Consider the following 140,806-nt stretch of genomic DNA (forward strand, 5'->3'; position numbering starts at 1 on the left):
ACAGGTCTGATGGCATCTGTGGAGAGAAAGCAGAGTTAATGTCTTGGGTGAACCTTCAGAACTGTCTGTAGTCAGGAAAAGGCTGACTATGGGGAAGTTGGGCTTTTCAAAAGCTGTAAGTGATAAATGGAGATATAGCCCAGAGAGAGATGACAGCAGTTGGGCAGATGGAGGAAGAAATAATGGGGAGCCTGGGAGAAAGAAAACCCCCCCCTTCAGGGGGTGAAAATGGGTTGGCTATCATGAAAGCGACCCATGTGAAGACCAAGCCTGGTGTCTGGGGTTAGGGTAAGGATAGAGGAATAGGTGCTCAGATCTGAAAATTACTGAACTCAATATTGAGTCCTGAAGGCTGCAGGGTGGCCAGGCAACAAATGAGATGCTGTTCTTTCCACCTTGCACTGAGCTTCAGTGGAGCACTGCAGCAAGCCTGAGACACAGCTGTTGGCTGGGGAACAGGGTGTGTCAAAGTGCCAGGCAAATGGCAGCCCGTTTAGGGTTGGGGGAGTGTAATCGAAACTGTCCACGTGAAGAATACTGCTTCAGTAGTTCTGAAGTATAAGGATGAGGTGAGGTGCCACCGTGGTTAGCACTGCCACCTCAACACCAGCGATCCCAGCCTCTGGTGACACTCAGTGTGGAATTTGTGCATTCTCCCCGTGTCTGGGTGGATTTCCTCCCACAGTCCAAAGATGTGCAGGTTAGGTGGATTGGCCATTGGAAATGTGGGGTTACAGGGACAGGGTGGATGTGTAGGGATTCTATGAGCAATTTTGGTCATTGACATGTCAATGAGAAAGCTGAATTGGAGAGCGTTGGCCCCTGAGCTGGTTCATGTATTTGTCTTTGAATGCTCAGGTGTGGTTGTGCATCTGCTGATGAATGCCTTTTGTCAGCACAATTCCCCATCACATACAGCAACCTTGTCTATCTGTAGCTATTCCTGATCCTCACTATGCATCGTGGAGCCAGTTAGGTCATTGAATGTTGAGGAAGTTGCTATTGTGCCTAATTTGCAACCTATTTGTCTATGCATTGCAGGAGCAATCCCTGGTTAATGATTATAGGGAGTTACTTTATTGAGTGAGACCGTCTACACACACCGTTTCGAATGCTGAGCAAACCTCCAGAATTGAATTTTCATCTCCCAAGGCACTGCTGTAACCAATAGCTTATAGGAAAACCACAGGCATGACAAGAATTATTTTTTTCTTGTTTTAATGAAGTTTGAAAAGGTTTGTTTGAGGTGAACGGAATTGACTGGACAAGGGTCATTGCTATTCTTCCATTGAACCAGCCTCATTCCTTGCTGGACTGTCGTTCCAGTAAGGAGCTAAAGCTGAACTTCTCAAAGTGGAGATGAGGACCCTAAGTGGGTCATGAGCTCAAAGGCAGTACTAGCTGTCACTGAGCTCTGACTCCATTATACCAGTCATTTTAGCTGTCCTCCCACTCCCTCCTGAAAAGTGTTGCGAAGCGGTGAATTAAAGCCCAGGAATAAAGTATGGCGATTATTGTGAATCCAGTAGTGCGCTCTCATTCTCCCCACCCTCCTTTTGCATTAGGTAAGTGATTACACCACTGTTTTGGCTAGAGATTGTTTAATAATTAATGGGAGTGTGGACTGTTTACACATGCTAAGAATCATTCATGTAGGAATGAAAGAAATGTAAGTTTGAAGCTGGACAAGATTTATGAAACAAAACTAGACAGGGTTGGAGATCCTCTCGCTTGGTCTGTCTGTGTCCCTCGAATAAAACTGACCCTTTCTCTGCCTGTGTCCTTGTTACTCTCCATGGTCAACAATGTATGATTTAATATCACTCTATATAACATTCCTCACCTCCCTGCACATTCCACCATCTTAATTCCGAACAGTTGGTCATTAATCTGTTATAGTGAGTCCACTGATTTGGATTGTTGTGAAAGGTAATTCTGTTAACATTTTGTCAGATTCGTGAGAAATAACTGTTGCGTAAATTCACAATTTGAAAGGAGCCAGGCTACAAAATACACCAAGACTGCCCAGTTGCAGATAACTGTTGGATTTCTTTTGATGAATTTTCATGTTGGAAACATGGCGAGTGTGCTGGCATCTGTGAGGGAGTCCACACCAGGTCAGCACACGTACAACAGTTTGGTGAGAATGAGGACTGCAGATGCTGACGGTCGGAGTTGAAAAGCAGGAGAGTCGACATTTCAGGCAAAAGCCCTTCATCAGGAAACGCCGACTCTCCTGCTCCTCAGATGCTGCCTGACCTTCTGTGCTTTTCCACATATGCTTGACAGTCTTACACTTCTGAAGAAGGGTACAACATGAAGACTTATGTTTTTTTTTATAAAATGATTTTCCCTCTGCATTTACTTTATTTAATTTACTTGAGGGTTTTTCTCTTTTTGGAAGAGGAGTTGGAATTTCTGGGGTTTATGCAGCTTTTCAGTTTGAGCCTTGGATTATGTCTGATGTCTCAGTCCGCGTTCCAAGTCGGTGTGAGTTCAGTTCCAGAGGTGACCTCACTTAGTGTTTCTTGGTCTGTGGTCCACAGTTTCAATAATTTGAACAGAGTGGTGCTGTGAATCATTTACATATGCAAACCTCTTTCACATCCTGATTCAGTTGAACTTTGGAAAGGGATGGGATTGATTTGAAGTCAGCAAGCTTAAAGACCGACCTTGAAGCAAGAATAGGCCATTTGGTCTATTGAGCCTGCTTTTGTTTGTTTGTTCATTCATGGGATGAGGGCATTATTGGCAAGGCCAGCATTTATTGCCCATCCCTAATTACCCAGAGGGCAGTTAAGAGTCATCCACATTGTTGTCGGTCTGGAGTCAAGTATAGGCCAGACCAGGTAAGGATAGCAGTTTCCTTCCCTAAAGGACATTTAGTGAACCCAGATGGGGTTCTCCAATGTCAGCAATGGTTTCATGCTCATCATTAGACTCTTAATTCCAGATTTTTATTGAATACAAATTCCCCCATCTGCAGTGGGAGGATTTGAAGTCCGGTCCCCAGAGCATTACCTGGGTCTCTGGATTAGCATTCCAGCAATACTACAAGGCCATCACCACTCCTGTCATCCAGTATGATCCTGATTGAGAATTCAACTCAAAGCCCTGTGCTCTTTCCCATAGTCCTTGATGCTTCTATTGTCTAGAAATCTATTTCACAAGAGAGGCAGGGGGTTGGTTAGCTCAGTTGGCTGGGTAGCTGGTTTACAATGCAAAGTAATCTAACAGCGTGGGTTCAATTCCCACACCAGCTGAGGTTACCATGAAGGGGCCTGCCTTTTCAACCTCTTTCCTCACTAAAGGCATGGGGACCCTCCGGTTAAACCACCACCAGTCCTCTTTTTCGAATGGGAGAGCAGCCCTATGGTGACTTACCTTTTTATTTCTTCAGTATACTTGGCCTCCATTGTCTTATGATAGAGAATTCCATAGTTTCACCACCCTCTGAGTGAAGAAATTTCTCCTCATCTAAGTCCAAACCCTGAAAGCATGACCCTTTGTTCTAGACAACTCCCATACTCTGAAAGCCTGTGAGACTATCATCCTTGTACTCAGTTAGTCCAGCATTGTCTGAATTTTGTTTCAGTGAGATTCACTTTTATATTTTTAAACTCCAGCTCAGTCAACCTAATTTCTCCTCACACATCAAATCTGTCCGGTGAATTGGCCATGCTGAATTGCCCATAGTGTTCAGGGATGTGTAGGTTAGGTGCATTAGTCAGGGAAAAATGTCGAGTAAAAGGGAATAGGTTTGGATGGGATACTCTTCCGAGGGTCGATGTGGATTTGTTGGGCTGAATGGCCTGTTTCCACACTGTAGGGATTCTATGATGATTCTAGTTAATAAGACCATGCTTGAAGGGGCTACTTCTGCTAGTAAGAGCTGTATTCCTGCAAAGACCACAAGTAATTCCAAGGCCCCATGATATATGGGAAGAAATGAGTTCCGGTCAGAGATAAGGAGGTGTAATTGCAACTGCCATTTTGCTACATCTACTCCCAATGGCCAAGGCACTCTCTCAGTTGGTAGAATTAACCCCTTGAGTTTGCACACAATTCACTTCAAACCTTCTGCCTTTTTAAATAATTTTAGTTTTGTTTCTAACCACTTCAGTTTATACAGTCAGGAACCATGAATAGCCAGCCGTCCTACTGTGTTGGTTACCTTGATGTATTTGGAATAATCCCAGTATTTCTGCCTCTTGCTTTACTTGGCAGACTTTTCTAAACATCGGCGCAAAATCTATTTTGCTATCTTGCTGTATTTTGATTTTTCTAGAGATTTAACTCTTCTGTCACCTAGAATTCCACATTGTGGAAGCATTCGCATTGGCAGCTTGGATGGAAATCATTCAGCCCATCTGGTCTGCTGGCCTTTTACAACATCAATCCAAGACAATCCCTTTGCTTTGTTCTTTCCCCATCATCCTGACATGTTTCCCTGATGGAAATATTCATCAGCGTTTCCCTTTTCAGAAAGGCTGCATTATCTCTCTCTGCCTCAGGCACTCTCCTTTTGAAAATCAACTACCGCCCAGCTCTTTTGATCACCATCTAGTCAGACTATAAACCTTAATTTTCTCACCATTTTCTTTGCTCCATGCATTTGATCATGACATAGGAGTAGGCCATTTGACCCTTTGTGCCAGTTGACGCCTCCTTTATTTCAACACTATATTCCTCCTCTCTCTCCATATTCATTGATGCCTTTAATATCTTAATGTGTTTAATCATGATTTTTATCAACATTCTAATTACTTGGCCTTCACAGCCTTGTGTAATTGTTAAATTCAACAGATTCACCACCCTTTAAGTGAAGATATATTTCCTCATCTTGGTGCTAAATGGCCTGCCCCAAATCCTAACACTGACTCCTGGTACTAGGCTTTGCAACTAGGGGGAGTATCCTCCTTGCATCTACTCTGTCCAGCCCTGTTAGATTTTTATACATTTCAATAGATCCCCGGTCATCCATCTAAACTCTCATGAATACAGGCCCAAGTTGAATCAACCACTCCTCATTCAGAGGTGGGTCTGGGTGGGATGCTGTTCGGAGGGGCAATGTGGACTCAATGGGCCAAATTGCCTGCTTCCACACTGTACGGATTCTATGATTCAACATCCTGCCTTTCAATCTAGTGAACCTCCACTACCCTCCCTTTATATAGTGAGTACATTCTCCCTTGGGTATGGAGATCCAAACTGTACAGTCCACTCCCAGATGCAATCTCCCCAAGGCTCTGAACTCAACTGGCCATTGTCCCACACTGTCCCTTGGTATCATTGGTATCCAAAAATAAACCATGGTTGCTGTCTTGTTCAATTTCTTTGCAAGGTCCACATTTTATGTGCAACACTATTACTTCTGGAGGTACTGAGATGACCCTTGCAGACATTGAATCATCAACTGACTTGCACACTCAACAACTTTTTATTGTTTTCTTTAGTGAGATGGAAAAATGACAGCATCGCCTCAGAATTGTTGGGAGCTGTTTCAGTAGTTCCCGAGTTTCTCGTTTGTGCAAAGATCTGTTTTATTGTCCTGTCTGATTCGAGAGGTGGGATCTTTGGTCTTCATATTTAGTGAACCAAAGTTGAGAGTTTTAAGATCTGTACAGACCACAATGTCTGCTCTGGCTTCCCTTTTGCTGTTTGGTTATCAGTAATTGGTTTGGTCAATTTTTAAAATCCTGCTGTCGGTTTGTCCATAGAAAGAGGGCATTGTACTCTGTACCAGCAGATGAGAGTTCAAATCCCACCAGGACAAATTGTCAAATTATGGACTGGACAAATTGTCCATGAGCCCCTACTGAATTAAACCAGTTCAGTGTACCAAAGCCCAGCCTGACCAATAACCTAGGATAAGAAGTAGGGCTTTTAGTCTCTCTCTCATATATCTGTTCTGCCATTGAATTAGCTCAATAGGATGGGTTTAAAGGGATATCGACCAAATGCTGGCAAATGGAACTAGATTAATTTAGGATAATTGGTATGCATGGATAAGTCTGCACATCTCTATGACTCGATTTCTCTATGACTGACTGACCTGTGACCTAGCTTCGATATACCTGCCTTTACCCCATATCCCTTTAAAAGCTTTCAGTTAACAAAGAGCCTGTCAGTCTCTGTTTGAAGGGGAATAGATCAATTGCCAGTTGCAAAAGAGATTCCCGATCTTAAGAGTGCAAAATTTTCCGAATTACAGTCCTGAAAAGATTCTAGCCCCTCGTCGTGGACTCCCAACTGGGACACAAAGATATTTTCTCAGTCCGATCTATTTATCCAAATTACCCTTTAACCTCCCAAATGCCTGGAAACAATCATAATCTGTAACAAAAGAAAATGCTGGGAATACTCAGCAGATCTGGTATCATTGGAGAGAGAGAGAAAAGTCAACTTTTTTTTTTCATTTTTAATTATCTTTCATTGGAAAACATGCCCAATCTATCCTTGTGATTTAACCTTGGACTGTAGCTCTCCTTTTGGTAAGACTATGCTGTACTGGCTTTAAGTTAAATGCACCTTTCCTAAGGTGCAGAGCCCCAGAACTGTTCACCGTAACTCCAGATGTGGTCTAGCCAGGCTTCATATGACTAAAATGGAACTTCTGTCCCCTCCTATTTTCGTCCTGTGGATATAAAGGATACTATTTCATTAGACTTTTTAATTACTTTCTGTGATAACAATTGACTTCAGTCCCAAACTGTACATTTGACATTTAATATCTTCTGGACAGCTGAAGATGGACTGTCTCAAAGTGAGAGTCTTAATGAATGCAAGTATATAAGTTACTTGTAAGCACATAGAATCAAATCCATTCCTCCCCCCCCACCTTGAAATTAAGGACCGATCAAAAGAAAGTTATCTATTATATTAAATGAGTTTCAAAGTTCACAAAAATGCTTACTTTGATTATAGTTCCACAAACGCCGTCATGCAGAGGGTTCAGATTTTTTTTGTGTAAGGTTGGTGTCATCAGAATCTTCAATTCTTGGAACCAATGTCCAACAAAATGAAATTTGATTGTGTTATGTTTCAAATAGCAAAATCCAAAATGTGTTTCAGTCTCTGGTCTTTTGTAGATGTGCAATGGTTTGTGTTGGGGCATGTTTTCTCAGACTATAAGTAATGGTATAGTGTTTCAACACTGTGCAGGTTAGAGTTGTCTATTCGTGAGGTTTGGTTTTTTGACGTTGAGCTTTGCTGGTTTCCTACCTTGTGCTCTCTCGCCTAACCTCCACTCTTCTGCTTTTGTTTCCTTCTAACCTGACTGTGGATCCTGAAGATCGCCTGTACCATCAACTTGAGCAAAACCGTCTTCTTGCTAATGAGCTTAAGCTGGCCTTGAATGACCTGAGTGCCTGATTTTTGAGGAGTGGTATCCAGCCTGGTTTCTAACCTTTTTTATAATCTGCTGACTGCTGTACTTTCTCCTCTGACTAGTTTTGGATTTCCTGTCAAATTAGATTACTTGCCTAAACCAATTGGTGTAATGTAACTTAGCCAGCTTGCTAATTTATTCAAACTCTCTGAATTTTAGATTTCCCGGTAAGTGAACTAGTCTATAGGAGAACACTTGTTTAAGTGCAAGCGCTGTAAGCTAGCATTGTGTTGTATACAGTTTTTGACTAGTTACCCAATAGGCTTGCAGTAATGTTTTTTGTTCACTTAGTTTGTAACGGTCTAACCAGCTGACCATGCATTTGTAAATGCAATTCCCTTGCATCTTTGCATTTCATTTTCTTAAACTACCGGTAGCTGATTCCTACCGGTTTGCATTCATATGGATCCTTGCATGATCTCAATGTACCAAACTGTGTCTGAGCCAATTACATATTGCTACTATCACAACATGGGGAAACGGGATGTCGTTGGTAGCTACAGATTTGCCCTCATTTTCAAAAGAGAACGCTTCCGACTTGTATTTATACAGTGCACGGCAGCAGTTGGCTTGACCTGTCTAGCAGGGTTCTACGTGCATGCCTTCGGTGTAGCACGGGCATCTGTGGAGTGAATGCGCGTTGCGTTTCATTGACTTATTTTTGTCTGTCTTTTAATCTTGCAACAGAGAAACTGGCACAAGCCAAAGAAGAAAACCTCAGCATGCACCAGATGCTCGATCAAACTCTACTGGAGCTTAATAACTTGTGAACTGCATTGATTTGTTGCAGGCTGCTTGCCCCCTTGGTTATCAGAAGCCCTTCTTGAAAATAAGTGCTCCCACCCACACCTTGCTTTTATGCAGATGTTTGGCTGAGGGGGCAGGCAGTCAGAATTTAGACCGTGATAAAGCGATGGCCTGTCTCATAATGATGCTAAGAAACAATTTAAATATTTTCCGATAAATCTGTTGTACCCCTTGATTGCCACTTTTTAAAAAAATTTTAAAACAAAACTTCCAACTGTTTACAAAAGTACTGTCAATTACAGGCTGTCTATATTCCAAAAACATCCTTGTTTAAACGGTCCATTCTCCCAATGAGTTTTTTTTTGATACTTACCAGAAATTATTTTTTAAAACTTGCCAAATAATGTTTGCTCTTACATTTCATTTTTCTGTTTTGAGTGTTCTTTTTAATGGAAGAATGCACTGGTTACAAGAGAAACTTGGGAGCGGCCCATAAGATCCACTTTTTTTTTTGTAAAGCACTGGGTTTTAAATATTTACAAATTATATTTTGCAGGGAAGGGATAACTTAGAGGAATGTTTTATTAGAAGGTTTGCAGCCTATAATATTATTTGCTTTAGTAACAAGTGTGTGCATTTATCTTGTCCCTCTAGTCTGAATTAGTTACTCTGAAGTCTGACCTGCATGTCGTCTTCCATCTCAGTGCAACGTTCTCCAGTATGATGGGTGGGATGGAGTTGCAATTTAAAATGTAATAAAAGAGGCACAAGTAGTGACCCACCAACAAAATGTGAATATTGGCAATGTCACTTGTCAAAAATTGGCAAATACTTTTCATTGAGATGTAGGTGGTAGTGTCACAAAAGCATTGTGGGGAAATTCTAGAATATAATTGTTAAAGCCTCGTTCTGCTTCCAAGTCAAGATGTAGTGGGCCAACCCTGAATCACGTATTAACATAGCAATTATTAATAGGGTCTCCATGACAACCGGGTTGGTTTATGCTTGACCAGTTGTTAAAACCATAAATGTGAGTACACGAGTGTGGCTGAAAACTTAATTGCCTTTTTCTTTCCTTTTTGTGTACTGCTGCATATTGTACAAAATGTATGAATGACTTAAAATCTGAGGACTATTTTTGTTGCAAAAGGCAAATAATGAGTAGAACATACTGGTGATGCTTCCCTCTGCACGCTTAATTGTGAATTGTCTTAACAATATGCTTGTCTGTAAACTTTACAATGGTAATAAACACACACTCATGAGATTTTGTAAATCAGTCCTTTCGAATTTCTTAATGAACTTTATATTTATCTGCCAAGGAAATTTAAGCTTGTATTTAATCAGCATCATTCATGACCTTGTAATGTCCCAAAGCCCTTTATCGTCAATTTTTAAGTTCAGTCATTGTTAGTTACTTCATAAATTTTTCATCCTGAGGTCAGAACTGGTGATATTTGATAATTTCACACTGATCTGTGTTATTTGGTGACTCCTCTGATACTGAAGTTTCCTCTATCTGGTCGCAGAGTTATGGACCAGATCAAACACTTTCAAAATATATGAAAAAGGTAACCTTAACCCTAACTACTTATTTTAAAGAGAAGGGCTGGGCTTTGTGTTCTGGATGCAATTCAGTTGGTCAGCTACCAGCCTGAAAGCAAAACACTTTATTTGTTATGGTTCTGTTCGCCGAGCTGGGAATTTGTGTTGCCAGACGTTTCATCCCCTGTCTAGGTGACCACCTCAGTGCTTGGGAGCCTCCTGTAAAGCACTTCATGTGTTGCGGCAGTATAAATGCTGGAGGAAACAACAAAGAAGCGCTTCACAGGAGGCTCCCAAGCACTGAAGGTGTCACCTAGACAGGGGACAAAACACAAACTCCCAGCTCGGCGAACAGAACCACAACAACGAGCAACCAAGCTACAAACCTTCTCTCAAACTTTGAACACTTGTATTATACACAATAGTTAAAATACAACATGTGAAAAAAATTGGAAAAATTAACAGAATAATAGATGCAGTACCTGTTACTAATTAACTGTTCCAATATAGTAACATCCCACAAACACACCATTGACAAAGGTACATTCTGTAAAACAGGTTGATTCATGTGCAATTCTAGTTACAGCAAGACAGCTTTTAGCTGTAACAGAGAGAGGGAAAAGAAACCGCTTCCACATCCAGCTTCAAGACCCTTAGCAATTGCGACTGTAAAACTAAAACTAAAAACCCTGGTTCTGTGGGAGCTTGCCCCCACCCATTCAGGCTACTTATACTGTTCCAACTTTGTTTTTTTTAAAAAGAAACTCCAAGGCCTCAAGCTGTTTATTGGATTCAAATAGACAGTGCTCCACCTCTGCCTTAAAACCTCTTCAAAGAAAAAGGACAAAGTACACTTCTTAAAGCCATAGTATCATCACATGGACAACAGCCAGGTTTGGGCTGTTAAGCAGCAAGTAACATCTGTGCCAGGCAAACATTTTTTTTAAAAAGAGAATCTAAGCACTTGAAATTCAATGGCATTAGCATCACTGAATCCCCCACTAACTTTTCAGAGGTTACCACTGACCAAAGACTGAACTGGACCAACCATATAAATACCCTGGCTCCTGGCTTCCTATTGTTTATCCACCATCAACAAAGTGCAAGTCAGGAGTGTAATGGAATACTTATGTGCCAGCCCCCATCCAGTACCTTAAAAATTCACACCCACTTCTGCTGCACAGTTTCAGCAGAATACACCACCACCATCATCCAGGTGGAATCAACAATACCGTCCCAAACCCTTCACCACTATGGGTAAAAAATGAGGTCTGCAGATGCTGGAGATCACAGTTGAAAATATGTTGCTGGTTAAAGCACAGCAGGTCAGGCAGCATCCAAGGAATAGGAAATTCGACGTTTCGGGCATAAGCCCTTCATCAGGAATCAGCCCTTCCTGATGAAGGGCTTATGCCCGAAACGTCGAATTTCCTATTCCTTGGATGCTGCCTGACCTGCTGTGCTTTAACCAGCAACACATTTTTAACCTTCACCACTATGACCCAGGAGGACAAGAGCAGATGCATAGGAACACCACTGCCACCATCACTACCTGCAAGATCCCTTCCAAGCCATACACCATCCTGACTTGGAAATATATCTCTATTCTTTCACTGGATCAAAATCCTGCAGCTTTCTGCCTACCAGTACTGTAGGTATACCTTCATCCATGGATTGCAACAGTTCAAAAAAGCAGTTCACCACTGCGTTCTCCAGGGCAATCAGAGATAAATAGAAAATTTAACTGAGTCAGTGGTGTCTGCACCCTGTAAATTAATAGAACCACTACCCATCACCTTCACAGCAGATACTCATGCGACTCTGCCAATGCTGTCAATCTCTTACACTGCAGGCAAAGATGCCACAGAGCATGGTATATTGGTGAGACTGCGCAGATGCTGTGGTAACATGAATAGACACCATGCAACAATTGCTGGACAGGGATGTTCCCTCCCAATTGGGGGACTCTCCAGCTGTCAAGAACATGCAGCTTCCAATCTTCAGTTAATGTCCTTCAACGTGGCCTTCAAGATATATAACATCACAGAATCACCAAGCAGAAACTGATAGCCAAGTTCTATACCCATGAAGATGGCCTCAACCATCTGTTCTGTATCTCTAAAATCTTCCTTACTATCCTGTTGACACCATCACCTTGATAACTTGTCACGATCTCTCTACCTTAATTAGTTTGTACAGTTTTGGATTACTTGTTACTTTGGTTAGATTCTCAGCACCTTTATATCTGTCATGTTATTCAAGTCATTTAGTTTGTCTCCAGCACCACCTTATTTTTAAATTTCTGTAACTACTCTCTGCCTCAATTGTTCAGGTTGTAGGTCGTTTCTTTCATTTGCGATTCAGCTATTGACACTTTACTCACACCGTCTGACACTTTCGATCACCTGCAGAGACTTATTATTCAGCCTCTTGACACTCCACTCACACCATTTGTACAACCTTTTGATCATTAAAACTACCTATTCTGTGCCTGGATGCTTGTCGTCCCTCCTCCCTACCTTTTATCTCAGCCTGCTTGGCTACTCTCTCTCATTCCTGATGAAGGGCTTATGCTCGAAACGTCGAATTCCCTATTCCTGAGATGCTGCCTGGCCTGCTGTGCTTTGACCAGCAACACGTTTTCAGCTGTGATCTCCAGCATCTGCAGACCTCATTTTTTACTCGAAGATTTTAACCTACTGCGAATCCTCTTGCAAGGATGCCTTCCTTGAAGAAGCTCTCTTCCTCCCTCTACAAGGATTTCAGCGAGTCTCTCTCTCACTGCACCCCCCAGGTCATCTCCTCTGCACAGAAACTCTTCAGCCACGTTCTACCTCTCCACCCCCACTCCACTCCGGCCTATCACCCTCACCTTGACCTCCTTCCACCTATCCCACCTCCATCGCCCCTCCCCCAAGTCCCTCCTCCCTACCTTTTATCTTAGCCTGCTTGGCTACTCTCTCTCATTCCTGATGAAGGGCTTATGCTCGAAACGTCGAATTCCCTATTCCTGAGATGCTGCCTGGCCTGCTGTGCTTTGACCAGCAACACATTTTCAGCTGTCTTCACTTCACCCAATGAAGCTCCAAAAGCTTGTAATTTCACAATAAACCTGTTGGACTATAACCTGGTGTCATGTGACCTCTGACCTTGTCCACCCCAGTCCGACACCGGCAGTTCCACACCTTAAAAGAAAAAGCTTGGCAGAGAATTTTGCATAGCGAGCTCCCATTAGTAACACATAATAGTAATCAGCTTGCTATTTGTGGAATCATAGAATCCCTACAATGTGGAAACCGGTCATTCGGCCCAAAAAGTCCAGACTGACTCTTTGAAGAGTATCTCACCCAGACCCATTCCACTACCCTTTTACTCTAAATTTACCCCTGACTAATGCACCTAGCCTACAATCCCTGTACACAATGAGCAATTTAGCATAGCCAATTCACCTAACATGCACATCTTTGGACTGTGGGAGGAAACCCATGCAGACACGGGGAGAATGTGCAAACTCCACACAGACAGTCTGCCCAAGGCTGAGATCAAACCTGGGTGCCTAATGTTGTAAGGCAGCAGTGTGAACCACTGAGCCACCGTTCTCTTCGAGGGCTTGATGGGCCTCAGTCCAAAGTCTTATCAGAAAGGTAGCATCTCAAACAGTGCACAGCTTAGATTACTTACAGTGTGGAAACAGGCCCTTCGGCCCAACAAGTCCACACCGACCCACCGAAGCGCAACCCACCCATACCCCTACCCCTACATTTACCCCTTACCTAACACTACGGGCAATTTAGCATGGCCAATTCACCTGGCCCGCACATCTTTGTGACTGTGGGAGGAAACCGGAGCACCCGGAGGAAACCCACGCAGACACGGGGAGAACGTGCAAACTCCACACAGTCAGTCGCCTGAGTCGGGAATTGAACCCAGGTCTCAGGCGCTGTGAGGCAGCAGTGCTAACCACTGTGCCACCGTGCCACCCAAGCTCTGCTTGGACTGAGGCCCCAGAAATCTGATTCCAAGGTGAGTGAATTAGATGCTGCGTGACCCGCTGTGACCTCCAGCATTTTGCGGTTCCAGATTCCAGCAAATGCAGTAAGCCGCTCGTGCCACAATGCTGGACGTAATGAATGATTTCCTATCCCCCAAAGCAGCATCGATAAAGTGTGTAGCTGGAAAGAGCACAGCAGATCAAACAGCACGGGAGTCGACATTTCGGGTCGGAACCTTTCATCAGTCTACTCCCCTGCTCCTCTGATGCTGCGCATTTCCCAGCTCCACACCTGACCGACTCTGACTTTCCAGCGTCTGCAGTCCTCACCATCCCACAATGCAGCTTTAGCAAAGTACCCATTTTCTCATCATGACATATCCCGTGACTTCCCTTTAAGCTGACAGTTTTCATTTTGAGTCACATTTGTGCCTGAGCATATGAAATAAATAAAGTTACAAATCAAAAATTACTGCCAACTGCATGGAATAAAAAATGAACAAAAGGGAGGCTGTTTGTCCTGTTCTACTGGTCCTAGCCTTTTGCAAGAGCTATTTGATTAGTTCCACTGTACTGCAACTTTATTTAATCTTGTTGAATATTACTTCTGCTTCTATGTTTTCTCCACCACCTGCTTCTATTGCTTGTTCAGGTAATGCTTTCCAGATAATGACAAGTTTCTGCTTAAGTCACACTGTCCATAGTTCCCCCACTCCGGTTCACTTGGTAATTCTCTTCAATATCAGTCCTCACACAATCAACTGTTTTAACAAAAAAAGCTTCTGCCTTTGTTTTTTCACACCTCTTCATGATTTGAAGAGCTGGTATTAAATTTCTCCTTAACTGTCTCTGTTGTAAAAGGAACAATCTCAGCTTTTCCAGTTCTCACCCCAGAAGTGAATTCCTTCACTTCAGATAGAATAAAGATGTAATTAGTGTTCTGTATTCACTCTGTTCTATATGGGCAGGAAAACAGAAGTTTACGACCACGTTGCAGGGAATGATCTAGTTTCTTTACAACTCAAAGCAAAAGTGGAACTGCAGGGTCATAGTCAGAGAGGTCTTCAGCACAGAAAAAGGCCCTTTGGCCCATCAAGTCTGAGCTGGTCAAAAACAAGCACTTAACTATTCTAATCCCATTTTCCAGCACTTAGCCCATAGCCTTGTATGCCTTTAGATGCACATTGTGGCCTAAGTGCTGGAAAATGAGATTAGAATAACACATGTAGGCGGCACGGTGGCACAGTGGTTAGCACTGCTGCCTCACAGCGCCTGAGACCTGGGTTCAATTCCCGACTCAGGCGACAGACTGTGTGGAGTTTGCACGTTCTCCCACAGTCCAAAGATGTGCGGGTCAGGTGAATTGGCCGTGCTAAATTGCCCAGAGTGTTAGGTAAGGGGTAAATGTAGGGGTATGTGTGGGTTGCACTTCGGCGGGTCAGTGTGGACTTGTTGGGCCGAGGGGCCTGTTTCCACACTGTAAGTAATCTAATCTAAGTGTGCATCAATATCCAGCAAAGTTTATTTTAGCCAGCACCTTATGAACTGGCACTCTCAATAAACTGGCCAAAATTATATCCCTAAAATTAAAATTAGGTTTATTGTCTAGTTTACTACATTATAACGATCTTCGTGATGCCTGAGTAGTCAAGTCGAGGGTAAAAGTGAGAGGGCTCTCTGCCAGTAAGTTTTATTTAAGACAAAGTTGCATTGCCTGATCTGGAGAGAAGGTCTTTTGAGGAAAGGCGAAGGGACCCATTGGAGAGAAGAAGGCCAAGAGGGGATTTAATAGAGACATACAAGATGAGCAGAGGATTAGATAGGGTGGACAGTGAGGGTCTTTTTCCAAGGATGATGATGTCGGCTTGTATGAGGGGGCATAGCTACAAATTGAAGTGTGACAAATTTAAGACAGATGTCAGGGGCAGATTCTTTACTCAGAGAGTGGTAAGGGCGTGGAATGCCCTGCCTGCCAATGTAGTTAACTCTGCCACATTAGGGGCATTTAAACAGTCCTTGGATAAGCACATGGATGATGATGGAATAGTGTGGGGGATGGGCTTAGCTTTGTATACAGGTCAGCACAACATTGAGGGCTGAAGGACCTGTTCTGCACTTTATTGTTCTATGTTCTATTATTTAAATTATTTATGTAAATAAGGAGTAACAGTGATGTATATACTCCCTGCATTATATTTCTTTTACTCTGTGTCTTTGCATTGTTTATATGGATCTCTTGATTATCCAGAATATTTGGTCAACTCCTGGTCCCATCGTTGCCGGTTAATAAAATGCTTGCTGTTCTTCTTAAATGTTGTGAGGGGTTCTGTGTCTCCCAGCTTTCAAGGCAGTGAGTTCCAGATTCCCATCACCCTCCAGGTGAAAACTTTAGTTTCCTAATTTGAGTGAAATGATACAGGAACCGCTGGCAATCTCAGCCAACAAGGACATCTTCAATAAACATAGAAGACGTGCCAAGACTTGGCGTGGCGCAGTGGAAGTGTCCTTCCCTCTAGGCCGGAAAGCCCTGGTTCAGGTCCCAATTGCTCCAAAGGTATGTCTTAACACATCTGAACAGATTGATCAGACAAAAAACACACCGTGGGCAGCACGGTGTTAGCACTGCTTCCCTCACAGCGCCAGAGACCCGGGTTCAATTCCCGACTCAGGCGACTGACTGTGTGGAGTTTGCACATTCTCCCTGTGTCTCCGTGGGTTTCCTCCGGGTGCTCCGGTTTCCTCCCACAGTCCAAAGATGTGCGGGTCAGTTGAATTGGCCATGCTAAATTGCCCATAGTGTTAGATAAAGGGGTAAATTAGATTAGATTACTTTAGATTACTTACAGTGTGGAAACAGGCCCTTCGGCCCAACAAGTCCACACCGACCCGCCAAAGCGCAACCACCCATACCCCTACATTTACCCCTTACCTCTTACCTAACACTACGGGCAATTTAGCATGGCCAATTCACCTGACCCGCACATCTTTGGACTGTGGGAGGAAACCGGAGCACCCGGAGGAATCCCACACAGACACGGGGAGAATGTGCAAACTCCACACAGTCAGTCGCCTGAGTCGGGAATTGAACCCGGGTCTCTGGCGCTGTGAGGCAGCAGTGCTAACCACTGTGCCACCGTGCCGCCCACAAATGTAGAGGAATGGGTGGGTTGCGCTTCGGCGAGTCGGTGTGGACTTGTTGGGCCAAAGGGCCTGTTTCCACACTGTAAGTAATCTAATCTAATCAAAAAACAAGCCTATTTGGTTTCTTCTTGCTTTGGGTGTGATCTTCTGAGGGTTTCCCAAGCTTGGTCCATCCCTGGGGTGTAATGGCACCATGTCTTCAATGATAGCACCACACAAGATTTGAACATTAATTTTACCTAAAAACCAAAAGGAAAATCATGGCGGCAGAATGGCACAAATCCAGGTGTAAGGGTGCTGCCACAATGCCATATACCATTGTAAGAGGCGGGTAGGGGAGCAGGGACCTAGGGAGATTAGATTAGATTAGATTACTTACAGTATGGAAACAGGCCCTTTGGCCCACCAAGTCCACACCGACCGGCCGAAGCGCAACTCACTCAGACCCATTCCCCTACATTTACCCCTTCACCTAACACTACAGGCAATTTTAGCATGGCCAATTCACCTAACCTGCACATCTTTGTGACTGTGGGAGGAAACCGGAGCACCCGGAGGAAACTCACGCAGTCACAGGGAGAACGTGCAAACTCCACACAGTTGCCTGAGGCGGGAATTAAATCCAGGTCTCTGACGCTGTGAGATGCTAAAGTATCTTTCTCATCTCAGAGTCAAAATATCAGGGACGGCATGGTGGCTCAGTGGTTAGCACTGCAGCCTTACAGCACCAGGGAGCCAGGTTCGATTTCAGCCTTGGGTGACTGTCTGCTTGGGTTTGCTCCGGTTTCCTCCCACGGTCCAAAGGTGTGCAGGTCAGGTGGATTGGCCATGCTAAATTGCCCATAGTGTTAGGTACATTGGTCAGAAGGAAATTGGTCTAGTGGGTTACTCTTCATAGCGTCAGTGTGGACTCGTTGGGCTGAAGGGCCTGTTTCTACACTGTAGGAAATCCAATCTAATCATGACTTGAGGGCTCACTTCAGAAACCTGGAGACAGACTGACACACCAGTCCAATACCAAGGGAGTGTGGCTTTCTGTTGAAGGTGCTGCATTTCCAATGAGGCGTTAAACTAACATTACATCTGAGCTTTCAATAGGAAATAAAAGATTAATTTCAGATTTCCCCCTTGTTGTTGTGGCTGACAGTTACCCCTTGGTAAAAGTCACAAAAAAAAAATCATCTGGCTATTGCTTCATCGTCATGTGCAAGATCTTGCTGTGTACAAATTGGCTGGACAAACTTTTTAACAGTAACTGTACTGTACTTCATTGTAATTAGCACTGCTGCTTCACAACTCCAGAGACCCGGGTTCGATTCCCACCACAAGCGACTGACTGTGTGGAGTTTGCACATTCTCCCCATGTCTGTGTGGGTTTGCTCCGGTTTCCTCCCACAGTCCAAAGATGTGCGGGTCAGGTGAATTGGCTATGCTAAATTGCCCGTAGTGTTAGGTAAGGGGTCTGGGTGGGTTGTGGACTTGTTGGGCCGAAGGGCCTGTTTCCACACTGTAAGTAATCTAATCTAAAGCACCTTGTTACAACCTTGATTCCAAAAGGTGCTGTGTAAATATAAATTTTTCTGTCCATCTCAGTAAAGTACAGGCTCTCCCTCCACCCACTCAGTGCCATTACAGAGGAACCACCACCCCACCAATAATTCTACTGCCACCTGGCTGATCTTTTTGAAGACTGATTGTAAATACTGCCAGTTGTCCACAAATAAGAACTGCCCGTCCCTGTGTACTGTTGTGGCAACAGAGCAAGGTGAAATCTTATCTGTTCAAGTAAATGTATTAAGTTCAAACCAGTTTCTGATCAAGCACTGATCTTGCTCCCAGTCAACGTTGCGAATGGGAATAGTCATATTTCTAGAGGTGCCATCACGTGATCTATCTTCAAACACCGGTCCCCCATCACCTCCCCATGGGTAAGTCAACATGCCCATTTCCTTTTTTTTAAAGTTGAAGACCTACTCCACATTGGAGAAACCAAACACAAAAGGGGCGATCACTTTGCAGAACACCTCCAGTCAAGTGTGCAAGCATGACCCTGACCTTCCCGCAGCCGGTCACTTTAACACAGCATCCTGCTCACATGCCCATATGCCTGTTCTCGGCATACTGCAGTGCTCCTGTGAATCCCACATTAACTGGAGGAACAACATCTCATCTTCTGACTGGGCACTTTACAGCCTCCTGGACATAATATTGAGAGCCTCACCTTCAAACTGTGAACCATTTCTTCCCTTTCTTTTAGTTTTACTAGTTTACAATATCTGTCACCATGTGCTCTCTCCCCTCCCCCCACTAGTGGGACTGTCTTCTCTTTCGAGTCTGGCAGTCAGACATACCATCGTTCTGCCATTCTCACATTCCAATCACTTATCCTGAACTATCAACATCTTTCCTCCACCAGCACTCTACATACCACCACCACCTCCGCCCCAACCCCCAACTATAGCATAAATGCTACCCTGAAAACAATACGGGCTGGAGATCATAGCAGGTCAGACAGCATTCGTGGAGAGAGAGAGAGAGAGCGCAAGCTAATGTTTCAATTTAGATACTTCATCAGAGGAATGTTGCTCCCCCTCCAACAGCTCTGATGAGAGTCATTTAGACTTGAAATGTTAGCTTGCTCTCTCTCTCTCTCTCCATGCATGCTGTCTGACTTGCTGTGATCTCCAGCATTTGTTGTTTTCAGTATAGATTCCAGCATCTGCAGTAAGTTGCTCCTCACTGCTTCTATGTTAACTATTCCCTTCATAATTTTATATGTTTCTATAAGGACCTCCTCAACTTTCTAAATTCCAATTAATATAATGGGTTCAGCATTACCCAGTCAGGGGTCAGCAATAACCAGTTAGGGGTCATTATTGTCCAGTCGGGGGTCAGTATTATCTAGATTAGATTCTCTACAGTGTAGAAACAAGCCCTTCAGCCCAACCAGTCCACATCGACCCTCCGAACCCACCCAGAACCATTTTCCTCTGACCAATGCACCTAACACTATGGGCAATTTAGCATGGCCTATTCACCTGACCTGCACAACTTTGGATTGTGGGAGGAAACTAGAGCACCCAGAGGAAAGCTATGCAGACAGACACCCAAGGCTGGTATCGAACCTGGGACCCTGGTGCTTTGAGGCAGTAGAGCTAACCACTGAGCCAGTTAGGGATCAGTATTGCCCAGTTAGTGGTCAGCATTGCCCAGTCAAAGGGCAGTATTGCCCAGTCCGAGGTCAGTAATGGCCCGGTCAGGGGTCAACCTTGCCCAGTGGTGCTGGAAGAGCACAGCAGTTCAGGCAGCATCCAAAGTGCAGCGAAATCGGCGTTTCGGGCAAAAGCCCTTCATCAGTAATAAAGGCAGTGAGCCTGAAGCGTGGAGAGATAAGCTAGAGGGGGGTGGGGGTGGGGAGAAAGTAGCATAGAGTATAATGGGTGAGTGGGGGAGGGGATGAAGATGATAAGTCAGGGAGGAGAGGGTGGAGTGGATAGGTGGAAAAGGAGATAGGCAGGTCGGACAAGTCTGGACAAGTCATGGGGACAGTGCTGAGCTGAAAGTTTGGAACTAGGGTAAGGTGGGGGAAGGGGAAATGAGGAAACTGTTGAAGTCCACATTGATGTCTTGGGGTTGAAGTGTTCCGAGGCGGAAGATGAGGCGTTCTTCCTCCAGGCGTCTGGTGGTGAGGGAGCGGCGGTGAAGGAGGCCCAGGACCTCCATGTCCTCGGCAGAGTGGGAGGGGGAGTTGAAATGTTGGGCTACGGGGCAGTGTGGTTGATTGGTACGGGTGTCCCAGAGATGTTCCCTACAGCGCTCTGCTAGGAAGCACCCAGTCTCCCCAATGTAGAGGAGACCGCATCGGGAACAACGGATACAATAAACAATATTAGTGGAAGTGCAGGTAAAACTTTGATGGATGTGGAAGGCTCCTTTAGGGCCTTGGATAGAGGTGTAGGAGGAGGTGTGGGCACAGGTTTTACAGTTCCTGCGGTGGCAGGGGAAAGTGCCAGGATGGGTGGGTGGGTTGTAGGGGGGGCGTGGACCTGACCAGGTAGTCACGGAGGGAACGGTCTTTGCGGAAGGCGGAAAGGGGCAGGGAGGGAAATATATCCTTGGTGGTGGGGTCTTTTTGAAGGTGGCGGAAATGTTGGCGGATGATTTGGTTTATGCGAAGGTTTGTAGGGTGGAAGGTGAGCACCAGGGGCGTTCTGTCCTTGTTACGGTTGGAGGGGTGGGGTCTGAGGGCGGAGGTGCAGGATGTGGACGAGATGTGTTGGAGGGCATCTTTAACCACGTGGGAAGGGAAATTGCGGTCTCTAAAGAAGGAGGCCATCTGGTGTGTTCTATGGTGGAACTGGTCCTCCTGGGAGCAGATACGGCGGAGGCAGAGGAATTGGAATACGGGATGGCATTTTTGCAAGAGGTAGGGTGGGAAGAGGTGTAATCCAGGTAGCTGTGGGAGTCGGCAGGTTTGTAAAAAATGTCAGTGTTAACTCGGTCGTCATTAATGGAGATGGAGAGGTTCAGGAAGGGGAGGGAGGTGTCAGAGGTGGTCCAGGTAAATTTAAGGTCAGGGTGGAATGAGTTGGTGAAGTTGATGAATTGCTCAACCTCCTCGCAGGAGCACGAGGTGGTGCCAATGCAGTCATCAATGTAGGGTAGGAAGAGGTGGGGAGTGGTGCCGATTTAATTATGGAAGATGGACTGTTCTACGTAGCCAACAAAGAGACAGGTATAGCTGGGGCCCATACGTGTGCCCATGGCTACCCCTTTGGTCTGGAGGAAGTGGGAGGATTCAAAGGAGAAATTGTTAAGGGTGAGGACCAGTTCGGCCAAACGAATGAGAGTGTCGGTGGAAGGGTACTGTTGGGGACGTCTGGAAAGGAAGAAACAGAGGGCTTGGAGGCCCTGGTCATGGTGGATGGAGGTGTAGAGGGATTGGATATCCATGGTGAAGATGAGGCGTTGGGGTCTGGGGAAACGGAAGTCTTGGAGGAGGTGGAGGGCGTGGGTGGTGTCTTGAACATATGTGGGAAGTTCCTGGATAGGACAGTGTCGAGGTAGGTAGAGATGAGTTCAGTGGGGCAGGAGCATGCTGAGACAATGGGTCGGCTAGGGTGGTCAGGCTTGTGGATCTTGGGAAGGAGGTAGAACCGGGCAGTGCGGGGTTCCCGGACTATGAGGTTGGAAGCTGTGGGTGGGAGATCTCCTGAGGTGATGAGGTTCTGTATGGTCTGGAAGATGATGGTTTGGTGATGGGGGGGTGCGGTCATAGACGAGGGGGCAGTAGGAAGAGGTGTCCTCGAGTTGGCGTTTAGCTTCAGCGGTGTAGAGGTCAGTGCGCCAGACTATCACTGCACCCCCTTTATACGCTGGCTTAATGGTGAGGTTGGGATTGGAGCAGAGTGATTGGAGGGCTGCGCATTGTGAGGGTGAGAGGTTGGAGTGAGGGAGGGGGGGTAGACAGGTTGAGGCGGTTAATGTCCTGGCGGCAGTTGGAAATGAAGTGGTCGAGGGCAGGTAATAGGCCGCGGGGTGTCCAGGTGGATGCAGTGTGTTGGAGATGGGCGAAGGAGTCCTCAGAAGGTGGGCGGGAATCCTGATTGTGAAAGTAAGCTCGGAGGCAGAGACGACGGAAGAATTGTTCGACGCCACGGCGTGTATTAAATTCATTGATGCGTGGATGGAGGGGGAAGAAGGTGAGTCCTTTGCTGAGGACTGATCGTTCGTCCTCAGTGAGGGGGAGGTCTGGGGGATGGTGAAAAATCGGCAGGGCTGGGAGCTGGGATCTGGTGTGGGTGTGGAGCCAGGAGTGGGGTTGGAGCCAGTAACTGGAGTGGGTGTGATGGTGGGGGGAATGGGGGTGGAGTCATGAGCAGGGTAGTGTTCCCCTCAGGGTTCTGGGGGGTGGGGATAGTAACAGTGGGATTTGTGGGGGGCGTGCCAGCAGAATGCAGGTGAGTGGTGCTGGTGAGGGCGGAAGTGGTGGTGACCACGGCAGTAGGGGTGGCGGACGTCATTGAGCGTGTGGCATCAGTGATGATGTGAGGGTTTTATCCGCCCACCTCCATAAACAGCGCTCCTCAAACATTCCAGAAGATTCCCCTAACCTCGGAAACGATTCAGACACCATTAGCCATGCAGCTGATGCAGATACCACCCCCTCACTGATTGATGATGTCACTTCCGCCCCCATCATGGCCACTCCCACAGCCACTTCTGTCCCTCACAATTCTTCATGCATCACACGTGGCATCATGAACGCCCCTCACATCATCGCTGATGCCACACGCTCAATGACTTCCGCCACCCCTACTGCCATGGTCACCACCAGCACCGCTCACCTACATTCTGCTGACACATCCCCCACAGACCCCACTGCCACTATTCCCGCCCCACAGAACCCGCAGCGGTTAATATGGTCCAGCCAGGGATCAGTGTTGCCCAGCCAGGGGTCAGCATGGCCCAGTCGGGGTTAATATGGTCCAGCCAGGGGTCAGCATAGCCCTGCCAGGGGTCAGCGTGGCCCAGTCAGGGGTCAGTATGGCCCGGTCAGAGGTCAGTCTTGCCCAGTCAGGGGTCAGAGTTGCTCAGCCAGGGGTCAGCATGGCCCAGTCGGGGTTAATATGGTCCAGCCAGGGGTCAGCATAGCCCTGCCAGGGGTCAGCGTGGCCCAGTCAGGGGTCACTATGGCCCGGTCAGAGGTCAGTCTTGCCCAGTCAGGGGTCAGAGTTGCTCAGTTAGGGGTCAGCGTGACCCAGTCAGGGGTCAGCGTGGCCCAGCTAGGGGTCAGCGCGGCCCAGTCAGGGGTCAGCGCGGCCCAGTCAGGGGTCAGTGTTACCCAGCCAGGGATCAGCGCGGCCCAGTCAGGGGTCAGCGTGGCCCAGTCAGGGGTCAGCGCGGCCCAGACAGGGGTCAGCGCGGCCCAGCCAGGGATCAGCGCGGCCCAGTCAGGGGTCAGCGTGGCCCAGTCAGGGGTCAGCGCGGCCCAGTCAGGGGTCAGCACGGCCCAGTCAGGGGTCAGCGCGGCCCAGTCAGGGATCAGCGTGGCCCAGCCAGGGGTCAGCGCAGCCCAGTCAGGAGTCAGTGCGGCCCAGCCAGGAGTCAGCGCGGCCCAGTCAGGGGTCAGTGTTACCCAGCCAGGGGTCAGCGCGGCCCAGTCAGGAGTCAGTGCGGCCCAGCCAGGGGTCAGCGTGGCCCAGTCAGGGGTCAGCGTGGCCCAGCTAGGGGTCAGCGCGGCCCAGTCAGGGGTCAGCGCGGCCCAGTCAGGGGTCAGTGTTACCCAGCCAGTGATCAGCGCGGCCCAGTCAGGGGTCAGCGTGGCCCAGTCAGGGGTCAGCGCGGCCCAGACAGGGGTCAGCGCGGCCCAGACAGGGGTCAGCGCGGCCCAGACAGGGGTCAGTGTTACCCAGCCAGGGATCAGCGCGGCCCAGACAGGGGTCAGCGCGGCCCAGTCAGGGGTCAGCACGGCCCAGTCAGGGGTCAGCGCGGCCCAGTCAGGGATCAGCGTGGCCCAGCCAGGGGTCAGCGCAGCCCAGTCAGGAGTCAGTGCGGCCCAGCCAGGGGTCAGTGCGGCCCAGCCAGGGGTCAGCGTGGCCAAGACAGGGGTCAGTGTTGCCCAGACAGAGGTGAGCGTGACCCAGTCAGGGGTCAGCGTGGCTCAGTCAGGGGTCAGCATTGACCAGTCAGGGGTCAGTCTGGCCCGGTCAGGGATCAGTGGGCCCAGTCAGAGGTCAGCATTGACCAGTCAGGGGTCAGTCTGGCCCAGTCAGGGATCAGCGTGACCCAGTCAGAGGTCATTGTTGCCCAGTCAGGGGTCAGAGTGGTCCAGTCAGGGGTCAGAGTGGTCCAGTCAGGGGTCAGCGCGGCCCAGTCAGGGGTCAGTGTTGCCCAGTCAGGGGTCAGTGTGGCACAGTCAGGGGTCAGTGTTGCCCAGTCAGGGGTCAGCGTTGCCCAGTCAGGGGTCAGTGTGGCCCAGTCAGGGGTCAGCGTTGCCCAGTCAGGGGTCAGTGTGGCCCAGCCAGGGGTCAGCGTGGACAAGTCAGGGGTCAGTGTTGCCCATGGGTCAGCGTGGCCCAGCCAGAGGTCAGCATGGCCCAGCCAGGGGTCAATGTTGCCCAGCCAGGGGTCAGTGTGGCCCAGCCAGGGGTCAGCGTGGACAAGTCAGGGGTCAGTGTTGCCCATGGGTCAGCGTGGCCCAGCCAGAGGTCAGCATGGCCCAGTCAGGGGTCAGTGTTGCCCAGTCAGGGGTCAGCGTGGCCCAGTCAGGGGTCAGTGTGGCCCAGCCAGGGGTCAGCGTGGACAAGTCAGGGGTCAGTGTTGCCCATGGGTCAGCGTGGCCCAGCCAGAGGTCAGCATGGCCCAGCCAGGGGTCAGTGTTGCCCAGCCAGGGGTCAGTGTGGCACAGTCAGGGGTCAGCGTGGCCCAGCCAGGGGTCAGTGTGGCACAGTCAGGGGGTCAGTGTGGTACAGTCAGGGGTCAGTGTTCCCCAGTCACGGGTCAGCGTAGCCCAGTCAGGGGTCAGTGTTGCCCACTCAGGGATCAGCGTGTCCCGACAGGGGTCAGCGTGGCCCAGTCAGGGGTCAGTGTTGCCCAGTCAGGGGTCAGCGTGACCCAGTCAGGAGTCAACGTTGCCCAGCCAGGGATCAGCGTGGCCCAGTCAGGGGTCAGCGTTGCCCAGTCAGGGGTCAGTGTGGCCTAGTCAGGGATCAGCGTTGCCCAGTCAGGGGTCAGTGTGGCCTAGTCAGGGATCAGCGTTGCCCAGTCAGGGGTCAGTGTTGCCCAGTCAGGGGTCTGCGTGGCCCAGTCGGGGTCAGTGTTGCCCAGACACGGGTCAGCGTGGCCCAGTCAGGGGTCAGTGTTGCCCACTCAAGGGTCAGCGTTGCCCAGTCAGGGGTCAGCGTGGCCCACTCAGGGGTCAGTGTTGCCCAGGGGTCAGTGGTCAGTCTGGCCCTGGGTTAATTGATTCTTTGTTATCAAACACCACCCAACTTGACTGACATGAAACATTCAAACAGACAGAATGTCTGCCTCCCTTTTTCTCCTGGGGAGGTTTAGCCTGACCTTTCCTGATGGATGGGACTGCCTTGGAGAGCCTCCGGGCTCTGGAAGCTCCTCCCGCCCTCACCCTCCCTCCCTCCCCAGAACAAGCTGCTCATTCCCGGAGCCGACACCGGACAATGTCCCGCTGCCTCTGCCGCTTGTGGAAGCCCTTGGGCGGCCGGGCCTTCACTGGCAGCAGCGGCCGGGCCGCGGGGCCGCCCTCCCGGAGCCGGAGCCGGGCTTGGAGCTGGGGCCGGGCCCAGGCCTGCGGACTAGGCCTCGGGCTCTCCCTCGGTCTCGGGCTGGGCCTCGGGGCCCGGCTGTGGGGGCCGCAGTCCGAGTGTCAGTCGGAGGCGGACGGAGAGGATGTGAGGGGAGCCCTGGGCGAGGCCAAACAGCGAGGGAGAGACCTGCTGCAGAGAGTGAAGGTGAGGGGCTGGGGGCTGGGGGAAGGGTCCCTATAATACACCGCCCCCCGCATTCCCACAGAAACCCCCGCCTCCACTGCCCCAACTCTCCCCCCAACTCCCTCCCCATTTTCCCTCAACTTCCCTCCCCACTCTCCCCCCACTTCCCCCCCCAACTCTCCCCCCCCCACTTTCCCCCCAACTCTCTCCCCCCCACTTTCCCCCAACTCTCCCCCCCCACTTTCCCCCCACTCTCCCCCCCCACTTTCCCCCCAACTCTCCCCCCCCACTTTCCCTCAACTCCCTCCATCACTCCCCCCCACTTCCCCCCCTCCCCCCCATTCTCCCCGACTCCTGCCCCACTCTCCCCCGACTCCTGCCCCATCCCCCCACACTTCCCCCCCCCCTCCCACACTTCCCCCCCCCCACACTTCTCCCCCCCCTCCCCCCCACACTTCTCCCCCCCCCTCCCCCCCCCACACTTCTCCCCCCCCTCCCCCCCACACTTCTCCCCCCCTCCCCCCCACACTTCTTCCCCCCCTCCCCCCCACACTTCTTCCCCCCCTCCCCCCCACACTTCTTCCCCCCCCCCCCCCCTCCCCCCCACACTTCTTCCCCCCCTCCCCCCCACACTTCTCCCCCCCCTCCCCCCCACACTTCTTCCCCCCCCCCCCCCCCCCTCCCCCCCCCCCCCCCCTCCCCCCCTCCCCCTCCCCCCCCCTCCCCCCCCCCCCCCTCCCCCCCCCTCCCCCCCCTCCCCCTCCCCCCCCCTCCCCCTCCCCCCCCCTCCCCCCCCCCTCCCCCCCCCCCCCCCCCCCCCCCCCCCCCCTCCCCCCCCCCCCCCCTCCCCCCCCCCCCCCTCCCCCCCTCCCCCCCCCCCCTCCCCCCCCTCCCTCCCCCCTCCCTCCCCCCCCCCCCCCCTCCCCCCCTCCCCCCCCTCCCCACCCCCCCCCCCCCCTCCCCCCCCCTCCCCCCCCCTCCCCCTCCCTCCCCTCCCCCCCCTCCCCCTCCCTCCCCTCCCCCCCCCTCCCCCTCCCTCCCCCCCCCCCACACTTCTTCCCCCCTCCCCCCCTCCCCCCCACACTTCTTCCCCCCTCCCCCCCACACTTCTTCCCCCCCTCCCCCCCACACTTCTTCCCCCCCTCCCCCCCACACTTCTTCCCCCCCTCCCCCCCACACTTCTTCCCCCCCTCCCCCCCACACTTCTTCCCCCCCTCTCCCTCCCCCCACACTTCCCCCCCTCTCCCCCCTTCCACCATCACCTCACATTTCCCCCTTCCCCCCTACTCTCCCCCAATCCCCTCCAACTCCCCCCGACTTCCCCCCCCACTCTTCCCATCTTCCCCCCACTTTCCCCCAACCCCCCCCACCCCCACTACCCCACCCCCACTACCCCACCCCCACTGAAGTTTCAAATTCAGTTGAAATTACAAATCATGTTACAACATTGCTGGGCAGGTTGATTAAAATAACTAGAATCATAGAATTCATACAGTGCAAAATGAGGCCACCTGGCCCATCATATCTGCCCCAACCCTACACAGAGTATCTCACCTAGAGACACCCTTCCATCCATGCCTGTAACCCCACATAGGGTTTTTACCATGTTTAGCAAACCTTCCTGGGCACTGCGGGGGAATTTTTAGCACAACCAATCTATCCAACCTGCACATTGTTGGACTGGAGAAGGAAACAGGAGCAACTGGAGAAAAACCCACACAGACATGGGATGAATGTGTAAACGCCACACACACATTCCTCCAAGGATGGAATCAAACCTGAGTCCTTAGTGCTGTGAAGCAGCAATGCTAACCACTGAGCCACCTCAGTGAGAAGCCTGGACATTATCTGAAATTGAATGGGCAGTGGGCGGAGAGGATGCGTAGTTAATAGGGTTGTGACTGTCAGTAAAATGAGTGAAACTGGTTTAAGTGCTGATAGGATAGTGACAGGGTGAAGAGCAGTTAAAATGAGTGGGAGTGCAGATTGTGGAAGGAGAGCCTGCTTTAGGCTACATTAGCTCAAGAGTCTGTCTCCAATAGTCTCCAATCATCCTCAAACAGTATGCTGTTCTCACCAAATACTTCCCATATAAAGAAAAACCTTTCTTTAAAAAAATGCTAGGAACACTTATAGAAGTGTATAAAATCATGAGAGGCATGGACAGGGTGAGTGCACTCAGTCTTTTTCACAGGGTTGGGGAATCGAGGTCTAGAGAGGGGAAAGAATCAAAGGGAACCTGAGGGACAACTTTTTTACATAGAGGGTGGTATGCATATGGAATGAACTGTTGTGGTGAGTACATTTAACCGCCTTTTAAGAAGCATTTGTACAAATACATGGTGAGGAAAGGATTAGGAGGATATGGGACAAGTGCAGGGAAAAGGGGTTAGCGTGGATGGATGTTTTGGTCAGCATGGACCAGTTTGCGCCAAAGGGTCTGTCATCATGCTGTGGGACCCAATGAACAGTAAAGCAGTGAACCAGCAATGGGAAATGTCCTATGTGGTAATCAGTGGAGATTTATTTAATCTCTTCTGAAGCTGTCACACATTCATACAGACTGGAGTCTCCGTTAATCGTCTGATTCTCCATCTCATCCTGTCTGCTTCCCACCTCCTTTCCTTGCCCCTGTATCTGCTGTTGCTTTAATTTTGCAGTGTCGCTCATAGTATTATATGAATCTTGGCTTCCATCGAACATAAATACTTATTGTAACTAGTGGAAGGGCTCATGTGGTGCAGTAGTCTGGGCCAACTTCTAGGCCGAAAGGTTCAAGTCCCATGTTAAAAATCACACAACACCAGGTTATAGTCCAACAGGTTTAATTGGAAGCACTAGTTTTTCGGAGCACTGCTCCTTCATCAGGAGGTTGTGGAGGACACAATTGTAAGACGCAGAATTTATAGCAAAAGTTTACAGTGTGATGTAATTGAAATTATACATTGAAAAATACCTTGATTGTTTGTTTAATCTCTCATCTGTTAGAATGACCCTGATAGTTTCACTTCTTTCATATGTAAATCACAAAACTTTTTTAAAAAGTTATATTCTCAGGTTAACTGTAACTAATTGGTGTCAGCACAGATAAGATGTTAAGATATTGAAGGTGTTAGCCCCCTGTGTTCCCTGTCTGTGCCATAATGTTTAGACTGATTCTAATCTTAAAAAGTGAGTTAACAGAGTCTTACATGGATTCATGCAGTTTTTGAGCAAAGTACAATGTAACTCTGCAAGTACAAATTCACCCCATAAACGTATATATGTATGTGTGTGTGTGTGTGTGTGTGTGTGTATACGTACGCACGGGGAGGGGGGGGGGTTTGTGAGGGTCTGTGAGAGAGTGTGTTTGTCTGTGTGAGTGTAAAGTGGTCTAAGTCTGTGAGAGTGTCTGTGCATAGGAGTGCCTGTGTGTGTGTGTGTGTGTGTATAGTGCAATGATGGTCACCTGTAGTGTGACATGAACCCAAGGTCCTGGTTGAGGCCCTCCCTACGGGTACCGAACTGAGCTATCAGCCTCTGCTTGGCCACTTTTCGCTGCTGCCTGTCCCAAAGTCCGCCTTGGAGGATGGTCACCCGAAGGTCCTAGGTCCAGCGACCTGGACCGCTGAAGCGCTCTCCAACTGGGAGGGAACACTCGTGTCTGTTGATTGTTGTGCAGTGCCCATTCAGCCTTTGCTGTAACCTCTGCTTGGTTTCACCAAGGTACCATGCCTCCGGGCATACTTGTCCCATGTTCCTGAGACATGTATCAGGACATGTTTAAACAGTTTGACAAAAAAGAATTCAATAATAACTGGGATGTGGCTGTGACATAAGGTCTTCAGAGATGGTGAGGTGTGGTAATAATATCACTGGGTGGCACGGTGGCATGCACTGTTGCCTCACAGCACCAGGGACCCAGGTTCAACTCCTGCCTTGGGCGGCTGTCTGTGTGGAGTTTGCACATTCTCCCTGTGTCTGTGTGGGTTTCCTCTGGGTGCTCCAATTTCCTCCCACAATCTAAAGATGTGCAGGTTAGGTGAATTGTCCATGCACGATTGCCTAGTGTTCAGGGATGTGTAGGTTAGGTGCATTAGTCAGTGGTAAATATAGAATAATAGGGTTGGGAGTGGTCACTCTTTAGAGGATCGGAATGGACTTGTTGGGCCAAAGGGCCTGTTTCCACACAGAACAGATTCTATTCTATCTATCTATCTACACAGGAAGTCACCGGGTTACGAACACCCGCACTTAACAAACTAACCTCTGTAAAGCCTATTATTTTAATCAATCTGAGTTACATGTAATGGTTCATACTAACGAGTGGGCAGACTACTTTGCGCATATCTGTTCCAAATTTGACTTAGGAACAGCCTTAAAAACAGAATTTGTTTGTAACTCGGGGACTTCCGGTAATCCAGAAGGTTAATGTTCTGAGCATCAGGGGTTCAACTCCCAGTTTGAGACATGATGGGATTTGACATCTGGAAATAATCGCCGTTAAACCAACGGACAAGGGGGCGCAGTAGTTGGTGCACTGACCACCCTCACACGGCGCAGGACTCCACTCCTTCCGCTCCAATCCCAACCTCTTCGTTGAGACAAGGGAGGGGCACTGTGGTAGTTTGGCGCACTGATCTCTACACCGCTGAAGCCAGGCGCCAACTCATGGACATCTCATCCTACTGTCCCCTTGACCACGACCTCACCTCCCATCACCAAACCATCATATCCCAGACCATCCATAACCTCATCACCTCAGGAGATCTCCCATCCACAGCCTCCAACCTCATAGTTTCCCAACCCTGCACCGCCCAGTTCTACCTCTTACCCAAAATTCACAAATCTGACTGCTCAGTTGACCCAACGTCTTTGCTTGCTTCTACCCCACTGAATTTATCTCCATATATCTTGACACTATCCTGTCCCCCTTGGTCCAGAAACTCCCCACATACATCTGGGACACCACCAAAGTCCTCCATGACTCGTATTTCCCCAGCCCCCAGAGCATCATCTTCACCATGGACACATCCATTCATCATGGACACATCCATTCACCATTGCAAAGGCCTCCAAGCCCTCCGTTTCTTCCTCTCCGGCCGACCCAACCAGTTCCCTTCCACTGACATGCTCATTCGATCAGCTAAACTGGTCCTTACCCTCAACAATTTCTCTTTGAGTCCTCCCACTTCCTTCAAACTAAAGAGATAGCCATGGGCACCTGTATGGGCCTCAGCTATGCCTCTTCGTTGGATACGTGGAATAGTCCATCTACCGTAGCTACACTGGCACCATCCTTCACTTCATTGATGACTGTATTGGCGCCACCTCGTTGAGGAGGTTGAACAGTTCATCAACTTCATTAACACCTTCCCCCCGACCTTAAGATCACCTGGACTATCTCGGACAGCTCCCTCCCCTTCCTGCACCTCGCCGTCTCCAACTCCAGCAACCAACTCAACATGGACATGTTTCAAACTCACCAACTCCCACTGCTATCTGGGTTACACCTCCTCCCACACCCCCTCATGTAAAAATGCAATCCCTTATTCCCAATTCCTCAGCCTCTGCCATATCTGTTCCCAGGAGGAGCAGTTCCACTCCAGGACATCTCAGATGGCCTCCTATTTCAAGGACTGCAAATTCCCATCCCACGTGATCAACAATGCCCTCCAACACATCCCTTCCATTTCCCGCACCTCTGCCCTTGAACCCCATCCCACCCACTGCAACAAGGATAGAACACCCCTTGTCTTCATCTTCCACCCCACTAACCTCCAAATACAATGCATTATATTCCGCCCCCTACAGTTAAACCCCATCACCAGGGATATATTTCCTTCCCCACCCCTATCTGCGTTCCGCAGAGACGATTTTCTCTGTGACTCCTTCGTTAGGTCTATGACCCCCACCAAGCCACCCTCCACTCCCAGCACCTTCCCTTGCCATCGTAAGGTGTAAAATCTGTGCCCACAACTCCCCTCCACACCTCCATCCAAGGCCCCAAAGGATCTTTTCACATCCAGCAGAGACTTTCCTGCACATCCACCCACATCACCTACTGTGTCTGTTGCTGTTGATGTGGTCTCCTCTACACTGGGGAGACAGGACATCAACTTGCAGAATGTTTCAGGGAACATCTCTGAGAAACACACACCAAACAACCCCACCACCCTGTTGCCGAACACTTCAACTCCCCCTGCCACTCCACCAAGGACATGCTAGTCCTGGGCCTCCTCCACCGCCGAATCTTAGCTACCCGATAACTGGAGGAAAAATGTCTCATTTTCCGCCTTGGGACCTTCCAACCACACAGCATCAACATCGGCTTCACCAGTTTCCTTATCTCCCCTCTCCCCCCACCTCATCCCAGATCCAACCCTCCAACTCGGCACCACCCTCTTGACCTGTCCATCTTCCTTCCTTCACTTATCCACTCCAACCTCCCCTCCGACCTATCTCTATTCCCCCCCACTTGCATCTACCCCAGGTGCCTTCCCCCCCCACCCCTTCCTGATGAAGGGCTAATGCCTGAAATGTCAACTCTCCTGCTCTTTGGACGGCCGCCACACTTTTTGACTCTGAAAATAAAGCTAGTCTAACAACTACTCATCTGTCCTACAGGAAAGGAAATCTGCCATCCAAACCTATAGCAATGTGGTTACTTCTTAACTGCCCTCTGGACAATTAGGGATGGGCAATAAATACTATCCCATGAATAGGAAAAGAAAGGCTTCCTTATTATTATGCAGACACAACCTGTATTTATACACAGACTTCTCATGATAACAGTGAGTTGAATGTTATCATTTTATGATAGGAGTGTTTTCTGTGGCGTGGGATGGTGTCTCTTAACAGCCTCCAGGTCATGTTAAATAAGTGACATTAGACAATTAGTTCAGTTCCATTGTGGAGTGGAAATTGCAGCCCAGAAGAGGATCTGTCAACTCTAATTTCTGCCCGACTAAAGAAAATAATTGATTGAATGTCAAGAGGGTTGGAGGTTGTGACATTTCTGTGCAGGTTGTTTGAGTGGGGCAGAGAGGATTATGTGAGGGAGGGGTTGGAGTGGATGTGGGTATTGAGTGTGGGAGAGGACTGTGTTGGGGGGGATGCTGATGGGGGTGAATGAGTAGGTTTGTAGCAGATGGGGAGAGGATTTGGAGTGGTGGCATGTGCATTGAGTGTAGGGAGCTGCTTGTGGAGAGGATGAATGCGTTTTTGGGTGAGAGGAGGTGGAGTGTGGAAGGGGTTCAAGAGATTGTGGGGAATGGGAGAGAGGAGATGGAGTGGGAAAGGGGATAGTGTGGGGGAGTGGGAAAGGGGATAGTGTGGGGGAGTGGGAAAGGGGATAGTGTGGGGGAGTGGGAAAGGGGATAGTGTGGGGGAGTGGGGAAGGGGATAGTGTGGGGGAGTGGGAAAGGGGATAGTGTGGGGGAGTGGGAAAGGGGATAGTGTGGGGGAGTGGGAGAATGGGGATAGTGTGGGGGAGTGGGAGAATGGGGATAGTGTGGGGGAGTGGGAGAATGGGGATAGTGTGGGGGAGGGGGAAGGAGATAGCGTGGTGTAGTGGGGAAAGAGATGGCGTGGGGGAGTGGGGAAGGAGATGGGGTGGGGGAATGGGGAAGGGGATGGTGTGTGGGCATGGGGAAGGGAATGGAGTGGGGGAGTGTGGAAGGGGATGGTGTGGGGAATTGGGGATAGTGTGGGGGAGTGGGGAAGGAGATGGCGTGGGGGAGTGGGGAAGGAGATGGCGTGGGGGAGTGGGGAAGGGGAAGGCGTTGGGGATTGGGGAAGGGGATGGCGTGGGGGAGTGTGGACGGGGATGGCGTGGGGGAGTGTGGACGGGGATGGCGTGGGGGAGTGTGGACGGGGATGGCGTGGGGGATTGGGGAAGGGGATGGTGTGGGGGAATGGGGATAGTGTGGGGAGTGGGGAAGGGGATGGCATGTCGGAGGGGATGGTGTGGGGGAGTGGGGGAGGGGATGGTGTGGGGGAGGGGATGGTGTGGGGGAGGGATGGTGTGGGGGAAGTGGGGAAGGGGATAGTGTGGGGGAGTGGGGATGGCGTGGGGGAGTGGATGGTGTGGGGGAGTGGGGGAGGGGATGGCGTGGGGGAGTGGGGGAGGGGATGGCGTGGGGGAGTGGGGAAGGGGATGGCGTGGGGGAGTGGGGACGGGGATGGCGTGGGGGAGTGGGGACGGGGATGGCGTGGGGGAGTGGGGAAGGGGATGGCGTGGGGGATTGGGGAAGGGGATGGCGTGGGGGAGTGGGGAAGGGGATGGCGTGGGGGAGTGGGGAAGGGGATGGCGTGGGGGAGTGGGGAAGGGGATGGCGTGGGGGAGTGGGGAAGGGGATGGCGTGGGGGATTGGGGAAGGGGATGGCGTGGGGGAGTGGGGAAGGGGATGGCGTGGGGGAGTGGGGAAGGGGATGGCGTGGGGGAGTGGGGAAGGGGATGGCGTGGGGGAAGTGGGGAAGGGGATAGTGTGGGGGAAGTGGGGAAGGGGATGGTGTGGGGGAAGGGATTGGAGTGGGGATGGACGGGAGAGTAAGTGGAGTGCGGAAAGGGATAGTGTGGGGTTGGTGGAATGGGGAGGAGATTATGGGATGGAGAGGCTTGTGTGGCACAGGGTTTGAATTGTGGTGGGGTGCAGGTTGTATGGGTGGGGGGGTTGTCCTGGTGGGTAGGGAGGGAGTAGGGGCGGGTTTGCCAGGGGAGGAGCTGAATTGGCAACGTGTGTGTGTTCCAGGGGTGGGCGGAGCCTGCGTCTGTGTCGAAACAAAGGAGACAATGCTGGGCGGGGCTTGAGTCGGTGTTGTGGGGCGGGGCTTGAACTGACGTGGGGCGGTGTTTCTGTTGTGGGCGGGGTCAGCGTAGGGCAACTTTTGAATACCGCGGGGTCAGGATCAGATCAAAGTGGGCGCGGTTTGAGTGGGGCGGGGGCGGAGTGACGCGCGTCGTTTGAATGTGGGGGGGGCGGGGTTTTGATGTGGCGGGTGGGGCGGCTTGAATGGGAAGCGGGGGCGGGTGAGGAGCGTCAAATGTGGGCGTGTCCCATGGCGGTGAAGGGGCGGGTATCGGGCGTGGTTTGAATGGGAGGCGGGGCCTCGCGCCTCTTGCCCCGCCCCCCTGTCGCTGTCTCCCTTGTCTCTAACGGTCTGTGGTGCTATTGCTTCAGGTGGGGGCTGAGTGCACACAAGGATGTTTTCCTGCTCTAGGACCTCGTCGCCGGGCTCGGCCAGCTGCACCACCGCCGCCCCCTGCCAGGAGCGGCAGAATGAGGTGGCTGCCTGCGAGGTTGCGGAGAAGGACCTCCAGGAGGGCATGCAGGAGGGCAAGGAGCAGATCAAGGAGCTGAATGAGCGCTTTGCCAAGTACATCAACAACACTGTGCTGAACCTGCAGCGCAAGAACAAGGAGCTCCTGGCTGAGCTCAAGAAGCTGGAGAAAGAGGAGTTCATCGCAGTGGAGAAAGCTTACCAGAAAGACTACCAGGATTTCCAGGCCAGAGTGGATGAGATCCAGAACGAGCTGGTGCTCCTCAAGCTGGAGAAGGACAAGCTCAAGGCCAGGCTGGAGAAGGAGTGCCAACTGAAGCGGGAATTTGACCGTGACTTCCAGCACCTGAAGAAGAGCTACGAGGACGCGACTGCGGGCCTGGAGAAGCTCCAGTGCCAGTACAAGCTGCTGGAGGCCCAGCTGGCTCAGCTCAAGCTGGTGCGCGACCAGGAGCGCATCTACTGGCAGCAGAAGGTGGACAACCTGCAGAACCTGGACCAGGCGGAGAGCAACACCCTGGACCTGGAGCAGGCCCTGCGCAACATGCGCCAGGAGTACGACCAGATGGCCCGCCGCAACAAGGAGGAGCTGCAGCGCTACCGCCACAAGTTCGAGGAGAACAGCGTGCCGCTGCAGAAGATCAAGAAGGAGACCGAGACCTACCGCAACATGGTGACTGACCTGCGGCTGCGGGACGAGATGCACAAGAACCACCTGCAGGAGAAGGAGCGGGAGATCAGCCGGATCAAGGAGTACAACAAGTCCCTGGATAAGAAGATCGAAGCGCAGACCACTGACTTTCAGACTCTGGTGGCAGTGAAGAACGGGCTGGAGCAAGAGCTATCTGGCTACAAGAGCCTCTTGAATCAAGTGGAGAAGAAGGCAAGGGACTATAACGCTCCAGTTTGCTTAACGGCCCCTCCTCCGCCTCCTCCCAAACCTGCTGAGGATGTGAACAAGATGTGGTGTTAGTGCTCTATAAGGACGTTCACGGTTACATCATATGTGTATACACTGATTTTATTTTGAATTTTGTGAACAATGCTTAAAAGACCCTTTAAATTAGATAACAGCAATCTGAGTATTTTGTTAATAACTGTCAAATCTGTTTTCAGGCACAACAATGTTATGCCCTGAATATTTTTTGGGAATTCATCTAACCTTTGCTTTTAACTATTTATGATGCGCAAACAGTGTCCCCATTAATATACAAAAGGTTCTTAGAATGTCTGTAAGATGGAACATGTTATAAGAACAGATTTGTTTTTGTTCAAAGTGCCCCAATTCTATCACAACTCAAACCCAGAAGGTGCACCTTTTGGCCACACAGCTTTATATATGAAGTTCATAAGTTCCAAATAACTTTGCTGGTTGCCATCTCGTCAAGTTAGTTGGTGTCATTAATTTCAATTTTTTGTTTCTGTGAGTTTTTGGCACATATGCAATTTTGTCAATCAAAGGGAAGTCTAAACAGTAATAGTTTGCAACACAATACCATTTTAGCTTTTCAGGTATTCCCTTTCATTCAAACCAGTGTGAGAAAAGTAAAGTTTGATCATTTAAAATGTGTAACAGATGTTACCTTCCGTCCTAATTTCATCATTAAACCACATCGTAAACAATATTTGGAGTGATATTTTGTGATAAGTTCAAAACGTGTATCAGTCACCATGTAGGAATATTTGACATTAATTCCACACAAAGACTTATGCTGTGCTATTAATGGAGCAAAACTAGGTACTTTTGATGTTTTACAATCAGTACAATATATTCCTTTTACAAGTTCTACATTAATTCTTCTGGTAGAACCTGCAGTAGAGGCAGAACACAACACCCGTGAGTTATCAGGAAAGAAGAGCTGAGCCAAGTTCACATAACCCTGCTAATCTTCAGAACACCTTCTGCAGAGATGTTTAGCCTTGGTTGCAGACCAGCTTCCCGTACTCTGCTGGATGGAGCACCCATTGCTAAAAGTATCCCTGTAGATGTCAACCCAGGCTGCAGAGCTGCAGCTCATTGAGATTATCTGGAGTGGGGCCCAAACTCAACCCAACCGAAACCAACCCTTTTGACTAAGCTGAGAATGTCATCACTCAGTCATAGGTCATGCTGCTGTTAAGACCCTGAAATTGTCTCCGCTGGCCACATCATAGTGCCAGCCCCCCTGCAGGGGTCTATGTTCATGCAGCTGTATGGTACAGCTGTGAGCTGAGCAACTACTTTTCTTTCCCCCAGTAACAATATCTGAGCATTAAGATGCAGAAATGTAGGTGAAAGTGCAAAGGGCACGGTTTACATTTCATCAATATGAGGCAGGAATCAAGTCAGGAAAGCCTTTTGTATTTCCATTTGTAAGCTAATGAAGATTTTAAAAAGCTTTGCTTTTTCAGAAGGCCACCGCTATTCGTTTTCATATTTGTTCGTCACATATTGCTGGCTTAGTCGGCGACACTTATTGCCCAACACGTCTGAATTAAAACTATGTGCACCATATTGAAGTAGAATCAGTAATAGATTCATATTATGTAAAATTAGTACTGGAAATGGGAAGTGAAGAGTGTCAGGGTGGTGGAAGCATGTCTTTTAGTATTGAATACACTTTTCCTTTCACTCAGCTTTTGTGTTTCACAATGCATATTTCTGCCTGTTCCTGAAATCCAAGTGTTTCCAATTTCTCCATGTGATTTTGTCGACAGAGAGTGAATGGCAGTGATTAACAGATTAGAAGTTGCAAATAGCTTCATCCTTTCATTTCATCCATCCAAGTTTTTTGCAGCCATGCCCTGTGCATTATGAAAACCCAAATAGGATTACAAGTGTAAAAAGAATGAGGAAAGATGAGATTTTGTAATAACACCTAGTTAAGAGACAGCATCATTAAGGTCTTAAAGTATGAAGTGGTAGAGATAAAGTGAAGGCAGAATATTATTACAACTGGTGAAAAGTTTAATTTCGAGAATACCTCACTGCATCCTGGCAAACTACTCCAAATGTTTACCTTTATTTCTCCTTTATTTCATGAGATGTGGAAGTCATTAGTAAGGTCAGTATTTGTCGTCCACTCCTTCAGCTATGTGGATTATTCAACCATTTGAGAGGGAATTAAGAGGTAACCACATTATGGTGGTTTTGAGGTTGCTTTTAAGGATGGCAGCTTCCTTCCCTAAAAGATGTTAGTGACCAAGTTTTTACAACGATCAATGTTAGCTTCATGAATCCCACCGGGTTAGCTCAGTTGGCTGGATTGTTGGTTTACAGAGCAGTGTGATGCCAACAGCGTGGGTTCAATTCCCATCACCAGTTTGAGGTTACCATGAAGGACTCTGATTCTCAACCTCTTCCCTTACCTAAAGTCTGGTGGCCCTCAGGTTAAATCACCACCAGTCGTTTCTCTCTCTAATGACGGAGCAGCCCCTCTCATCTGGTAAGAAAGACTATGGCGACACAATCAATCAACCACCATTTTCAATCCAACAGTCATTAATTGGATTTAAATTTCGCTAATAGTTGTGATGGGATTTGAACCCATGTCCTTAAACGCATTAGTTTGGGCTTCTGGATTACTCTTGCAGAGACATTGTTAGTATGGCACCATCTCCCCCTTATAATTTCATTACTTTAAGGTAAAATACTGGATTAGTTAGGGTATCAAGAAATGAGGCTGGATGGTTACAATGACCTGAGCTATGATTGCTGTTAGGAGAAAGTATGTTTGTTTATCAAGCATTTTCCAAATTGCCTCTTTGGCCTTCCCAAATTGCTTTACAGACAACAAAATAGTTTTGAAATGCAGTCACTGCTATGTTGGATGGAGCAAGATAGTCAAGCACTTACAATCCAAATGCTCAAAGAAGCAATGAGCTATGTTCGAGCAATGCTAGTTGAGGGATAAATATTGACCTAGAATGCCTGTTCTTCAAAGTAACACTATGGAAATTTTCGACATCTACTTGGAGTCTTCGGCTTACGATCCCATCTTACATATCAATGCAAGCTCATTATGTACTCAATCCAAATATGTTTAGCATTATGTACAGCTCGACACCAAATCTTTAAACATCCAGCATGCAGCATTGAAGCCAATCTTTGACAGCTGACCATAGTTTTACACTTTCTAGCTGCTGAAATCACATTAACCATACCACACATCCTTTAGTAATTCACACAGCTCTACAGAAAAGTTGATGATTTATATGTGATTAAAAAATCTTGACTATCTTTTTCAGTGTTTCAGGCTGATTATAAGAGCATTCTAACAATTGAGTTGGATCTGTAGCCACTGCTCCTGTGGAGTGGCAGGAGTGAGGAGTAACAGGAGACCAGAGCTTGGTGAAACCCTGCCATCTTTCCACTTTGTTGCACTGAATGTTGAGTAAACAAGCACCTTCATTTTATTATGCAGGATTTTACTTTTATTCATTCATGGGATGCAGCCATGGTTATGTAGTCTCACCATTTACTGTTCATCCCTAATTGTCCTTTGCAATGGTCCTGGTGTGCTGTCTCTTTGAAATGCTTCAGTCCAGATAGTGTTAGGACTGAAATGCTGTTCGGAAGGGACTTCCAGGACTTTGACCCAGCGACACTGAAGATATTGTGATATGGTTTGAATGTAAACATAGCCTTTGTAACTTGGTCAGAGCTCCATGGTAACTATTATTTGCTTAGGAGTCACAGCCACAAACTTTAGCTCACAGCTCCACTTGGGGTCGTAACTTCCATTATGGGGATCCTAGTTCTGGACGGTAGAGGTTGCGGGTTTGGAAGGTTCCATCAAAAGAGTGTTGGTGATTTGCAGTGAGTACACATCACTGGTACGTTGTTTCACTGGTGGAGGGAGTGGATGTGATGCCAGTCACACAAGCCCCTTTGTCCTGGATGGTGTCAAGTTTCTTGAGTGTCATTGGAACTGTACCCATCCAGGCAAGTGGGGAGTATTCCATCACACTCTGAAGATGGTGGATCAGCTTTTGAGGGTCAGGAGGTGAGTTACTCATTGCAGAATTTCCAGCCTCTTGACCTGTTCTTGAAACCACCGTATTTCAAAGCTTAGTAAAAGTTTTCTAACAATGTTCAATCCACCGAGCAGGATTTGGTGTGTGTTGCCTTGCAGTTGCTGTTGAATTAAGGGCCTTCAATCTTTGAAAATGGAGGCAGGTCATCTGGCAAAACTAGTGACTGACTCACAATGATGCAACAATCAGGCGCTCTTTAAAAAGTGAGACCCATCCCTCCAAAAATGTGACCTCAACACCTAACATACGATCCTATGAAAATGTCCCAGGGCACTTCACAGAAATCTAATCATTATTGAGCCAAAGAAATACTGGGAAAGACTATAAGACGTAGGAAAAGAAGTAGGCCATTTGGCCCATCAACACTGCTCTGCCCCTCAGTGACATCATGGATGACCTGATAATACTTTCCACTTTTCTGTCTTTTCTCCATAACCCTTGACTCCCTTTCTGATTAAAGCTCTGGCTCTCTCAGCCTTCAATATAGTTAATGGCCCAGCCTTGACAGCCTTCTGCAGTACAGAATTCCATGCATGCAATACACTCTGGGAGGAAAATAAAGTCCCCTTTCTATCTTAAATGGGTAGCCCCTCACACTGAGATTATATCATCTGGTCCTGGACTCTCCGGCAAGAGGAAACAACCTCTCTGCATCTACCCTGCCAGACTCCCTAAGAATCTTGTATGTTGCAATAAGATTGCCTCTCATTCTTCTAAACTCCAACGAGTAGAGCTCCTGTCTACATTATCTTCTCCCATAAGAAAATCCTTCCATTCCCAGGATCAACCTAGCGAACCTTCTCTGGAATGCTTCCAGTGCCAATATGTATTTCCTTAGAAAAGGGGTCCAAACCTGTTCACAGTATTCCAGGTGTGGTTTAAGTAGTGCCTTGTATAGTCCACGTTCCCTGTTGGCCTTCATTTCAAAGGTAATGGAGTATAAAAATAAGGAAAGGTGACTTATAGCTGGAGGTGGCTGAGGGAAGCTGGGCATGAGAAGGGAATTCAAGCATGTGAGGCCTGAAAGTCAGTGGGGTTTTTGTGATGCAGACAATGTGGAACTGATAGCTCAGCTAGGAGCCAGCTGGGACGTTGAGGTTGAAAACTCTTTGATTCAGTGGTGAGCGTGGGATGATGAATAGGTTCCAGCAGGGGTACGTTGTTTGGACCTTTGAGGCTGTCCTGTCATTCAATAAGGTCATGGCTGATCTGGTTATAACCTCAACTTCACATTCACGCTTACCCCCATTAATCTTTCACCCCATTGCTTACCACGAATCTATGTAACTCTGCTGTAAAAAAAATACTTCCACCACCTTTTCAGGAAGAGAGTTCTGAAGATTCATGATCCTCCTGAGAGAAAATATTTTGCGTCACCACTTGTTTTATTGGAAGTAACGCAAGAAATGTAGAGCAATGGTGGGTGAATGGTGTTGAGACACTGATTCAACTGGTAGGTCACAAGTTAAAGCTTGGATCATGTGGCCTGTCTAACTCGGTGCTTCAAGATGAGGTGATTTTTAATGTGAGGCCATTCTGAAGTTCTTTTCTGTGGATGACACATGTTTTTGACACACTGTTTAAGTAGCTTCAACATCTAATTGATTCATTAACAGGTAGATGCCTGAGTAATAAATTGGACTGACAAAATGAACTCTCCTCTTTCATGTCGGAAAATTTAACATTAGTCAATCTTGTTAGTGGCTGCTAAACGAGGTGTGCATTCTCTCACCAATGGGCAATATGATGGCTCAGTTGTTAGCACTGATACCTCACAGGCTAGGGACCCAGAGTGACTGTCGGTGTGGAGTTTGCACATTCTCCCCCTGTCTGTGTGGGTTTCTTCTGTGTGCTCCGGTTTCCTCCCACAGTCCAAGGATGTGCAGACTAGGTACATTGGCCATGCTAAATTGCCCCTTAGTGTCCAAGACAGTGTAAACTAAGTGGATTAGCTATGGTTAATATGGGGAAAGGGGTGGGTCTGGCTGGGATACTGTTTGGAAGGACAGTGCAGAGTCAATGGAGCTGAATGGCCTCTATCTGCACTATAGGGATTCTGTGACTCTCTGAGAGCTGACTTTGGGTGTTCTCTCTTGTAGGATGAAGTGGGAGCCCCTGGGATTGTCATCGGTGTTTCTGTGAATGGAAAGGAAGTTTGGTCGGAAGGTTTGTATTGCCTTAATTGTGACCATCATGGTTAGATGTTTCTAGTGAAGAGAGCGAGAATCAATGTGAATGGTTAAAACATACTATGGAAAGGGAAAGAAACTACAGTATTCATTTTGTATTTCCACTATGTCTCCATGATTCTATGACTCTATGTCACTCTGACTCTATCTCTCTATGACACTAAAAGTCTATGATTCTCTATGACGCAATGTCTCTATGTTTCTATGATTCCATAACTCCATGGCTCTATGGCTCTCTGACTCTATGACACTATGTCTCTATGACTCTAGGTCTCTATGACTCTATGTCTCTATGACTCTAGGTCTCTATGACACTAAAAGTCTAACACTTTCTATGTCTCCATGATTCTATCTTTGTCTCTATGATACTAAAACTCTGTCTCTATGACTCTATGTCCCTCTGACTCTATGATTCTATGTCTCTATGACACTAAAACTCTATGTCTCTATGACTTTATGACTCTATGACTCTCTATGTCCCTGTGTCTGTATATCTCTATGACTCTATGATTCTATGTCTCTATGACTCTCTATGTCTTTATGTCTCTATGACTCTCTGTCTCTATGTCTCTGTGACTATGACTCTATGTCTCTATGACTCTATGTCTCTCTGACTCTCTATGTCTCTATGAGTCTATGACGAAATGTCTGCTTAAGTGTCTGACACTATTCCCCCACTCTCCATCCCCATAGTCTATTTCCCCTGCCTGCTTTAGACAACTCTGGCTTCATACCTCTCTGCATTGTCATTTATTTAAGTTGAAGACACTGATTTGATGCTCTACTTCAAACTGAATTTGAAATTCTAGCAAATTATGATCGCAACCCCCTAAAGGATCCTAAACAAATGATCTCTTATTAGTCCCAACTCATGAGTGGACCTAAAATAGTCTGTTCCTGGGTGGATTCTACAATGTACTGCTCTAAGAAACAATCCCTAAAGCACTCGAATTTTGTCTTGCATGTTACCATTACCTATTTCATTTGTCTAGTCAATATGAACCTTAAAATCACTCATGACAATTGTAGTGCCCTTCTTATATAACTCCATTACTTCCTGAGTTTATACTTTGTGCTGAAGTGAGACAATGACTCTATGCGGGCGGCACGGTGGCACAGTGGTTAGCACTGCTGCCTCACAGCGCCTGAGACCCGGGTTCAATTCCCGACTCAGGCGACTGACTGTGTGGAGTTTGTACGTTCTCCCTGTGTCTGCGTGAGTTTCCTCCGGGTGCTCCGGTTTCCTCCCACAGTCCAAAGATGTGCGGGTGAGGTGAATTGGCCATGCTAAATTGCCCGTAGTGTTAGGTAAGGGGTAAATGTAGGGGTATGGGTGGGTTGCGCTTCGGCAGGTCGGTGTGGACTTGTTGGGCCGAAGGGCCTGTTTCCACACTGTAAGTCTAATCTAATCTAATCTAATAACTAACTGGGGTCCTATAGATGAATCCTACTTGTGAATTGTTTCCCTTAGATTCCTTATTGCATCTCTGTTGCTAATTAACACTGCGCTGATACATTTCTCTGTTAATAACGATACTGCACTTCTTTCTTTTTGCCTCCTCTTCCAGAATATTGTGTTCTCAGTCTTGGTCACCCTGCAACCGTCTCATAGAGTCATAGAGATGTACAGCATAGAAACAGACCCTTCGGTCCAACCCATCCATGCCGACCAAATATCCCAACCCAATCTAGTCCCACCTGCCAGCGCCCAGCCCGTATCCCTCCAAATCCTTCCTATTCATATACCCATCCAAATGCCTCTTCAATGTTGCAATTGTACCAGCCTCCACCACATCCTCTGGCAGCTCATTCCATACACGTACCACCCTCTGTGTGAAAAAGTTGCCCCTTAGGTCTCTTAGATCTTTCCCTTCTCACCCTAAACCTATGCCCTCTAGTTCTGGACTCCCCAACCCCAGGAAAAGACTTTACCTATTTACTCTATCCATGCTCCTCATAATTTTATAAACCTCTATAAGGTCTTCCCTCAGCCTCTTGACGCTCCAGGAAAAACAGCCCCAGCCTGTTCAGCCTCTCCCTGTAGCTCAAATCCTCCAACCCTGGCAACATCCTTGTGAACCTTTTCTGAACCCTTTCAAGTTTCACAACGTCTTTCCAATAGGAAGGAGACCAGAATTGCACGCAATATTCCAACAGTGGCCTTACCAATGTCCTGTACAACCGCAACGTGACCTCCCAACTCCTGTACTCAATACTCTGACCTCTACCATGTCTAGGGAGCAATCAAAGGAGTTGCTCACTGCAGAATTCCCAACCTCTAACCTGCTTCTGTGGCCTCAGTGTTTGTATGTCTGGTCCAGTTCAGTTTCTAGTTAATGGTACCTGGATCTCCACAGGGATGTTGATAATGGGGGATTCAGTGATCAAGGGGAGATTGTTAGATTGTGTCGTCACCTGGCGCTTGAATGTTGTGTGTCAATTGTCAGGCCAAGGCTGGATGTTGTTGGGACTTTGGATCTGCACTGTTCCTGAAGAAGCTCTTTTCATTTGTTATTCTGACTTGCTTTAAGGCCTGGGATATGCCGATGTGGAAAACCGGGTGTTGTGTAATCCGGAGACAGTCATGCGTATTGCCAGTATCAGCAAATCCCTTACTGCAACTGCTGTTGCCAAGCTCTGGGAAGCCGGAAAGCTGGATTTTGATGCCCCAGTCCAGAAATATGTCCCGGAATTTCCTGAGAAGGAATATGAAAAAGAGAAAGTAAGAACTTCCTACAATATGTTTGAAACATTGTCTCTGTTGTAATGTAGACAAGGAGAAAGTGAGATCAGAGTCGAGAGTGTGGTGCTGGAAAAGCACAGCAGGTCAGACAGCATCCAAGGAGCAGAAGAATCAACATTTCAGGCATAAGCCCTTCATCAGGAATGAGGCTTGTGGGTCAGGGCTGAGAGATAAATGGGTGGGGGAGAGGTTTGGGGGATTGGTAGCTGAGAAAGTGATAGGTGGATGAAGGTGACAGAGAAGGTGATAGGTCAGAGGGGGGAGTGATGGACAGGTCTGGAGGGCGGTGCTGAGTTGGAGGCTTGTGACTGGGATAATATGAGGGGAGTGGAAATGAGGAAACTGTTGAAATCCACATTTATCCCGTGTGGTTGCAGGATCCCAAGGCGGAATATGAGGTGTTCCTCCTCCAGGTGTCGGGTGGTAACGGTTTGGCGGTGGAGGAGGCCAGGACCTGCATGTCCTTGATGGAGTGGGAGGGGGAGTTGAAGTGTTCAGCCACAGGAGGGTGGGGTTGGTGGGTGAGGGTGTCCCAGAGATGTTCTCTGAAATGATCCGCAAGAAGGCGTACTGTTTCCCCGATGTAGAGGAGACCACACCGGGTGCAGTGGATGCAGTCGATGACATTGTTAGAGGTGCATGTAAATTTCTGATGGATGTGGAAGGATTCCTTGGGGCTTTGGACAGAGGTGAGAGGAATAGTTTGGGAGCAGGTTTTTCACTTCCTGTGGTAGCAGGGGAAGGTGCCAGGAGTGGGGTGTGGACCTGATGAGGGAGTCGCAGATGGAATGGTCTTTTTGAAACGCCGATTGGGGTGGGGAGGAAAATATATCTTTGGTGGTGGGTTCCATTTGGAGATGGCAGAAGTGGCGGAGGATGTGATGCGTTGTATGCAGAGGTTAGTGGGGTGGAAGGTGAGGGGAGGGGAGGGGGGGGCGAGGGGGTGTTTTGTCGTTCCGAAAAGACTGTTCCCTCCAGGTCTGTGGTAATCTGAAGATGGAGTTCTTCAAACGTCTGTGCTCGAGTACAGAGACTTCAGCGCCATGTGATTCAGCCATGGGTACACCCTGCACCCAGTTACTTTAAGTCAGATTGTTTATATTTTTAAAGTGAGAGGAGAAAGATTTAATAATACACGTGCGGCAATATTTTTACACAGAGGATGCTTTGTGTGTGGAATGAACTTGTTGAGGAATTGGTAGGTATGGGTTTGATGTTTAAAAGACATTTGGATAAGTACATGATTAGGAAATATTTAGAGGGATATGGGCCAAGTGCAGGCAGGTGAGCGTGGTTTAGTTTGTGGTTTGCAGGATAAAAGATCAACACAACATCGAGGGTCAAAGGGCCTGTACTCTGCTGTACTATTCTGCATCCTAACTTGATGCTTCTTTATTCTGAGACAATGCCACTTGGTCCTAGACTATCCCATGACGGGGAGCGCCCTCTCAGCATTTACCCTGCTGATACTTGGTCGGAACTCCATGGGAGCTGTGAGGTTTATGACCCTGTGTTTTCTCTGAGTTGCAACTCGCTGTTTGAGTAGCCCTGAAATAAAGATGTAATTTGACAGTGTGGAAGAGATAGCAATGAAGTGCAGAAGGGAATGCATGCTGGCGGGATAAAGGACCAAGATGGGAGGAGTCCATCTTCTGCTGCTACACTGGCACCTTTTCCTCCGCTACATCGATGACTGTATCGGCGCTACCTCATGCTCCCACGAGGGAGTTGAACAGTTCATCCTCTTTACTAACATCTTCCACCCCGACCTCAAATTTATCTGGACCGTCTCAGACTCCTCCCTCCCCTTCCTAGACCTCTCCATTTTTATCTCGGGCGACCGACTCAACATGGACTTTACTGTAAACCGACCAATTCCCACAGCTACCTAGACTACACCTCCTCCCACCCTGTCCCCTGTAAAAACGCCATCCCATATTCCCAATTCCTTTGCCTCCGCTGCATCTGCTCCCAGGAGGACCAATTCCAATACCGAACAACCCAGATGGCCTCCTTCTTCAAAGACCGCAAATTCCCCTCAGACGTGGTTGACGATGCTCTCCACCACATCTCCTCCACTTCCCGTTCCTCTGCCCTTGAACCCCACCCCTCCAATCGCCACCAGAACAGAACCCCACTGGTCCTCACCTACCACCCCACCAACTTCCAGATACATCGTATCATCTTTCGTCATTTCCGCCACCTCCAAACAGACCCCACCACCAGAGATATATTTCCCTCCCCACCCCTATAAGCATTCCGGAGAGACCACTCCCTCCGCGACTCCCTCGTCAGGTCCACACACCCCACCAACCCAACCTCCACTCCCGGCACCCTCCCCTGCAACTGCAATAAATACAAAACTTGCGCCCACACCTCCCCCCCCACTTCCCTCCAAGGCCCCAAGGGATCCTTCCATATCCATCACAAATTCACCTGCACCTCCACACACATCATTTACTGCATCCGCTGCAGCTGATGTGGCCTCCTCTACATTGGGGAGACAGGCCGCCTACTTGCGGAACATTTCAGAGAACACCTCTGGGACACCCGCACCAGCCAACCCAACCGCCCCGTTGCTGAACACTTTAACTCCCCCTCCCACTCCGCCAAGGACATGCAGGTCCTTGGCCTCCTCCATCGCCACACCATGGCAACACGACTCCTGGAGAAAGAGCGCCTCATCTTCTGCCTAGGAACCCTCCAACCACAAGGGATGAATGCAGATTTCTCCAGCTTCCTCATTTCCCCTCCCCCCCACTTTGTCTCAGTCCCAATCCTCGGACTCAGCACCGCCTTCTTGACCTGCAATCTCCGCCCCCCACCCCCTCTCCGGCCTATCACCCTCACCTTAACTTCCTTCCACCTATCGCATTCCCAACGCCCCTCACCCAAGTCCCTCCTCCCTACCATTTATCTTAGCCTGCTTGGCATACCTTCCTCATTCCTGAAGAAAGGCTTATGCCCAAAACGTCGATTCTCCTGCTCCTTGGATGCCACCTGACCTGCTGCGCTTTTCCAGCAACACAGTTTTCAGCCAAGATGGGAGGAGGCAAATACATAGGGAGGAGGCAGTTTGAGTGGGAAGAGGTTAGGGTCTAACCACATGCATAGTCTAGGCTGACTTCGCTTTATAAATCTTGATGCATTTCAGAAATTCCCCAACGTGTTCCCAGGCATGTGCTAAAAATACCCATGACCTCAGGGGGCTCCTAGACAAGCTTGGAAATCCAGTGTCGCTGTCCTACAGGAAGGCAGCAGCAGAGATTGCATACTGGCCATTGCGGACAAGAATACAGAGATCTGAAAGTTTTCATAGATCCCTTCGGGACAAGGGATCACAGCTGAAAAGGCTGTAATCACTTTAGCTCATTGCAATGCTACTGCCCTTATAGTAATGCACCCACATCCAATGTGTTGAGTATACGAGTTAGGAGGTCATGTTGCGGCTGTACAGGACATTGGTTAGGCCCACTGTTGGAATATTAGGTGCACCTCTGGTCTACTTCCTATCGGAAAGATGATGTGAAACCTGAAAGGGTTCAGAAAAGCTTTACAAGGATGTTGCCAGGTTTGGAGGATCTGAGCTACAGGGAGAAGCTGAATAGGCTGGGGCTGTTTTCCCTGGAGTGTTGGAGGCTGAGGGGTGACCTTATAGAAGTCTACAAAATTATGAGGGGCATGGATAGGGTAAATTGGCAGTCTTTTCCCTGGGGTTGGGGAGTCCATAACTAGAGGGCATAGGTTTAGGGTGAGAGGGGAAAGATATAAAAGAGATCTAAGGGGCAACTTTTTCACTCAGAGGGTGGTACGTGCATGGAATGAGCTGCCAGAGGAAGTGGTGGAGGCTGGTACAATTGCAACATTTAAGAGGCATTTGGATGGCTATATGAATAGGAAGGGGTTGGAGGGATATGGGCCGGGTGCTGGCAGGTGGGACTAGATTGGGTTGGGTTATCTGGTCGGCATGGACGGGTTTGACCGAAGGGTCTGTTTCCATGCTGTACATCTCTATGACTCTATGTAACAATACAGGCAGGGAAAGAGGTCAATCTGAGGAGCCACCCAGCAAATTAAGAACCTCAAAGAAGATCATCTCTGGGTTATTATCTGAGCCATGAGAAATTGGTATAGGGGTAATAAGATTAGGGAAACAAATGCGTGGCTCATAGACTAGTGTGGGAGAAACAGATTCTGGTTCACGAGGCACACACTCCAGTACGGGTGAAAGTGAAGACTGTAACAATGTGGACAGTCTATGCCTCAACCATGCTGTGGAGCATTGTAATAAGCAGCCTGTCTGGGGAAGTGGAAAGGGCATTAACCAACGTAGGAGGTCAAGGGGTCAAATTTGGGAAACGGTAGGTAAACCAAAGAGTAGAGACAAGGCAAGAGAGAAAGGTAGTAATATGGGAAATAATTGTGGCAAGAAGGGACAGAGTTCATTTCTAAGTAAATCAACAGATAAAATTAGGAGTTACAAAAGTCATTATAGGACAAATAGAAATAACAGCCATTACAGAGACACGACTGCGGGATGACTCAAATTGGGACCTGAATATTGAAGGGTGCAGAACATTTAGGAGACTCGGAAAAGGTGGAGGGGTGGCCTTGATTTTTAATAATGGTATTGACACAATGGAGGGAGATGACCTAGAAAACCAAGATCTAGAAGCAGTTCACTTCTAGAACCTGGGTCACTGCTTAATAATTAAAGGTCACCTATTTGAGAGAGAGCTGAGGGAAACCTTTCTCCCCAGAGGGACATGAGTCTTTGGAATAGTCTTTCTCATTATTTTTAAAGCTGAGGTAAATAAATTCTTGATAAACAAGGGGGTGACAGGTTGTCGGGGTAGCAGGAATGTAGAACAATTAGATTAGCCATAATCTTTTTGAATAGTGGAACCATCTCCTGCTTCTAATTCATATGTTCCTATGTAATCCCTCTTTCTCTCGTAATTTCAATATTACTTACTCTAGAACAGCTAGTTTGATGACAATTTGGAAAGTAGTGTTGGTTGGAACGCAGGAGTCCAGGCTGAGGAGCCAGGAGACACACAATTGAGACGCAATAGCGCCATCAAAGGTGGGGAGGTGTAATCGCAGTGTGACAGGTTTACATAGGCACTTTCCATTGTAAGGGTGGTCCATTGAAATCTATAAAATGTGTGGATTCAGAACCACAATAACAGCAAGTGCACTTGGACGTAAGATGCTATTATCATGGATTGTTTAAAATCTCTGAAAAATGCTATGGCATGTCTTGCAATAGGTGACAATAACTACCAGACTGTTACTGTCTCACCTGAGTGGCATCCGGCATTATGAGAAGGATATTAAAAAGGTGCAGAAGCAAAAAGAAAAGGACAAGATGCTTGTTAAAGAGGAGGTGGAGTCCAAGACTTCTGATCAAGACGGTAAAGAAAACGGAGACACCGAGAAGCAGAAGGAGACATTGAAACGGAGGAGGGAGGGTGATCACAACAAACGGCCAAAATCAGAAAGTGACAGTACTGAAAACTCAGGGCGAAACAACAAAACCAGCCACATTAAGGCAGATTCTGACTACAACGAATTCTATATCAAAGAGAAGTTTGACAGTGTTTTCAAGTCACTGGAGCTCTTCGAGAATGACCCCTTGATGTTCAAACCTGGTAAGAGAAAAATTATGGTTGCTCTATAGAACCGAATGCTAGGCTTGAATTAAGGTGGTGTTAAAAATAATATGTACAAAAATACGCTTCACATGTCAACTGCAGTGAACAGTCGGGTAAAATTGCAGGGTTGGAGACTGATCAAGGAGTTCTGAGCACCTCAAAAATACCAAATACGGAAGTAGACCATTCAGCCCCTCGAGTCTGCTGTGCCACATCATTCTGCCTGACCAGAATCTATCCACTTCTAAACTAAAAATCTTTTCTGACCCTCCCTTCACCATATTCTGAGACAGTGTTGCAGAATTGCACAGCCCCCTGAAATAAACAAATTTTCCTCATCTTTGCCCAGAAAGGGGCTAAGCTTAACTTAGTTTAGTTTAAACCTTAATTTAGACACACATCCTTTCAACATCTGCTTTGTCCAAACCATTCACACTTCAATTTTGTCACCCCTTGATCTTCTAAACTCCAGTGGAAACAAGTGCAGCCTGTCGCACCTCTCAAAGTGTCACACAGCACAGAAGTAGACTCTTCGGTCCAACCAGTCCATGCCAACCATATTCCCAAACTAAACTAGTCCCACCTACCTGCACTTGTCTCATATCCTCTCATTCAATGTACTTATCCAAACGTCTTTTAAACATAGTAACTATACCCGCATCCACCACTTCCTCAGGAAGTTCATTCCCCACACGAACCACTCTCTGTATACAAGGTTGCCCCTCGTGTCTTTTTAAAATCTTTCTCCTCTCATAAGACAACCTCTCATTCCAGATATCAATCTAGTAAACCTTCTCTGAACCACCTCCAGAACATTTACATTCTTCCATAAGGAAGAGACCAAAACTGCATGCAGTTGTGGTTCTGTTCGCCGAGCTGGGAATTTGTGTTGCAGATGTGATGCAATATTCAAGATGTGATCTCCCCAAATACCTTGTATAACTGAAGAATAACATCCTTACTGTGAGGCGCAATTCCCCTTTAAATAAAAGGTACCATCTCTTTAGCCTTCTTGATTACGTGCAGTACCTGAACGTTAGCATTTTGAGAGTCTTGCACCAGAACTTAACCTCCCTCTGTACCTTGGAGTTGTTCACTGCTTAAATAATCCACTGCTTTTTTGATCTTCTGACCATAGCGAACAATTTCACGTTTTCTCATGTCATTCCTCATCTGCTGGGATTTTGGCCACTCAAACAACCTGTATAAGTCGAAAAAACTGCGGACGCTGTAAGTCAGAAACGAAAGCAGAGGTTGCTGGAAAAGCTCAGTAGGTCTGTGAAGAGAAATCAGAGTTAACATTCTGAGGAACGGTTGCCGGACCCGAAACATTAATCTGATTTTTCTTCACGGATGCGGCCAGACTTGCTGAGCTTTTCCAGCAACTTCTGTTTTTGGGGCCAATCTGTGTCTCTTTGCAGCTTCTGTATGTTTCCTACACAATATATTTTCCTTCCATTTTTGGTGTCGTCTGTGAATCTAGTGAACCTCATGTGTTCACCTCCCTCACTTAATGTAAGTTGTAAAACGTGGAGGCCTCTACACAGATCTCTGCTAGGCACATCTGTCATAGAATCTCTACAGGGTGAAAGCTGGCCATTCAGATCCATACTGACCCTCCAAAGAGCATCCTACCCAGGACCCACTCCATCCCTGTAACCCTGCATTTCCCAAGACAAACCCACATAGCTTGCTTATCCCTGGAGCAATTTAGCATGGCCAGGCAGAAGTGGGTGCTGCAGATGCTGGAGATTAGAGTGGTGCTGGAAAAGCACAGCAGGTCAGGCAGCATCCGAGGAGCAGGCAAAAGTCCTTCATCAGGAAATGAAGGGCTTTTGCCCAAAATGTTGACTTTCCTGCACCACTCTAGTTTAGCATGGCCAATCCACCCTAATTGCATATCTTTGGACTGTGGGAGGAAACTCATGCAGTCACAAGGAAATGTGCAAACTCCACACAGACAGTTGTCTAAGGGTAGAATCGAACCCAGGTCCCGTGAGACAGCAGTGCTAACCACTATGCTACTCCAAAGGTCAATAGACAATAGTGCTCACTGTCTGTTTTCTGCCAGCAGCTAATCTTCTCTCCATGCTAATCTTACCCCCCCAAACCATGGGTTTTTATTTTCTACTATAACCTTTGATGTAGCACCTTATCAGATACCTTCTAGAAATCCAAGTGCAATTTGTGTACACAATCTCTTTATCCTCAGTACTTACTAAAGAATGGCATTAAATTGATTAAATGTGATTTCCCTTTGACAAAACCACTCTGAATCCTTCCAGCTAGTTTAAGTTTTTGTAATTGTGCAGCTATGATTCCTTCGTGATCCTTCCTAACACCTTCTCCACATGGACGTCAAGCTAACTGGCCTATAGTTTCCTGTTTTCTGCCACCTCACTTCTTGAACGAAGGGGTTACACTTTCTACTTTCTGGTCTGCAGGAGCCTTTTGTTGAATTGAGGGAACGCGTGTCAGAATCGTGGAACTTCCTCCCCAGTAGCAGTATGGATGTTCTCCTACCACAGGGCCTGCAGTGGGCTGAGAAGGAGGCTCACCAGCACCCTCTCATGGTCAGTGGGGGATCGGCAACAAAAGACTGCAATCTCTTGCAGTCCCACATCCCTCAATGTATTTATGGCTCACCATTCCTGGTCTCTTGACCATCCCTAATTTTAGTCACTGTAGCATTACTAGCTACCTACGAACTGGAACTCCCTCCCAACACCTCGTCACCTGTCTTCCCCCTCCCCCCTTTAAGGTGCTTCTTAAAACCAAGCTTTTGATTGGCTCTACTAGTGTCTTATTTCACTCAGATGTCACGTTTTGTTTGTTTAACCTCCTGTGCCAACACCTTTACTACATTGGCAGCGCTACATGAGTGTAAATTGTTGTTGCAATGAAAAGCAATGATGAAGGGCTTTTGCCTGCTTCTCAGATGCTGAAATACAAGCAAAGTGTGGTGCCATGACTTACTGGGGAAGTGCGCACTGGTAATTGTGTCCCACTATACCACAAATCATCCCAAAATGTATAAGGCACCCAGATGACTAGTTTGCCTGACTGACTGCAGTTCAGGACATCAAGGCCACATTGGACCGAGTTGGCATCAAGGAGCCCTCACAAAACAGCAGTCTGTGGGTTTGGGGGCAACACGGTGGCTCAGTGGTTAGCCCTGCTGCCTCACAGCACCAGGGTCCCAGGTTCGCTTCCAGCCTCAGGTGACTGTCTGTGTGGAGTTTGTACATTCTCCCCGTGTCTGTGTGGGTTTCCTCCGGGTGCTCCAGTTTCCTCCCACAGTCCAAAGATGTGCAGGTCAGGTGAATTGGCCATGCTAAATTGCCCATACTGTTAGGTGTATTAATCAGAGGGAAATGGGTCTGGATAGGTTATTTTCTGGAGGGGCAATGTGGACTGGTTGGGCCGAATGGCCTGTTTCCACACTGTAGAGAATCTAATCAAATTCTCCTCTGATTGGAATCGTACATGACACCTGGAAAGATGGTTGTGGTTGTTGGAGGTCAGTCATCTCAGCTCCAGGACATCTCTGCAGGAGTTTCTCAGGGTAGTGTCCTAGGCCCAACCATCCTTAGCTGCTTCATCAATGACCTTCCCTTCATCACAAGGTCAAAGTGGGGATTTCCCCCCAAGATTACACTGTGTTCAGTACTATGCGTGAGTCCTCAGATACTGATGTTCAAGTGTAACAAAATGTGGACAATATCCAGACTTGGGCTGACAAGTAACATTCACATCACACATATGTCAGGCAATGACTATCTTCAACAAGAGACAATCTAACCACTGGCCCTTGACATTCAATAGTGTTACCATCACAGAATTCTCCACCATCAAAATCCTAGGGGTTGCCATTGACCATAAACTGAAGAAGGGCTCATGCCCGAAACGTCGATTCTCCTGCTCCTTGGATGCTACCTGACCTGCTGCGCTCTTCCAGCATCTGCAGTCCTCACTTTCTCCATAAACTTAAATAGACTTGCCTTATAAATTCAGCGGCTACAAGTGTGGGTCAGAAGCTAGGAATATTGTAGTGAGTAATTCACATCCTGATCCCCAAAGCCTGTCCACCATCTATTAGGCATAATTCAGTAATGTGATGGAATATTCCCCACTTGCCTGGACGCATGCAATTTCAACAACAGTCCACGAAAAACCTGCCACCACATTCACAAGCATCACCACCATCAGTGCTCAGTAGCAGCAATGTGTACAATCTACAAGATGTATTTCAGAAATTAGCTATTTCCAAACCCACAACTGCTTCCATTTGGAAGGACAAGGGCCGCAGACACATGGGAATATCACCACTGCTAGTTCCTCTCCAAATCACTCACCGCCCTGACTCGGAATTATATTGCCATTCCTTCACTGTCACTGGGTCAGACTCCTGGAATTCCCTCCTTAACGGCATTGTGGGTCCACCAACAGCACGTGGACTGCAGTAGTTCAAATCAATAGCTCACCACCACCTTCCCAAGGGGCTCTAAATGCTGGTCAGCCTGCAATGTCCTTGTCCCACAAGTGAATAAAAAAAGCGATTCAATTCAAGTTTTGTCAGTAATACTTATTGCAACACACTTAACTTTAACAAGAGTAGAGAAAATAAAGGATTTCTAATCTCCAGCTATACAACTTAAACTGTTCCTGTTCAAAACCCCCAGATACAAATGCACACATTCATGATTAAGACAGCCAAAACACTGACTGTTTGATGCACTTACTATGGTTGAGAAATAATATAAACAGAGTAAACAAAATTCTGAAGATCAAAAGATCAGACTGCGAGGTATTTTCTCTCAATCCTTTTGATTTTAGCAATGATGACCCACTGCTGTCTGCTCTTTGATTCAAGGGTTGATCGGGTGGACATAAGGATTGTCTTATTTTAGAACTCTTCAAGTTTGTGTCTCCCCACACAGAGAGCAAGAGAGGGAGAGATGTTTTCCATCTATAGGCTCTGGAAGTTTTTACTTTCCAGGTGCAATGGCACTTGTGGCTTTGAAACATTTTGCAGCTCAGCCAATCAGAGAATTGTTGCCAGGCAGTATTTCCTTAACTCAAAAGACTCCTAGTGTCAGGATCTGGATTAGTGATGCTGGAAGATCACAGCGATTCAGGCAGCATCCGAGGAGCAGTAAAATCGACGTTTCGGGCAAAAGCCCTTCATTAAGAATACAGGCAGAGAGCCTGAAGGGTGGAGAGATAAGTGAGAGGAGGGTGGGGGTGGGGAGAAAGTAGTATAGAGTACAATAGGTGAGTCGAGGAGAGGATGAAGGTGATAAGTCTGGGGGGAGGGGTGGAGTGGATAGGTGGAAAAGAAGATAGGTAGGTAGGATTTAGTAAGGGGAGGTCATGCCTGACAAACCTGTTGGAATTCTTTGAAGAGGTAACAAGTAGGTTAGACCAGAGAAACCCAGTGGATGTGGTCTAACTAAACTTTCAAAAGGCTTTTGATAAGGTGCCACACGGGAGGCTGCTGAGCAAGCTGAAGGCCCATGGTGTTCGAGGTGAGCTACTGGGATGGATTGAGGATTGGCTGTCTAACAGAAGGCAGAGAGTTGGGATAAAAGGTTCTTTTTCGGAATGGCAGCCGGTGACGAGCGGTGTCCCGCAGGGTTCAGTGTTGGGGCCACAGCTGTTCGCATTATATATTAATGATCTGGATGAAGGGACTGGGGGCATTTTAGCGAAGTTTGCAGATGATACGAAGTTAGGTGGACAGGCAGGTAGTACTGAGGAAGTGGGGAGGCTACAGAAGGATCTAGACAGTTTGGGAGAGTGGTCCAGGAAATGGCTGATGGAATTTAACGTGAGGAAATGTGAGGTCTTGCACTTTGGTAAAAAGAATAAAAGCATAGACTGCTTTCTAACTGGTGAGAAAATTCGTAAAGCCAAAGTACAAAGGGATCTGGGAATGCTAGTCGAGGATTCTCTCAAGGTAAACATGCAGGTTGAGTCCGTGATTAAGAAAGCAAATGCAATGTTGTCTCTTATCTCAAGAGGGTTGGAATATAAAAGCAGCGATGTGCTACTGAGACTTTATAAAGCTCTGGTTAGGCCCCATTTGGAGTACTGTGTCCAGTTTTGGTCCCCGCACCTCAGGAAGGACATACTGGCACTGGAACATGACCAGTGGAGATTCACACGGATGATCCCTGGAATGGTAGGTCTAACATATGAGGAACGGCTGAGGATCCTGGGATTGTATTCATTGGAGTTTAGAAGATTAAGGGGAGACTTAATAGAGACGTACAAGATAATACATGGCTTGGAAAGGGTGGACGCTAGGAAATTGTTTCCGTTAGGCGAGGAGACTAGGACCCATGGACACAGCCTTAGAATTAGAGGGGGTCAATTCAGAACAGAAATGCGGAGACATTTCTTCAGCCAGAGAGTGGTGGGTCTGTGGAATTCATTGCCACAGGGTGCAGTGGAGGCTGGGACGCTAAATGTCTTCAAGGCAGAGATTGATAGATTCTTGTTGTCTCGAGGAATTAAGGGCTATGGGGAGAACGCTGGTAAGTGGAGTTGAAATGCCCATCAGCCATGATTGAATGGCAGAGTGGACTCGATGGGCCGAATGGCCTTACTTCCACTCCTATGTCTTATGGTCTTATGGACAAGTCATGGGGACAGTGCTGAGCTGGAAGTTTGGAACTGGGATGAGGTGAGTGAAGGGAAAATGAGGAAACTGTTGAAGTCCACATTGATGCCCTGGGGTTGAAGTGTTCAGAGGCGGAAGATGAGGCGTTCTTCCTCCAGGCGTCAGGTGGTGAGGGAGCAGAGGTGAAGGAGGCCCAGGACCTCCATGTCCTTGGCAGAGTGGGAGGGGGAGTTGAAATATTGGGCCACAGTGCGGTGTGGTTGATTGGTGCAGGTGTCCCGGAGATGTTCCCTAAAGCGCTCTGCTAGGAGGCGTCCAGTCTCCCCAATGTAGAGGAGACCGCATCGGGAGCAACGGATACAATAAATGATATTGGTGGATGCGCAGGTAAAACTTTGATGGATGTGGAAGGCTCCTTTAGGGCCTTGGATGGAGGTGAGGGAGGAGGTGTGGGTGCAGGTTTAACAGTTCCTGCGGTGGCAGGGGAAGGTGCCAGGATGGGAGGATGAGTTGTAGGGGGGGCGTGGACCTGACCAGATAATCATGGAGGGAACGGTCTTTGCGGAAGGCTGGAAGGGGTGGGGAGGGAAATATATCCCTGTTGGTGGGGTCTGTTTGGAGGTGGCGGAAATGTCGGTGGATGATTTGGTTTATGCGAAGGTTGGTAGGGTGGAAGGTCAGCACCAGGGGCGTTCTGTCCTTGTTACGGTTGGAGGGGTGGGGTCTGAGGGCGAAGGTGCGGGATGTGGACGAGATGCATTGGAGGGCATCTTTAACCACGTGGGAAGGGAAATTGCGGTCTCTAAAGAAGGAGGCCATCTGGTGTGTTCTGTGGTGGAACTGATCCTCCTGGGAGCAGATACGGTGGAGGCGGAGGAATTGGGAATACGGGATGGCATTTTTGCAGGAGGTAGGGTGGGAAGAGGTGTAATCCAGGCAGCTGTGGAAGTCGGCAGGTTTGTAAAAAATGTTGGTGTCAGCTCGGTCATCATTAATGGAGATGGAGAGGTTCAGGAAGGGGAGGGGGGTGTCAGAGATGGTCCAAGTAAATTTAAGGTCAGGGTGGAATGTGCTGGTGAAGATGAATTGCTCAACCTCCTCACAGGAGCACGAGGTGGCGCCAATGCAGTCATCAATGTAGCGGAGCAAGAGGTGGGGAGCGGTGCCGGTGTAATTACGGAAGATCACCTGTTCTACGTAGCCAACAAAGAGACAGACATAGCTGAGGCCCATACAGGTGCGCATGGCTACCCCTTTGGTCTGGAGGAAGTGGGAGGATTTGAAGGAGAAATTGTTAAGAGTAAGGACCAGTTCGGCCAAACGTATGAGAGTATCGGTGGAAGGGTACTGTTGGGGACATCGGGAGAGGAAGAAACGGAGGGCTTGGAGGCCATGGTCATGGCGGATGGAGGTGTAAAGGGATTGGATATCCATGATGAAGATGAGGCGTTGGGGGCCGGGGAAACGGAAGTCTTGGAGGAGGTGGAGGGCATGGGTGGTGTCTCGAACATATGTGGGGAGTTCTTGGACTGGGGGGATAGGACAGTGTCGAGGTAGGTAGAAATGAGTTCAGTGGGGCAGGAGCATGCTGAGGCGTTGATTTTCCTGCTCCTCGGATGCTGCCTGAACTGCTGTGCTCTTCCAGCACCACTAATCCAGAATCTGGTTTCCAGCATCTGCAGTCATTGTTTTCACCTAGTTGACTCCTAGTGTCAATCTCGAATTCTCCCTCTTACAGTTTCAAAAAGCAGTGTTATCTCGCACTGCTCAATAATATGCAATGCTTGATTTTCAAGTTATCTCCCTATTATTCAATTGTAGCAGTCCAACCATGGCCTGAGTTTGTGGTCTGAAAATAAAACATACGTGGACTCTTACACCAGAGGAGCTCAGGGTTTGTGAAGACAGAAGCAGAGAAAATGTTTTGAGTGCAATATGAATCTCCTGCACAATATCGCACTTAGTGTCTCACCCCAGATGCTCCCAGTTTACTGGGTTTGTCCAGCACTTTATGCCATTATTAAGTTGTTTTCCTTGCTCAACTGTTAAATGGATTTGGGAATCTGGGTAAAGGACTTGCATTTAATAATTTTGATTAGTTTTACAACACCAAGCAGCTCTCCAAAGGTGTGGAATAATATCTCCGAACAAGTTGATTAGAAAATATCAACCACGCAAGACTTGGGTGACTGTCTGTGTGGAGTTTGCACATGCTCCCCACGTCTATGTGGATTTCCACTGGGTGCTCTGGTTTCCTCTCACAGTTCAAAGATGTGCAGATTAGGGGTGGATTGGCCACAGGAAATGCAGGGATGCTCTTTGGAGGGTTGGTGTGGGCTCGATAGTCTGCTTCCATACAGTGGGGATCCTGTTTTTCTGTTCTAACTCAAAACACCACCTCGTGCAGAGCAACATTGTCGTGCAGATTGTCACATTCACTGAGGTTTGGAGGTGCCTCCAGGAGCTGATGTTGCTTTTGGTCATGATTGAGGAGAAACTCTAATGCCACCTTCCTCTCTTGGGTTTTCCAGGAAGCCAGTTCCTGTATTCGACACACGCCTGGACCCTCCTCAGCGCTGTGGTGGAAAGGGCTGCTAAGCAGGATTTCTTACAACTCATGAAGAAGCTGTTTTTGGATCTTGACATGCTTCAGACAGTGCCAGATGAACACGAGCCAATCATATACAACCGAGCAAGGTAGTCTCTCCCGCTTCCCAGATTTCCCAAATCCTTCAATGAACAAGCGGATGGTTTTCCTTGAGCTAGTGAATTGTCTTCCTTCTCCAGTTTCTTACCTGTAGATGGCAGTGTGCCTCCATGGCGAGCTGCCATAGCCAGGGATTGAAGTCGAGGGCTCTGATTGTACTTCTCGCTCAGAGCGCAGGCAATGCCCCAGTCCTCTGACTGAGCATAGCAGCCCCCTGGGGTCTCCTGGTTATTGGAGACACTCCCACCCCCTTGTCCTGGGCCCTGAAAGGAGTGAGCATACTCAGCTACTGAGCGATCAGTGCATGAGGCTTGTCGCTTGTTATGGACCAGGCCTGACCCTTCAAAACATTCTTAAGCAGGTAACCCAGACCATAACTTTGCTATTTTTGTTAGATTAGATTACTTACAGTGTGGAAACCAGGCCCTTCGGCCCAACAAGTCCACACCGACCCGAAACCCACCCATACCCCTACATTTGCCCCTTACCTAACACTACGGGCAATTTAGCATGGCCAATTCACCTGACCCGCACATCTTTGGACTGTGGGAGGAAACCGGAGCACCCGGAGGAAACCCGCGCAGACACGGGGAGAACGTGCAAACTCCACACATTCAATCGCCTGAGGCGGGAGTTGAACCCGGGTCTCTGGCGCCGTGAGGCAGCAGTGCTAACCACTGTGCCACCGTGCCGCCCACATTTGTTTCGGTAATGTGGATATTCCTGCAGTGAATTAGCTGATGCGACTGCCAAGTTTGAAACAAACAGATTTTATTTACAAAATTACAGAATGAAACACAAAGGACAGATAATAGAATACGGATAACTTATCCTATCCAAAACCCTGGCAGGCTATCCTGACTTAATGACACAGTTCCGAAAATACTTGCAACAGTCCCAATAAACACATCCCTTAACACAAAGAGTAAAAATGAAACAAATCAGGGCTTACACACTTGAAGTTAGAGAGAGAGAGTACCCAGCTGTACTAGTCCCATCAGCCTTTCTGCACACACATACTGCTGCTGAACTGAGTCACAAACTCTCATCTAAACGAAGGCTAGCTACACAGCTAGCTGGTCACTCCCCTTTGCTTATACCAGATTCTTTTAAGACATGAAAGCCTTCGGCCAGAGGCATTATCTGTTGGGGGTAAACAAAAAGGAGCCCCCAATAAACTTTTCAAATCCAGCCTAGTTGGAGCCTGGCCAATTACCCTCCCTCTGGAAAAAAACCTCAAGGGCACAGTAACCTTAAAAAGACCACTGTCGTGACAAGCTGCAGTGCAAATGAGGAACTGGAAAGGTTACCAATGACTAGGTTGGAATGGCTGTGGGAAGGAAAGGTAATGGCATGAATCAGAGACTATCATAGCCCTAGAATGCTGAGCATGACCAGGTACGTGTTCCAGTCAGTCCTCTTGGAGTTCAGTGTAAGGGGAATGATGGGAGTTGGGGAGGCCATTTGTTGTCAAGTGTAAAAAGTTATTATGTGGAACTTTCCGATCAATGGAAGATGACTAGTGCATCCATTCTGTCTGAGAACTGGAAGGGATACAAAGCAGTAAGGATTCAACACAGAATTAGAGACAAAAAAAAACCCCTGTAGATTCTGGATTCCAAACTAGACAGGCAGGAGGCTGGAAGCACACAGCAGGCCTGGCAGCATCAGGAGGTGGAGAACTCAACGTTTCAGGCATAGCCCCTTCTTCATCTAGTCCTGAAGAAGGGTTATATCTGAAATGTTGACTTCTTCGCCTCCTGATGCTGCCAGGCCTGCTGTGTGCTTCCAGCCTCCTGTTTGTCTACTAAGGATTCTGTACAGTTGTTAGAGGCTCTGGATTAGTGCTGGAAGAGCACAGCAGTTCAGCAGCATCCAAGGAGCAGCGAAATCGACATTTCGGGCAAAAGCCCTTCATCAGGAATAAAGGCAGTGAGCCTGAAGCGTGGAGAGATAAGCTAGAGGAGGGTGGGGGTGGGGAGAAAGTAGCATAGAGTATAATGGGTGAGTGGGGAAGGGGATGAAGGTGATAGGTCAGGGAGGAGAGGGTGGAGTGGATAGGTGGAAAAGGAGATAGGCAGGTAGGACAAGTCCAGACAAGTCATGGGGACAGTGCTGAGCTGGAAGTTTGGAACTAGGGTGAGGTGGGGGAAGGGGAAATGAAGAAACTGTTGAAGTCCACATTGATGCCCTGGGGTTGAAGTGTTCCGAGGCAGAAGATGAGGCGTTCTTTCTCCAGGCGTCTAGTGGTGAGGGAGCGGCGGTGAAGGAGGCCCAGGACCTCCATGTCCTTGAGTAAAAAGTGAGGTCTGCAGATGCTGGAGATCAGAGCTGAAAATGTGTTGCTGGTTAAAGCGCAGCAGGTCAGGCAGCATCCAAGGAACAGGAAATTCGATGTTTCGGGCAAAAGCCCTTCATCAGGGCTTTTGATGAAAGGCTTTTGCCCGAAACGTCGAATTTCCTGTTCCTTGGATGCTGCCTGACCTGCTGCGCTTTAACCAGCAACACATTTTCACCTCCATGTCCTTGGCAGAGTGAGAGGGGGAGTTGAAATGTTGAGCCACAGGGCGGTGTGGCTGATTGGTGCACAGGTGTTCTGGAGATGTTCCCTAAAGTGCTCTGCTAGGAGGCGTCCGGTCTCTCCAATGTAGAGGAGACCGCATCGGGAGCTATTTCCCTAAAGCGCTCTGCTAGGAGGCGCCCAGTCTGCATACACATTGAGATGTAAACCTTCAGCCTGATAGTGCACAATGTAATCACTCAATAATCAGAGGGCCAGTGCTATGCAGAGAATTAACTCGATATCTGGACATTATCTCTTGCAGGAGAAAGTGAGGACTGCAGATGCTGGAGATCAGAGCTGAAAATGTGTTGCTGGAAAAGCGCAGTAGGTCAGGCAGCATCCAAGGAGCAGGAGAATCGATGTTCCGGGCATGAGCCATTCCTGAAGAAAGGCTCTTGCCCGAAACGTCGATTCTCCTGCTCCTTGGATGCTGCCTGACCTACTGCGCTTTTCCAGCAACACATTTTCAGCATTATATCTTGCAAGCAATGGTTGCCACTGGATACTGATGAGAAGAAAGTTCATGCTTTTCCAAGCACCTTTTACATTGTCAGGGCATCCCAGATTGCTTCATAGCCAATGAAGAACATCACTGAAATATAATCATTTCAATTGGATGATCAAAAGGCCTTAGAAAGAGCAAAATGATGAGCAACACATGATTTATCTGTGAAGTTGTTTGAGGGGCAAGCATTGGTTATCAGAGGAACTCTTGCTTTCCTTAGAACAATGCAAACTGTAACATCTCATTTGAAAGTCAGTGCCTCAGTAAGAGTGATGCACTCTCAGTGCATCATGGTGTTGCAACATCAGCTGAGATGTTGTATCAAACTCCTTTGACTATGGCTTGAGCCCACAAACCTCCGGCTCAGATCAAACGGTGCTCCCTTTGGAGAGATGATAGTAACGTCACTGCTCGAGTGATGGATAAGGCTTGGACTAATGCTCCAGGCATTCAGCTTCAAATCCCATCCCTGCAGCTGATGAATTTACGTGCAGTTAGTTAATCAGGAATATAAAGCTCGTCTCTGTAGTGGTAGCCAAAGGTCGATCATCAATGATTGTTAAAAACCCCTCTGGCTTACTGTTGAGAAGGGAATCTTAACGTCCTCACCAGGTCTGGCCTGCATGTGACTCCAGACCTTTCGCAATACGGTTGACTCTTACCTGCTGTCTGAAATGGCCCTCCAGATCTCCTTTGCAGGTTTCCCCTACCCCATCATTTCCTCTTTACAGAGACTCTGATTGGAACACATAACTGGTCAAACTCAGCACTCCGGTGCTATGGCAGTATGACATTCTCTCATTCACGCCATTACCTTTCCTTCCTGCAGATTTTATGTCCTAGTCCTGGTAACCTTTCCAGTCCCTCGTTCTCATTGAGAACCTTATGGACAATTTGGAATGGGTAGCCTTCCCGGTAATGCTCATATTCCATGAATAAAGTAACCTGATGCTTGAACAATGACTATTAACCCAGTCACAACCAATGATTGTCGTTACGTTAGGTCTTCAGTGCAGTTGTGATGAGGAACAGCACCTGGAAGGTCAGGTGCTGTCCTTGACATTTACTGCGGACCCCAGACCCTGCTGCCATTCCAGCTGCTGGAGGGTTAGGACTTGGATTTTCACTAAATGTAGTTATAGAGTCACAGAGTCATGGAGATGTATAGCATGGAAACAGACCCTTAGGTCCAACCTGTCCATACTGACCAAATATCCCAACCCAATCTCGTCCCACCTGCCAGTGCCCAGCCCATATCCCTCCAAACCTTTCCTATCCAGGTGCCTTTTATATGTTGCAATTGTACCATCCTCCGCCACTTCCTCTGACAGCTCATTCCATACACATACCACCCTCTGCATGAAAAGTTGCCCCTTAGGTCTCTTTTATATCTTTCCCCTCTCACTCTAGACCTATTCCCTCTAGTTCTGGACTCCCCAACCCTAGGGAAACGACTTTGTCTACTTATCCTATTCATGCCCCTCATAATTTTGTAAACCTTTATAAGGTCACCCCTCAGCCTCCGAATGCTCCAGGGAAAACAGCTCCAGACTGTTCATCCTCTCCTTATCCTCCAACCCTGGCAACATCCTTGTAAATCTTTTCTGAACCCTTTCAAGTTTCACATCATCTTTCCAATCGGAAGGAGACCAGAATTGCTCGCAGTATTCTAACAGTGGCCTAACCAATGACCTGTACAGCTGCAACATGACCTCCCAACTCCTCTATTCAATACTCTGACCAATGAAAGAAAGCATACCAAACGCCGCTTTCACTATCCTATCTACCTGCAACTCCACTTTCAAGGAGCTATGAGCCTGCACTCCAAGGTCTCTGTTCAGCAACACTCCCTAGGACCTTACCATTAAGTGTATAAGTCCTGCTAAGATTTGCTTTCCCAAAATGTCCTTATCTTCTCAGGTTCCCCTCGCCCCCATCCCCACCCCCCACCAGACAAGAGCAGGTAGCCCCTTGTTACAGTTTTTCTGTCATCTCCACTTCCTTGGCTGTGCCACTGGCTCGGAATGCAGACGTAATCATCAGGACTGGGCCAGAGAAAGCTGACCCGCAATAACCCTGTAACGTCGGGTTCCAAACTTGTCAGTGCCTTCACTGGGAGCAGGAACGTGTCAGAAGCTATTATCTTTCCTGTAACTCCCTAAATTGTGCCGAATGTGTGAATTTGTATCCATCGATCATTTGGATCCTCACAAATGTTGACAGGGGCATGTTGGACTGAACAGTGGAAATTCCTGATGCTCATCAGTCCAAGAGATTAGAACGGGCTAACGATGTAACACAATGTCATTCTGATGTGACAACAATGTGAAACCCGACTGATATTTCAAGACTGACATTTGGTTTATAAGCAGCTGCTGGTGATGCATCCCTCGAATGTTTAACTCACTCCAAAGTTCATGTCTCCCATCTGTTTCCATTCCTCTCCATTGCTTCGTTGGCAGCATCATATAGTCCCCACTCCATGTGGTGCACTAGAGAAAGTGTCCATGCATGAATTCAGCTGCGTGCTTCTGTCTGTGTGTTATCCTCTACTGTATATAGTGTTCTGGGTGACATCCCCTACTCTCCTGCTCTTCATCAACACCAGAGTACAGGTTCATTGATAAGTTAGCTCCTTTGTGAGATCTTGCTGAGGGCAGATTATTTTCTCGTGTAGCACAGAATTTCAACAGTGTGGAGGCAAGCCATTCAGCCCATCAAGTCCACACCGACCCTCCGAAGAGCATCCCACCCCCTTATACCAGTAACCCTGCATTCCCTGTGTCTAACCCACCTAGCCTGCACTTGTCTGGACACTACGGGTCAATTTAGTGTGGCCAATCCACCCTAACCTGTCTGTGTGGAGTTTGCACTTTCTCCCTGTGTCTGGATTTCCCGGTTTCCTCCAGGTGCTCCGGTTTCCTCCCACTGTCCAAAGATGTGCAGGCCATGCTAATTTGCCCATAGTGTTAGGTGCATTAGTCAGGGATAAATATAGGGCAGGGGAATGGGTTTGGGTGGTTTCTCTTCTGAGGGGCGGTGTGGACTTTTTGGGCCGAAGGGCCTGTTTCCGCACTGGAGAGAATCTAATCTAACCTGCACAGCTTTGGACTCTGGGAGGAAATTGGAACACCAGAAGGAAGCCCACACTGACACGGGGAAGAATGTGCAAACTCCATACAGAGGCTGGAATTGAACCCGGGTCCCTGGCACTGTGAGGCAGTAGTGCTAACCACTGTGCTGCTGCAACAGTGACTCAAGGGAAACTTGCATGCACATCGTACCTTTTACCTTTTGCAGTCAGTCACTTACTTTCTGAAGTGTTGACACTGCTGTAAGTTAGGTACCAGTTTGTTACCCTCTGCATCATAAGTTTTCATTTTCTGCAACTGATAACTACTGAGCTTAAAGCTCAGGGGGCATGGGTTCAAATCCTACTCAGTAAATAAATCAGGGAAAGCAGTCTGAGGAATGGTGACTATGACCTCGTCTGACCTACATGTGACTCCAGACTCGCAGCATAGTGACTCTGAATTGCCCTCTGAAATGACCTCACACACCACTTGGCATCTGGGAAAATAAGGATGGGCTGACCTTGCCAACATTGCCAAAGGACTCCGGTCATGTTTGCTATGTTTGTTGATGACACTGTGATAGGCAAGAAACTAAGATGTAAAGAACAGAAAGGGATAGATAGTTTAAGTCAGTGGATAAAAATGTAGCAAATGGAGTATTATATGGGGAAATGTGAAATTGTCCATTTTGGCAGGAAGAATTTTTTTAAAAATCTAAATGGGGAGAAGTTGCAGACTTGTGACATACAGAGGGATCTGGGTGTCCAAGTGCATGAATCACAAAAGGTTAGTCTGCAGGTGCAGCAAATAATCAGGAAAGCTATTAGAATTGAATACAGGAATAGGGAGATTATGCTTCAGTCAGACGTTACACTGGTACCTAGAGCAGAGTTTCTGACAGTCCAACAGTGTGGCACACCTTCAGTACTGACCCTTCGACAGTGCAGCACTCCCTCAGTACTGAACCTCTGACAGTGAGGCACTCTCTCAGTACTGACCCTCTGACAGTGCAACACTCCCTCAGTATTGACCCTCTGACATTGCAGCACTCCGTCAGTACTGACTCTCCAACAGTGCGGCACTCCCTCAGTACTGACCCTCCAACAGTGCGGCACTCCCTCAGTACTGACCCTCCAACAGTATGGCATTCCCTCAGTACTGAGCCTCCAACAGTGTGGCACTCCCTCAGTACTGACTCTCCAACAGTGCGGCACTTCCTCAGTACTGACCCTCCAACAGTGCGGCACTCCCTCAGTACTGACTCTCCAACAGTGCGGCACTCCCTCAGTACTGACCCTCCAACAGTGCGGCACTCCCTCAGTACTGACCCTCCAACAGTATGGCATTCCCTCAGTACTGACCCTCCAACAGTGTAGCACTCCCTCAGTACTGAGCCTCCAACAGTGTGGCACTCCCTCAGTACTGACCCTCCAACAGTATGGCATTCCCTCAGTACTGAGCCTCCAACAGTGCGGCACTTCCTCAGTACCGACCCTCCAACAGTGCGGCACTCCCTCAGTATTGACCTTCCAACAGTGCGGCACTTCCTCAGTACTGACCCTCCAACAGTGCGGCACTTCCTCAGTAATGACCCTCCAACACTGCGGCACTTCCTCAGTACTGACCCTCCAACAGTGCGGCACTCCCTCAGTACTGAGCCTCCAACAGTGTGGCACTCCCTCAGTACTGACCGTCCAACACTGCGGCGCTTCCTCAGTACTGACTACCCACCAACAGTGATACAGAGACGCAATGAAGTCTCGTTATCCTAATATTGGGATATATTAAGGTAGTGAAAGGATTTGTAGAATTAGGAGCTGTTTCTAAGCAGGAAGAATGTGATCAATGTTTGAGGTCAATTGAAACTTCTCCATTTGCCTTCTGTTGCAGGCACTATGTTTACAATAAAAAGGGACGTCTGGTGAACTGCCCATACGTGGACTGCTCCTACAAGTGGGCAGGAGGTGGATTCCTCTCCACAGTGCATGACCTGCTGAGGTTCGGCAATGCCATGCTGTACAGCTACCAGGTGGAGGCGCCGGAGGGCAGAGAGCAGACCCAGCTCCCAGGCTACCTCAGACCGGGCACGGTGAGCATGATCTGGAGCCCGGTGCAGGACACGGAGCTGAGCTGGGACCGAGAGGGCCGTTACGCCATGGGCTGGGGGGTGGTGGAGCAGAGTCAGGAGTACGGGCAGGGCCGATACCGCAGGCACTACCTCAGCCACACCGGGGGGGCGGTGGGAGTTAGCAGCGTTCTGCTGCTCCTCCCTGGCGACCCTCGGGGCAGGCCGGTGGGGAGCCCCCCCCAGGGGGTGGTGGTCTCCATTCTCTGCAACCTGCAGTCCGTCAACCTCAACTCCACCGCTCTGAAAATCGCCTTGGAGTTCGACAAGGTCCGAGCAGGTGAGCCTCCCTCTGCGACCTCTGACCCGACCTCCCAATACCAGCCGACTGACCAAGCAAAGGCCTCGCAACCGCTGAAACACACCTCCACCTCCAGCTGAAGGGACAGAGACAGTGGTGCTTTGAAAATGGTCAGACAGGACCTCCGTTTCAGCTCAGCAAGACATGTCCACAATTTGCCAGTTTTACTGCTTTCTCCTGGGTCTATCTCCAGCGATAGAGGAGAGACTCAAGTCTGCACTGATTCCTAGGTTGGACAGGCAGGAGGCTGGAAGAACACAGCAAGGCCAGGCAGCATCAGGAGGTGGAGAAGTCGGTGTTTCGGGTGTAACCCTTCTTCAGGACTGATTCCTCGGTTGCCAACTCTAATTGATCTCTGACCTAGAGGCAAAAACTAGGCATTCTGTCACCTCCAGCCGGTCTTTTTACTCCCTTTTTTTTAATTCAATCATTCTGCAAATCCTTTTCTTCTGAAGATTTTTATCTAAGGCTTTTTAGGGTCATCGTCTCATACAGTGCAGGAACAGACCTTTTTGTCCAACTCGTCCATGTGGATCAGACTGAGATGAATTCTCATCCCCCAGAGAGTGGTGAACTAGTGGAAATTCTCTCCCTCCAAAAGGGGTTGAGATGAAAGTGTTGAATGTTTTCAAGGAGGAGTTAACTAAGTTATAGAGTCATAGAGGTGTACAGCATGGAACCAGACCCTTCAGGCCATCTTTGTCCATGCCACCCAGATATCTCAACCTAATCTAGTCCCATTTACCAGCACCTGGCCCATAGCCCTCTAAACCCTTCCTATTCAAATACCCATCCAGAAGCCATTTAAATGCTGTAATTGTATCAGCCTCCACCACTTCCTCGGGCAGCTCATTCCGCACACGCACCACCCTCTGCGTGAAAAAGTTGCCCCTTAGCTCCCTTTTATATCTTTGCCTTCTATGCCCTCTAGTCTGGACTCCCCCACCTCAGGGAAAAGACCTTATCTATTCACCCTATCCATGCCCCTCATGATTTTCTAAACCTCTATAAGGTCACCCCCTCAGCCTCCAATGCTTCAAGGAAAACAGCCCCGGCCTGTTCAGCCTCTCCCTATAGCTCAAACCCTCCAACCCTGGCAACATCCTTGTAAATCTTTTCTAAACCCTTTCAAGTTTCACAATCTTAGGGATCAATGGGTATGGGGAGAAAGCAGAGCACAGGACTGAGTTGGACGATTAGCCATGATCATATTGAATGGTGGAGCAGGGGCAGAATTGCCTCCTCTTGCTTCTATTCTTGAGGTTTCTGTGTTTCTTCCTCCCTAGTAATGTTCAGGAGATTGATCCTTCATGTCCTGGTCAAGGGAATTGTCATCTCTTTGACCTGGAATTGTTCTTACAAACAAGCAATGAATGATCTGATTTTCTTTATCTCTAACTGTGCCTCCATCCAGGCGAAGGATTTTATAAATCAACGTTTTTTAAAAAAGAATCCAAATATTATGCAAAGAAATGTATTTTTAACTCAGTCCAGCAGTTTTGTAAAAGATGACATTACAAACTGAATTTTATAAACAAAGAAAAGTGCAGTTGCTGGAAAATTGGAGTGAACTACCAGAAAAGCTGATAAATCCAGATGCTGTTTTTAATGTGCTGGGATTCCCCAGGGAGGGAATTCTGTCCATTTTCTCCTGCAAATGTTTGTTTTCACAATTCATTAAAGCTTCTAACTTCCTGCCATTGAGTGTTGTTTGATAGAAAGTGTGTTTTATGTCACGATAGTGCCGAGTTAATGTCACTGGACTATTTAATCCAGGCTGACGTTCTGGGACATAGGTTCAAATCCCAGCGCCACGCTTAAGTTTAATTAGTTGATGGTTGGAATTAAAAGCTGGTCCCAGTAATGGTGACGGCAACTACCAACACTTGTTGCAAAAGCCCATCTGGTTCACCAGGGAAGGAAATCTGCCTTAGTGTGGCCTCCTGATGACCCAGCAGTGCTCTGAAGCTACATCACAAGTCACTCTCTTCAGAGGGGAGGGGTCACAAACGTTGGCCTTCCGAGTGATGCCTGAGGAAGAGTAAAACCAGATATTTGTACATCTCGTTCTGACTTGGTTCTTGCCCTAGTATCCCCTTGGTTATCGATGATGTCATGCCTTCAGTTACCATGGTGTCTCCTTGATGACCGTGTTGTGCCCTCATTTGCTGTGATGTCTTCATAGTTACCATGGTGTCCCCTCAGTAACCATAATGGTCCCTCAGTTACCATGGTGTTGTGCCCTTTGTTACTATCTCATGCCCTCTGTTATCATGGTGTCCCCTCAGTTCATATAAATATTGTGCCCTCAGCCACCATGGTGTTTCCTCAGATACTGAGTCATGCCCTTGGTTACCATGGTGCTTCCTCTGTTAACATGGTGTCTCCATGGATGCCTGGTCATCTCCTTGGTTACCATGGTGTTTCCTCTGTTAACATGGTGTCTCCATAAATGCCTGGTCATCTCCTTGGTTACCATGGTGTTTCCTCTGTTAACATGGTGTCTCCATGGATGCCAGGTCATGCCCTTGGTTACCATGGTGTTTCCTCTGTTAATATGGTGTCTCCATGGATGCCAGGTTATGCCCTTGGTTACCATGGTGTTTCCTCTGTTAACATGGTGTCTCCATGGATGCCAGGTCATGTCCTTGGTTACCATGGTGTTTCCTCTGTTAACATGGTGTCTCCATGGATGCCTGGTCATCTCCTTGGTTACCATGGTGTTTCCTCTGTTACCATGGTGTCTCCATGGATGCCTGGTTATCTCCTTGGTTACCATGGTGTTTCCTTTGTTACCATGGTGTCTCCATGGATGCCAGTCATGCCCTTGGTTATGATCGTATCTTTTCTGTTTCTACGGCTGTCCCTTTCGATACCATCCCTTGGTTACCATGGTGTCTAACTGGATAAGTTTTGAAACAATTGAGGGAAAGCACGTTTTGGTGAATTTACTGCTCAGTTTCTGAGAGATGATTACAGTTTGGAATATCCTTCCTCTTCAAAGATTGACAAACTATCTCCCTGGTGGGAGGATCAAGAACAAGAAAACATCATCTTAAAATAAGAGTTGGGCCCTTCAAATCAGTGGATACGTCTTCAACCAGAGGGAGTGAAAATCTGGAATTCTCCACCCTAAATGATGTTCACATTGGAGGACATTTGGAGCTTTCAAGACTGAGGACAATATTTGTTTTATTTGGAAAAGGCATCAAGGGTTAGGGGTCAAAGTGGGCAAACACAGAACTATTAGGCAGAAGGAGGCCATTTGGCCCTACACTGGCTCTGTCACCTAGCGCAAATTTCCTATCTTGTTCCATTATCCCTGCACCCCTTTCTATCCAATAACCCTCCAGTGAATGCTTCACTTGACTCTGCCTCCAACACATTCCCAGGCAATGTGTTCCACAATCTGCCGTTGAATGGCCTGAGAGACTGAGAGAAGGCTTATCCTACCCCAATGACTCCAGGAATTCCCAAATATCTTGGGAGTCCTAATTTAGGACTTATCCATCAATTGAGCAACAAACCTGTCCAAATTTAAACAGTCACAACAGCAAACAGGGAAAGCCCAGTACATCAGAAGTCAGAAAAATGCTGGAGAAACTCAGCAGGTCTGGCAGCATCTGCGGAGAGAAAGCAGAGTTAACAATTCAGGTCCAGTGACGCTTCTTCGGAATTGGGACATCACAAGCCAGTTCTGAAGAAGGGTCATTGGACCCAAAACGTTAACTCTGCTTTCTTGCCACAAATGCTGTTAGATATACTGAGTTTCTCCAACAATTTCTGATTTCCAGCAGTTTAATGGGGATATTTTTTGTAAGAAATCAGACCAAGTGACCAGAGGGCCATCTGTTGAGTTCATTTTCTCCAAGGTTCTGGAGTCAGCATCAAACAGGAAAGATGCGTAATACTCAGGGATATCAAGCTCTCCGGTCATCACCAGAAAGCCTTCTTGCATCGACACATATTTCTTCCAAACAAATAGGTGGCTCAGTGGTTAGCACTGCTACCTTACAGCGCCAGAGACCCAGGTTCGGTTCCTGCCTCAGGAGTCTGTGTGGAGTTTGCACATTCTCCCCGTGTCTGTGTGGGTTTCCTCCGGGTGCTCCGGTTTCCTCCCACAGTCCAAAAATGTGCAGGTTAGGTGAATCGGCCATGCTAAATTGCCCGTAGTGTTAGTCGGGGAATGGGTCTGGGTGGGTTGCTCTTCGGAGGGTCAGTGTGGACATGTTGGGCCAAAGAGCCTACTTCCACACTGTAAGTAATCTAAAATCAATTCATATTGCATAACACAGCTTGGAGCTTAAACTGAACCTCTAGTCCGGTACTGCAGGAGTGCTGCACTGTCAGAGGTTCCATCTTCAGGTGAGGTGTTCAAGCAAAAGCCCCCTTGTAGGCGGGAATGGCCACCCCATGGTCTTGTTTTGAAGGAGAGTTCACCCAGATATTTATCCCATAATGCAAATCACGAAACTATCACTGGTTTCAGTTGCTGCTGTGCACTAACTGACTGGTGTAATTTATACAATACGACAGTGTTGACTTTTCCACAGTCTTGAACTATGAAGTTTTTCATGACATCCTGGAGCTCATGAAAGTTACTAGATAAATGCAATTTTGACTTTCCCCTTCATTTATACATCTTAGAATAGAATAGAATATCATTTATTGTCACGTACTCAATACAGAAGTGACAAGCTTATAATGTCACCTCTTAACGGCACCATCTTGGGTACAACACATCTGTGTACAAATATTAGATACTAAAAGAGGAATACAAAAGAAAAGAGTTGGCATTACCTTACAGTGATCCATAGTATAAGTTAGAAATAAGACATAGTTAAAAGAATAAACATTACAGTCAGATAAGCAAATTACACATAAACATTACAGAGCAGTAGCTCAGCACAGGGGCTTCTACACATGGTCTGATCACCCGCGCCAGACCCCAGTCCAACAACTGTCCCCGCTCCACTTCCGTCCTCCAACCCCCTCCACTCCGGGCCTCCAACCCGCTCCACTCCGGGCCTCCAACCCCCTCCACTCCGGGCCTCCAACCCCCTCCACTCCGGGCCTCCAACCCGCTCCACTCCGGGCCTCCAACCCCCTCCACTTCCGTCCTCCAACCCGCTCCACTCCGGGCCTCCAACCCCCTCCACTTCCGTCCTCCAACCCCCTCCACTCCGGGCCTCCAACCCCCTCCACTCCGGGCCTCCAACCCCCTCCACTCCGGGCCTCCAACCCGCTCCACTCCGGGCCTCCAACCCCCTCCACTTCCGTCCTCCAACCCCCTCCACTCCGGGCCTCCAACCCCCTCCACTCCGGGCCTCCAACCACCTCCACTTCCGTCCTCCAACCCCCTCCACTCCGGGCCTCCAACCTGCTCCACGCCGGGCCTCCAACCCGCTCCACTCCGGGCCTCCAACCCGCTCCACTCCGGGCCTCCAACCTGCTCCACGCCGGGCCTCCAACCCGCTCCACTCCAGGCCTCCAACCCCCTCCACTTCCGTCCTCCAACCCCCTCCACTTCCGTCCTCCAACCCGCTCCACTCCAGGCCTCCAACCCACTCCACTTCCGTCCTCCAACCCCCTCCACTCCGGGCCTCCAACCCACTCCACTCCGGGCTCCAACCCCCTCCACTTCCGTCCTCCAACCCACTCCACTCCGGGCTCCAACCCCCTCCACTTCCGTCCTCCAACCCACTCCACTCCGGGCCTCCAACCCGCTCCACTTCCGTTCTCCAACCCGCTCCACTCCGGACCTCCAACCCGCTCCACTCCGGGCCTCCAACCCGCTCCACTCCGGGCCTCCAACCCCCTCCACTCCGGGCCTCCAACCCCCTCCATTCCGGGCTTCCAACCCGCTCCACTCCGGGCCTCCAACCCCCTCCACTCCGGGCCTCCAACCCCCTCCACTCCGGGCCTCCAACCCCCTCCACTCCGGGCCTCCAACCCCCTCCATTCCGGGCCTCCAACCCGCTCCACTCCGGGCCTCCAACCCCCTCCACTTCCGTCCTCCAACCCGCTCCACTCCAGGCCTCCAACCCGCTCCACTCCGGACCTCCAACCCGCTCCACTCCGGGCCTCCAAACCGCTCCACTCCGGTCCTCCAACCCGCTCCACTCTGGGCCTCTAACCCGCTCCACTCCGGGCCTCCAACCCCCTCCACTCCGGGCCTCCAACCCCCTCCACGCCGGGCCTCCAACCCCCTCCACTCTGGGCCTCCAACCCGCTCCACTCCGGGCTCCAACCCGCTCCACTCCGGGCCTCCAACCCCCTCCACTCCAGGCCTCCAACCCCCTCCACTCCAGGCCTCCAACCCCCTCCACTCCGGGCCTCCAACCCCCTCCACTCCAGGCCTCCAACCCCCTCCACTCCGGGCCTCCAACCCCCTCCACTCCGGGCCTCCAACCCCCTCCACTCCAGGCCTCCAACCCCCTCCACTCCAGGCCTCCAACCCCCTCCACTCCAGGCCTCCAACCCCCTCCACTCCAGGCCTCCAACCCGCTCCACTCCGGGCCTCCAACCGCCTCCACTCCGGGCCTGCAGCTTGCTGCACTACGGCTCCCAGCTACTCAGCTCTGTTTGATGCCTTTGTTCCTGCTTCTCCTAGTGATTAGAACGAGATTAGCCAGGAGCATCTCCACAATTGGGGCTTTATCCTGGACCAATCAAGGAGCCCTGGCTGATAGATACAATCAGGACTCTCCTGCCCCTTTTCCGCGGTTATGTTAGAGCCTGGGTGTCTCTGGAAAAGGAGCACGCAGTGTCCTGGAATTGTTCAGGGAGAGATGGGCACCGCAGGGAGTGGAGTGCATTATTTTCCCCCTCCAACTCTATTTTGATTTAGTCCCTGCCTTCCTCTTCACTGTTTGATCACACAGCATTGCTCTTTGATGTGAGGGACATACCTCTGTTTGCTCTGACTGTCCTGGTTCTAACCAAAAAAGACAATCAGAACTCTCCACCTGCACACACACAAAGAAGGAAAACCAGAACAGGAATGTCAGACGTCCGTTCACTCTGAGAGCTGACTCCGAGGGAGCTGGATCTGTGTCAGTGAGTCTCCACATGGAAATAAAAGGTGACTTGGGGAAAAAAACCCAAACAAAATACAATCAGGACTCTTCCCAACAGTTAACATCTACTTTTAGTCAATGTGGCTCCATTTTATATTGGGAAGTTACAAGATCACTTTTACTTTCACTATACAGTTGAATTCTAATTAGAAATGTGTTGTGCATAATGCTTTGGAAAAATGGGTCTTTTTTTAGGAAAACTGGGGAAAGCTGATTTCTAGGTCTCTCTCAAAGCTGAAATATATCAGACTAAACCAACTCTTAAAAAAAATACAATCAGGACTCTCGGAGATTCTCCTCACTGTAAGCTCTGAGCTAGCTGGTCAGAGTCCATGTAGTGTGCATGTGTAAATAAAGTTAAAAATCACACAATGCTAGGTTATAGTCCAACAGGTTTAATTGGAAACACTAATTTTCGAAGCGCTGCTCCTTCATCGGGTGGTTGTGGAGTACACAATTGTAAGAAAGTTAGTGCTTCCAAATAAACCTGTTGGACTATAACCTGGTGTGATTTTTAACTTTGTACACCCCAGTCCAACACCAGCACCTCCACATCATGTAAATAAAGGGTGACTTGGTGATGGGATGCCAGGTTTTGATCAGAATGGTGCTGAAAAAGCACAGCAGTTCAGGCAGCATCCGAGGAGCAGGAAAATCGACTTTTCGGGCAAAAGTCCTTCATCAGGAATAGAGGTAGGAAGTCTCCAGGAGAGATAAATGGGGGCGTGTGGTGGAGCAGGGGAGAAGGAGCATGGAGTACAATAGGTGAATGGGGGTGGGGATGGAAGTGAAACGTCAGAGAGGAGGGTGGGGAGAATGTAGCTAAGAGAACAATGGGTGAATGGGGGTGGGGATGGAGGTGATAGGTCAGAGAGGAGGGTGGAGCGGATAGGTGGGAAGGGAGATTGGCCGGTAGGACAGGTCATGGAGATAGTGCTGATCTGGAAGGTTGGAACTGGGGTAAGGTGGGGGGAGGGGAAATGAGGAAACTGTTGAAGTCCACATTGATGCCCTGGGGTTGAAGTCTTCTGAGGCGGAAGATGAGGTGTTCTTCCTCCAGGCGTCTGGTGGTGAGGGAGCAGCAGTGGAGGAGGCCCAGGACCTGCATGTCCTTGGCAGAGTGGGAGGGGGAGTTGAAATGTTGGGCCATGGGCGATGGGGTTGATTGGTGTGGGTGTCCCGGAGATGTTCCCTAAAGCGCTCTGCGAGGAGGCACCCAGCCTCCCCAATGTAGAGGAAACCGCATCGGGAGCAACGGATACAATAAATGACATTGGTGGATGTGCAGGTAAAACTTCGATGGATGTGGAGTGCTCCTTTGGGGCCTTGGATGGAGGTGAGGGAGGAGCTGTGGGCACAAGTTTTGCAATTCCTGCAGTGGCAAGGGAGAGTGCCAGGACGGGAGGGTGGGTTGTTGAGGGGGGGGGGTGTAGATCTGACCCGGGCTCTGTGCAGTTATTTCACCTCCACTTCCCCCACCCCTGCTCTCACTATTGGACTCAATCCATTGTGTACCACTCACCTGTCCTCAAAGTGAAATCTCCATTATGGCTCTATAACTCCCTCGCCCTGCTGTTGCCGAATACCTGTAGATTATTGTAGCATGCACTGAGCCAGGCCTTAACTCTTTCAGACCCTTTGTACGCAGCACAAGATATAGGCTCTGACTCAACCAGGGCCCAGGACAGGAATCACAGATTGCCACACTGCTCCTTAGCCCTTACCCTGACCCATGCACAATGAGATCCACGCCTCTGGTTATTGGATGCTGAAGTCTCCCCCACTCCATCCCAACCACTTCCTGCTTTTCCAATGCTAACTCTGTTTGCACAGAGGAAAAAGACATGATCATTTAGCCATGAGAACAGCTCCCAGCAAGACTCTGGCCTTTGCTCATTGCGATTTGCCCCTTTCAAGAGTGACTCAGTCCTTTTTGATTGAGATTTTGTATCAATGCATCAACTGGAGCCATGATGTCAAAGAGCTTTTTTTAATCTCTGGGGCCCGGTTTGAAACTTTGACATGGACTTAAACATCACATTTGCTGCTAGTCACCAGCATGATCGGCAGTTCACCTATCCAGCCCTGTGTTTGCTAATTGCTTCACTCGATATTGTTCCAAAGTACACTTATTGGGACTGTTCAAATCTAATGAGCCCATCTTCATTCATCGAGCAAAACCTCTCTCTGTGCAAATGCACTTTGGAACACAGCATTGAAAACATAATGAGTCAGTACCTACATCCTGTGAACTGTCGTACTATGGATCTAGAATGGATTTTTATTCATTCACAGGATGTGGGTGTCACTGGCTAGGCCAGAGGGCTGTCAGAGTCAACGACATTGCTGAGAGTTGGAGTCACACGTAGGTGTCATGGAGAAAATGTCGAGAATCACCAGGAGATGCAGAAAGTTCTTCAAGAAATAGGTCTTTTATTTGCAAACAGAAAACTGTGACACTGAGAAAGCAGATTCTCAAATGCCCCCGACTCTTGGATAGGCACATGGAAGATACTAAAATGAAGGGTATGGCGGTTAGCTTGATCTTAGAGTAGGATAAAAGGTCGGCACAACATCTTTTTTTATCATGTTTCTGTTAGCTTATCATCATGTTCAAGTATATTAATCAAAATACTTCACTCTAGCTACACAATAAACCAGTGATGTTAGTTCCCATTATCTCTTTAGTTATACATTCTACTTAATGTTATTCTAATGTCACGGCTAGATATTTAGTGTCAACTTTTGTAACAATGGTCTTTCACTCCAGACCCTACTTAACATTCTCCTAATGTCATGATTAGATATTTATTATCACCTCTGCTACAGTGATCTTCCATTCCAGACTAACCTGTCATGATTAGATATTTAACTATTGGGCATTTAAACGGGCATTGGATAGACATATGGAGGATAGTGGGCTAGCGTAGGTTAGGTGGGCTTGGATCAGTGCAACATCGAGGGCCAAAGGGCCTGCACTGTGCTGTATTTTTCTATATTTTCTATGTTCTATGTTATCTATTACAATAGTCTCCTGTCTCAAGCTAACTGTACTATTAACTAGATGTTTAATGTCATGTCCCAAATATTTATGATCCCAATCTTGTCATAATGACATTTAACAGGGAGACTACTTTTACTGTTATCTCATCTCGCCATAGTGACCTTTCAGTCTCAACCTTGCTCTGCTAATTGGTGTAAGAACATTGCACTATTCTTATCCCATCCTGCCTTCCACAGACCACAGATTGCCAATGGTCTTCATGCATTAACCCTTCCTATGCTTTCATTTTCCATATAGGCCAGACCAGGCAAAGATGCCATTTTCTTTCCCCAATTCTACCATCTGCGACAGTGGGATTTGAACCCAGAGCCCCGGAACATTACCAGGGTCTTTAGATTAATAGTTTAGTGATAAAACCACTAGGCCATTGTCTGATACTGATTGAGTCCAATAAACTGCGCCCACTATGAAAGTGTCACAAGGACTTGGTGTGAGAGTGAAGTAGAATCTTAAAGCAGATGGTCGTAAAGCTAGGTCCTCCCAGCAGCGGAGGATGCTAATGATGACGCTTATTCTCAGAAACTGTAAAGTAGTTTCAAAGATGCAGTAACTACGTCTTGTTTCTGTCATTAGTCCAGAAGGATCCTCACACCCATTAGCCCTGAGAGAACGCACACTCAAAAGGATGGGATGGCAGCATACAGAACAAACAGAAAGTGGGATTTTACAGTTTACTGCAATTCTGTTTACATGTTTCACAAAAACTGTGAAAATGGTATGTATAGTAGTCTGTATATATGATATGTATAGTAATATGTATATATGATATGTATAGTAGTCTGTATATATGATATGTATAGTAGTATGTATATATGATATGTATAGTAGTTCTAGTGACCCAATAGTGATTAACCAGCTTGAAAAATAGAACATAGAACGGTCTGGCCCTCGATGTTGTGCCGACCTTTTATCCTACTCTAAGATCAAACTAACCGACATACCCTTCATTTTAGTATCTTCCATGTGCCTATCCAAGAGTCGCTTAAACGTCCCTAATGTATCTGACTCTACTACCACTGCTGGTAGTGCACATTCGCTGTGTGAAGAACCTACCTCTGACATCTCCACTAAACCTTCCTCTAATCATCTTAAAATTATGCCCCCTTGTGATAGCCATTTCCACCCTGGGAAAATGTCTCTGGCTATCCACTCTATCTATGCTGCATCATCTTGTACACCTCTATCTAGTCACCTCTCATCCTTCTTCACTCCAATGAGAAAAGCTCTAGCTCCCTCAACCTTTCTTCATAAGACACGCCCTCCAATCCAGGCAGCTTCGTGGTAAATCTCCCAATGCACCCTCTCTGAAGCTTCCACATCCTTCCTATAATGAGGCAACCAGAACTGCACACAATATTCCAAGTGTGGTCTAACCAGGGCTCTATAGAGCTGCAGCATAACTTCGTGGCTCTTAAACTCAATACCTCTGCTAATGAAAGCCAACACAAAATACGCCTTCTTAACAACCCTATCTAATGTCCTTTAGAGAAGGAAATTGCCGTCCTTATCTGGTCTGGCTGACATGTGACTCCAGACCCACAGCAATGTGGTTGACTCTTAACTGCCATCTGGGCAATTAGGGATGGGCAATAAATGCAGGCCTAGCCAGTGACACCCTCATCCTGTGAATTAACATACATACATATGGCAACTTTGAGGAACCTGTGGATGTGGACCTCACGTTCCTCTATCCTGCCAAAAATCCTTCCTTTAACCCTAAATTCCGCATTCAAATTCGACCTTCCAAAATGAATCACTTCTGAGGCGAGTTGACGATATGTTCATAATGGGGGAGTGTTGCCTCCCCTGGATTAAACAACATGTTAAGGGCAGGAATAACGTGCAGGGGAAGTCATGGTCTGTGATGAAGAATGAGAAGAGTTTATGGTCCTACAATCAGGGCTTTCGGAACCAGGATCACAGAGATACTAATCTCTGGATTCATCCCAATGCCACTCGCTTGCATGGGTAGCAGCTGATACATTCAACAGTTCATCTGAGGCTGCAGAAACGCCTGAGAAAGGGTTGCTTCAGATTCCTGCACTATTGGAGCCAGTTCGAGTGCAGGAAACACTAAGAATCCCTGCAGTGTGGGAGCAGGCCATTCCACACTGACCCTCTGAAGGGATCCCACCCCATAATCCGGCAGTTCCATGGCTAAACCACCTTGCCTGCACATTCCTGGATGCAATGGGACAAATTAGCATGGCCAATCCATCTAACCTGCACATCTTTAGCACAATGAGGCAGCAGTGCTAACCATTGAACCACTATGGGTGAGTTGCTTCAACAATAATATGAACAATGTCAAGATTAGAGTGGTGCTGAAAAAGCACAGCAGGTCAGGCAGCATCCGAGGAGCAGGAAAATCAACGTCTCGGGCAAAAGCCCTTCACCAGGAAAGCACCTTGCAGTCCTCACTTTCGCCTAATGACATGAACAATGTCTGCACTTGGAGCATAACTCATGAGGGAGTGTTTGAATGAATTTGGCAGGTGGTAAGGAAGGAGGTATTAGCGAGGATACATCAGAGAACTGTCAGAAGGAAACAACGTTAAAATAAAGAGTTGTTCAGAGGTTGGAGTGATAGTTGAGAAATAGAAGGTGGATTGAAAGCATAGTGAATTAGGAGAAGGTGAGGACCGCAGATGCTGGAGATCAGAGTCAAAAGTGTGATGCTGGAAAAGCACAGCACAGCATCCGCGGGACAGGAGAATCGACATTCCGAGCTTAAGCTCTTCATCAGGAATGTGCCGTCGACTCTCCTGCTTCTCAGATGCTGCCTGACCTGTTGTGCTTTTCCAGCACCGCACTTTTTGACAGCGCAGTGAATCAGGTTCGTGAGCTGCAGGCACAAGTTACCACATGGAATTGATGCAGGGGGGAGCAACAGAGATTAACTCAAAACAAAAGGAGGGGGGAGGGGCACTAAATATTCCTGGGCATAATTTATTCAGGAAAGAAAGGGCTGCAGAAGGCAGAGAGGCAGCATTGTTCAAAGTCCGACAGGACTGGAAAGGAATTTACTGTTCCATACGGTTTCTGTCAATTCTGCCTATGAACCTCCAAGGATGTTGTTAAGCTTCTGAACCCATGCTGTAAGCTGTGAAGGAATGGGAAGGGGATAAAGGAATACATTTGCAGGAGAATTGCCGAAAGATACAAGAGTTGCTGTCTTAATAGAAGCTTCAATTATCCTGACATGGGCTGGGTTAGTCACGGTACAAAATAGCAGAAGGACAGGGATTCCACAAATGCGTCCAAAAGAGCTTTTTTTTGCTCAATATAGTTCCAGTCAAATGAAGGGAATACAGTGACTTGGAGACAGGACTGCAGATGTTGGAGGTCAGAGTCAATTGATGTGAAGCTGGAAAAGCATAGCAGGTCAGACAGCATTGGGCCATAATACTGACTTCCCTGTTCCTCGTATGCTGTCTGACCTGCTGTGCTTTTCTAGCTCCACATCTATTGAAGGGAAGAGAGTGCTGCATTGGAATCCAAGACAAAGTGGGTCAAGAGAAACATGTTTTAGTAAGGGAGCATGTAGGAAACAGTGATCATATCATTCAGTCAGGGTCATAGAGTCATAGAGTCATAGAGATATACAGCACAGAAACAGACCCTTCTGTCCAACTCATCCATGCCGACAATGAAATCCTAACCTAATCTAGTCACTTTTGCCAGCCCTTGGCCTATATTCCTCCAAACCCTTCCTATTCATTTACCCATCCAGATGCCTTTTAAATGCTGTAATTGTACCAGCCTCCACCACTTCCTCTGGCAGCTCATTCCATACATACACCACCCTCTGTGAGAAAAAGTTGTCCCTTAGGTCCCTTTTATATCTTTGCCCTCTCACCCTAAACCTATGTCCTCTAGTTCTGGACTTTCCCACCCTATGGAAAAGATCATGTCTATTTACCCTATCCATGTCCCCCATGATTTTATAATCCTCTATAATGTCACCCCTCAGACTCCAATGCTCCAAGGAAAACAGCCCCAGACTATTCAACCTCTCCCTATAGTTCAAATCCTCCAACCCTGGCAACATCCTTGTAAATCTTTTCTGAACCCTTTCAAGTTCCGATAGGAAGACCAGAATTTCACACAATATTCCAAAAGCGGCCTAACCTATGTCCTGTTCAGCCGCAACATGACCTCCCAACTCCTGTACTCAATACTCTTACCAATAAAATTAAAAATCACACAACACCAGGTTATAGTCCAACAGGTTTATTTGGAAGCACTAGCTTTCGGAGCGCTGCTTCTTCATCAGGTGATTGTGGAAAGTTAGTGCTTCCAAATAAACCTGTTGGACAATAACCTGGTGTTGTGTGAGTTTTAATTTTGTCCACCCCAGTCCAACACCGGTGTCTCCAAATCCTAAGCAATAAAGGACAGTATACCAAATGCCTTCTTCACTATCTTATCTACCTGTGACTCTACTTTCAAGGAGCAATGAGTCTGCACTCCAAGGTCTCTTTGTTCAGCAACACTCCCTGAGACCTTACCATTAAGTATATAAGTCCTGCAAAGAAAACTTTAATTTCTTTAGTCATCCAGCATTCCCTATACCTACCAGACTTTCCTTTCACCCTAACAGGAATATACTGTCTCTGAACTCTTGTTATCTCATTTCTGAAGGCTTCCCATTTTCAGCTGATCCTTTACCTGCAAACATCTGCCCCCAATTAGCTTTTGAAAGTTCTTGCCTAATACCATCAAAATTAGCCTTCCTCCAATTTAGAACGTTAACTTTTAGACACCAGGCTTGAAGCATTAACTCTGTTTCTCTCTCAACAGCTGCTGCCAGACCTGCTGAGTTTCCCCAGCACTCTGTTTTTGGACATTATGTTTTTGATTCCCTACAGTATGGAAACAGGCCCTTCAGCCCAACCAATCCTCTAAAGAGTAACCCACCCAGACCCATTTCCCTCTGACTAATGCACCTAAGACTATGAGCAGTTTAACGTGGCCAATTCACCTGAGTTGCACATCTTTGGACTGTGGGAGGAAACCCACGCAGACACAAGGAGAATGTGCAAACTCCACACAGACAGTCGCCCGAGGCTGGAATCGAACCTGGATCCCTGGCGCTGTGAGGCAGCAGTGCTCACCACTGAGCCATCATGTCGCCCGTTTCGTGTAGTTATGGAAAATGACAAGAACCAATCAAATATGAAAGTTCCCAACTGAAAAGAAAAGGCAAACATCACTGAGTAGAATGGAGATCTGATCCAAATTGACTGGAATCAATGTTTGGCAGGGAAAATGGCAAGTGAGTGATGGGAGGCCTTCCAAGGAGATAGCATAGATACACACCAGGCACTCGCCCCAAAGGGATAAGGAGGGTATCTTAAGATAAAGCTGTAAATAGTAAAGATATAAGATTAAAAATGATAAGGAAAGTGAACTAATTATAAATATTTGATTTCGGCTCTAGAGTGAACTAGCTGAAGCCTGAAGGACCAGATTGCTTCCTTCTGTCCTCAAGTGATATTTTTTATTCATTCATGGGAAGTAGGCATTACTGGTACAGAGCAACATGTACTGTCCATCCCTCATTACCCTTGATGGTGAGCCACCTTTCTGAACCACTGTGGTCCAAGTATTGCACCTAACCCCACAATGTTATCCTGGAGCGAGTTCCAGGAATTTGACCCAGTGATAGTGAGGGAGCACTGATTGGCTCCACGCCAGGCCAAGGGACTTTAGCAGCAACAGTGTTTCCCTGTATCTGCTGCCTTTGTCGTTCCTGGTGGTAGAGGTTATGGGATTGCTATTCAATTCAACTTCCCTCCAGGAAACAGTCCAGTGACGGCCCATATCTGTTACACAGCCTGACCTCGAGGGTTCCAGCAGAGCCGAGGTACTCGATGGTGAAAGGTTTGCACCTCTACAGCACCTCTCGCGGAACCGCGGCATGACCTAAAGGGCTTTAGAGCTAATGAAGTGCTTTAGAAGTGTAATCATTGCAATGTAGGAAACGCAGCTACCAATTTGTGTGCACCATGCTCCCACAAACACCAATGTGATCGTGACCAAGACAACCTAGTGCCACTGATTGAGGGACAGTTATTGACCCAGGTCAATAAGCTGCAAAAAGTAGAGTCCCAGGTAGACAGGGCAGTGAAGAAGGCTTTTGACACACTGACCTTCGTCAGTCAGGGCATTGAGGAGAGAAGTTGGGAAGTTATGTTGCAGTTGTATAGGACATTGGTGAGATTTCACTTGGAGTATTGGATTTTATTAAACTGGAAAGAGGGTAGAACAAATTTACAAGGATGTTGCCAGGACTCAAGGGTCTGAGTTATAGGGAGAGGTTGGACAAACTAGGACTTTTTTCTTTAAAGTGTAGGAGACTGAGGGGGGATATTGTAGAGGTGTATAAGATCATGAGAGGCATGGACAGGGTGAATGCACTCAGTCTAGAGGGCATCAGTTTAAAGTAAGAGGGAAAGAATAAAAGGGAACCTGAGGGGCAAATCTTTTACCCAGAGAGTGGTATGCACATGGAATGAGCTACTGACAGAAGTGGTTGAGGAGGGTACATTAACGACATTTAAAAGGCATTTGGACAAATACATGGATAGGAAAAGATTCGAAGGATAAGGGCCAGGTGCAGGGAAATGGGGTTAGTGCAGATGGACACTTCGGTCAGTATGGACCAGTTTGGGCCAAAGGGCCTGTCTCCGTGTTCTATGATTCAATGATGTCACCATTGAGCCCTACTCTTCTTCAAAGAAGTGTTTTACCTGAGAGCGCAGACAGGTCTTCACGTTTCATCGACAGTGTTGTGTTCCCTTCGCACTGACCTGAAGCATCAGCCTGGAGTGTGCACTGAATAGAGATATGCAAGTCTTGACAATGGGATTGAACCATAATCTTCCATTTGAAACCAGTAGCATCTGCTTGCCCAAGTGCTGCCACTGCAAGTCTTTGGTGCTATGATGATACTGTAGCTTTAAAAGGTGTGTTTTGTCCTGGCTTCTTTCGGAGAGAGATTAGTGGCAGGTGCTCAGCACTCAATGAGAAGAACTTATGGAGCCTTGCAATTTTTTAAAAGCTGGAACAATAGATGCATCCTGAATGGGTGTGCTCAAGTGCTCATGGACCAGGAGTTTAGGTTTACTTTTCAGCAGCTGTTGCTGGGGTCCTAGCAGGATTGGAAGGAATCGCTCCTGGATGCTACAGTCTCTTTCTCTCTCTCTCTCTCTCTCAGAATGGTCTTTTAATGCTTTTTTTCTTCCTGGATTGGACGACTACATGTGAGATGATCTGACTTTGCCTTTTTGCCACCGGTCTGTTTATGGGATGTTACCATATTGGAACAATTAGTTAGTAATAGTTACAGTATCTATTATTTTGTTAAGTTTTCCAATAGAGTTACATTATTCCAAGTTCATTTTTTGTTGTATTTTAACGATTGTGTTTGAATAAATTGTTTAATGTTAAGTTGATTGACAGATCAAATTGCATCTGGAACACAACACCTGACTTTTACCCTTGAAATAAGATAGAGTTAGGGTCTAGGCTACCTTCCTGATATATTTTGAGGAGGTCTGGTCTGATCCATAACGATACCAACAGATGGCATCATGTATCAGTTTTAAAGCACAAAGCTATTCAGAATAAAGATGGTTATGAGCCAGAGTTCAGACCAATTCTAATGATCAGAATTATAAATAGTGGGAGGGAGAGACACTGTGCACTGCCTTCCTTTTGAGTAGGACTTAATTTAGATAAATGTGAGGTGCTATATTTTGGTAGGCAAATCAGGGCAGGACCTATATACTTAATGGTAAGGTCCCGGGGAGTGTTGCTGAACAAAGAGACCTTGGAATGCAGGTTCATAGTTCCTTGCAAGTTGAGTTTCAAGTAAACAAGGTAGTGAAGAAGATGTTTGGTACACCGGCCTTTATTGGTCAGGGCACTGATTATAGGAGTTGAGAGGTCATGTTGCAGCTGTACAGGACATTGGTTAGGCCACTTTTGGAATACTGCATTCAGTTCTGGTTTCCTTTCTATAGGAAGGATGTTGTGAAACTTGAAAGGGTTCAGAGAAGATTTACAATGATGTTGACAGGGTTGAAGGGTTTGAGCTGTAGGGAGGGGCTGTTCAGGCTGGGGCTGTTTTCCTGGAGCGTGGGAGACTGAGGAGTGACTTGATAGAAGTTTATAAAATCATGATAGATATGGACAGGGTAAATAGACAAAGCCTTTTCCCTCAGGTGGGGGAGTCCAAGTCTAGTTTAGGGTGAGGGGGAAAAGATTTAAAAGGGACATAAGGAGCAACATTTTCACACAGAGGGTGGTGCACGTATGGAATGAGCTGCCAGAGGAAGTGGTGGAGGCTGATACAATTTCAACATTTAAAAGGCATCTGGATGGGGATATGAATAGGAAGGGTTTGGAGAGATATGGGCCAACTGCTGACAAATGGGACGAGATTAATTGAGGGTATCTGGTTGGCGTTGTTGAGTTGGACCAAAGGGTCTGTTTCCATGCCGTACATCTCGATGACTCTGTCCATGACCTGGGCATTACACAAAAAACACTGACTTCAATAGTTTGAAAGTCAACATAATGTTTCAAGAATGGGCAAAACTTCATTCTAACGACTAATGATCTGATAATGTGATATCCATGGGTCTGGAGTACAGGTCCATGCCAATGCTCTGAGGATCTGGATTCAAATGACACCAGTTGAATTTAAATGCATTTAATAAATTTTAAACGGTGATCACATTAACTACCATTAACTGCTGTAAAGGCAAATATAAAGGTATTTTCAGGGAAAGGTGGGCACCGCAGGGAGTGGAGTGCATCATTTCCCCCTCCAACTCTATTTTGATTTAATCCCTGCCCTGCCCTTCACTGTTTGATCACACAGCATTGCCCTTTGATGTGAAGGGCTCTGCTTGTCACTGGCCACTTGGGTGTTTCCTATCTTCCTGGTGGTGGAAACGGAATAAAAATTTGTAGACCTGTTGCCTTTCACTGTGTCTCGCGGAAAAAAATATACATAAAGGGTAATGTCTTACTGTGTGATAGATAGGAAGTGACAGGATATCACATGAAACTGCATTTTTCCTACAAGATGAAGCCAGAGTTTCTCAATAAAGTCAGTGTTTTCTTTACCTCAGCAGACTGTAAATATTAAAACATTCTGAAGAAAGCTTTCACTTGACAGATACTGCCGGACCTGCTCGGTTTCTCGAGCAAGTTTTGTTTTTGTTCCAAATTTCCAGCATCCATGTTTCTTATTTTTAATCTAAATATTCTAACTCGCACAAAAAGACCAAGAATTTTATAGTAAAATCTCATCTGGCTAACTCATATCCTTTAGGGAAGGAAATTGGTCACGTCTGATGAGGTGTCATCTAAACTCGAAACATTGGTTGTTTTCTCTCCACAGATGCTGCCTGACCTGCTGTGACCTCTAGCATTTGTCGTTTTCAGTACAGATTCCAGCACCTGCAGTGACTTGCTCTGAAATGGGTCACCTTACTTGGTCTGGCCTATTGGTGATGTCACAGCCATAGCTTTGGGATTGACTGTCCTCAGAAAAGGCCTAATGAAGCACTTCCAAGGTCTCTCTAGAACCCAAAGTCCAATTGTATCTCTTACACATGACAGATTACAATATATTTTAAAGAAGAGCCTCAGAGAGTTACTGATTGAATCCCAGTGTGAGCAGAGTCCATCCACATTGTGTCCCATCTACAAGACACACTGGAGTGTCTCACATTTGATGGCACCTTCTAAACACACAAACTTCAGCACCTCCGAGTACAGCAGATATGTGGGAATACCACCACCTGCAGGTTCCCTTCCTAGGCATACAACATCCTGACTTGGAAATGTTATCACTGTTCCTTCACTACCACTGGGCCAGAGCCCTGGAACTCCCTTCCTAAAAACATGACACATTCTTGAGGGGAGAGAGAGAGTCTCTCATATATCGGAATCGTTGCTTGTCACAGAGTGAATTACATCATAGAACAAGGCTATTTGGCCCATTGAAGACATGACAGCTCTCTGTGGAACAATCAATCAGGCCTGTTCCTATTGTCCTCCAACTCCCTTTTGAAATCATTGATTTCTTACCCTTGTGGATGCGGGTACAGTTACAATGTTTAAAGATATTTGGATAAGTGAATGAATAGTAAAGTTTTGGAGGGATATGGCCCAGCAGCAGGAGGGTGGGACTAGTTGATTTAGGATTATGCTCAGCATGGACTGGTTGGACCGAAGGATCGCTTTCCATTCTGTATGACTCTATGACATGGACTACAGTGGTTCAAGAAGGCAGCTCACCACCACCATAAGGACAATTAGGGATGAGCAATAAATGTTGACTTAGATAGCAACACCCACATTCCATCAAAGACTTGTTTTTAAATCATTACAACACAGAGGGAGACAATTCAGCCTTTTAATCTACTGAATCATAGAATACCCTACAGTGTAGAATGAGGCCCTTCTGCACAAAAGATCCACACCGACTGTCTGAAAAGTAACCCACCCACCCCTACCCTATTGCTTTACGTTTACACCTGACTCATACACCTAACCTGCACATCCCTGAAAACTATGGGGCAATTTAGCATGGCCAATTCACCCTAGCCTGCACGTCTTTGGACTGTGGGAGGAAACCCACGCAGACACGGGGAGGATGTGCAAACTCCACACAGTCAGTTGCCTGAGGCGGGAATTGAACCCGGGTCCCTGGCGCTGTGAGGCAGCAGTGCTAACCACTGAGCCATTCTGCTTGCTCACTCCTGTGAATTTAGTCAGCTGTGTCCCTCCGATCTATTCGTGTGCCCAGGTAGTTTATTTCCCACTTAAACAAATGCTTTAGAAAGGCTGGAGGAAGTGATGGATGCGGGTACAGTTATAACATTTAAAAGACATTTAGATATGTTTATGAACGAGAAACATTTGGAGAGAAATGGGCCAGGAGCAGGCAGGTGGGACTAGTTTAGTTTGGGATTATGTTTGGCATGGACTGGTTGGACCGAAAGGGTCTGTTTCCGTGTTGTATGACTCTGTGACGAGGTCACATTTTTCATCATCTCTTGTAAACACAGGCTTTATCCCAATGTAACCTGAAAAGTACTCTACTGGAGATCTTGTTGAAAGTAGCCAAATAGTATATCATAAATAATCCAGAAGGCTCAAATCCCCTTTGAAAATATGACTGCAGCTAAAGATTGTACTCGGGGAGTTTTCGGTGTGCTGTGGAAATCTAATTTGTGACAAAGCTGCTGCTTTAACAAGATTATATTGTCCTTAGATTTTTTTTTCAGGAGGTCATAAAAACACAGGTTTGAAAAGTCTGGACTTGGATGGGTTTTCGGGACAGTTTGTTTATAGCTAACAGATACTGACTCAGAGAAAAGGCTTTCAAGTTTAAAAAAAAGCACTCGTACAATGAAAGGGGAGTGGCCAGTTCTCCCAGCTCAGCTTCTCTCTGGTTTGGTTTGGCTGTTCATGAACACAGTCAGTCAGTTTTAAAGCTACTGGACCCAAAGAAGCAGCTCCATGCTGACCCTCCCTCTCTCTGACATCTCTCCTGTAAGACCCTATGTTTGATTTTACCTTTGGTGCCAAGGGGCGCTCATGTGGATTGCTACAAGTATTTGGAACAGCATCATTAAGTTGGGATGATCTGTTGGGTTTTCGGATATACACGTTATTCTATATTCTGTTCTCTTTTGTTTGTGCTTCACTTGGTGATCATGTAAATAAATTGTTTTGTTTGAAACAAAGTGGTTTGACCAGCTGCATCCCTCCTGGAATATCCACTTTACACCTGCTTAAGACAACTAGCAAGGTTAGGATCCGGGCTACTTTCCTGAAATGTTTTGAGGGGGTCTGGCCTGGTCCAAAACAAAATGGGTTCACTGATACGTGGACCCTTTAATGCCAATGTGACTGAGTGCCATGACTCTTAAACAGCGACAAAAGGATGGGCAGTAAATACCAGTTTTACCAGTGCTGTCAATGTCCCTAGAATGAATAGGGAAAAAAGAAAAATCATCACTCAAATTAAACCTTTCAGTAGTTAAAGAAATGATGCACCCTTGGCTGTGGTGGGTCTTGAACCAGGGGATACAGTCTTGGGGTAAGGGGTTGGCCATTTAGGACTGATATGAGGAGGAATTTCTTCATACTTTCTCGAGCTCAGAGGTTGTGGAAGCTCAGTCACTGAGTCTGGTCAAGATAGAGCCATTGATTTCTAGATACAAATGAGATTTAAGGGTATGGTGAAGTAGATGGGTCAGATGCAATAGCAGAGAAGGCCAGAGGGGCTGAATGGCCTACTCCCATTCAGGTATCCCAAAAAACGTAAGAACGTTGCGCAGTCGCAATGATATACACCTCATGGATTGGATCATGAACACAGTTCTGATTTTATTAGTTAGATGCTGTGGACAATAAACAGTGAAAAACTATAAATGCCCATTTTAGCCAACTGCAATGTACAATCACATTCATTGCAATCAATGAAATAACAGCCCCATATCCCGGTGAAGGTCATTGATCATCGGTACAGTCACGTCGCCCAAACTGTACCCTGCACACGTCACTCAGTGTTGCTTTCTCCGGAATGAACAGCCTAGACAAAACAGAAAGCAGAATGGTGACAAAATACTAGCGCACCACTGATTAGATTAGATTACTTACAGTGTGTAAACAGGCCCTTCGGCCCAACAAGTCCACAGTGACCCGCCAAAGCGCGACCCACCCATACCCCTACATTTACCCCCTACCTAACACTACGGGCAATTTAGCATAGCCAATTCGCCTGACCTGCACATCTTTGGACTGTGGGAGGAAACCGGAGCACCACTGGTTGGGCCGAATGGCCTGCTTCTGTGCTGTAAATTTCTATGCAACTGTCGTAATCTCTGTCGAGGTCTATATGTTCCTGTGAAGGTGAAGGGCAAGGTTGGCAGGACTAGGGAACTCTGGATGACAAGAGATACTGAGGCTTTGACCTGAAAAAAGGAGGCACATCTCAGGTACAGGCAGCTGGGATTAAAGGGAATCCCTGGAGTTATACAGGGAATACAGGAGTTTACGGAAGTAGGAAATCAGGAGGGCGAAAAGGAGGCACGAGATAGTCTTAGCTGAGAAGATTAGGGTGAATCCAAACAGGGACTATCAGTTTATTAAAGGAGATAGAATAACTAGAGAGAATAGGACCCCTTAAGGATTAAACTGGACATGTATGTGTGTAGAACCGCAGGAGATGGGTGAGGTTCTCGATGAATATCTCTCTTTCTGTGTTTACCGTGGAGCAAGACATGAAGATTTGGGAACTTGGGGAACTTAGTGGTGATATCTTGGGGACAGTCCATATCATAGTAGAAGAAGTGTATTAGAATGTAGTAGAATGCATGAAGGAGGATAAATCTCCTGGTCTGGACCAGGTATATCCAAGAAAACTTCATGTGCCTAGAGGAGAAATTGCGGGGGCCCTGGATGATGTTTTTGCATTTGCATTAGCCACGGGTGAGGTCCCAGAAGACTGGAGGGTAGCGAATGTTGTGCCATTATTCAAGAAGGCCTACAAGAAAAAGCCTGGGAACAACAGACCAGTAAGCTTGTGGTGGGTAAGTTACTTGAGAAGATTCTGAGAGATAAGATAGACATGCATTTGGAAAGACAGGGTTTGATTAGGAGCAGTCAGCATGGCTTTGGAGTGGGAGATCATGCCTCACAAATTTGTTAGAGTTCTTTGATGAAGTGACCAGGAAGGTTGACAAGGATAGGCCAGTAGACATAGTCGATATGGATTTCAGTGAGGCCTTTGATAAGGTTCCACATGGTAGGCTACTCTAGAAGGTTAGATCGCACAGAATTCAGGGTGAGCTGGCAAATTGGATACATAATTGACTCAATGCTAGGAAGCTGAGGGTAATAGTGGAAGGATGTTGTTGGACTGGAGGCCTGTGACTAATGGTGTCCCTCAGGGGTCGGTGCTGGGCCCATTGCTGTTTGTTATCTATATCCATGATTTGGATGAGAATGTAGAAGGCATGATTAGTAAGTTTGCTGATGGCACTAAAATAGGTGGTGTCATGGACAGTGAGGAAGGTTATCAGAAATTGCAGCAGGACCTTGATCAGCTGGGGGAGTGGGCCAAGGAATAGCAAATGGAGTTTAATAGATAAGTGTGAGGTCTTGCATTTAGGAAAGCCTAAACAAGGTGGGAGTTTCATGGTGAATGGTAGGGCCTCAAGGAATATAGTGAAACAGAGATATCTTGGAGTTCAGATTCACAGTTCTCTGAAAGTGGGGTCACAGGTAGACAAGGCAGTGAAGAAGTCTTTTGGCACACTGGTCTTCATCAGGCAGGGCATTGAGTATAGACGTTGGGAAGTTATGTTGCAGATATACAGGACATTGGTGAGGCCACACTTGGAGTATTGTGTTCAATTTTGGTCAACTTGTTATAAGAAGGATGTTATTAAACTGGAAAAAGTGCAGAAGAAATTTACAAGGATGTTGCCAGGACTCAATGGTCTTAGTTACAGGGAGAGGTTGGACAAGCAAGGACGTTTTTCTTTAGACCATAGGCAAATCATAGGCACGGGGTCATGGAGACCGGGCCAGGACAGACACACTGAGACTGGGTCAGCACGGGGTCACAGAGACCGGGTCAGCACAGAGACATTGAGACTGGGTCAGCACGGGGTCACAGAGACCGGGTCAGCATGGGGACATGGAGACTGGGTCAGCATGGGTTAATGGAGACCAGGCCAGCACAGACACACTGAGACTGGGTCTCTACAGGGTCACAGAGACCAGGTCAGCATGAGGACATGGAGACTGGGTCAGCATGGGGTCATGGAGACCGGGCCACCACAGAGACACTGAGACTGGGTCAATACAGGGTCACAGAGACAAGGTCAGCATGAGGACATGGAGACCTGGTCAATACGGGGTCACAGAGACCGGGTCAGCATGGGGTCACAGAGACCAGGTCAGCACGGGTCATGGAGACCAGGTCAGCACAGAGACACTGAGACTGGGTCAGCACGGGATCACAGAGACCAGGTCAGCATGGGGACATGGAGACCGGGTCAGCACAGAGACACTGAGACTGGGTCAATACGGGGTCACAGAGACCAGGTCAGCATGGGGTCATGGAGACCGGGTCAGCACAGAGACACCGAGACTGGGTCAATACGGGGTCACAGAGACTGGGTCAGCATGAGGACATGGAGACCGGGTCAGCATGGGGTCATGGAGACCGGGTCAGCACAGAGACACTGAGACTGGGTCAATACAGGGTCACAGAGACCAGGTCAGCATGAGGACATGGAGACCGGGTCAGCATGGGGTCATGGAGACCGGGCCAGCACAGAGACACTGAGACTGGGTCAACACGGGGTCACAGAGACCAGGTCAGCACGGGGACACAGACACCAGGTCAGCACGGGGACACGAAGACTGGGTCAGCACGGGGACACAGAGACCGGATCAGCACAGGGACAGGAGACCGGGTCAGCAGGTGGACACGGAGACCAGGTCAGCACGGGGTCACGGAGACCGGGTCAGCACGGGGTCACGGAGACCGGGTCAGCACAGGGTCATTGTGACTGGGTCAGCACGGGGACACAGAGACCAGGTCAGCACAGGGTCACGACGACCGGGTCAGCACGGGGTCACAGAGACCGGGTCAGCACGGGATCATGGAGACTGGGTCGACACGGGGTCACGGAGACCAGGTCAGCACGGGGTCACGGAGACCAGGTCAGCACGAGGTCATGGAGACTGGTTCAGCACGGGGTCACGGAGACCGGGTCAGCACGGGGTCACGGAGGCCGGCTCAGCACAGGGACATAGAGACCAGGTCAGCACAAGAACACAGAAACCGGGTCAGCACGGGGTCATGGAGACCGGGTCAGCACGGGGTCACGGAGACCAGGTCAGCACGGGGTCATGGAGACTGGTTCAGCACGGGGTCACGGAGACCGGGTCAGCACAGGGACATAGAGACCAGGTCAGCACGAGAACACAGAAACCGGGTCAGCACGGGGTCATGGAGACCAAGTCAACATGGGGTCACGGAGACCGGGTCAGCACGGGGTCACGGAGACCGGGTCAGCACAAGGACATAGAGACCAGGTCAGCACGAGAACACAGAGACCGGGTCAGCACGGGGTCATGGAGACTGGGTCAACACGGGGTCACGGAGACCGGGTCAGCACGGGGTCACGGAGGCCGGGTCAGCACAGGGACATAGAGACCAGGTCAGCACGAGAACACAGAAGCCGGGTCAGCACAGGGTCATGGAGACCAGGTCAACATGGGGTCACGGAGACCGGGTCAGCACGGGGTCACGGAGACCGGGTCAGCACAAGGACATAGAGACCAGGTCAGCACAAGAACACAGAGACCGGGTCAGCACGGGGTCATGGAGACTGGGTCAACACGGGGTCACGGAGACCGGGTCAGCACGGGGTCACGGAGACCAGGTCAGCACGGGGTCATGGAGACTGGTTCAGCACGGGGTCACGGAGACCGGGTCAGCACGGGGTCACGGAGGCCGGGTCAGCACAGGGACATAGAGACCAGGTCAGCACGAGAACACAGAGACCGGGTCAGCACGGGGTCATTGAGACTGGGTCAACACAGGGTCATGGAGACCGGGTCAGCACGGGGTCACGGAGACCGGGTCAGCACGGTGACAGGCATGAGTAGGAATCGGCGAGACACAGTGTGTTCCTGTTGGTGTCATTAACAAAAAGGGAAACTGAAAATAAAGGAACAACCTGCTTCTCCCCTTTAAGTAATCTAATTCCAAAAAAAAAATCATTTTCGGGACCTGTGTTCCTCTGACAAGGCCTTGAGAAGGTGGTGGAGAGGCACCTTCCTCCCCACGGTGCTGTTAGGGAGGGATAGAGATCTTCATTGCTCAGATCGGTTATGGGCAGAGACTTGTAATATTAGCAAAATTGCTCTCTGGGCATTACAATGTGCGGAGTTAACATGGGAACAATAACAGATCGGTACAGACCCCTTGTCTGTCCAGCCTGACCCACACCAGGTTAGACCTGTATCAAAATACACACATACCAACTAACTTATACACTGCTAAATATATGGAAAATTGGGAGAAAAATCTTGGAAATTCTTCTTGGATCACCATAGTTTAAGCTGTGTTCGGAGAGGATGAGTGCACAGCTCCTCCCAACCCCAGGAAAACGTCTCCCTTCCAAGATCTCCACAATTTTCCAACATTGGGCCTTTCTGAGCTATGAATTAGTCTGTTGTCGGTGCATACGCCTGTATCTCTGAAACTCCCTCCCAAAAGTATTCCAATTGGCTACCTCTCTCTCCTCCTTTCAGACCTCTCCACAAACCATTTCTTTATCATCAGGTTACATGATTGGGTACCAAACATTTCGTCATTTATGATCTGGTGAAGCCATTTGGGAGATTATGCTGCACTGAAGGCACTATATAAATGCCGACTGTTACCGGGAGAAACTGAGATGGCCCTCCCTCACACAACGGGGAGAGCATCAATGTTCCAAAGCCTCGTGTTGGACAGATTCCACGTTTACCTTCAGTCAGGCGGGCCTTGCCACCAGTGGGCTGGCACAGAACCGTGGAGCAACCGACACACAGCACCACCGTCTGGGCATGGCTGAACACGGTTGTGATCTTGTAGCAGCCTAGGAGAGAAACACACAAACACTGTCATTGCTCTGCTGCTACAGGAACACAGGAGCACAGAGACTGCTATAGAGGCACAGAGACTGCTATAGGGGCACAGAGACTGATGCAGGGGCACGGAGACAGCCATGGAGCACAGACACTGCTACAGGGGCATAGAGACTGCTATGGGGCACAGAGACTGCTATGGGGCACAGAGACTGCTACAGGAGCACAGGGACTGCTATAGGATCACAGAGACTGCTATGGAGCACAAAGACTGCTATAGGAGCACAGAACTGCTACAGGGGCACAGAGACTGGTACAGGAGCACAGACACTGCTACAGGGGCACAGAGACTGCTATAGGAGCACAGACACTGCTACAGGGGCACAGAGACTGCTATAGGGGAACAGAGACTGCTACAGAGGAACAGAGACTGCTATAGGAGCACAGAGACTGCTATAGGGGAACAGAGACTGCTATAGGAGCACAGACACTGCTACAGGGGCACAGAGACTGCTATAGGGGAACAGAGACTGCTACAGAGGAACAGAGACTGCTATAGGAGCACAGAGACTGCTACAAGGGCACAGAGACTGCTATAGGGGAACAGAGACTGGTACAGGGGCACAGACACTGCTACAGGGGCACAGAAACTGGTACAGGGGCACAGAGACTGCTACAGGAGCACAGACACTGCTACAGGAGCACAGAGACTGCTACAGGGGCACAGAGACTGCTACAGGAGCATAGAGACTGCTACAGGGGCACAGACACTGCTACAGGGGCACAGAGACTGCTACAGGGGATTGATATTGTTAAAGGGGACATACACTGCTAAAGGGGACGGACACTGCTAAAGGAGATAGACACTGCTATAGGGGACACAAGCTGCTAAAGGGGACGGACACTGATAAAGGGGACAGACTCTGCTAAAGGGGACAGATGCTGCTAAAGGGGACACAAGCTGCTAAAGGGGACAGATGCTGCTAAAGGGGGACAGACGCTGCTAAAGGGGGACAGACTGCTAAAGGGGGACAGACTCTGCTAAAGGGGATAGACACTGCTAAAGGGGGACATACACTGCTAAAGGGGGACAGACACTGCTAAAGGGGGACAGACACTGCTAAAGGGGTCGGACGCTGCTAAAGGGGGACAGACTCTGCTAAAGGGGACAGACTCTGCTAAAGGGGGACATACACTGCTAAAGGGGATAGACGCTGCTAAAGGGGATAGACGCTGCTAAAGGGGGACAGACTCTGCTAAAGGGGACAGACGCTGCTAAAGGGGACAGACGCTGCTAAAGGGGACAGACGCTGCCAACGGGGATAGACACTGCTAAAGGGGATAGACGCTGCTAAAGGGGATAGACTCTGCTAAAGGCGACAGACGCTGCTAAAGGGGACGAACACTGCTAAAGGCGACAGACAAAGCTAAAGGGGCACAGAGACCGCTGCTATCTCCTAGCAATTCGCACTAGTGCAGTCTTGCACTGAATTCAAAAGGTTGTGGGTTCAAGTCCTGAACCAGAGGCTGATGTGTAAAACACTGGGGCCTGCAGGATTGCTGCTGTGTTTCTGAATACTGAGGCCCTATCAACCTTCTTGTGTGGACGTATGCATTCTACTGCACTCTGTTGAAGAATAGCAAGCATTTTGTCCTGGCCAGTATTTATTTATCCCTCCCCCAATCGCTGGAAACGGATGATCCAGACATTGCCAGTTTGCTGTCTGTGGGAGCTTGCTGTTCACAGGCTGCTTGCTGCATGTCCTGAATTTGGAACAATACTAACACTTCATTGGCTGTAAAGTGATTTGGGGTGTCCTGTGGTTGTGAAAGCCATTCTTGTCTTTTATTCCTTGGGTCGTGGGCATTGCTGGCAAAGTCCTTTGAACTGAGCTGTTTACTCGGGTCATTTCCGAGAGCAGTTAGGAGTCACATGCTGTGTGCCACAGGCTAGTGGCTGTGTGACCAAATGCTCTCAGTCACAATAAAGGGCATCAGATACTTTATAAATCTAGCGTCCATTTCAGAAGTGAATCAGCAAAAGTCCAGAGCTCTGAATTCATCCAGAATTCTGTTCTTAAGATGAGATGCCCTACAATGTGGAAGGAAACAGGCCCTTCAGCACAACAAGTCTACACTGACCCTCCAAAGAGTAACCCACCCAGACTCATTTCCCTCTAACTAATGCACCTAGTACTATGAACAATTTAGCACAGCCAATTCACCTAACTTGCACATCTTTGGATTGTGGGAGGAAACCAGAGCAAACCCACACAGACACTGGGAGAATGTGCAAACTCCACACAGTCACCCGAGGCTGGAATCGAACCCAAGTCCCTGGCAATACTAGGCTGCAGTGCTAACCACTGAGCCACTGTGCCATCCTTGTGAATTCCTTTGGAGGGAAAGAGAAAAGGACAAAGAGGTGAATCCTGCCCTTAATTTATGTGATTTATCATAGTTGCATTTACCCAATTACAGTGAAAAGCTTTGTTTTGTGAGCAGTACAAGCAGATCATAGCGAACAAGATCAAAGGGTGATTCGACAGAGTGAGGCATAAAGGTTAAAGCTAGACAGGAGGTTCACAAAGCAAGATCAACATTAGATCTGAGGTCTGAGAGAAAATGTTATTAGTGATTTTTCCGGACTTAGAATTTAGGCGTAAAAGTGCAGAACGGTTTTAAGAAATGTGAGAACAAGATCTGCTGTAGACAGCATGCAAAGAGTGGCCCAGTGTCAGCCATCTTGGACTGCTGCCTGTGCGTTCATAATAAGGAAGTTAAGCTCTCTTCATTTATTTGGTTGCTATGGAGATCTTGTCTAAGAATCTCAAGTGAAAGAATGCTGGAACTGCACGTGAGCTTCCAAAGATTGGATTGGTACTGAATATCTGCACAGTGTTACCCACACCCACTCAGTTCTGAAGAAGGGTCTCTGGACTCAAAACGCTGATTCTGCTTTCTCTCCACAGATGCTGCCAGACCTGCAGAGTTTCTTCAGCACTTTCTATTGTTTGGGATTCCTGATGAAGGGCTTTTGCTCGAAATGTCGATTCTCCTGCTCCTCGGATGCCGCCTGACCCTCTGCGCTTTGATCACAATTCTGATTTCCAGCATCTGCAGTCCTCACCCTCTCCTAACTTCTATTGTTCTAACATGTTTAGCTGACTTTCCAATCCAGGTTTCTGCTGAAGGGCGACTAACGTTTTGAATAATTCTTCACGTTATTAAACCAATCTGTTTTCTGTCCGGCAATCAAAAACATTGTGTGCCAATACAAAAAAAAGGCCATTAAAAAATCCTACAGAACTTCATACAATGACTAGATGTGATAAAATTGACATCTGTTGGTGTGAGGTAAACACTTCCCATCGTATTAATGATCGATAATGAAAGAAACCTTGTAATGGAGAGGATAGTGTCCCTACCTCCAAGACAGAACCTCAGGGTTTGGGTCCCACTCCAAGATGGACAGCTAAGGATGTACTGATGTGAACAATCAAATTAAGAGAAGCAGGTCACTCAGCCCCTTATACCTGCACTGCCATCTGATAGTATCATAGAATCCCCTACAGTGTGGAGGACGGCCATTCGGCCCATCAGATCCACACTGACCCTCCAAAGAGCATCCTACCCAGATTGCACTTCCCCATTCCCTGTAACCCTGCACTCCCCATGGCTAATCCACCTAGCCTGACATCCCTGGACACTCCCTTGGCAGTTTAGCACGGCCAATTCGCCCTAATCTGTACATCTTTAGACCGTGGGAGGAAACCAGAGTACCCAGAGGAAACCCAGAGCTGACACAGGGAGAACGTGATGGATAATAATTCCCGAGTGAACATTGACCTGTAGGACAAAGGAGCTTTTCCCTCCCTAGAGACACAGGAGGTTGTTGGAGTACCTGCTTGTTTCTAGTGGCTAGATCATTATTATTTCACAGGTTTTGTTATTGCCCAGCGGGGTGAAATCCCCAGGGACAGTTTCATAGGGTTGTACCTTGACGACCTATGGTTCCCAGACAGACTTCACCCAAATCCATGTGCTATATCTTTTTTATCCAGACTCTGTTTCCATTTAGTTACAGTTCCCTGTGACCGGATGCTCAACCGAAAAGCATCTGACCCCCCCTCAATCATTTAAAATAATCAGTTGTTGTTGTGTGAAAACTGCACCGTCAATACCAGTACCTAACTAACTAATACCCACAACTCCACACGACACATTTGAGCTATTTATGTGCCTCTTTATCTCAATCCGGGGTGAAAGTCCACACGGTAAATACTATCCCTGGCTGGTTCCTAATTGCCAGGGTGGATTTAGGAGGGCAATTGTGGTTTAATGTCTTTGGAATTTACGAGGTTGAGAAGTGATCGGATCAAAGTGTTTAATCTGATGGGGCGGGCACAGGGAAACTGTTACCCCCCTGAGGGAGGAATTCAAGAACAAACTGCCACAATCTTAAAATTACATCCTTTCTGTTCTGGATCGAAATCGGAGGAGGGGGGGAACGACAGCTGATCACACCAAGGGGACTGGAAATCTGAAACTCTCTCCCCTTAAAGGCTTGGGGTGTTAGTATTGGGATGTGTGGTGGGAGATTCAAGTAACTTAGCAACAGGTACTTGTTCAGTAAGGATATTCAGGGATATGGAGCTGATTAGCTCAGTTGACCAGATGACTGATTTGTGACTAACAATTCCCACACATTAAAGTCCTGCCTTCTGAACCTTGCCTCCACCTTATGACCCTCAGGTCAAACCCACAACCAGTGGCCTCTTTCTAATAAGAGTGTGGGATCTCTGGGAGTATGGTGACTTTGCCTCAAGATTTAGGTTTTATTATCATGTGTACTTGAGTACAGTAATATTGCCACATATGGCACCACCTTAGGGTCAAAGATACTTCAGTACAAATTCTTAGATGCAGATGTGCAAAAATAACTAAATAAATTAGAAAGTTCAGCGCTGCAGTCTTCTTAGAATAAAAATAGAAGAATAAAGAAGGAAGGTTAAAAAGTTAAAGAGATGTGGAGTAAAGATGGTAAGCCTGCTTGAGATATGGATTGCCCTCCTCAGGTTTTGTGGACACAGTGGGTAGTGTCCACACTACTGGAGCTGAAGCTCTACGTTCAAATCCCACCTCAGGACATGATGGCCACAGAATGTACATCACAACGCAACCAAACTAGTTGCTCATTAATCCTTTCGATTCAATCTGGTGGTCAGAGAGAGCGCACGAGAGAGAGACATCCCTGTCGATCCAGAACTGATGCAGCACAACAGCCTTCCCAGGTTCAGTGATTCCACTTGCAGGCTGTTGTCATTCTCAATCTGAGATACCATCACACACAGATTAGCCACGATCTCATGAGATGGTGGGACAGGTTTTTGGAGGGAAGGCAGCTCAATGGCTTGTTTCAGTTGTCACATGACTTGACTTTGAACAACGATCTGACAGTCAGTTCAATGGAGCTGGACTGACCAAAACACATAGCTACAGAGTTGCACCTTCTTAACCCCTATAAATATCAGTCAATCATAATATTTCCACCAGACGAATTATGGACAAATCTTAAGAACCTTGGTTACATCACTCACCACTTTAATTAAAAAAATATGTTAGATCCCCAACTATCCTGGTGCTGTTGATAGGTGACAGCCTAGTGGTATTATCACTAGACTATTCATGCAGAGACCCAGGTAATGTTCTGGGAACCTGGGTTCAAATCCCACCATGGCAGATAGTGGAATTTGAATTCAATAGATATCTGGAATTAAGAGTCTAATGATGAGCATGAAACCATTGTCGAATGTTGGAAACCATCTGCCTCACTAGAGTCATGGAGATGTACAGCATGGAAACAGGCCCTTTGGTCCAACTTGTCCAACCAGATATCCTAAATTAATCTAACCCCTTTTGCACCATATCTCTCCAAGCTGTTCCTATTCATATACCCATCCAGATGCCTTTTAAATGTTGTAAGTGCACCAGCCTCCAGTACTTCCTCTGGCAGCTCATTCCATACACGCACCACCCTCTGCATGAAAACATTGCATCTTAGATCTCTTTTAAATCTTTCCCTTCTCACCTTAAATCTATGCCCTCTAGATTTAGACCTCCCCACTCCAGGCAAAAGACCTTGCCCACTCACCCAATCCATACCCCTCATGAGTTTATACATCTCCATAAAGTCATCCCTCAGCCTCCGACGCTCAAGGGAAAACAGCCCAAGCCTATCCAGCCTCTCCCTATAGCTCAAACCCTCCAACCCTGCAGACACCCTTGTCAATGTGAATCAAATCTTGACAGATCACATCTGGAGAATTACGTACAGATCTGGTTGTCATATTTTCAAAAGAATTCAAAGGCACCAAGGCAAAAAGAATTTGCATGATACTCCTGAAAATGTGAGGTTATTCCCATAAGCAAACAGTGGGCATGTAGATGCTTTCTTTGTGGATAAAGATGAATATGTGACCTGATAGACTTGTTGAGAAGAACAAAACTAGGTGGCATTAACATAAAATAGTTATTAATAAAGCAATAGAGAATTTAGGAAGGATAGAAAGGGGGGGGCAAGAGAGGAAGGGGAGTCATAGAGATGTACAGTATGGAAACAGACCCTTCGGTCCAACACGTCCATGCCAACCAAATATCCCAACCCAATCTAGTCCCACCTGCCAGCACCCAGCCCATATCCCTCCAAACCCTTCCTATTCATATACCCATCCAAATGCCTTCTAAATGTTGTAATTGTACCAGCCTCCACCATTTCCTCTGGCAGCTCATTCCATACCTGTACCAGCCTCTGAGTAAAAAAGTTGCCCTTTAGATCTCTTTTATATCTTTCCCCTCTCACTCTAAACCTATGCCCTCTAGTTCTAGGCTCCCCCACCCAAGGGAAAAGACTTTGCTTATTTACCCTAACTATGTCCCTCATAATTTTATAAACCTCTATAAGGTCACCCCTCAGCCTCCAACACTCCAGGGAAAACAGCCCCAGCCTGTTCGCCTCTCCCTATAGCTCATGGGAGAGCTAGAGGGTGGCACGGTGGCACAGTGGTTAGCACTGCTGTCTCACAGCACCTGAGACCAGGGTTCAATTCCCGACTCAGGCGACTGACTGTGTGGAGTTTGCACGTTCTCCCCGTGTCTGCGTGGGTTTCCTCCGGGTGCTCCGGTTTGCTCCCACAGTCCAAAGATGTGCGGGTGAGGTGAATTGGCCATGCTAAATTGCCCGTAGTGTTAGGTAAGGGGTAAATGTAGGGGTATGGGTGGGTTGCACTTCGGCGGGTCGGTGTGGACTTGTTGGGCCGAAGGGCCTGTTTCCACACTGTAAGTAATCTAATCTAATCAAATCCTCCAAATCTTTTCTGAATCCTTTCAAGTTTCCGATAGGAAGGAGACCAGAATTGCACACAGTATTCAAACAGTGGGCTAACCAATGTCCTGTACAGCTGCAACATGACCTCCCAACTCCTGTACTCAATACTCTGACAAATAAAAGAAAGCATACCAAACGCCTTCTTCACTATCCTATCTACCTGTGGCTCCACTTTCAAGGAGCTATGAACCTGCACTCCAAGGTCTCTTTGTTCTGCAACACACCCTAGGACCTTACCATTAAGTGTATAAATCCTGCTAAGATTTACTTTCCCAAAATGCAGCACCTCGCATTTATCTGAATTAAACTCCATCTGCCACTTCTCAGCCCATTGGTCCATCTGGTCAAGATCCTGTTGTACTCTGAGGTAACCCTCTTTGCTGTCCACTACACCTCCAAGTTTGGTGTCATCTACACACTTACTAACTGTACCTCTTATGCTCGCATCCAAATCATTTATGTAAATGATAAAAAGTAGAGGACCCAGCACCGATCCTTGTGGCACTCCACTGGTCACAGGCATCCAGTCTGAAAAACAACCCTCCACCACCACCCTCTGTCTTCTACCTTTGAGCCAGTTCTATATCCAAATAGCTTGTTCTCCCTGTGTTCCATGAGCTCAGTCTCCCACAGGGAACCTTGTCGAACCCTTACAGGTCCATATACATCGCATCTACTGCTCTGCCCTCACTAATCCTCTTTGTTACTTCTTCAAAAATCTCAATCAAGTTTGTGAGACATGATTTCCCATGCACAAAGCCATGTTGACTCTCTCTAATTAGTCCTTGCCTTGCCAAATACATGTACATCCTGTCCCTCAGGATTCCCTCCAACAACTTCCCACCAATAAGGTCAGGCTCACTGGTCTATAGTTCTCTGGCATGTCCTGACCACCCTTCTTAAACAGTGGCACCACGTTTGCCAACCTCCAGCCTTCCAGCACTTCACCTGTGACTATCAATGATACAAATATCTCAGCAAGAGACCCAGCAATCACTTCTCTAGCTTCCCACAGAGTTCCTGGGTACACCTGATCAGGTCCTGGGGATTTATCCATCTTTACCCATTTTATGACATCCAGCATTTCCTCCTTTATGATCTGGATTTTTTGCAAGATGTCACCATCTATTTCCCTACAGTCTATATCTTCCATATCCTTTCCACAGTAAACACTGATGCAAAATACTCATTTAGTATCTCCCCCATTTTCTGCTTGATGTGGGATAGCATTACTGCTCTACTTAGGGAAGATACTCCTGGGAATACATCCAGGGACATTATTTGAGGGGAATTGAAAAATAAGAGAGAAGGGCCCAGCAATCACTTCTCTGGCTTCCCGTAGGGTTCTAGGGTACACCTGGTCAGGTCCTGGGGATTTGTCTACCTTTATGCATTTTGGGACATCCAGCACTTCCTCCTCTGTAATGTGGACATTTTTCAAGATGTCACCGTCTATTTCCCTACATTCTATATCTTCCATATTCTTTTCCACAGTAAACAGTATACAAAATACTCATTTAGTATCTCGCCCATCTCCTGCAGCTACACAAATAGGCTGCCTTGCTGATCTTTGAGGGGCCCTATTCTCTCCCTATTTACCCTTTTGTCCTTAATGTATTCGTAAAAACTGATTGGATTCTCCTTAATTCTATTTGCCAAAGCTACCTCATGGCCCCTTTTTGCCCTCCTGATTTCCCTCTTAAGTATACTTCTACTGCCTACTCTTCTAAGGATTCACTCGATCTCTCCTGCCAATATCTGTCATATGCTTCCTTCTTTTTCTTAACCAAAACATTAATTTCTTTAGTCACCCAACTTTCCCCACACCTACCAGCCTTTCCTTTCACCCTAACATGAACATACTGTCTCTGCACTCTCATTATCTCATTTCTGAAGGCTTCCCATTTTCCAGCTGTCCCTTTACCTGCGAATATCTGCCCCCGATCAGCTTTTGAAAAATGTTGAAAATGTGTTGCTGGAAAAACGCAGCAGGTCAGGCAGCATCCAAGGAGCAGGAGAGTCAACGTTTCGGGCATGAGCCCTTCTTCAGGAATGAGGAGAGTGTGCCAAGCAGGCTAAGATAAAAGGTAGGGAGGAGGGACTTGGGAGAGGGGCGTTGGAAATGTGATAGGTGGAAGGAGGTCAAGGTGAGGGTGATAGGCCGGCTTATCACCCTCACTCCGGCCTATCACCCTCACCTTGATCTCCTTCCACCTATCACATTTCCAACGCCCCTCTCCCAAGTCCCTCCTCCCTACCTTTTATCTTAGCCTGCTTGGCACACTCTCCTCATTCCTGAAGAAGGGCTCATGCCCGAAACGTCGACTCTCCTGCTCCTTGGATGCTGCCTGACCTGCTGCGCTTTTCCAGCAACACATTTTTAGCTCTGATCTCCAGCATCTGCAGTCCTCACTTTCTCCTTATGAAAAATGTTGCCTAATACCGTCAAAATTGGTCTTTCTCCAATTTAGGACTTCAACTTTTAGATATGGTTTATCCTTTTCCATCACTATTTTAAAACTAATAGAATTGTGGTCGCTGGCCCCAAAGTGCTCTCCCACTGACACCTCAGTCACCAGCCCTGCCTTATTTCCCAAGATTAGGTCAAGTTTTGCACCTTCTCCAGTAGGTCCATCCACATACTGAATCAGAAAATTTTCTTGTACACACTTAACAAATTCCTCTCTATCTAAGCCCTGAACACTATGGCAGTCCCAGACTATGTTCCGAAAATTAAAATCCTTCACCATAACCACCCTATTATTCTTATAGATAACTGAAATCTCCTTACAAATTTGTTTCTCAAATCCCCGCTGACTATTAGGGGGTCTATAATACAATCCCAATAAGGTGATCGGATGTCCTTTCGGAAGGAAATCTGCCATCCTTACCTGGTCTGGCCTACGTGTAGGAGGAAGTGAGAACGGCAGGCGCTGGAAAGTGACTCCAAACCCACAACAATGTAGTTGACTCAAACTATTAGGGATGGGGTATAAATGTTAGTCATGGCCAAGTGCCAAAAGGAAAAATCCCTCAGTGTTAATCAGTTCTTCTTTCTGCCAGTGGCTTTGGTGGCTTTTTGATGGTTGCTGGTGCTGCAAACCCAAAGGTGAGATTTCACACACATCTTCAGGAGATAGCTGGTTAGTTGTGGCTTATCACCAGAAAAGACGACCATCCAAGCCAGCAGACTATGTTCAGAAAACACCAGCTCATTCAGAATCGGAATCAGGTGAGAGAAATGCAAGGAAGGATGACAATGTGTGTACACACACACACACACACACACACACACACACCAAAGTTGATACAATACGGAATGGACTCAAAAACTCTTAACATTTGCCTGTCCCTGTGTTTTGTTGTTTACTGCTGTTTACCTATTATTTACTATCTATGCTACTTAACCATGTTAGCTGCCTGTATTGCTCTCAAGACCAAGCTTTTCACTCTGCCTCGGTACACCTGACAATAAATTCAATTCAATTCAGTTTACAAACCCTCCCCAACCCCCCCCCAATACTGGTCATAGAGTGACACCCTGAGCTTACCTGGGCACTTGACGTCCATGAAGTACGAGTTTGGGCTTTGAACCAAGCGTTTTTTCTTGTGCCGCCTCCGCTCTGCTTCTGGAGACGGGTTTAACAAATCCTTCGCCAACTGTAATTTGTGAGAGGTAGGAACAGTCAGGTTAATCTCAATGACATAGCACGGTGAATGGTGGGGGGGGGGGGGGGAGGGAACAGTCACAGCAACAGCAATTGGGTGGAACGATGCAGGAGGAGGTTGAAATGGTAACATATTCCAATATATATTATTCTCCAATACACGCAAGGACTATTTTATGGGAACTCAATCATGCCTGAATTTTTCATTGAGAATGATATTCTTGAGACAAAAACATTTCAGAACCTTGAGGATGTCCCAGAGCATTTTACAGACAGTCCTTTTGATTAGATTACTTACAGTGTGGAAACAGGCCCTTCGGCCCAACAAGTCCACACCGACCCTCCAAGCAACCCACCCAGACCCATTCCCCTACACCTAACAGTATGGGCAATGCAGCATGGCCAATTCACTTAACCTGCACATTTTTGGGCTGTGGGAGGAAACCGGAGCACCCCCACGCAGACACGGGTAGAACGTGCAAATTCCACACAGATAGTTGCCTGAGGTGGGAATTGAACCCGGGTCTCTGACGCTGTGAGGCAGCAGCGCTAACCACAGTGCCACCGTGCCACCCAAGATGCAGCTGCTTGTATTAGGTAGGAAACAGATGGGCCATTTACACACAGCCAGATCCCATGGATACTGATGTGTTCCTCAGCTTTCGTGAAGTCAGTTGAAGACAAATATTGACCAGGGGCTGAGGAGTCCCCCTGCTCCTGTTTGAACCAGAATGCCAGCAGACACTTAACTCCCTGTGTTTAGATGGTCTTGTGATTGACAGCTCGTCAGTCTCCAACTTTCTCTCAATCTCACCCCCCAAAAAAAATTGCTTACACAAATAACAAAGGAAAAGCAGACTACTCTGCCGCCATTCCACTCTCAACCCGACCCCACTGACTTGACTCTCCATTTTGTGTCACCACGTGGACATCTTCCACCAGCAATGCCTACATATGATCATGGGTGACACTTGGTGAGACATCGTCCTTCAATGAAAATATGCGACATAAAGAACAAAGAACATTACAGCACAGGAACAGGCCCTTCGGTCCTCCAAGCCTGTATTGATCCACATCCTCCATCTAAACCTGTTGCCTACTTTGTAAGGATCCATATCCCTCTGCTCCCTGCCCATTCATGTACCTGGGAGAAAGTGAGGACTGCAGATGCTGGAGACCAGAGTTAAAAAGTGTGGTGCTGGAAAAACACAGCAGGCCAGGCAGCATCCGAGGAGCAGGAGAATCGATGTTTTGGTCATAAGCCCTTCTTCAGGGCTGGATACATCTTAAACGACTCTACAGTGCTCGCCTCTACCACCTCTGCATTCCGGGCACCCACCACCCTCTGTGTAACTTCCCATGCATATCTCCCTTAAACTTTTCCTCTCTCACTTTGAACACAGGACGGATCAGAGGCATCTTCAGAATATTGTGATGGACAGACAGCTGAGTTGGACAAAGGCATATGGTTCACCTCCTGACTATATGTCCCACCAGAGACAACTGCAGAGCAGACACTACCACGTGGAAGAAGAAGACCTGGCGAGGTGCGTTTGAGAAGGACTTTGAAGAGCAGGGCACCATCCATGGACCTGAGCTACCCATTGTCCTGCATGGCACCAGAAGGACTGAGGCTCAGTAAGCCACCACGGGAGATGTCTAACTCTCCAGCTCTAAAGCTGGGAAACATGTTGAGCTTTAGCACAAACTCTGATGCCAAGTTTAATGAGCCTCATAGGATTACCAGCCTTGTGGTTACACAACACGGACAAACTTTTTACAACTATTTGTAGAAACTCTTCAAAAACCTCAACAGCTGAAAGACATCAGCTCTCACTGCCCAAAAGTGACATTTATTGGCTAATAAACCCAGTGTCTGTGCTCCAATCCCTGGCAAATAGGCACAAGGTGCCCACCTATTCATAACACACCAGTATATTGATTCCACATCACATACTGATTTTAATTACTGCTTGTGTAAGGTAAAGGGTTATTCACTGTTTGTTTGCGTTACATGCTACAACCCTGGGCCACTTGCCAATGTTTCTCAGTTGTGATACTTGGTTAACTCAGTCCCAGCCGCATATAAATAAAACAGGTTACGAAAGTCAGAGAGTGAGCTCGCACTCAAAGCACCTCAGGTCTGAGTAAGGTTTTGCACGCGGGCCAATCTTGAATTGAGTGTGAACTGACTCCAAAGTGTGACTTTTCCCCTTTGTGTTTCACTTTGCTCCACTATCAGTTCATGCCCAGATTCCGAGCCCCTGTTTATGCTCTAACTGCAAGGGAGACGTCACCACACTCACATGACAGCTGCACCTTTGATATAAATAGAATCATTGAAGTAATGGGCATGGCTCCCAAACAGTGGCTCCACACTCATACAGCCAGAATTTGGCTTTGCACTCAGCAAGTGACTACCCAACTTCACCCAACAATGGCACCCAAACAAAGTGCATCTCCATATACACAGACACACACTGATACACACACACCTACATTAACACAGACACACACTGATATACTCACACTTACATATACACAGACACACTCACACACACATATCCACAGACACACACTGATACACACACACACACACACACATATACACAGACACACACTGATATACTCACACTTACATATACACACACACATATACACAGACACACACTGATATACTCACACTTACATGTACACAGACACACACTGATATACTCACACTTACATATACACAGACATACACTGATATACTCACACTTACATATACACAGACACACACTGATACACTCACACTTACATATACACAGACACACACTGATACACTCACACTTACATATACACAGACACACACTGATATACTCACACTTACATATACACAAACATACACTGATACACACACACCTACATATCCACAGACACACACTGATACACTCACACTTACATATACACAGATACACACTGATATACTCACACTTACATATACACAGACACACTCACACACACATATCCACAGACACACACTGATACACACACACCTACATATACACAGATACACACTGATATACTCACACTTACATATACACAGACACACACTGATATACTCACACTTACATATACACAGACATACACTGATATACTCACACTTACATATACACAGACACACTCACACACACATATCCACAGACACACACTGATACACACACACCTACATATCCACAGACACACACTGATACACTCACACCTACATATACACAGACACACACTGATATATTCACACCTACATATACACAGACACACACTGATACACACAAAGCTACATATACACAGACACACGCTGATACACTCACACACACATATGCACAGACACACACTGATACACACACACACATATACACAGACACAGTGATACACTCATACTTACATATCCACAGATACACACTGATATACTCACACTTACATATACACAGACACACACTGATACACACACACCTACATATACACAGATACACACTGATACACTCACACACACATATCCACAGACACACACTGATACACACACATCTACATATACACAGGCACACACTGATATACTCACACTTACATATACACAGGCACACACTGATACACACACATCTACATATATACAGACACACACTGATACACACAAACTTACATATACACAGACACACACTGATGCGCTGATACACACACACACACATTTACACAGACACGCTGATATACATGTACACACATGCATATACAGACACACACAAATATACTCACACCCACATATATATAGACAGATACACTCTCACCCAAATACACAGATACACTCCCAACCACATATACAGACACTCCCACCCATATATTTACAGATGCACACATATATGTGCACATAAACACATACATATACATGCATATGCATACAGACACACCCACACATATGTGTGTATTACACATAGACATACACATGTATGAGTATATGCATAGATACATATGCACACATACACAAACGTATACATGCATGCACATACACACACATATACATACAGATACTCACCCACATATACACACACACATGAATGAATGATTTGTTAATTGTCACTTGCATTTTACAGTGAACAATACAGTAAAATACAGTGAAACGTTTCAACTGTCACCACAAGCCAGTGCCATTTTGAATAGTGTAAGAAGAAAAAGGATGAAAGATATAACTGAAGGATAATAGATTAAGAATTAAAAGGATAAAAGGTATGACTGAAAGAGAATCCTGAGCTCTAAGCCGACAATAACACCCGTGCCACCATCCCTCCTCCACCGCCTCACTGCCACCTGCACCGGACCCACCAAGGTAGCAGTCGCCACTCTTTAACTGCCATCTGTTCGCTGCTGGGCATATCTTGGCCTGGTGCTGAACCCACATTCGGCCTGCGTTCAAGAGTCCTTTGGTCTGGGTCTTCTGCAACCGGGAGTCCCTGGTCTGGGCCTGCTGCGATCAGGAGTCCCTGGTCTGAGCCTGCTACAATCAGGAGTCCCTGGTCTGGGCCTGCTGTGATCAGGAGTCCTTGGTCTGGGCCTGCTGTGATCAGGAGTCCCTGGTCTGGGCCTGCAGCGATCAGGAGTCCCTGGTCTGGGCCTGCTGCAATCAGGAGTCCCTGGTCTGGGCCTGGTCTGGGCCTGCAGCGATCAGGAGTCCCTGGTCTGGGCCTGCTGCGATCTGGAGTCCCTGGTCTGGGCCTGCTGCAATCAGGAGTCCCTGGTCTGGGCCTTCTGCGATCAGGAGTCCCTGGTCTGGGCCTGATGCGATCAGGAGTCCCTGGTCTGGGCCTGCTGCGATCTGGAGTCCCTGGTCTGGGCCTGCTACAATCAGGAGTCCCTGGTCTGGGCCTTCTATGATCAGGAGTCCCTGGTCTGGGCCTTCTATGATCAGGAGTCCCTGGTCTGGGCCTGCTGCGATCTGGAGTCCCTGGTCTGGGCCTGCTACGATCAGGAGGCCCTGGTCTGGGCCTGCAGCGATCAGGAGTCCCTGGTCTGGGCCTGCTGTGATCAGGAGTCCCTGGCGTGGGCCTGCTGCGATCAGGAGTCCCTGGTCTGGGCCTGATGCGATCTGGAGTCCCTGGTCTGGGCCTGATGCGATCTGGAGTCCCTGGTCTGGGCCTGCTGCGATCTGGAGTCCCTGGTCTGGGCCTGCTACAATCAGGAGTCCCTGGTCTGGGCCTGCAGCGATCAGGAGTCCCTGGTCTGGGCCTGATGCGATCAGGAGTCCCTGGTCTGGGCCTGCTGCGATCTGTAGTCCCTGGTCTGGGCCTGCTACAATCAGGAGTCCCTGGTCTGGGCCTTCTATGATCAGGAGTCCCTGGTCTGGGCCTGCTGTGATCAGGAGTCCCTGGCGTGGGCCTGCTGCGATCAGGAGTCCCTGGACTGGGCCTGATGCGATCAGGAGTCCCTGGTCTGGGCCTGCTGCGATCAGGAGTCCCTGGTCTGGGCCTGCTGCGATCTGTAGTCCCTGGTCTGGGCTTGATGCGATCAGGAGTCCCTGGTCTGGGCCTGCTGCGATCTGGAGTCCCTGGTCTGGGCCTGCTGCAATCAGGAGTCCCTGGTCTGGGCCTTCTGCGATCAGGAGTCCCTGGTCTGGGCCTGATGCGATCAGGAGTCCCTGGTCTGGGCCTGCTGCGATCTGGAGTCCCTGGTCTGGGCCTGCTACAATCAGGAGTCCCTGGTCTGGGCCTTCTATGATCAGGAGTCCCTGGTCTGGGCCTTCTATGATCAGGAGTCCCTGGTCTGGGCCTGCTGCGATCAGGAGTCCCTGGTCTGGGCCTGCTACAATCAGGAGTCCCTGGTCTGGGCCTGCAGCGATCAGGAGTCCCTGGTCTGGGCCTGCTGTGATCAGGAGTCCCTGGCGTGGGCCTGCTGCGATCAGGAGTCCCTGGTCTGGGCCTGATGCGATCTGGAGTCCCTGGTCTGGGCCTGATGCGATCTGGAGTCCCTGGTCTGGGCCTGCTGCGATCAGGAGTCCCTGGTCTGGGCCTGCTACAATCAGGAGTCCCTGGTCTGGGCCTGCAGCGATCAGGAGTCCCTGGTCTGGGCCTGCTGCGATCAGGAGTCCCTGGTCTGGGCCTGCTGCAATCAGGAGTCCCTGGTCTGGGCCTTCTGCGATCAGGAGTCCCTGGTCTGGGCCTGATGCGATCAGGAGTCCCTGGTCTGGGCCTGCTGCGATCTGGAGTCCCTGGTCTGGGCCTGCTACAATCAGGAGTCCCTGGTCTGGGCCTTCTATGATCAGGAGTCCCTGGTCTGGGCCTGCTGTGATCAGGAGTCCCTGGCGTGGGCCTGCTGCGATCAGGAGTCCCTGGACTGGGCCTGATGCCATCAGGAGTCCCTGGTCTGGGCCTGCTGCGATCAGGAGTCCCTGGTCTGGGCCTGCTGCGATCAGGAGTCCCTGGTCTGGGCCTGCTGCGATCAGGAGTCCCTGGTCTGGGCCTGCTGCGATCAGGAGTCCCTGGTCTGGGCCTGCTGCGATCAGGAGTCCCTGGTCTGGGCCTGCTGCGATCAGGAGTCCCTGGTCTGGGCCTGCTACGATCAGGAGTCCCTGGTCTAGGCCTGATGCGATCAGGAGTCCCTGGTCTGGGCCTGCTGCGATCTGGAGTCCCTGGTCTGGGCCTGCTACAATCAGGAGTCCCTGGTCTGGGCCTTCTATGATCAGGAGTCCCTGGTCTGGGCCTGCTGCGATCTGGAGTCCCTGGTCTGGGCCTGCTACAATCAGGAGTCCCTGGTCTGGGCCTTCTATGATCAGGAGTCCCTGGTCTGGGCCTGCTGTGATCAGGAGTCCCTGGCGTGGGCCTGCTGCGATCAGGAGTCCCTGGTCTGGGCCTGATGCGATCAGGAGTCCCTGGTCTGGGCCTGCTGCGATCAGGAGTCCCTGGTCTGGGCCTGCTGCGATCAGGAGTCCCTGGTCTGGGCCTGCTGCGATCTGGAGTCCCTGGTCCAGGCCATCGTTCACCATGAGCTCCGGCCACCCTCCTCCAAGATGTCACCTTGCTGCCACCTGATTAAGCCCTCTGTCACCACCAGCCCTGAACCCCGGGAGGATGTCTCTGCTGCCACTGCCAGCTCTAATCACCGGGAGGAGCAGCATCCACCACCACCTCTGACCACCGTCAGGAGCTGCCATTCCACGCATAGCCCAATCAAGATGCCATGCCGAGTTCACCGAATAACCTGCCACTAAAAGATCCAAAGAAAAGAAGAAAGAAAGAAAAAACAGGGGGGAAAAAGAAATACCAGAAGTAAGAATAAAGACAAAAGAAGAAAGCATGTGGGAGTAGATGAGCCCAAGGGAAGAGCCTGCTACCCTGCCACCATCTTGAATCAAAGAATTACCCACAATGCACACCAACACATACACAGATACACATAAACACACACACACACGCACATTTGTACATGCAAACACGTGCTCACACACACAGACACGGATAAAGAACGTTCTCCTTGGTACAAAGGAGATTGAGGGAAGATTTGACAGAAGTGCGCAAGATTAAGACAGGCTCAGATAAGATTGAAGAAAAACTTCCCACTAACCTACCTTTGGGGCACAAATTTCAGGTTTGGTGTGAAATATAATAGAGGGATGGGGAACATGATGCCGAAGTTTTACTCTGGGCAGTAATGAACTGGGACTGGCTGCCTATCAGGGCGGTGGAAGCGGAGATGATGAATTAGTTTTGAAAGGAAATAAACTTGCAAAGCTACATGGATTGAACAAGGAAATGGAACAGATGGCATTGCTCCACTGAAAACCAGCACTGATTATGTGGGCCGAACAGCCTAATCCATTACATTGTCACTGGACTCCTCTCTTTAGTCTGAAGTTAAGTGAATTATGTGGACATTTAACAGTCAACCACATTGCTGTGGTCTGGAGTCACATGTAGGTGAGACCAAGCAAGGATGGCAGGTTTCCTCCCCTGAAGGACATTAGTGAACCAGATAGGTTTTTACAACAATAAAGATAGTCATCTTTAATTAGAATAGCTTTTTAATTCCAGACTTGGAGTCATAGTCATAGAGATGTACAGCATGGAAACAGACTCTTCAGTCCAACTTATCCATGCTGACCAAATATCCCAACCCAATCCTGTCCCACCTGCCAGCACCCAGCCCATATCCCTCCAAACGCTTCCTATTCATATACCCATCCAGATGCCTTTTAAATATTGCATTTGTACTAGCCTCCACCACACCCTCTGGCAACTCATTCCATACACGTACCACCCTCTGTGTGAAAAAGTTGCCCATTAGGTCTCTTTTATATTTTTCCTCTCTCACCCTAAACCCATGCCCTCTAGTTCTGGATTCCCCCACCCAGAGAATAAACTTTATTTATCCTATCCATGCCTCTCACGATTTTCTCAACCTCTATAAAGTCACCCCTCAGACTCCAACACTCCAGGGAAAACAGCGCCAGCCTAATAAACCTCTCCCTATAGCTCAAATCCTCCAACCCTGGCAACATCCTTGTAAATCTTTTCTGAACCCTTTCAAGTTTCACAACATCCTTCCAATAGGAAGGAGACCAGAATTGCACGCAATATTCCAAAAGTGGCCTAACCAATGTCCTGTACAGCTGCAACAAGACCTCCCAATTCCTGTATTTGATTTTAAATTCCACAGATGGTAAGATTTGAACCTATTCGCCCAGGGTTTCAGCTGCTGGATTACTGCCTATTATCTCCCCTTAATGTGGATGATCTAGGTAAGGGAAATGGACCTGCAGCAAATCCAATCCAAGAGGGATAGGATATCAAAGCCTTAAAATACCAGTCCAGGCCTTGCCCCAAATGTTGTAGGTCATGAGGTGTTGTCTTCAGTTGTTGATTTCCATGCTGCCAAGCTGCTGTTGTCACATATCGCCATGGTGACATGAGCTTGTCCAGAGACAACGTCACTGCTTATCACAGTCACTAGCTGGCGAACCCCAGTTGCGAGGCAGATACAATGTGAGGTGGCATGCTCACTAGCATCCTTTCAATAGAGCTTCGGTCATCCTATAAATTGGTTAGGCTATCTCACTGCACAGTAATGTTCCGAGTCACACAACCAGATTCGAAACTGAGAATACGTCTGAGACAGTGGAATCCCCTCCCCTTGCTTACTTCCACTCTTATGTCTTATGGTCTTATTAGTGCCTGAATAGTTAGGAGCTTTGTCTTTTAAAGGACTGTGCCTTTGTCCTCCCTGAGACGTTCTTGCTGGGGGCTGATGGTTATATAACCCTTTGCTATTGGGGAGATAATCAAAGGGAAAACAATGGGTGGCTCAGTGGTTAGCACTGCTGCCTCACAGCGCCGGGGACCCGGGTTCGATTCTACCATCGGGTGACTGTCTGCGTGGAGTTTGCACATTCTCTCTGTGTCTGCGGTTTCCTGCCACAGTCAAAGGTTAGGCAGATTGGCCGTGCTAAATTACCGTCGTGTGCAGGTGAGGTGGATTAGTCATGGGAAGTACAGGGACAGCTCTGCAGAGTCAGTGCAGACTTGGTGGGCTGAATGGCCTCTTTCTACACTGTGCAGTTTCTATGATAATGATGTTGTGGTAACATCACATCATTAATCCTAACGCCTTGGGCTCATGCTCTGGGGTCACAAGTGGAAATCCTGTGGCTGGAATAAATCCAGCTCATGCGACTTGAGATCCCCAGGAATCTTGGTGAAGTCTGAAATGGCTAAGCAAGTCTGTCAGTTCAAGGGCAACTGGGGATGGACAACAAATACTGGCACCCCATATAGGAGTGATGTTGGGCAGGCCAGGAGGGGAACAAATCCCATCGCATCAAAAAAAGTGCCATTTAACCCGGGTGGTCACATTCCCATGGATTCTCCTTTTCTCAGAAGGATATGTGGCTCCCCACACACAGGGTGGTATTCCAACAAACATCTAATCAGTTGGGCCCTGGGGTGGCGGTTGGAGGTGGGGAGGGGGGTGGAGGGGAGGGTTCGGCATCCCGAGTGCTGGGAGGGAAATTCACTGCTCAAAATAACCCGAGCCTCGGTGTTTTGTGGATGGAATTTTTTTTTGGGGGGGGGGGGGATTTTCAAAAGCGGGAGGTCAAACACACATTCCCGGACTGAGTGGGTAGGCATTGCCTGTAAAATCGACAAGTGAGTTGGACAGGGAACCAAGGGGCAGGCTTGAAACGGAAATTTGAGAAGGCATGCTGAATCTGGGATGGTCTGTCTGCCGAGCTCAATGTTCAACTTCTGATAAAATCTTAAACTTTCCCCTCATCACTGACCGAGCAGTAAGGATGTTAAGATGTCCCTGTTATGACGGTAGGCTGGCTGAACTGTTTTCTTTGGGAGTTCTGTGCTGGAGGAGGAGGAGAGATAGAACCCCATACTGAATTTCGATCCATGTTTTGAAATCGAGAAGTCATCGGCCTGAAACGCACTCTCCACAGATGTGAGCAGACCCGCCGCTGAGTATTTCCAGCCTGCCTTGTCTCCATTTCACTTTCCTGATGAAGGGCTTATGCTCGAAACGTCGAATTCCCTATTCCTGAGATGCTGCCTGGCCTGCTGTGCTTTGACCAGCAACACATTTTCAGCTGTGATCTCCAGCATCTGCAGACCTCATTTTTTACTCCATTTCACTTTCAGATCATCAGCGACCTCCTATGTTTTGCACTGTTTAACTTTCGTTTTGACACGTGTTTACCAGTTCAGATTTGTTGGGATTTGGGGGAAGAACGATGAGAAATGAGGGGGGGGGTTGATGAGAATTTTGCCCCCCCCCCCCCACAACACACACAAACAAACAAACACAATCCTGCTCCACAAGCAAATAGGAAATTATTGGCAATTCTCTGTGTGAGGTTTAAAGGGAGGCCTGAGCTCCGTGTCAGTCTCAGTGTATCCGAGCCGCGCGCGTTACATTGTAGCTGAAATGTATCGACTGAAATGTAACAGGTACCAACTCACAGGCATGTTCCCCCGGGGAGATCGGGTAGACTCAACTCCCCTCTTACCACGGTCAGCAAGATCACAGGTACTGGTACAGACACACGCACACTGAGCCGCCTCTGCCAGCCCAGAGAACTGATGTAAACGCGTGAAACTTCCGCTTCCTCTCATCCCTAGCAGCGTTCCTCAAAGTGGGATCGACCCTGCCCACGTGTGATGGAAACACAAGTGAGGATTGCAAACTTAAATCTTCACGAAACTGGACTGAAAAATTGGTGGTTATCTCTGTCCCCCCCCCGCTGGGTTAACACGGTAAAAATGACAGGCGTGCACCCTCGAAGTCTTTTATTTTCTTCAACGATTTCTTTCTAGGAGGAAAGTGAGGGCAGCAGATGCTGGAGATCAGAGCTGAAAATGTGTTGCTGGAAAAGCGCAGCAGGTCAGGCAGCATTCCTGAAGAAGGGTTCAGGCCCGAAACGTCGACTCTCCTGCTCCTTGGATGCTGCCTGACCTGCTGCGCTTTTCCAGCAACACATTTTTCAGCAGCGATTTCCTTCTACAACATGAATTACATAACCTTTTGGTGGACGTTAGTTTGTGATTATCAGAGTAGGTCCTCGCAGACACAGACCAGCACCATAGTACTGCAGATGCTGGAATCTGGACTGGAAACAGCAAATGAACGGCGGTCAGACAGCATCACGTCTGATACAGAAACAGGCCATTCAGCCCAGCATGCCTGTGCCAACCACAATGCCATTCCAAATCAATTCTATCTGCCCGTGCATGTAAACTTCATGAACTATACCAAAGATTTAAAAGGGATCTAAGGGACAACTTTTTCATGCAGAGGGTGGTGTGTGTATGAAATGAGCTGCCAAAGGAAGTGGTAGAGGCTAGTACGATTACAACATTTAAAAGGCATCTGATGGGTATATGAATAGGAAGGCTTTAGAGGGATATGGGTCAAGTGCTGGCAAATGGGACTAGATTAGGTTAGGATATCTGGTCAGCGTGGACGAGTTGGACTGAAGGGTCTGTTTCCGTGCTGTACATCTCTATGACTCAAATGGGGGTTTTAACCCGACCTCCACTGGGTTAACACAGTAAAAGTTACAGTGAGGACCCAAGAATTTTTTTTTGCTTCAGAACTCTCTTGTTTAACAAAAATTACATAACCTCGTGGTGGAAATTGGATTGTGATTAACGGGACATTGGATAGTACAGCACAGAAATAGGCCATTCAGCCCACCATGTCTGTGCCAACCACAATGCCATTCTAAATTAATTCCATCTGCTTGTACATGGTTCATATCACTCTATTCCATGCCTTAAACTTTGTTAATTTATCTGCTTCTGTCATCTCCCTATATTCCAGGTCCATACCACCCTCTGTGTAAAACTTCCCTCGCACATCTCCTTTAATTATTTTCCCCCCCTCGCCTTAAACCTGTGACCCTCTTGTATTTGACATTGCCACCCTGGGAAAAACAGAACTCCCAGGGTATATGAATAGGAAGGGTTTGGAGGGATATGGGTTGGGTGCTGGCAGGTGGGACTAGATTGGGTTGGGATATCTGGACGAGTTGGACCGAAGGACCGTGCTGCACACCTCTATGACTCTATAATTATTTACCCTATCCATGCCTCTTATAATTTTACATGCTTCCATCAAATTGACTCTAAAAAAAAATGTTTTTAGATCAGTGAAGTCTCCAACCATTAATTTCCATTTATTCGGAAAGGGTAATCTGGGAAAAAAAAATCCAGGAATTACATTCAGGAATGCACTGAATGCACAGAAATATTACAGAGCCAAAGGAGGACCATTCAGCCCATCAGTTGCAACTCAGTTTGTTTTAGTAGCAGAACATGGCTGAGGCAGTCGGTTAGATAATTAAATGCCTCTGACAGACCACCAAACAGTGCACCTCAATCAATTTAAGGCTTTTTAACGATGGGTCCCCAACTTAAAATTTTGGGGTTGTGAGGTCAGAGGCAGAAATGGAGCTCTGACTGAGTTACAACTGAATACTCCTGCTCCAATAGGCCCTCGCTCTCTCTCTGAGGGGGTGTAACATAAATCAGCCTGAAAGGAGAAAACAAAACAAAGTCATAGAGTCATAGAGATGTACAGCATGGAAACAGACCCTTCGGTCAAACCCGTCCATGCTGACCAGATATCCCAATCCAATCTAGTCCCACCTGCCAGCACCTGGCCCATATCCCTCCAAACCCTTCCTATTCATATACCCATCCAAATGCCTCTTAAATGTTGCAATTATACCAGCCTCCACCACTTCCTCTGGCAGCTCATTCCATACACGTACCACCCTCTGTGTGAAAAAGTTGCCCCTTAAATCTCTTTTATATCTTTCCCCTCTCACCCTAAACCTATGCCCTCTTGTTCTGGACTCCCCGAGCCCAGGGAAAAGACTTTGCCTATTTATCCTATCCATGCCCCTCATAATTTTGTAAACCTCTGTAAGGTCACCCCTCAGCCTCCAGCACTCCAGGGAAAACAGCCCCAGCCTGTTCAGCCTCTCCCTATAGCTCAAAGCCTCCAAGGGAAAAGTTTGAGAAGTGCCAAGGCAGTGGGAAAGTGGTAATGTGGCTGGTCTAGTACAGCATGGAAACCAACCCTTTGGACCAATGCGGCCATGCTGACCAGATATCCTAAATTAATCTAAATAAACCTTCCAATTGCTGATTCTGTCAGGTACTGAAATGGCTCTTACTAAAGTTGCAAGTGAGATCCTGTGTGACTGTGACAAAGGTACACCGTCCCCCCTCTTCCTGTCTGTGCCTTTCATATGGTCACCACATCATCCTCCTCCATGGCCTCCCCAATGTTATTCAACAGTTTGGGACTGCACTCACCATGATTAGATATCCAGTCATAACCAGATAATCACTTGCAAAGTTTCTCTTCACAAGCCCACACTGATACCTCTGGCATTTCCCAAAGATCTATCCTAGGCTTCCTCCTATTTCTTATTTACCACAGTCCTCTAAACCCTTCCTATTCATGTACCCATCCAGGTGCCTTTTAAAAGCTGTAATTGTATCAGCCTCCACCACCTCCTCTGGCAGCCCGTTCTGGACATGCACTGTTGTACATGTTGCACAAGTTGTTCCTTAGGTCCCCTTTAAATTTTGGACACCCCCCTAATCCTGGGAGTAAGACCTTGGCTATACATCCTATTCATGCCACTCATGATTTTTTTCAACCTCTAGTAAGGTCACCCCTCACCCTCTGATGCTCCAGCGAAAATAACTGCAAACTATTTGGCCTCTCCCTATAGCTCAAACCCTCCAATCCTGGCAATATCCTTGTAAATCTTTCCAGAGTTCTGGGCTAGTGCTCTCTGTGGGGAACAAGCACAGAGCACGGTGGAGAAGCTCTGCAGCATCTGTGGAGAAAGACTCTTGGTTATACCAGTCTCAAAACATTAACTCTATTTCTCTCTCCATAGATACTGCCAGACATGCTGAGTTTCTCCTGCTTTCTCTGAGTGTGTCTCAGATTTCTAACATCCACAGCAGCCTTTTGTCTTTATCCAAATGCTCTGGGTACACGGGTTTGAATCTCACCATGGCAGTTGATGAAATTTGAATTCAGTAAAAGGTTAGCCCTATGATGACCACGTCATCTTAGTGGGTGGCATGGTGGCACAGTGGTTAGCACTGCTGCCTCACAGTGTCAGAGACCCAGGTTCAATTCCCAACTCAGGCGACTGTCTGTGTGGAGTTTGCACATTCTCCCCGTGTCTGTGTGGGTTTCCTCCGGGTGCTCCGGTTTCCTCCCACAGTCCAAAGATGTGCAGGTTAGGTGAATTGGCCATGCTAAATTGCCCGTATTGTTAGGTAAAGGGGTAAATGTATGGGAATGGGTGGGTTGCGGGTCGGTGTGGACTTGTTGGGCCGAAGGGCCTGTTTCCACACTGTAAGTAATCTAATCTAATCTAGTCACCACTAATGATTGTTGTAAAATCTCATCTGGTTCACTAATGGCCTTTAGACAAGAAAACCTGCCACCCTCACCTTGACTATGTGTGACTCCAAACTCCACAGTAATGTGTTTGACTATTAATTGCCCCTGAGATGGGTAATAAATGCCAGAGATGTCATAATGAATTAAACATAAAATCAAATGTTGGAGATGCAGTATCTGCTAAGTCTCCTATTTTGCTTTCTCCTACCTGCCCTGATTCCCAATGCAATACTTCCAAAAATATTCATTCCTGACTCCAACATCAACTCCGTCTACCATCTCCTTTTCCTCTCAAAGTCCTTCTAATCCCCATTCTTATTAATTAAAACTATGCCCATCTTTCCCACAACTCCATGTTTGAATTGTTACGGACCAGACCAGATCTCCTCAAAATATTTTAAGATGCTAACATTTTCTTATTTAACAGGTAGATGTGAAGGGCCATAATCCTGATGTGATGCAACTGGTCAAACAACTCAACGTTAACCAGAACACAATTTATTTAAACACTGTCGTTAAAATACAAACAAAGAAAAGAGAAATTGAGAATAATTTAAATCTATTGGAAAATTTATCTGAATAATAGATACAATAACTACTGCTAATGCACTGTTCCAATATAGTAACATCTCATAAACCCACCTCTTGGCAAAAGGCAAATTCAGACACAGATTCTCATATGCAGTTCCCCAGTTCAGAAGGGAAATAAAAACATCAAGAGAAAATTCAGAGAACATAGCAGCCAGGAGATATTCACTGAAACTTCCAACTCTTTTGAAAGCCCAAAAGTTTCTTATGTTACTCAAAAATCCTGATCTGTAAGAGCTGGCCAGGCTGTTAAACAAAGCCCTGAGGCCTCACAAGTTGTTTCTACAAGTGGTCTGGTAGCCAGTTTGACATCTCCACCTTACAACCTCTCTTCAAAAAAAAGGACAAAATAACCTCTTAAAGTGATGGCATCATCACAAAATCCTTCCAATTGCTGATTCCGTCGGGTACTGAAATGGCTCTTACCAAAATTGCATTCTACGTGATTGTGACAAAGGTAAATCTTCCCCCCTCTTCTTGTCTGTGCCTTTCATATGGTCACCACATCATCCTTCTCTATGGCCTCCCCAATGTTATTCAACAGTTTGGGACTGCACTCACCATGGTTAGATATCCAGTCATAACCAGATAATCACCTGCAAAGTTTCTCTTCACCAGCCCACACTGATACCTCTGGCATTTCCCAAAGGTCTATCCTAGGCTTCCTCCTATGTCTTATTTACGTGTCTCTTTCACTACATTATCTGAAATCATGGTACTTGATTCTACGTATACCAACCTGAGACACAGCTCTAACTCATTACATGTACCTTCCCGTTCATCAGGTTTTATTTGACAGACAGCCTGTCTGATACCTCGCACTGGGTCAGCTGAAATTCCCTCCAACAAAATGTTTGAGAAGATTGAAGCCATTACCTTCCATCCCTGTCACAAGCTTCATTCCTGATCCACTGCCTCCATCCCTTTCCCGAGCAGCTATCTGTAGCTAAACCAGAGTCTATGGAAGACTGGTTTCTAATTCTTCCTAAGGTGAACTTCCAATCAACCAATACTCCAATGCCAAGACCACATTTCTTTATTAATTTATTAATTTTTGGTTCAACTAGTCCATGCCAAAACTAATCCTAAACGAAACTAGTCCCACCTGTCTGCTGGCCTATATCCCTCCAAAACTCATGAACTTATCCAAATGTTTTTTAAAGGATGTAATTGTTCCCACATCCATCAGGAAGTTCTTTCAATACATGAGACCACCCTCTGTGTAAAAAAATTTGTCCCTTGTGTCTTTTTTACATCTGTCTCCTCTCAACTTTAAAACGTGCTCTCTCATCTTGAAATCTAGCATCCTTGGGAAAAGACAACTACCATTAGCTCTGGCTACACTCTTCATTATTTTATAAACTTCTATCAGGAGGTCGCCTCTCATTCATCAATGTTCCAGTGAAAAAAGTTCCAGGCTTGTCTAGTCTTTCTTTGTAACTCAAACCTTCTATACTCCACAACGTCCTGGTAAATTTCCTCTGAACCCTCTCCAGCCTAATAATCTCCTTCCTATACAGGGCAACCAGAACTGGACACAGTATTCCAGAAGAGGCCTCACCAATGCCCTATACAGCTCAACATGACATCCCAACTCCAATACCCAAATGGGTTCTGATTTAAGAAAAAGGAGTAATTGCATAGTTGGCAGTTCAGAAGATGTTTACTAGCTTGGTACCTGGAATGAGTGGTAATATGAGAATACCTGGAAGGTTAAACTTGTTTCCGTTGCAGTTTAGAATTGTGAGGGACTGAAATGTGTACTGAACAGACTTGACGAGGTAGATGTGAAAATGATGTTTCCACTTGGTGAGTGAGTCCAAAACCAGGAGAAACCGTTCTAAAATCAGTGGTTGTCTTTTAGGACTGAGATGAGGAGCATTTTTTTTCTCAGATGGCTGTGCAAATTGGGAACTGTCTGAAGGTGGTGAAACTGGGCAATTGAATTTTTTATTATTTGTTCAAGGGGTGTAGCATCACTTGCCCACCCCCTAATTGCCCTGAGGATGATAGGCCTGTTGAACTGCCCTCTTGAAATGCTGCAGTCTTTGGAATGTAGGAACACCCTAATGCTGCGTAAGTTCTACTCAACAATTTAAACTCAAATCTGAAGATTGTTTATTTGAGACTTTAAATAATACACCAACAAGAGACAATCTGGTGCTGTAACTCAGGAAATTTCACTTCAGTTATAAATAATACCTATTAAAGCTGGACCATGACTTAATTGTCACGGTCCGATGCTGCTGTCTGTTCAGTTTGAAGCATGAGCTGACATTTGATGTCAAGTTGCTCGCCAAAACCTCAAAGGTCTTTTGCTTCCACAACATTAACTCTTTCCAAGCCACAGCCTACAGCAGGATCAATAACGTCAGGGTTCAAGTCCTACCTGCTCTAGAAGTCTATAATAACATCTGTGAACAAGTTTTTTTTAAGAAAATACACATCCCTCTTTATTGAAGACTCTTATAGTGCAGTATTAGTGTCCTTACCTTTGAGACAGGAGATATGGATTCAAGCCTTATCAGCCTTAGAGATCTGTAAATAACATCTCTGAACAGGTTGATCAGGAAATAACTACAGCATGATCAATTACATAATTACATTTTGATTGGTAGGCAGTGGTTGTTGCTTATTGATTTATTTTTTTTATTAATCCCCACTCTGCGGTAGTGCTTATTTTTCTCCCCAGCACCCATAGTGTGTGTGTGTGTGTAGGTGTGAGACATAGTGAAAGACACAAAGTGCACAAATCTTTATTTAATTTCCACCACCAGGAAGAAAGGAAACACCCGAGTGGCCAGTGACAAGCAGTGCCTTTCACATCAAAGGGCAATGCTGTGTGATCAAACAGTGAAGGGGAGGGCAGGGACTAAATCAAAATAGAGTTGGAGGGGGAAATGATGCACTCCACTCCCTGCGGCACCCACCTCTCCCTGAACAACTCCAGGGTGTTGGTGGAGACCGCGTGCTCCTTCTCCAAGGACACCCGGCTCTAACGTAACCACAGAAGAGAGGCAGGCAGTCGGCCCTAACGACCCCCTCCACGGCCCGCTGCCTGGACCTGTTTATGGCCAGTTTGGCCAGGCCCATGAGCAGATCCACGAGGAGGTCTTCAGACCTGCCCTCCCTCCTCCGTACCGGGTGCCCGAAGATCAGGAGCGTGGGACTGAAGTGCAACCAAAAGCAGAGGAGGAGGTTTTTGAGAAAATCAAAAAGGGATTGCAAACGCCCACACCCAATATACATGTGGTCCACGGGCTCCACAGCACCACAGAACAAGCAGTTGGGCTGGGAGTCCGTGAACCACCGCAATCTGCGGTTGCAGGGGACCGCTGCGTGCAGCACCCTCCACCCCAGATCTCTGAGAGAAAGGGGGAGGACTCCTGCGTAGAGGGCCCTCCACTGGGGATCCCCACCGCCCGGTGGCAAATGGGCACGCCAGGGTGTGTCCGGGCGGTGGAGGAGAGAAAAGAGGTGGGCGGTGTGCAGCAGCAGTCGATACAGGGCCCGCCTTTTTACCCCCTGAAAAGGAACAAAATTAAAATCCCGGAGGCGGCTCAGGTTGTGGGGCACAGGCTCCCGCGGGAAGTACGGGACCTTGGGGCCAATGTGAAATTCCGTCTGGGCTGGGGTGAGCGCGGTCAGGATCCCACCGCACACCTGAGCGTTCTCTAACTGGTGCACTACGTCGGGTCCAAGCACCGCCGTTTTAAGGCGTCGGATGGCGGTGGCCATGTACCGGACGTCTACTGCTGCCCTGCTCGCTATGTCTTGTGGCAACATCCAGCCCAGGCCCCTGGCACCCAGCACGTCCCCGACCCTGGTAACCCTCGCCGCCACGGCCCTCCCCTCCGACAGCCACTCGAAGCCGCGAGCACGGAGGTGCGGATTCCTGAGCAATGGCTCCCTGACGACAGCCGCTACTCCTGCTGGAGGGTAGGCGCGGCGCGATTTGACCATGTTCCAGACAGTGATCAGGTCCTGGTAAAAGACAGGCAGCACCTTGAGGGCGACCTCCAAACCATCACGGTCGACGAACAGGAGCTGCGTGTTGTAGTTGAGGTTACGCACCTGGTGGAGAAAATACGTCACCAGGGCGCACCACCTAGGAGGAGGCTCGACGTAAAGGTATCGCTGCAAGGTCTGAAGGTGGAATGTCGCGACCTGGGTGCGGACGCACACCAGCGACTGACCACCCTCCTCAATTTGGAGACTCAGAACTTGCGCAGTGCATCTTTTTGTCCCAGAAGAAGTCGACCAACGTTCTCTGAATGTCAGCGACAAAGCCAGGAGGAGGGACCAAAGTGACCAGCCGGTACCACAGCATGGCGGCCACCAGCTGGTTTATGACCAGCACTCGGCTCCTGTAAGATAGCACTCGGAGCAGTCCTGTCCAGCGGCCTAGGCGAGCTGAGACTTTGGCCTCCAGCTCCTGCCAGTTGGCCGGCCAGGATTCCTCAGTCGGGCTGAGGTAGACCCCCAGGTAGAGGAGATGGGTGGTACTCCAGCTGAACCCCCGAAACTCCTCCGGCAGGGAGTCCACCCGCCACGGACCCACCAGTAGTCCAGAACATTTGGCCCAGTTGATCCTGGCGGAAGACGCTGCTGAGTACACGGCCTGGCACTCGCGCATCCTCCCCAGGTCAGCTGCTGACGGGTGCCACGCCGTTTTTCCAGCGAGTAGAAGCCGGGGGAGCCGCGGTCCAGGTCCTGGAGGAGCTAGATCCTTGACATCACGTACACGCCCCGAGCCCTGACGAGCTGCAGCTCCCGGAGCACGGCCTTCTTCTCTTCGAACACTCCGCATAGGGCTGGGTCCGCATCGGGCTGACCAAGGCGTGACTCCAGGTCGAGCATCTCCCTCTCCAACTCCCCGATCTGGGATTTCCGCCTCTTTGTCGACCCCCTTGCGTACTCCTGACAGAAGACGCGGGCGTGAGCCTTGCCCACGTCCCACCATAGCCTCAGGGAGGGGAAGCTTCCCCGCGTCCTTCTCCATCCGGCCCAGAAATGACGAAACGAGTCCCGGAACCGCTCGTCCACCAGCAGCAGGTTGTTAAAGTGCCAGTACACGGAGCCCAACCTGGCGCCGAACGGAAGGAGTTCCACCCACACCAGGTGATGGTCCGTGCACGACATCTGCCGCGTGGAGGCCTTCGGAAAACAGGAGGCGTACGCCCGCGAAACGTACAGGCGGTCGATTCTGGATGCTCCGACCCCAGGCCTCACGAAGGTGAAGGCGATGGAGTCAGGATGGAGATTCCGCCAGCCGTCCATCAGGTCGAAGGACTTGACCAAGTCCCCCAACCTCCTCCCCGACGTCGAACTCGTGCGGGCACCGCCGTGGTCCCTGTCCTCGAGGATGCAGTTAAAATGTCCCCGAGGACTGGTTCTCGTCAATGGAAGAGAGATGAGCGGTCACTTCTTCGAAGAGCTGAAAATGTGTTGCTGGTTAAAGCACAGCAGGTCAGGCAGCATCCAAGGAATAGGAAATTCGATGTTTCGGGCCAGAGCCCTTCATTGAAGAAGCTCGCTTGCCTCGGCCCGGCCAGGGGAGCGTAGACGTTCACCAAATGAAGCACCGCGCCCCCCAGCCGAACCGTCAGGTGAAGCAAACAGCCTGGCACTGGCTCCCTGACCCCCCAAGATCTCCGGCTGAAAATGTGGGGCCAACAAGATAGCCACCCTGCCAGATCTGCGGGTGAGGTGACTCATGTAGACCCCCCCTCGCCACTCCAGGAGCCAGGTGGCTTCGTCTCCCGGGGTAGTGTGGGTTTCTTGCAGGAAGCACACCACATACCTCCCGTCCCGAAGGACCGACAGGGTCTGGAATCTGCGCTGTGACTCCCTGCTGCCATTGATGTTGAGGCTGGCTATAGTTGTCTCCATGTCGGAAGCATAGTGCAACCACCACCAGTACAGTTTAAAAAACTATGTACATATTTACTGGGAGGATGAGAGAGGGGCACAGAAGTCCCTCGTCCTCACTAGGAGTGCCCCCAAGAAGTTCCTGACTCGCTTTTGCTCGCTCGCGTCGAGCCCGGGTGCCTGGCGCGCAGCATGGGCCGACCAGTAAACTGTCTTGAAGGAGCTCCAGCAGTCGAGCGCCAGTTGGGCTCTATCCCGGTGACTCCGAGTTTCCTCGACAAACTCCCGGAGTTCCTCAAGGGGGATGAGGGGGAGATCGGTGGGGGGCACCTGGGACTCGAAAATGTCGCTGGAGACGGACTCCGCGTCATCCCCGGTGTCCGCCACCGATCTAGAACCCTCCTCCGGGAGGTTGCCCTCAGTCACCGACCCCTCCCCCACCGAGAGAATGGGGGCTGGTCCGGTACCGCCAACTGGCCTCGAACCTCCGGCGACCCCACCCCCAGGGCACGAATACGATTGGCTGGGGGAAGATGGGGCCTGGCCAGGGTGGGGAGGGTCAGTTGTGTCACTTCCTGCCCCACTCCTGGTTTATCAGGTGACGGTCGCTGCAGGAGGTGAGGCAGCGGTGGATCCCCCCAGGTTAGTGCCAAGGTGTGACTGGGCTCGGGCTCGGGCTCAGGACCCCTGGGCCAGGTGTTGCGTGGGTTCAGCGGGGCTAGGATCCGGTTCGGGTTTGGGGGTCAGGGTTCCCCTGCCGGGGCGATGCTGGCACAGCTGCAGGGGCATTGTTGAGCCAGGGAGGGCAGTTCGTGGGCTAGGTGTAGGGGAAGGGGATAGGGTGGTCTCCCATGGAAGGGCCTGACGTGTTGCGTCTTCCTGGGCGCCTTCTGGCCGGTCGGACACTCACCACCCCCCTCCCTGCCAGAGGCTGAGGAGTTGGCTTAGCCCCCGGTGTCGGGGCGCATGGTGTTGACTTTGGGGGAGGGGGTGTGGGTGCGGCGGCGCCACCCTCAGCCATTGGTGTGGGCTGGGCAGCCTTCTGGGTAGGGCAGTTTTTTCTAATGTGCCCCACCTCGCGGCACAGGCGGCACCGTCCACCATCCAGAAGACGCGGTAGGCCGTGCCCTTGTGAAGGAGGGTGAAAGAGCCCTCGGTGACCTCCTCCCGGGCCAGGCAAATGAACACCTGGCGTCGGAAGGAGTATACATGCCAGAGGGTGGGGTCCTTAAGACCGAGCAGGACCGGTTGGACACCCGACCGGATCTCCCCCAAGGTGGTAAGGTGGGGGAGAAGGAGCTCACTGGCAATGAAGGGCGGGACATTGGAGACCTCGACCCTCTGGGCCGTAACCTCTAGAGGGTCGATGGGCAGATGTGTCCCGCCCACAGTGAGTCCCCTCTCCACGGCCAGGTGGACCACCAGCTCGGTTTTTAGGAAAAAGACGGCCTTCCCGTACATCCTGGCTGCAACGACGATGGCCAGTGGGCCGACCACACCAGCCATGGCCTTACTGCAGGCCTCGACGGTCATGTTGGGATGAGAATAGGCCTTTATCCCCAGGCGTTTAGTCAGGTGCCTGAAGGGGGTCGTGGTTGCAGCCGGGGTTAGAGCAGCCGCCCCTAAGGCAGCGGCTACCCTGGTGTAGGTGCGGCTGGGCCCTGCAATTTTGGGACTCGCCATACTCTGCTGCTGACTGGTAGTAGGCCCCAGGAACCAGCTGTGTTGTGAAGTCCAGGTGAGGCTCCAGGCAGTGGCAGCAGCAGCAGGTGGAGGTAGGCCTCAGGTCACAGCAGTGGTGGAGTTCCTGGGGAGGGGCCCGAGGCGAGTCCCAGGCAGCGGTGATGGAGGCAGGCAACAGCAGTGGTGGAGGCAGGCCTCAGGCAAGTCCCAGGAAGGCCCTTGGTCGTAGCAGTGGGGGCAGACCTGTTGGGGGAGGCAGCTCTCAGAGTGAAGAGAACCTCTGACATTCCTGTTTTTTTAAATTTTTGTTTTTTTTTTATTACCCCCACACTACTGCCTAACTGCGGTTTGCTTATTTTTTCCCCAGCACCCATGTTGTGTGCGTGTGCAGGTGTGAGACACAGTAAATCCATAGCTAGCTCACGGCACCATTACTGAAACCAGTTTTATATTCCAGGTTTAGCTATTGAGTTCTGTCAACTGCCATGGTGGGATTTGAACTTGGATCCCCAGGCCATCAGTCTGTGCATTTGGATTACTACTCCAGTGACGTGACCACGACACCACCGTCTCCCCACATCTCCTATTCATTTTTTTTTGCGGTTTACTCGGTTTTATTGGTTAAGTTCTTGATGTACTGTCAGCCTTTCGGAGTGTATTCGTTACATTTTGTAGGGGCAGTGGACAAGAAGCATGCAGTAGCTTCAACACCTGAATTCCAGTGTTCGTTAACGGGAACATTCAGCTTGGGAACCTCTGGTAACTCCACGCCAAAATACTAGGCCCAGTGATCCATTGCCGTCGGGACCGCAGCTGAAACAGTCTTCAATACTTCCAAACTGCTCATCTCCTGTTCATTTTTTGTTTAACCGGAGTATCAGTCCTTCTGACACTCCCCTTTTTTGTTCAACCCCCCACACTACCGCCTAACTGCGGTCGTGCTTATTTTTTCCCCAGCACCCATGCATGTGTGTAGGTGGGAGACACAGTGCACTAATCTTTATTCAATTTCCACCACCAGGAAAATAGGAAAACACCCAGGTGGCCAGTGACAAGCAATGCCCTGATCTCCTGTTCATTTTTAAAAAATTTTCTTTTTCTTTTTTTTTGCTTATTTTTTCCCCAGCACCCATGTTGTGTGTGTGCAGGTGTGAGACACAGTGAGTGACACAAGGTGCCCTGATCTCCTGTTCATTTTTTTAAAAAAGGCAATGCTGTGTGTGAATCTTCTGGGTTTTTTTTGAATATTCCTTTTTTTTTATTTAACCCCCTCACTACCGCCTAACTGCAGTAGTGCTTATTTATTCCCCCTGCACCCATGGTGTGTGTGTGTGTGTGTGTGTGTGTGTGTGTGTGTGTGTGTGTGTGTGTGTGTGTGTGTGTGTGTGTGTGTGTGTGTGTGTGTGTGTGTAGGTGTGGGACACAGTGAAAGACACAAGGTGCATGAATCTTTATTCAATTTCCACCACTAGGAAGAAAGGAAACACCCGGGTGGCCAGTGACAAGCAGTGTCCTTCACATCAAAGGGCAATGCTGTGTGATCAAACAGTGAAGGGGAGGGCAGGGACTAAATCAAAATGGAGTTGGAGGGGGTTGATGAGATCTACCTGGTTCCAATCGCTACAATCCCAAAGTACAAATCTAAGCAAATTGTTACACTGGATGTAAAAAGGATGAAAAAGTGAAATAAAAAAAGAGTAAAAGAGTTGGATATTCTTCACAATGTAGTCTTGACTGATGCAACACCAGGTTAGAGTCCAATAGGTTTAATTGGAAGCACTAGCTTTTGGAGCACTGCCCCTTCACACCACCTAATGAAGGAGCGGCGCTCCGAAATCTAGAGCTTCCAATTAAACCTATTGAACTATAACCTGGTTTTGTGTGATTTTTAACTTTGTACACCTCAGTCCAACACCGGCATCTCCAAGTCTTGAGTGATGGAATTCTCAAGGATTATACAATTACAAAATTGTTACAAAGTTAACTCTAATGTAGATATACAAAAAGGACTTAGGGGTCCTTGTCAATAAGTCACGGAAGACTAGCATGCAGGTGCAAACCATTAGGAAGGCTAATGAGATGTTAGCCTTTATTGTGAGAAGATTTGGTTACATGAGCAGTGAGATTTTGCTTTAAGTGTATAGGAGCTTAGTTTGACTGCACCTGGAATACTGTGTGCAGTTTCAGAATCCTTATTTGCTAAAGCATTTCAGAATAAACAACACTTCTGTTTGAGTCTAGAGTCACATGTAGGCAAACCAGGTAAGAATGGCAGATGTCCTTCCCTAGTAAATCAGATGGATTTTTATGGTAGTGGTTATGTTCACCATTACTGAGACTACCTTCAGATTCAAGACATAATTCGTTTAATTTAAGTTCCACGAGTTGCTTTGGTAAGGTTTGAACCCATGTGCCTAGGGCATTAATCTCAGGCCCAAGATTAGTTAGCCCCATTTGGTTGATTGAGTTTGATGAAGAAAGCTGGGGAGGGTTGGTGACAGGTACCAGTATGGATGTATTGGACCGAATGGCCTATTTCTGTGTTGTAAATACTTGGTACTTTCCAATCTCTGTACTCTTGACAATTCTGGCCTCTGATATAATCCTGATTTAGATGGTAGCACCATTGTCAGAAAATGAGAGCTTCCTAAGTATTTTCCCTCAGTGATCCCAAATTGAAAATTGGTGTTGTATAAAATTGTTTTTGAAAACTGTTGTGGCCACTCAGTGGGATGGGGTGAGAAGTGGAAGACCTGTGGAAGCAGTTTGGATGGGGTATTCACTATACATGCCTTGAAGCCTGTGACCCTTTTGGAGGGTCTGACCTTATGTAACTCCCTCTCTAAACCTGTCTGCTTGATACCTCTCTCTCTCTCTCATCTCCTTTAAGCCAAACATCAAAACCCAGCTATTTCACTCAGTGTTTGGTCATCTCCCCCACATCTTCTTATGTGGTCTGCTGACAAATTTTGTTTCATAATGTTCCTGTGATGTGACTCGGGACATGATATTATGTGAAAGCTGCTGGTGAAGAATTTCTATGAAGACGGAGATGATTACAGATGTTAGGATGGGCGGTCTTGGTGATGGAGTGCTGATATTATTTGCTGGACTATGTGTCACCAAAGTGCACTTTTTGAGCAAGGTGCTCAAATTAAACCTGTGCCCAGCAATTGGCAGGTTCTCCCAATAACAGTGAGACAGGGTCAGAACTTCAAGTAGAGTGGGTGAACATTACTCACTGCTCAAAGTTCTCTTTGCCTGTGAAGAACGTTATTGAAGATCGGTGTGTGATGATACTGTGGCTTTAAGAGCTATTTTATCCAGGTTCTTTTCAAAGAAAGGTTGTTAAGGCAGAGGTGATGAGCTGTCGATGAAAACCACAAGGGTAAACAGCTTGTGAGGCCTTGGGTTTTATTTTAAAGTTGGAACAATAGAAGCAACCTGGCTGGGTGTGGCCAGCTCTCACAGCCCAGGATTTCATCTGTTTTTCTTTTAGTTTTTACCTTTATCTTTAATCAGTTGCTGTTGTGGGCTTGAAAGAAGTAGAAACTATCTTTTCCCTCTATCAGTTACAGCCAGAAGCTGGGGATTTCTCCTTGCTGCCGGGTTACATGTGAGAATTTGCCTTTTTGCCCAAAGGGTGTGTTTGTGGGATGTTACTATAATGGAACAGCTAATTAGTAATCGGTACATCGTGTATTATTCTGTTTGGTTTCCCAAAAGAATTAAAATTTTCTCAATGCCTCTTTCTTTGGTTGTATTTTATCTGCTATGTTTATATAAGTTGTGTTGTTTAAGGTTGAGTAGTTTGACCAGTTGCATTGTATTAAAATAAGAAAAAGTTAGGGTTTAGGCTGCTTCAAATATTTGATGGATCTGGTCTGGTCCTTAAGAGGTGTTATCGTTTACTGTCCACATACTTGGTCAATTGTGGACTCTGGCAGAGTTTTTTTTTAGATTAGATTAGATTAGACTAGACTTACAGTGTGGAAACAGGCCCTTCGGCCCAACAAGTCCACACCAACCCGCCAAAGCGAAACCCACCCATACCCCTACATTTGCCCCTTACCTAACACTACGGGCAATTTAGCATGGCCAATTCACCTGACCCGCACATTTTTGGAGTGTGGGAGGAAACCGGAGCACCCGGAGGAAACCCACACAGACACGGGGAGAACGTGCAAACTTCACACAGTCTGTTGCCTGAGTCGGGAATTGAACCCGGGTCTCAGGCGCTGTGAGGCAGCAGTGCTAACCACTGTGCCACCATGCCGCCCATGGATTGCTTGTGTGAAATACCTGTAGTGTATTGTGGAGTGAGAGAACTCTGTGCTTCAAGGGGCTTGGTGCTCTTTTCCCAGAGTTCCTCACAAGGCTCCACTGAGGAAAACAGAAGAGAGCAGAAAGTGAGGACTGCAGATGCTGGAGATCAGAGTCAAAAAGTGTGGTGCTGGAAAAGCACAGCCAGTCAGGCAGCATCTGAGGAGCAGGAGAGTCAACATTTTGAGCATCAGCTCTTCATCTGGAATGTGAGCGGGGCTAAGGGGGCTGAGAGATAAATGTGAGTAAGGTGGGGCTGGGGGGAAGGTAGCTGGGAAGGTGATAGGTAGATGAAGGTGGGGTGTGATGGTGATAGGTCAGAGAGGAGGGTGGAGTGGATGGGTGGCAAGGAAGATGGACAGGTAGGACAGTTTAAGAGGGCAGTGCCGAGTTGGAGGATTGTATCTGGGATAAGATGGAGGAAGGGGAAATGAGGAAACAGGTGAAATCTACTTTGATGGTTGGAGGGTCCCAAGGCGGGTGGCTTGGATTTGGTGGCGGAGGAAACTTGCATGTCCTTGGTGGAGGGGGAGGGGGAGTTAAAGTGTTTGGCTACAGGGTGGTGGGGTTGTTTGGTGTGTATGTCCCAGAAATGTTCTCTGAAATGATCCACAAGTTGGCATCCTGTCTCCCCAGTGCACAGGAGACTAGATCGAGAGCAACGGACACAGTAGATGAGGTGTTTGGTTGTGCAGGGGAAGGTGCTGGGAGTGGAGGGTGGGTTGGTGGGGGGTATGCATCTAATGAGGGAGTTGCAGAGGGAATGATCTCTGAGGAATGCTGAAAGGGGTGGGGAGGAAAAAACAGAAGAGAGACCCAGCATGGTTCAGTGTAAACTCTCCTTAATCCTGTGAGACATAGAACACAGAACATCGAACAGTCCAGCACAATACAGGCTCTTCAACCCTTGGTGTTGTGCCAACCTTGTATCCTACCCAAAGATCAGACTAACCTACATACCTACCCTTCATTTTACTATCATCCATTTACCGATCCAAGAATCGTTTAATTGTCCCTAACGTATGTGACTCCATCACCACTGCTGGAAGCGCATTCATTGCACCCACCACTCTCTGTGTAATAAACCTACCTCTGACATCTCCCCTAAACCTTCCACCAATCACCTTAAAATTATGCCCCTTGTGATAGCCATTTCCGCCCTGGGAAAAGGTCTCTGGCTATCCACTCTATCTGTTCCTCTCATCATCTTGTACATCTCTATCAAGTAACCCAACATCCTTCTTTACTCCAATGAAAAAAGCCCTCGCTTCCTCAACTGTTCTTCATACCCTCCAGTCCAGGCAGCATCCTGGCAAATCTCCCAATGCACCCTCTCTAAAGCTTCCACATCTTTCCTATAATGAGGTGACCAGAACTGAACACAATATTCCAAGTGTGGCCTACCTCGTGGCTCTTAAACTCAATCCCCCACAAATGAAAGCCAACACACCATAAGCCTTCTTAACAACCCTATCAACTTGAGTGGCAAACTTGATGGATCTATGGACATGGACCCCGAGATCCCTCTGTTTCTCCAAACTGCCAAGAATCCTGCCTCTAACCCTGTAATCTGCATTCAAATCCAAACTTCCAAAACAAATCTCTTCACACTTTTCCAGGTTGAATTCCATCAGCCCAGCTCTGCATCCTGTCTCTGTCCCGTTGCAAGCTACAACAACCCTCCACAACTCCTCCAACCTTTGTGTCATCGGCAAACTTACTAACCTATCCTTCTACTTCTTCATCCAAGTCATTTAGAAAAATCACAAAGAGCAAGAGATCCCAGAACTGAGCTCCAGGTTGAATACCTTCCATCTACTACCACCCCTTGTCTTCTATGGGCCAGTCAATTCTGTATCCAGCCAGCCAGGTTTCCCTGTATCCCATACCTCCTCATTTTCTGAATGAGCTTACCCACGGGGAACTTTACCAAACAGACAGCCAATAATATCGAGCATTTATCGTTGCATCTTTAAGGGGCTCAATCTTTAAGGACTCTATGCATACAACTTTGAGCCTCTGCCTGCCTGAATTGAATTGAATTTATTGTCACGTACACCGAGGCACAGTGAAAAGCTTTGTCTTGCAAGCAGTATAGGTAGATCACAGAGTTAAGTAGCATAGATAAGCAAATAATAGGTTAACAGCAGCAAAAACAAAAACACAGGTACAGGTAAATGTTAAGAGTTTGAGACTCCATTCAGTATTCTAACAACAGTAGGGTAGAAACTGTTGTGAAACCGGCTGGTGCGTGTGTTCAGGCTTCTGTACCTTCTCCCCGATGGTAAAGGATGTGGAAAAGCATTGCCATGGTGGGATGGATCTTTGAGAATGCTGGCGGCCTTTCCTTGACAGCGGGCCTGGTAGATGGATTCTGTAGATGGGAGGTTGGCCTTTGTGATTGTCCGGGCTGAGTTCACCACTCTCTGTAACCGTCTCCGATCTTGAATGGTACAGTTGCCATACCAGGTAGTGATACATCCAGACAGAATGCTCTCGATGACGCACCAATAAAAGTTGGCAAGGGCATCTGCTGTCATGCCAAATTTCCTCAGTTGCCTGAGGATGAAGAGATGTTGTTGGGCCTTTGTAACCAGTGCATCTACATGAAGAGTCCAAGAAAGCTTGTTGTGGATGACCACTCCCAGGAGCTTGACACTCTCCACTTGTTCCACCTCTGTGTTGTTAATGTGTGTGGGGGCGGGGGAGGGGGGGTGTGCATGACTAACATCCCGCTGAACATCAATAATGAGTTCCTTGGTTTTGCCGGCATGGAGAGCTAGCTTGTTCTCAGTGTGTAATTTTTCCGGGTCTTCCACCCCCATCTGTAGTCTTTTTCTGAGATTTGACAGACTGTGGTGGTGTCATGAGCGAACTTGTAACTGGCATTAGTCTGGTATTTGGCGATGCAGTTTTAGGTATACAGTGAGTACAGGAGGGGGCTGAGTATGCACGCCTGAGGGCTCCAGTGTTAAGTGTTGGTGACAGTGAAATATTGTCCCCAGTCTTCACTGATTGTGGCCTGTGGGTCAGGAAACTGAGGATCCAGTTGCAGAGAGTGGGGCTTCGTCCGAGATCACTAAGTTTAGTAATTGGCCTGTTAATCTACTGTAGGTCTGCAAGCTGCACACTTGGAAACCAGTTGCTTTGCTGTAATGTCTGCTTTGTAACTTAGACAATGTGTTTTATACAAATTAACCCACAGAGCTAATCATTCTCTGACGAGTGGCTGATTTATTAAATCATTATCATTAACATCTCATTCATGCAGCCCTTTAATGTAAATTAGCGTCGCAAGCTGCTTTATTGATTTGTATTCAGGCACAAATGAGCCAAGGTGATGGATACCTGGACAGGGTGGCTGCTGGAGAGGACCCTAGAGCTGGAGATGATTCGCTCCATCCATTTCTTTTCTTTTTTTCTCACTCCTTTTGCATTTCTTCCCTTTCTCTTTCCACCCCACATCCTTAGTGGCATCAGCGATGTCCAGGGTGAAAACCAGAGTGAACTCCCGGCCTCAGCATGGACTCGGATTCCCGGCCTCAGTGCGGACCTGGACCCCCGCCCTTGAGGTGAATCCCAGTGTGGTCTGGATTGGAAGGACTGTTATTCTGAACTGTTATTTCTCTATTTTTTCCTATTTTTTGCTGGACTTCTTATTTCTTTATTTTCTATTTTTATCCTTAAGAATTCATATTTAAGGATCTGTCAAGATTAGAATGGTGCTGGAAAAGGACAGCAGGTCAGGCAGCATCTGAGGTGCAGGAAAATCGACGTTTCAGGTAAAAGCCCTTCATCAGAAAGAGTTAATTTAAAAATCTGTACCCGGGTACTTGGTACCTAAGATGACACCGTAAGTGGTGACTTGTAAACTTACTGTACCCATGTGAGTATATGTGACAATAAAGCTAATTCATATTCTACATCTAATTGTAAAGTAAACAAAAGCTTGGTTTAAGAGATAGCTTTTAAAGAGGGTTTTCTCTGGTTTTGGAGGTTAAAGAGAGATGGAGAGGTTTAGGGATGGAAATCTAAAGCTTAAAAATTCTAGTATGCTAAAAATATAATAACTAAAATGGATCAAAGGAAATTGAGACATGAGAAACTAGAGTTGGAGTGATGCAGACATCCAATCTCTCTCTCTCTCTGTCTCTCACTCACATGCATGTACTGTCTCTATTCACTTATTCACTCACACATCCACTGTCTCAGTCAGTCACTCATTACCTCGCAGAAATTGGTATCAATCAATAAACCAAAGGGGACTTGGGGGAAGTAATGGGTTAAAGGAGACTGTGACACTCTGCAATTGTACAGAACAACCATCACCTTAGAACACAGAACATAGACTATTACAGTACAGTACAGGTCCTTTGGCCCTCAATGTTGCACCAGTCTGTGAAATCAATGTGAAGCCCGTCAAACCTACACTATTCCATTATTATCCATATGTTTATCTAATGACCTTCTATATCTATTTAAAATGTAAGCAGTGCTTACAAGACTCAGTTCGCTATCTATATTTGCTTTTCCACTATCCAAAATGTGAGGATTAAAACATTTTGTTCTATTTAGTTGAGCAGGAGTCAAGAATACAATTTTAATTCTTTCCAGCATCTCAAAGTGCACCTCACCTCCCTCTGATTCTATTTTCTCCCCACTGATTTTAGTTTAGTATCACCTAAATCTCAAGTCTGGTCAAACTTGGTACCCTGTCCTTCTTGCTAGGTTATTTTCATTTCTCACAATTCCAAACTTCCGTTTAGCAGATGCTTTAAAAGTTTCTTAGTTAACACAGATATATATTTCAGGTCCGGTATTTCATCCAAGGTAGTATTTTATCTGAACTGAAAACAGAATGTTAAATGTTAAAATGAGAACACCTCCCATTTTTATGAATTCTGTGGAATTTAAGCCCAGATATAATTGTATATTAATTATATTTAATGGTTTGCTTATGGAAGATCTATACTCGAGTCCACTTTAATTGAATGCAGACCGGATATGTGACTGTTGGGATGGGAGGTGTAAGCTTGTAATGTGTATTCTTTCACATAAATGGAAAATTATGTTCTGGTCTATTCATCCCCATGTGGTTTTCTGGAACAAAACATAATCCATACAATCTGTCCTGCAGCCCTGACTTCTGGATGAGACAGATTTCTGGAAAATCAGGCTGCAAAGAAAATAGTGTCTTGGGGAAAACAAACATGTTTGCTCAGGGTTCAGTTCTTGGCAGTAACATAATACTATGGACTAGTGGCAAAGATTTGGGTGGGACCAGTAAAAAAATTGAAGTGTGAAAATTGGTGAACTGATTCTGTAAGAGTCCAATTTTGTTGGTGATTATCATACCAAAGGAATTAAGCTGGAGTGAGGCTGATATGTTAGAAAGATTACTTGATGATCAAATCCTACAAGTTTTGGGAGATTAACTGTACTTGGGCAGCCCAGGGTTGTGAAGGACTGTT

At 47.9% G+C, this 140,806-nt stretch overlaps 3 protein-coding genes across 11 annotated transcripts in view; 2 read left to right on the plus strand and 1 right to left on the minus strand.

Moving 5' to 3' along the window:
- LOC132834645 (tropomyosin alpha-1 chain) overlaps window positions 1–9,413 on the plus strand; it is a 41,981-nt gene extending 32,568 nt beyond the window's left edge. For all 7 annotated transcript variants that reach the window (XM_060853561.1, XM_060853552.1, XM_060853549.1 and 4 more), the window contains one exon: window positions 8,078–9,413. In XM_060853561.1, the coding sequence (XP_060709544.1) occupies window positions 8,078–8,160 (83 nt within the window). In that variant the 3' untranslated portion in view covers window positions 8,161–9,413. The remainder of the gene's footprint in view (window positions 1–8,077) is intronic.
- A 16,543-nt stretch (window positions 9,414–25,956) lies between these two features.
- Window positions 25,957–90,909, plus strand: lactb (lactamase, beta). Of its 3 annotated transcripts, XM_060853948.1 has the most exons (8): window positions 25,957–26,287; window positions 42,643–42,709; window positions 45,264–45,454; window positions 50,748–51,129; window positions 60,289–60,454; window positions 68,497–68,695; window positions 79,749–79,890; window positions 88,594–90,909. In XM_060853948.1, exons 1-8 carry the CDS (start codon window positions 25,997–25,999, stop codon window positions 88,602–88,604), a joined length of 1,449 nt encoding a protein of 482 aa, XP_060709931.1. In that variant the 5' UTR covers window positions 25,957–25,996; the 3' UTR covers window positions 88,605–90,909. The 3 variants fall into 3 exon arrangements, with proteins under 3 accessions (XP_060709931.1, XP_060709930.1, XP_060709932.1); XM_060853947.1 differs by lacking the exons at window positions 79,749–79,890; window positions 88,594–90,909 and having other exon boundaries at window positions 68,497–70,732; XM_060853949.1 differs by lacking the exons at window positions 42,643–42,709; window positions 45,264–45,454; window positions 50,748–51,129; ... (2 more) ...; window positions 79,749–79,890; window positions 88,594–90,909 and adding an exon at window positions 35,428–36,595 and having other exon boundaries at window positions 26,222–26,287.
- A 661-nt stretch (window positions 90,910–91,570) lies between these two features.
- LOC132834857 (small ribosomal subunit protein eS27-like) lies at window positions 91,571–119,033 on the minus strand. The gene is made up of 4 exons (XM_060853951.1): window positions 118,895–119,033; window positions 107,802–107,910; window positions 96,764–96,874; window positions 91,571–91,800 (listed from the first exon to the last, which is right to left on the minus strand). Exons 1-4 carry the CDS (start codon window positions 118,898–118,900, stop codon window positions 91,772–91,774), a joined length of 255 nt encoding a protein of 84 aa, XP_060709934.1. The 5' UTR covers window positions 118,901–119,033; the 3' UTR covers window positions 91,571–91,771.
- Window positions 119,034–140,806: the final 21,773 nt, after the last annotated feature.

The sequence above is a fragment of the Hemiscyllium ocellatum genome, chromosome 42 (assembly GCF_020745735.1).
Source record: "Hemiscyllium ocellatum isolate sHemOce1 chromosome 42, sHemOce1.pat.X.cur, whole genome shotgun sequence".
NCBI classification, from domain to species: domain Eukaryota; kingdom Metazoa; phylum Chordata; class Chondrichthyes; order Orectolobiformes; family Hemiscylliidae; genus Hemiscyllium; species Hemiscyllium ocellatum.

Coding starts and splice junctions, on each gene's coding strand:
- lactb (XM_060853947.1), top strand. CDS start 25,997: ATGTCCCGCTGCCTCTGCCGCTTGTGGAAGCCCTTGGGCGGCCGGGCC. Junction 26,288..42,642: donor ACCTGCTGCAGAGAGTGAAG/GTGAGGGGCTGG, acceptor TCTCTCTTGTAG/GATGAAGTGGGAGCCCCTGG. Junction 45,455..50,747: donor AGGAATATGAAAAAGAGAAA/GTAAGAACTTCC, acceptor GTCTTGCAATAG/GTGACAATAACTACCAGACT.
- LOC132834857 (XM_060853951.1), bottom strand. Junction 96,875..107,801: donor CATGGACGTCAAGTGCCCAG/GTAAGCTCAGGG, acceptor TTTCTCTCCTAG/GCTGCTACAAGATCACAACC. Junction 91,801..96,763: donor CAAGGCCCGCCTGACTGAAG/GTAAACGTGGAA, acceptor TGTTTTGTCTAG/GCTGTTCATTCCGGAGAAAG.